Below are 131,458 nucleotides of genomic sequence, written 5' to 3'. Positions count from 1 at the left end.
AAAGGAGCGGTTGGGAGCTTCAGTCACCCGCCAGCCTGAAGACAGCCCTCAGCCCCTCACCCAGACTGGCCAGGCACCCCAGTGGGGACCCCCACCCTGAAGGGTGTGTGACCAGCTACAAACAGCCATCATCCCTTCATCCAGGCTGGCCAGGCACCCCAGTGGGGACCCCCACCCTGATCCAGGACACCCTTCAGGGCAAACCAGCCAGCCTCCACCCATGCACCAGGCCTCTATCCTATATAGTAAAAGGGTAATATGCCTCCCAGCACCGGAATCAGTGGAGCCGTGAGGCCTCCCAGCACTGGGATCAGCGTGACAGGGGGCAGCGCCCAAACCCCCTGATCGCACTGCAGCTCTGTGTGTGACAAGGGGCGGGGCCACAACCTCCCTATCCGCCCTGCTCTGTTTGTGACAGGGGAAGGCGCCCCAATCCCCTGATCAGCCCTGCTCTGTGCCTGATAGGGGGAAGCTCCCTAACCCCCTGATCACCCTACGGCTCTGTGTGTGACAGGGTGCGGTGCCCCAACCCCCTGATCAGCCCTGCTCTGTGGGTGATAGAAGGCAGCGCCCCAACCCCCTGATCCGCCCTGCTCTGTGTATGACAGGGGGCGGTGCCCCAACTCCCCTATCGGCCCTACTCTGTGAGTGACAGAGGGGAGCTCCTCAACCCCCTGATCGGCCCTGCTCTGTGCGTGACAGGGGGGAGCTCCCCAACCCCCTGATGGGCCCTGCTCTGTGCATGACAGGGGGGAGCTCCCCAACCCCCTGATTGACCCTGCTCTGTGCGTGACAGGGTACAGAGCCCCAACGCCCCTGATGGGCCCTGCTCTGTGCGTGACATGGGATGGCGCCGCAACCTCCCCATCGACCCTGCCTTGAGTATGACAGGGGGCAGTGCCCTAACCCCCCAATTGGCCCTACCCTGAGCGTGACTGAGGGTGGCATGGCAACCTCCAGATCCGCCCTGCTCTGTGCATGAAAGGGGGCGGTGCCCCACCTCCCCAATCGGCCCTGTTCTGAGCCCGACCAGGGGCAGCACCTAGGGATTGAGCCTGCCCTCTGCCACCTGGGAGCAGGCCCAAGCCAGCAGGTCATTATCTCCCGAGGGGTCCCAGACTGTGAGAGGGCACAGGCCGGGCTGAGGGACCGCCCCTCCCCCTGAGTGCACTAATTGTTGTGCACCAGGCCTCTAGTCATTTTATTAAAAAATGCCATATACTTACCAAATTACTTGAATGAATGTTTAAGGATCTACCAGAGTCATCAATTTGCATAAAGGGAGAAGAGATTATTCCAAGACTACTCTGAATTAAAAATAAAATAAAATAAAAATAGCAGTTTATATGGCTCCCAGAATCACATTCATTAATTTTAGTATATTACCTATTATCAAATAGTACAAAAAAATAGTACAAAAGATCTTTGGAGATTAACAACTAAAGTTTATCGGCAACAGTGCTTTTGTTGTTTCAACACGTTAAACATTTCATTGAACTCAATGAAGAAACTAATAAGATGTTAGAACTGGTAAAAGGGTGAATTTGAAGAACAGGCATAAAAGATGTTAGATATGCTTAAAAGAAGTTGCTAATAGATATAAGACTGGCTAACAACCTACAGGGCAATAAAATCTAAAGGAGTCATCTTTTCTACAGAGCAGAAATCAGTAGTAGTTCATAGTTCATTTGTATTATTCTCCATTTTCTACAATATAACTTCTAACTTTACAGAGTTGTAAAACAGCCTGCCAATAGAAAGACAGTCACAGGTACACACCTCTTCAGAAAATACCCAGAGGATCCATTAGACAATATCTAGCACTTCACTAAAAGGATATTCAGTAATTTCTTTTATCCATTTCCAAGTCTTTGACAATGTTTCTTAATAGTGTCTTCCTATGATTATAAACACTATGCCAAGATTACCCTTGATAACTAGAAGGCCGGCTTGGCCTGACTATTGACCTAGATACTGTAAGAGTGTAAATTAACCATGTAGGCCTTGTATTAACTTTGGAAATCCAGAGACAGGATTAACTTCTAAAAGTTGTCATTAAAAAAAACAATAAAAGTTTTAGTAAAGTACTCAAATTGGACTTTTAAAGCCTCCATAATTTGGTATCTAAAGGCTAGGAAACCAAGTCCAAGAAAACTTCCACCAGATTTCTCCAGTAGTAACTCAGAATTTGGGAGAATTTCTCTCCTCGGCTTCTCCAAAATTTACTAAGGTTCCTGGCTTGCCAAGAAGGACCCTCCCTGTAAAACTGGAACCCTGTAAGCCAGGTGCCATTTCTGTTTTACTGGGATAATTTGTAGGCATTGATTCTACATATAAAGTCAGCTTATTTATTAGTGGGCTAGTCATAGCTGATTAAATAAGCTTTATTTCCAAATACAGTAGGGCCTTGACTTACGAGTTTAATTCATTCCGTGATGGAGCTCATAACTCAAATTACTCATATGTCAAATCACTGTGACATTCGCTGCGCCAACTAGCGGTGGGGTATCTGAAGCTGGCTCATAACCCGAATTTTAGCTCACAACTCAACTCAAAGCAAAAAATTGGCCGAGAGACGGCTGGTATCTCGAAAAACTCGTTAGTCGGGACACTCGTAAGTAAAGGCCCCACTGTATGACATATTAGGTATGGCCTTGGTTACACAATCAATCTCTTCAATTATATCCTGGGAAACAGGAGTGCCAACTCCTTTTGAAAATTGCCATGAAATGTAAGGAGATCCAGTAGATGCTTCTGAATTCTGGAGATTCAGTGACAATCAGATACCATCTTAAAATTCCAGTTTACAGCCCTGACCAGTTTGGCTCAGTGGATAGAGCGTCAGCCTGTGGACTCAAGGGTCCCAGGTTCGATTCCGGTCAAGGGCATGTGCCTTGGTTGGGGGCACATCCCCAGTGGGGAGTGTGTAGGAGGCAGCTGATCAATGTTTCTAACTCTCTATCCCTCTCCCTTCCTCTCTGTAAAAAAAAAATCAATAAAATATATTTTAAAAAAATAAAAAAAAAATCCAGTTTACAAAAGCAGAGCCCATCAAATTGAAGTCTAGAGATAGGCTAAGAATTAAAAAAGGCTTCCTCACATATCCATAAAAATAGAACATTACAACTGCAGAACAATATTCCAAACAAGGAGCCATGATTAAATTTCACTCATTGGTTCATTCAGTTCTCTGTAATTGTTCTTGGGTCAGTGAACTGCTTTCAAGAAGCCATCCACTTTCAGACCAAAGAGTCCTAGAAACCCTGACTCAGTCACTGATATAGTGTGATATTTGTCTAAGCTATGTCGGCTTGGAAGTCTGTACCCAAGAAGTTTCCTTAAAGTTATCTATCAATAGTTCAAAATATCTGATCCTTTCCGTGTGTCTCTGAGACTGGTCCTGAATGCATCAACTTTGGGCTGTAGCTTACAGCATAGCCTTCTAGCCTTCTAGCTAGCATCAGCGTAAAGCAGAGACTATCTGTAGATGATTGCCCTAGTTCAGGCTGCTGTAACCATACCATAGACCAAGTGGCTCAAACAACAAACATTTATTTCTCACAGTTTTAGAGACTAGGAAGTGCAAGATCAAGGTGCCGGCCCTCTCCGGCGTTGCATACTGCTAACTTTTTGTATCCTCACATTGCAGAAATAAGGTGAGTGAGCTCACTGGGATCCCTGTTATAAGGTCACTACTCCCATTCATAAGGACTTCACCCTCATGTGTTAATTACATCTCAAAGGCCCCTCTTCCTAATATCACATTGCAGATTAGGATTTCAACATACAAATTTTGGGGGAACACAAATATTCAGTTCATTGCAATGATCAAGACTGAATGTTGTAGTTAATTACTATATCCAATAATGTCAGAATGGAAGTGAATTAAAGTATCTGTTGCAGCATAGTGTATAACTATCTCATAAGAATTTAAAGCATTATTTACCCTGAGGGAAATAGGACATTAACAAATTTCCAAGATGGGAAATATGTAGTTGTTTTTACTATCATTTTTAAAAATAAAGTGAAAGAATAGTTTTTGTGATTTTACAGGGGACCACAAAAGATTTCAAGGATACATTCAGGTGTAAAATATATCCTGAAATTTAATTTGTCTAAAATCAAAATTTGACCATAGGAAGGAAAAAATCAAAAGAGATGGCAAAGATGATCTGATATCTTGAGTAAGACAGGATTAAAGGTGCCTGAGAAAGAACACTTGGTTACCTATTTAATGAAATGGACAATAAATAAACACAGAAGAAGGTAATCCTATCTAATAAAAGAGAAACATGGTAATTGGCGATCGACTGCTACCCTTCCCATTGGCTAATCAGGGCAATATGCAAATTAACTGCCAGCCAAGATGGTGGCCGGCAACCAGCCAGCTTGAAACTAACATGAGGCTTGCTTGCTTCAGTGATGGAGGACTCCAATGTTCCCTCCCCTGACGCTGCAGGCCTGTAAGCTGCAACTCTAAGCAACTATGTAACAAATATAGAAGCTAAACAAAACCCCAGGAACCTGCTTTAGTCGGCCAGGCTTCAGCCAGCAGGATCACAACATTGTAAGCAAAGGCCAGAAACCTACTTTCAGCAGCGGAGGCCTAAGAGCTGGAGCCAAGCCTCAAAGCTAAAGCTGGCCCAGAATAAAAAATAAATAAATAAAAAAAGGGGCGGTTGGGAACTTCAGTCACCCCCAGCCTGAAAACAGCCCTCAGCCCCTCACCCAGACTGGCCAGGCACCCCAGTGGGGACCCCCACCCTGAAGGGGGTGTGACCAGCTGCAAACAGCCATCATCCTCTCACCCAGGCTGGCCAGGCACCCCAGTGGGGACCCCCACCCTGATCCAGGAAACCCTTCAGGGCAAACCAGCTGGCACCCACCCATGCACCAGGCCTCTACCCTATATAGTAAAAGGGTAATATGCCTCCCAGCACCGGGATCAGCGGAGCTGCGAGACCTCCCAGCACCGGGATCAGCGGAGCCGCGAGGCCTCCCGGCACCAGGATCAGCATGACAGGGGGCAGCGCCCAAACCCCCTGATCGCCTTGTGGCTCTGTGTGTGACAGGGGTCGGGGTCACAACCTCCCTATCCACCCTGATCTGTTCGTGACAGGGGAAGGCGCCCCAACACCCTGATCAGCCCTGCTCTGTGCCTGATAGGGGGGAGCTCCCCAACCCCCTGACCGGCCCTGCTCTGTGTGTGACAGGGTGCGGCGCCCCAACCCCCTCTCCCCCCCACGGGCCCTGCTCTGTGTGTGATGGGGTAGAGCCATAACCTCCCCATCAGCCCTGCCCTGAGTGTGAGAGTGACGGCGCCCCAACCCCCTGATCGGCCCTGCTCTGTGGGTGATAGAGGGCGGAGCCCCAACCCCCAGATGGGCCCTGCTCTGTGCATGACAGGGGGTGGCGCTGCAACCTCCCCATCCACCCTGCCTTGAGTGTGTCAGGGGACGGTGCCCCAACCCTCCAATCAGCCCTACCCTGATCGTGACTGAGGGTGGCATCGCAACCTCCTGATCCGCCCTGCTCTGTGCATGACGGGGGGGGAGGCGCCCCAACTCCCCAATCAGCCCTGCTCTGAGCCCGACCAGGGGCTGCAGCTAGGGATTGGGCCTGCCCTCTGCCACCCAGGAGCAGGCCTAAGCCAGCAGGTCGTTATCTCCCGAGGGGTCCCAGACTGGGAGAGGGCACAGGCCAGGCTGAGGGATCCCCCTCCCCCTCGAGTGCACAAATCTTTGTGCACCAGGCCTCTAGTATGATTATAAGGGACTTCAGATATTTAGCAAATGAGGAAACTTTGTTCCTTTTAAAAAAATAATTAAGGATATGAAAAAGTCAATGTTGAGAGCTCAGAAAAATTATTCTGGTAAGACAAAATCTCTGCTATCTAATCAAAGGTAAAAATTAACTTTTTACATTGTTGGTGAAGGGGTTAATCAGTAAACCAACAATTTTCAACTGGTGTGCCATAGTACAGTGGTGCACCTCAAGAATTTTTAAAAAGTGCAATACCTGACTATTTAGTCAGGGGCACTGAACTCTTTTCCTTAGTTTGTCAAATAATAAAATGACAACAGCCTACACAGCAACTGCTGTTCAGTGTGAATGAATCAAAATTATACCTAATTGTTTTTTCAAATCAGCCAGGGAGCAGACAGTCGACCGGTTGACCAGTCGCTATGATGTGCACTGACCACCAGGGGGCAGACACTTCGACAGGTAGGTTAGTTTGCTGTTGGGGTCCAGCCAATCAGGGCTGAGTGACACAGGTCAGACACACCCTGAAACCCTCCCTAGCTTGCCAACCTCCTGCATCCCTCCCCGACACCAGTCATGCACCGGTGGGGTCCATCAAACTGGCCTGCGCCCTCTCCCAATCCAGACCCCTCAGGGGATGTCGGAGAGCCAGTTTTGGCCTGAACTTGCTCAACGCAGGAGCTGCCCGCTGGTGGTCAGTACACTCCCACAGGAGGAGCACTGCTCAACCAGAAGCCGGGCTCATGGCTGGCAAGTGCAGGGGTGGTGGCGGGAGCCTCTCCTGCCTCTGCCGCAGAATGTATGACTGCACGCTCAGGCCCACTCCCTGTGTGGAGCGGGCCTAAGCCGTCAGTGGGACATCCCCTGAGGGCTCCAGACTGCAAGTGGGTGCAGGCCAGGCTGAGGGACTCTGCTCCCCCATGCTGCTGCAACTTGAGTACATGAATTTTGTGTACCAGGCTCTAGTAGCATATAAAAATAAGAAGCAATGTATATAAACTTAAATTTACTAATTTATACTGTTTAGAAATAGATATGTAACTATAGATGTGTAATTATAGACATACTAGAAGCCCATTGCATGAAGATTCGGCCTTCCTTCCCCTGGCTGCCGGCTCTGGTTTTCCTCTGGCATCCAGGATCCAGGCCTTTGGTCTGGCCACAGCGGAGAAGCCAAGCCTCTTCAGTCTTCAGTCTTCAGTCTTCAGTCTTCACTCCGTGCCTTTGTATGCAAATTAACTGCCATCTTTTTTGGGTTAATTTGCATAGTCGCTCTGATTGGCTGGTGGGCATAGCCGAGTAACACCAATTTGCATGTTTCTCCTTTATTAGTGTAGACTAGAGGCCTGGTGCACAAAAATTTGTGCACTGGTGGGGGGGGGGGTGTCCCTCAGCCACACTTGTGCCCTCTCACAGTTTGGGACCCCTTGGGAGATAACAACCTGTTGGCCTAGGCCCACTCCCGGGTGGCAGAGGGCAGGCCCAATCCCTAGGGGCCTGCCCTGCAGCTCCTGGTCGGGCTCAGAGCAGGGCCGATTGGGGAATTGGGTCACCGCCCCCTGTCATGCACAGAGCAGGGTGGATCGGGAGGTTGCGATGCCACTCTCAGTCACACTCAGGGTAGGGCCAATTGGAGGGTTGGGGTACTGCCCCCTGTCACACTCAAGGCAGGGTGGATGGGGAGGTTCCCGCGCCACCCCCTGTAACCCACAGAGCAGGGCGGATCAGGGGGTTGTGGTGCCACCCCTGTCACATACAGAGCCGGCCGATCAGGGGGTTGGGGAGCTCCCCCCTGTCATGCACAGAGCAGGGCCCATCAGGAGGTTGTGATGCCACCTTCAGTCAGGCTCAGGGTAGGGCCGATTGGGGGGGTTTGGGCGCCGCCCCCTCTCACACTCAAGGCAGGGTCGATGGGGAGGTTGGAGCACTGCCCCCTGTCACCCACAGAGCATGGCCGATCAGGGGATTGGGGCACTCCCCCCTGTCAAACTCAGGGCAGGGCCGATGGGGAGGTTGTGGCTCCACCCCATCACACACAGAGCAGGGCCGATCAGGGGGTTGGGGCGCCTTCCCCTGTCACGAAAAGAGCAGGGCGGATAGGGAGGTTGTGGCCCCACACCCTGTCACACACAGAGCCGCAGGGCGATCAGGGGGTTTGGGCGCTGCCCCCTGTCATGCTGCTACAGGGGCCAGGAGGCCTCGCAGCTCTGCTGATCCCGGTGCTGGGAGGCATATTACCCTTTTACTATATAGGATAGAGGCCTGGTGCATGGGTGGGGGCTGGCTGGTTTGCCCTGAAGGGTGTCCTGGATCAGGGTGGGTGGTCCCGCTTGGGTGCCTGGCCAGCCTGGGTGAGGGGATGATGGTCATTTGCAGCTGGTCACACCCCCTTCAGGGTGGGGGTTCCCACTTTGGTGCTTGGCCAGCCTGGGTGAGGGGATGATGGCTGTTTGCAGCTGGTCACACCCCCTTCAGGGTGGGGGTCCCCACTGGGGTGCCTGGCCAGTCTGGTTGAGGGGCTGACAGTCGTTTTCAGGCTGGCGGGTGACTGAAGCTCCCAACCTCTCCTTTTTTTCTTTTTTTTTTTTATTCTTGGATTTATTTACCTTCTATGGCTGTCACTGGAGCTGGAGCTGGCTTTAGCTGTGAGACCTTGGCTGCTGAAAGCAGGTTTCTGGCTTTGTTTACCTTCTGTATTTGAAACTTTGTTGCGACTCCAGGTCTGAGATCCTGTCTGACTGAAAGCAAGTATCTGGGGTTTTGTTTAGCTTCTATATTTGTAACAATGTTTCTTAGAGAGCAGCTCAGAGCCCAGCAGCGGCAGGCGGGGAACTTGGCTTCCTCCGTCACTGCAGCAAGCAAGCCTCCTGTTCGTGTCAGTTGCCTGGCTGCCAGCCCCATCTTGGTTGGCAGTTAATTTGCATATCGCCCTGATTAGCCAATGAGAAGGGTAGCGAAGTTACGGCTAATTACCATGTTTCTCTTTTATTAGATAGGATTAGTGTAGATTATAGCTATACAGACACATTGAGGACTTATCATTTCTACAACTTCATCCACTGGCCAAAAGTAAACTTATGGGTCCAGAACTCAAAGAACTGTTCTCCTAATCAGTGGGCATTAAATTCTTAACTGATTAGAACTCTTCACATACAGACATATTAAAAAAGTAAATAACAAAGGGTGAAGTTAATTTTAAGAATATATTTTATTTATCCTAACATATCCAAAATATCAATACTTTTAAATTGTTAATGAGATATTTTGTACTATTTTTACTACTAAGTCTTTGAAATAGGGGTGTGTATTTTATGCTTAAAACATATCTCAATTCAGATTGGCAACATTTCAAGAGCCCCATGTGGTTATATTGGTCAATGTAGGTCTTAAGGTGGAGATGAATTTGTTTTTAATCAATATTGTGTGTGTTTTTTGTAGTTACCTTTCTTTGGCAGGGGGTACATTTTTACTTTCATTTATTTTATTTTATTTATTTATTTTTTTTACCTTAGAGATTTCTTCAGCATCTACTTTATATAACAGAGGAAAGAACGGAAGCCAGAGAAATTATGACTTTGCAATGTTCACAAAGCAAGTTCATAGCTGTAACTATACTCAGGATGTGGGTTAATTTACATTGTAATTCGTGTAACAACAATGAAAAAATCCCCTGATTTATTAATGGCTCTAAAAAGACTGAGTTACCAATATGGATTCTCTAAAGTTATATGTAGAAAATACATATTACTTTTTGGGGTCCAACCCCAACAGGTCCAGGGGTTCCCATAGGTGGGGACGGTGTCGGCGAAGAGGGAATCACGCAGCAGCAGCGTTCAGGTGATTATCATAGCCAGGTTCCTCTTAGCCAGGTTCTATGGCCAGGTTCTCCAGCCAAGTTCTGTCCAGGTTCTCTTGCTATGTTCTCTCGCTAGGTTCTCCAGCCAGGTTCTGTGCCATTTTTACTTTTAGAATGGGCAAAAACATACCAAATTTCAAAAGTACCAGAATATTCAGTGAGAGGTCAGCCTTCCTTAAATCCTGTTCCCAGTCAGCCATTTCTCCTTCTGTAGGCAACTACTTTTAGTAATTCTGTGCATGTGCAAGTATATCCATATAAATTTCCCTTTGTTTCCCACACAAATAGTAGCAAACTATATGTAGTTTAGAACTTTCTGGTTTTGTTTTCAATTAATTTATTTTGGAGATCTTCCCAAAGCAATGTATGCAGAGCTTCCTCATTCTTTTTAATGGCTGCATAATGAATATACCATAGTTTATATAACCCTTGATGATTAATTAAAATATTTGTAATCTTTTGCTATTGCAAAAACTGCAGCTTAATATTCTTGCACATAAGTTACTTTGTTATCGTACAGCTCCCTTAGTTGGAGAGGGAGAGCTGTCCCCTCCTCAGTTCTTGTCAGTCTCCTAAGAAAGTTTTCAGACAAGTGACAGCAGTGTTGAAATAAAGCAAGAAAAGTTATTAAAAATAATAGAGGCCTGGGGCACGAAATTCACGTGGGGGGGGGGGGGTGGTGTCCCTCAGCCCAGCCTGCACCCTCTCCAATCTGGGACCCTTTGAGGGATATCCAACTGCCAGTTTAAGCCCAATCCCAGTGGGATCAGGCCTAAATGGGCAGTCGGACATCCCTCTCACAATCCAGGACTGCTGGCTCCCAACCACTCGCCTGCCTGCCTGTCTGATTGCCCCTAACCGCTTCTGCCTGCCAGCCTGACCACCCCTAACCATTCTCCTGCCAGCCTGATCAATGCCTAACTGCTCCCCTGCCAGCCCAATTGCCCCTAACTGCCATCCCCTGCTGGCTTGGTGACCCCTAATTGCCCTCCCCTGCCAGCCTGGTCGCCCTTAACTGTCCTCCCCTGCAGGCCTGGTAACCCCCAACTGCCCTCCTCTGCAAGCCTGGTCACCCCCAATTGTCCTACCCTCCCGGCCTGGTCACCCCCAAATGCCCTCCACTGTTGGCCTGGTCGCCCCCAACTGCCCTCCCCTGTTGGCCTGGTTGCCCCTAACTGTCCTCCCCTGCAGGCCTAGTCGCCCCCAACTGCCCTTCCCTGCTGGCCCGGTCACTCCTAATTTCCCTCCCTTGCCAGCCTAGTCGCCCCTAACTGCCCTCCCCTGCAGTCCTGGTCCCCCCCAACTGCCCTCCCCTGCAGGCCTGGTCCTTCCCAACTGCCCTCCCCTGCTGGCCATCTTGTGTCCACATGGGGGTGGCCATCTTATGTGTTGGGGTGATGGTCAATTTGCATATTACCTCTTTATTAGATAGGGTATTTAGCATATTGCAAAAGTGGACCACCCAGCTAATCTGAGCACATGCCCAGTGGGGGTTCAAGGGGTTTTATTCCCTTTCTCCCTATAGGTTTCAAGGGTCCTCTGCCAGATATCTTGGGTAGCAGATTAGGTTTCAAAGTCCTGGGCTACATTGTTGTGGCTTATTTTAGGATGCTTGTACAAACACCAGATGTCTTGTATGGCAAATCCTAAGGCAGCTGACTTCTCTGTTTAGTGTGTGAGATAAATTTCCTTTTTTTTCCTTCCCCCTTTTCTCCTCTTGCCTTAGCAGTTCCAGGGTGATTTAAGCTATGTATTTTTCAGTTAAGGAGGAGAGATATTAACCACTTCCTCTCAAGTGTTCTTGGTAGGAGAAGATAAGGTCTTTCAATTCACAAGTTGGCTGCAAGCTGCCAAAACTATTTGGCTATGTTTAATTTTCTTGTCTGTTTCTCTATCCCACTTGCCCAGGAATTTCCCTAGGTTCTTACTATTCTGCCAAAAGTTCATACCCAGGCGAGTATATTTGTAGGAGATATACTTATAATTGTTGAATTCATTACAAGAATTGCTAGAACAGATGCTCTCTATGTAATCACACACAGAAACCTTGTTTTCTTTAATCTGCCTACCCCCTTTTTTTCCTTTGACTTGAACTGGCCTCACCTAAAACCCTAACTCACCTCCCTCCCTTTCCCTTGCTTAATTATTAAGCCAAAGAGGTTCTGGTCAGCATCCAGTAGTTTTAGGAACAAAGCCTCAGGTTTGTTGACCACAGAGAAACTGGCCAAACTAGAGAAAACATCTAGGCCTCAGTTGAGTTTCAGCTCCAGAACAACCTCACTGACTGACCACATGCTTGTGAAACCAGACTCAGTAATGCCCTGGTTGGCATTAGGACCCGATGCAGTGATCAACTACCGCCCCCCCCACCCCACCCCCACCATCACCTTAGGGCTGACCAATCAGTAGAGGCCAGGACCCTGACCATGACCCTAACTCCCTTAGTCACCATGAGTAATGATTGTTCCCCTTTATAACCTATCCTCTAGAAGCCATCAGAAAGCCAGGTATTTGATTATGAGCTACCTGGGACTTAAGGTATGGCACCTGAATCAATCTTTACTTTCTTGGCTGCAAACTCTTCTACGTGTCTTATTGGGCTTTGAGGAGCACAGGCAAATGGCCCCCTTCAGTCTGCTACACCTAAAAATATTTCCATTTTGTTCACCGTTGTTTCCCAGAATCTAGATTAATATTTGGTTTCCAATACATATTTTTGAATAAATTTATAAAATAGGAATTGAGGCTTATTTTTCATTCCTTCAGCAATTATTGACTCAATCTTAATCTTACTCTTTGGATCTGATGCTTGTATTATTCTTATTTTAAACATTGCTTTACCAAGGAGATCTGAACACTGCCCCCTCTCCCTTGGTTACTCCTCCCACATCTGATTTAATGACAAAAGGCTGAAATCACCAGAAATAGAGAACTATAAACTTGCATGCATTTAATAATGGAACCTCAAACTATAAATGGAAATATCAACAAAATTAAAGGGAGGAACAATGAAAGCTATCATTGTTGATTCAACATTCTCAGCTATGGATGTCACTGTGCAGAACCCTTCTCCAAATCGCTACTGAATGTGCAAACTGACAACCAAGGGCTGCGGGCTGCCTGTCACTACTTGAGCCAACTAAGCAGAGACATGGTTGAATCATATATGAGCGTTTATTCCAATAATGCCAGCAGTATGGGAGAGCTGTAGGTCATCCACAAAAATATGCTCTGCATCCCACTATAAGCCAGCTGCTTATATTGAGTAGAAGGACAAAGATTATGTGGGAAAGTGGGAATTACAGGTATGGAAAAGTAGGCACAGGATGATCATTACAGGTTACAAGTCATGTGGACTGGGGTGGGGGGAGGTAGGTGATCATAGAAGGCAGGTACCTCTGGATGCCGTCGGACTAGATTACAGGTAATGGGGGCTGGGGTTTGCAAAGAACAGGTGCCTCCAGGACTAGATTGTTTCAGCCAGGAGGTTGTAAATCTTTCCATGACAGGCAGTTCTCAGGTCAAGAGGATGGACTGCATGCCAATGTTAGCTCCCATGTCCCAGGGCATACAACTCCCAGTCAGGTTGGAATGTGCTTTCTTTAATCAGAACAAAACCATCATGGTTAACAGAACATGATTAATAGTTCTTATTTTATTTCTTATAGCTAATAGCTAGTCCCCAATATTATATTTCTGGCCCTAACAAATGCAATGCATTTTCATGGGAGGATGTGCCAATATTTTTGAATGAGTGCTCAAAAATGCTTAAGTAGTAGACCTAAGAAAGCACAACAAATATGAATTCTGTGGAAAGTTCTTAAAAGGCGCAGGGATGTTTCCTTTTTCTAAAGTAATTTACAAATACTTCTGCTATTAGCACTTCCTGAAGAAGTGAGGGGCTGGACCCTGAATGGACAAGGCAAATTGGAGGGGGACAGGAACATTTTATTAATAGTCACTGCAAACAATGAACACTTACAGCATGCAAGAACTCTACTAAGCACTAGCCATTTCAGATCTTCAGAGTTCAAAGAGCCTTAGGAGCAAATGATTTCTCAAAGGGGGGGTTAGCGGGAGTGGGGGTGGGGGTTGGGGGGTGGGAGAGAGGTCAATTTTTTTAAAAAAGAGTTTTTTTAAAAAAGTAATTGAGCCCTAACCCGTTTGGTTCAGTGGATAGAGCGTCAGCCTGCGGGCTCTAAGGGTCCCAGGTTCGATTCCGGTCAAGGGCATGTACCTTGGTTGCAGGCACATCCCCAGTAGGGAGTGTGTGCAGGAGGCAGCTGATCAATGTTTCTAACTCTCTATATCCCTCTCCCTTTCTCTCTGTAAAAAAATCAATAAGATATATTTTTTTAAAAAAGTAATTGAGATAGTATTACTTAAAACTATTTCAGACCAAACGATAGGATTATGAGATTAGTAAAAGGTGGGGTGGGGGGAGGCAAAACCTTTGAGCACAGGCAGCAAAGACAGCTATAAGCAGTCGGTGGGGTCCTAGTGTAGCCAATGGGACAGGCGGGAGCTTAGTCAACTATGTCAGGCGGCGGAGGGGACCTGAGGGGTGCTTCTGCGCATGCGCGAGCCTGCTAACTACACCCTCCAACGAGCTCAGTTCTCTTTTCGCTCTCCGACATGGTGAGTGTGGCTGCCCTTTGCGCTGCAGTCCCGCTGGGTCGGGGAGGAGGCCGCACGGCGTAGTATTTAGCCGCTCAGTGATTGTAGTGTGGCTTAGCAGGTGTTGGAGAATGGTTAGGTTAAGCCACGGGCCTTGGGAGGTTTCTTGAGAGCTCAGAAAGGCTGAAATGTTACTCAGCGTTTCCTGCAGACCTCGCGGGCCGGTTGCCGCCTGTCATTTCCTGCAGGCTTCCTCCTGTCGGGCGGGCCTCGGGATTCAAAGGCCCGATTTTTTAATCCCACAAAATCAGACCATGTAGGCGTTGCTTTTTTCCTTCTCTCTATACATATGTATTTAGTGGCTCAATCTTTAGAACCGTGACTGGTAAGGTGGTAAATTTTAAGTGGAATTTGGAAGAAATTTAGTAACTTCTTTTTAGTAATCGTCATGACCTACTTAAAAATGAATACAATTCAGTGTCAGTCACGAAGTTCTAGATAATGGGGAGAATTAGACCAGCATTCTCATCGCCTGGGGGCTTGTTAGACATTCAGAAACTGACGAAAGCTGGAGAGTATGGGGCTAACGGGGGACTGTTTGCTTAAGCAATGGAATAACTTGGGTGCGTAGAAAGTGCTTTGAAACCGAGTTTCTAGATTAATAAAATTTCATTAAATAACTTAATTGCAAGTTATTGTCTAGTTAGGTATGTTTATGCATCCGCTTGCTTATTGCCACATGTAAACCATAACTTCTCCTGAATTTGTGAGCGTCGGTACTCCGTAGTTTTTATTTTACTCTTTAAGGGAAAGATAAGCAATCGATAAAGGTAATTTTTTGGGTCTATGATGAGCCGGCATGTATTCTGAATCTAAAGTTGATTACGACTACTTTAGCTCTAGAATTACTCTGAGACCTGAAAAATAACCTGAGTCATTGCAAGAGCTTCAAGTTCTGATGTGTATTGAATGTGTCCTGGGGTCAGACATTAAAAGGTAAATGTTTATGAAATCACTGCTTTTATTTTGAAAGGGTACACCACAGAAGGATGTTACCATCAAGCCAGATGCGCCTGACACCCTCTTACTGGAGAAGCATGCAGATTATATTGCATCCTATGGCTCAAAGAAAGATGATTATGTATGTATGGTTTTATGTTGAAAGTTTCAAAGAAGACTATTCTCCATAAGCAGTCAGTGGGTCAATATTTATGGCCCATTCTAAGAGGTTTGAAGTACAGAATAAATTTCTGCTTTTGTAGTTGAGGCAATACTTTCAAGGTCAATGATGTGTTGGCATGTATTATCTGAATTTACAGCTGATGTGTAATAACACTAGCTCTAGAATTACTCTGAGACCTTGAAAAACTTTTACCTTGAGTTTTAAACATTATAGAATAATTTTTCTCTGGGACGATCTTTAAATAAAGTAGTGAGCAGCTCACCTGGAAGTAAATATTTTTCCCTTTAGTGTCTCAACAGCTGGATTACCATGGAAAATACCTAGTATTGATAAATTCTTAAGTAATATGTTCCCATAACCATGTCATTATGGAGTCGTTAAATGCGATGTAGGTACTCTGAAAGATGTTCTCCCCAAACTTAAAAAAAAGTAGGTCTTCTCGTTTACTCTTCGGTTGGCTCCTGGAAGAGTTAAAGCCCTGTTTGGTCAGTCACAAGTGAATTTATCATACACTTCTCAGATAGTGGAACTTCTGTCCCCCAAATTTGAGAGCCACAAATTTAAACTTATCATTGATAGGATTAAATGTTTATATGTTTGGTTTCTGACCCAGCATGAATTCAAACTGACACATTAAAGTAATTGTGTATTTTAGGAGTACTGTATGTCTGAGTACTTGAGAATGAGTGGCGTCTATTGGGGTCTGACTGTAATGGATCTCATGGGACAACTAAATCGCATGAATAAAGAAGAAATTCTGGCATTTATTAAGTCATGTCAACACGAGTGTGGTGGAATAAGTGCTAGTATTGGACATGATCCTCATCTTTTGTACACTCTGAGTGCTGTCCAGGTAAATACTGATTAAAATTTGGCAATCTTGGTAGTGTATGCTCTTAACCTGAGGGGAAATTTGAAACCAGGAATGTAATAAAATGAGTATGTCAAAAAGTTACCCTAAGTTTTGCAAATGAAGTCTGTTTAACAAGGTCAATGATGTGATGGCATGTATTAGCTGAATTCAAAGTTGATGCAAATTCTAAAATTACACTGAGACCTTGGATGGTGAAAGGTTTAGTGTATGTAAATATTTGGAAATCACAAGGTGGCGTTACATGTTTTAATTTTGATATTGAAGATCCCACAAATGAGGGTTTAAAGTCTACATAAGTTAGACTATTTAAGAGTTAAAATTTTAAGTTACAATTTATATGTAGAAAAATGCTTTTAGAAGTTTGGATTTTAATACCTATAATTTTATTGCATAGAAGATACTTTGCATTTTTGAGGAAAGTTTATAATATTCCTAGACAAAAGGACGCCTGCTTGACTTAAAAGACAGTTGAAGAACATTAGAATCAATTAGGGTTGAAGATGTATTTATTTAACTTTTTTTGTTACAGATTCTTACTCTGTATGATAGTATTAATGTTATTGATGTAAATAAAGTTGTGGAATATGTTCAGAGTCTACAGAAAGAAGATGGTTCTTTTGCTGGAGATATTTGGGGTAATGTCATTTTAATTCATTCTACCAAATATACCAATCTTAAATGTTTTGGTGTTTCTTGTAATAAGCTCTGCTGCATATTTTTAAGTACAGTTAATTGGAGACTTTGCTAATTTATATAAGTTTTTTAAAAAGTTTTTCATCTTTTCAGGTCCCACTAAGCAGCTGGTCTAACTGGACTTAATAGTCTGCTGGAAGTTCCAGCATGCACTGAGCTAGTTATGTCAGCCTACAGGAGCGCTGGAACAGAGGGGGTCAGTCTAAAAGATAAGGTAGGTGAAATTTTTTCCCCCCAATATTTGGTGGGTTTGTAAAGTTCTTAAAAAACTGCTTACTGGCAAAGGAAAGATGATAAAAACTTTACAAACTTACTGAGTATTTGAGTGGAGGGAGGGAATAGTATTTTACTTGATAAATTAGATAATCTCTACTTCAGGGCTGAATACAGTGCAGGCCGGAGAGACCAGCTGCTTCATGGGATGTGAAAATCTACTTATATGTAATAGGGTAAGTTCATTATTATTAGAAACTGACTAGTCCTTTTGGCTCTGTAATTATTACCTTCCCTTTCTGGGCACTGTGTAAACTCCAGATAATTTGCTGTATTTTGTCAAAGCATTTTTCTAGATCTTAGTTTTCTTAGAAGTAAAATGATTTCACTTTAGATTTAGCTTTCCTTCTGGAGACCTACAAGTAAATTTTAAGTTTTAACCATAGTAATTGTACAGAATAACTTGTATATGTTATGATCAGAAGCGTTTAGTAACACTTAAGTTTTGGTTTGATTCCTTTTATTTTTAGGAGAAATTGATACAAGATTCTCTTTTTGTGCTGTGGCAACTTTGGCTCTATTGGTAAGTTATGACTATTGTATTGGAATTAATTAGTGTCCATGGTTACTCTGGAATTTATAGGCATTGTTTTTTGTTTGTTTATAGGGGAAGCTGGATGCTATTAATGTGGAAAAGGCAATTGAATTTGTTTTATCGTGCATGAACTTTGATGGTGGATTTGGTTGTAGGCCAGGTTCTGAGTCCCATGCTGGGCAGGTAATTCACTAATGCAGATTAAAATATGTTAATAGCAATTTTAGTGTTTGTTAAATATGAATGAAGTTAATTTGACCAAAGGTACTAGAATGAATGTGGGATGTTACATTATAGTTGATTAATTGCTGGTTAAGGAAGGCCTCTTTTTTTTTTTTTTTTTTACAATAGTTTGCTTTATATACATTCACCTGCTGGTGAAACACTCCGATCTAGTCAAACATAAGTAGGTTTGTAATCACCAAAAATACATTTTGATTTTCCATTATTGTTTATTTATATTTATATATATATAAAGAGGAAGAGGAAGGGAGAGAGAGAAACAAATTTGCATTCATTGATTGATTCTTGTATGTGCCCTGTCCAGGGATTGCACCCCAAACCTGGGTGTATCCAGATTACAGTGCTCTAACCAACTGAGCTACCTGGCGTGGGCTGTATTAGTTTTTAACTAAATAATTGAAAGCAGTTTGTTCCTATATTTGCTTATGCCAGAGAACATTGTATACATATAAATAGTTGTGAAATAAAATAGTATCTTAGTCATAGAGAACTTATGACAATAGTATTTCTTTGCAAAATTTGATCCTAGTAATAGTATGCTTAGGTGGTGTTGTTGGTTTTTTTCCCAAATAATTATGTGATATTTCCATGTTCAATTGTAAGGAAATTTTTAGACATAAAATGGAGTTTTAATTGAGTAGTTTTCATCACTTACTGCAGATTATTATACACCTGTACTTTATGTCTGTAATTTTAGATCTATTGTTGCACAGGATTCCTGGCTATTACTAATCAGTTGCACCAAGTAAACTCTGATTTACTTGGGTGGTGGCTTTGTGAACGACAGCTACCTTCAGGTGGACTGAATGGAAGGCCAGAGAAGGTATTGTTTCATAAGATACATTGTGTTCTAACAGCTTTATAACTTCAGTGAGTGCTGTTTTACTTTAACTTTTTCAATATTGCTCTTGTAAATTGATAGTTAGCTTTTTATCTTCCTTTCATTATAATTTTTCTATTGTACCATGAAAAAAAAGGCCCTGTACTTTGCCTATTCACCCCTCTGTCCTCCCCCAAATCCCTGGGAAACACTGATCTTTTTACTAACTTTAGTTTTGCTTTTTCCAGAATGCATATAGTTGGCATTATATAGATGTAGCGTTTTCAGAATTGCTTCTTTCACTTAGTAATATGCATAAGTTCCTCTGTATCTAAAATATACTTTTGAATAAAAGATGTGCGTGGCGCCTTCTGATGCTTGTTTTATAAGTTGATGTTTTTTGGTTTTCCCTATCCCGAAGTAAATTCTTGAATTATCTAAAGGAGCATACAAAAATGGCAAATATTCTTAGCTTTAAAATATGTTTATATTCACACATAATCTAAATTCTGAGTGGATCTTTTCTCTCTCATCCTTCTCAGGGCCTTGCATTTCTCAGGCATTGAAATGAAGCTAATTCTTCAAACCTTTTAATTTCTGGGTATATACCAGGGAATAATTCATGCATTAAATGGTGTATGTCTGGGAGCCAAACTACTGTTAAGTGAACACATTCATCTAGTATAGAAACTTCTACGTTGGTTTATGGGTGTGAAGGGACAATGGATCATTTTTAATTGCTAAAACTTTTTATTCAATATTTTTATTATCTCTCCCCCTCCCCCCAAAAAAGAAAAACCTTTAATTTTTGACACTTGGACTTGGAAGAAGGAAATTAATTTTTCTTAAGTTTAGTTTTGTTTAGGTCACACACATTAAGCTCTAAATTGGGTCTTTAAGGGTCAGGTAGTAAATATTTTCAGCTTTGTAGTTTATGGTCTTGTTGCTGCCCGAAGAGGAAATGCTTCCATAGACAGTAAGATTATGGACATGGCTCTGTTGCAATAAAATTATGGGTACATTTTGTGCTTCATATGATTTTTCTGTCAATTAAACATTTTTAAAACTACACATGTAAACTATTCTTTGTTGGTAGTCTAGATTTGACCTGAGCTATAGTTTGCTGGGTCCTAACCCTAAAAATATATTCTAGGTGCATAGTGCTTTTATCACTTTTGTTTGCTTGATATTTCTGATGAGTTGGGAATGAATGGAGTAGGAAAATAACCACAGGTGGTTTCTAGTTAAGGTCCTATGGAAAACCTGGGCAACTTTAAACAATTGGGAGTGGCAACTGACAGGAACCAGCATTTTAACAATGTAGGACAATGTTTTTCTTTATTGTTGGCTATTATAGGTCCCCCCATTTTCTTCTTCTTTTGCCTCCCTTCTCTGGCCATCTTGTGAATGATTTACCCAAGGATCTTACTGAAGATTGCATTCAGCCTCAAGTGGTGTCTTCTGCGCCTTTTTTTTTTTTAATATATATTTTTATTGATTTCAGAGAAGAAGGGAAATAGAGATAGAAACATCAATGATGAGAGAATCATTGATTGGCCGTATCCAGTCAGTGGGTACATGTTATCCTGCATGTGACCCATTGGGTATCGAGCCCGTAGCCCGGGCATGTGCCCTGACCTGGAATCAAACCATGACTCCTGGCATTGTCATAGGCTCAACCACTGAACCACACCAGCTGGGCTCTTGAATTTCTTAAATTGTATTTTGAGGGGCCAGGCTTCAGGTGATTTTGCAGATCTATAGCTACCTGGGAGTACTTGTTGAAAATGCTCTACTTGGGGATATGCAATATCCATCATCATAGATTTCATGAGCCTTACTACCAGCTATTTGAGTAAGGGACTGAGTTAGGCATTCATTGCAGAAGAATAAAAGTAGATGGGTTTTTGTTTTTTCCCCCACAAAATACTGAAACACATAGCAAACCTTTCTATGAATTAGAGTATTTGGTCTTTTCCGGTGATTATCTTTAATTCTAAGCAGTTATGTTTATGAATTTCAGCATTTCAAATACTGCATATCAGTATAGTGCTTGATTCCTCCCCCTCCCAACCCAAGTGGACTAGAGAATAAAAATTGTGGCAACTTTGTGGCTTTTTTTCTCTCCTAGTTACCAGATGTATGCTATTCATGGTGGGTGTTGGCTTCCCTAAAGATAATAGGAAGGCTTCATTGGATTGATCGAGAGAAACTGCGCAGTTTTATCTTAGCATGTCAAGATGAAGAAACTGGAGGATTTGCAGACAGGCCAGGAGATATGGCAAGTACATTTCTGACATATTCATGTAACAATTACATTTCAGTGTTTTCCATTTTATGGTTCTAAGCTATTCCAGACTTAGAAATAGATGGTATTTCCTAGTGTTGCTTTGAAAGCAGTATGCTTTTTTTTGTAATTTTTGAGACTGCAAAGAATAGTAAAACAAATTTGCAGAAATTTCTCATGACATTTCCAAAATAGTGTATGGTTAACAGCACAATTTGAAGCCATTTTTATTACGAGAACTTGAAGCATATATTCAAGTAGAGAAAATACAGTGGGTTCCAATATAACCATCGTTCAGAAGCAGGGTTTCCTAATCTGAATTCTCATTTTTTTATAGGTAGATCCTTTTCATACTTTATTTGGAATTGCCGGATTGTCACTTTTGGGAGAAGAACAAATTAAACCTGTTAATCCTGTTTTTTGCATGCCTGAAGAAGTACTTCGGAGAATGAATATTCAGCCAGAACTAGTGAGCTAGATTCATTGATGCAAAGTTGCTTAGTATAATTTTGTCATCCTAAAATTTCTGTTTTGAAGTGTTTGTCATACTTAAAAATGACTGTTAATATTTTGTATATGAGTTGTGATTGTGATAATTTTAATAAATTATATAAGTATACATATTGTAAAATAAAGGCCTATCTTCAGCTTTTGCTTTTCTTATAGAATGCTGTCATTCTGAATACAATATTTTGTTTACACTTCAATGTATTTAAATTTCCCTAAGAGTAAGAACTCTACTTAATGAAGTCTTGTATTTGACTTGATTTCCCCATCTGCTCCCTCCATGTTATGTAATGATAGATAGTTCATGTAAATTGGTCTATGTCAATGAAATTGTTAACTGATGATAAATATTGATATGCCCCACATGAATTAAAAGATGCACAAAGTGAAATAAACTTGAAATTTGGGAGTTATTTCATAGGAGCATGGTTATTCTGAGTTGGTCACAGAGTAATTTCGGTAAATGACAGTTCACCATCTTAGAATATGATTGATATCTGGGCTACACTTTATGCTAATTTTTTACATTTTATGTCAGAATGCCAGCCACTGACTACCAAAGGGTTGGCTCCCCCCCAATAAAGAAACAGGAGATAGTTACAATACTTTTGTATATGTGCTTTCAGATAGACTATAATTCCTGTCTTGCATTCTTGGTGAAAATAAGGTATTTCTATGAATATTATTTTTAAGAGCATTTGTAAGATCACAGAAGTAGAAGTAAGTTATGGAAGAAATGGACTGCGGAAACAAGTTGTAGATGCAAAGGAAGGGTCCCTGGAGCTTAGAAGTGAGGAAGGTCAAAGTGATGTGCCAGGGATGGGAGGTGAAAGGCAGGCCTGCTCCCAGGAGGGAGAGCATGCTATGAACATTTTTCTTGGAAGTTGAAACCTGTTTTAAACATGTTGGAATATCTTGTATACTAGTCATTTTAGGAGTAGTTTTCCACATGAGTAATTGTAGGGTGCAGCTATAGGGTTAAGCCACAAACAAGTCGCAGCTTAGAGGGCACAGCCCTCAGCATAATTGGGCTTGACCTTATGACGCTCCCTACGTCTTACTGGTAGCTAATGGGCTGGGAGAGGTGCAGCAAGTGCTGCCAAAACAAGTGAAACAAGAACATTGTAACTGGTGACCACTACCTTGTTTACCTCTGGCTATAAAATAAAGGCTCTGCTTGCCCCTGGATCTCTCTGTGGTCTCAGCCAGGCACAGGAAGATCCACCTAGACTCAGCTTACTCTCTTTGTCATTTCTTCATTCTTTACAGGCTTTTGAACCGTTGGCTGAGCTGCCTCTGCCCAAGTAATGATGGTTCACTTAACACATTGACCAGTGTCAATTTTATCTTGCATGTAGGTGCTTACATTAGATTCTTTTGAGTGTCCAATAGCATTTGATAATACACTAGTCTTTCTGAAAGCCTGGAGGTCATTGGATGGAACAGCTTATTTAAATGGTATTTTTGAAGAAGTTTCGATGTCTATGGGCACTGCATATGGGTGAACTATGCTGTGAATATCTTATAGTTAATTGCATGAAATCAATGTTTTAAAGGAATGTCTAATGGTATCCAGAGTATTTTACTCTTTTTTTTCAATCCTATAATTTCTATGAAACCATGGTACTATTTCCATATTTATGAAAACTGAACAGATACAGAACTTAATTTCCCAAAGGTTATTTGTTGAGAAGCTATAGTTTGAAATTTTGTAATTTGCTCCTAACTAAATTACCTGTGTGAAAGCACTGTAGTAGAAATTGAGATTGGGAGCCGTTTTTAAATCTCTCCCAAGACAGATCCATTGTTTGCCTGGTTCCTATTAATGGTTGAAGGGTAACAGTCTTGTGGGTGCTTATGCAGTATGGCAGTGGTTCTCTAACCTTCCTAATGCCGCGACCCTTCAATACAGTTCCTCATGTTGTGGTGACCCCCAGCCATAACATTATTTTCGTTGCTACTTCATAACCAATTTTGCTATTGTTATGAATCGTAATGTAAATATCTGATATGCAGGATGTATTTGCATTGTTACAAATCGAACATAATTAAAGCATAGTGACTAATCACAAAAACAATATGTAATTATATATGTGTTTTCGGATGGTCTTAGGTGACCCCTGTGAAAGGGTAGTTCAACCCCCAAAGGGGTCGCGACCCACAGGTTGAGAACCGCTGCAGTAAGATTAGTGGCTTTCCTGTATTTAGCCACAAGACCAATGTTAGATGTGTTGTACTATAAAACACGAGCATTAAAAGGAAGCTAGTGTGGCCCCGGCTGATGTGGCTCAGTTGGGCACTGACCCAGGCACCAACAGGTCACAGGTTTGATTCCTGGTCAGGACACATGCCTGGGTTTGGGGCTCCATGCCCAGTAGGGGGCGTGCGGGAGTCAGCCAATTGATTGATCTCTCATCCATGTTTCCCTTTTCCTTACCTTCCTCTCTAAAATAAAGTCATATTTCTAAGAAGCGAATGTGTTTGGGAGTATGTGGGAAATACTAAATTAGGCCTTGGGATGAGGGAAATGGGGTGGGAAGTGAAGAATGAGGCAAACTAATGGTCACTGGTGAGCCATAAATTCCGTTCAAGTGATAACCTGCAGGTTGAGGAGGGCTGTACTTCAGATTAAGCTCATAACCAAATCTTGTGGGAGGTGATGGGATTGGAAACCACTGGGAGTACTTTCTTAGGAGCGGATGGGGAAAGACCTGCGGGTGTGGAAAGCTGCAGTCCTGGGCGCCTGCGCCCTGCTTCTCCGCGCCTGCGCGCTGCTCTACGCCTGCACCCTGCGGCTCTGCGCCTGCGCGCTGCCCTCCCGCCTTTTCCTGCGTCGCTTCTGTCCCTGAGCCACGTTGTTCCGTCCGAGGGCGAAGGGCCTTTCCGGAATCTCCCGGTGCCTGCGGAGTGTGAGGATGCTGAGGCCGGAGATCTCATCCACCTCGCCTTCCGTCCCTGCGGCTTCCCAGTCATCCGCGGAGCCTTGGTCACAAGGGCCCCGCTACAATTTCGGACTCCAGGAGACCCCTCAGAGCCTCCCTTCAGCCAAGGCCTCTGCCTCCACCCCTTGGGGCACGTCCGGGGCCGCGGGCGACCGGAGCAGCAGCAGCAGCCTCCCGGGGCCTGTGCCCAGCGCCCTGCTGGCTCCCCACGCTCGAGGCAAGGAGAGGTGGGGGGAATTCCCGTGGGTGGCGGCCTGCGGCCCCCGGGGGCTCCGGGAGGTGGTTGGTGGTTAGCGGAGAAATCTCAGTAGTGGTTTGGTTGGAAGAGGAGAACCGGGTGCTCTGGAAATGTGATGGTCAGAGTGATTAGCAGGCTGACAGTGCAAACTGGTTTGATTACAAGGCTGTGATGGCGGATGGCTAAGTCCCGAGGAAGACTGAACTGTCTGGTATAATGACCCTCCTTCCCGCGACCCCCCCCCCCCCGCCCCCCCAAAGTCCAGTTGGCCATTGAAGGAACAGTGTAAGTGTGTGGGGTGTTAGGGCCACGACCCCACCCAATCGAAAATCCCTGTGTAACTTCTGACTCCCCCAAAACTTAACCTTCTGTTGACCGGAAAGCCTTACCACCAATAATACACACAATAAATTAATGTGTATTTTGTATGTTTATATGTATTAATACTGTATTCTTACAATAAAGTAAGCTAGAGAAAAAAAATGTTATTAAGAAAATCAGCCCTTGCCGAAACCGGTTTGGCTCAGTGGATAGAGCGTCGGCCTGCGGACTGAGAGGTCCTGGGTTCGATTCCAGTCAAGGGCATGTACCTGGGTTGCAGGCACACCGGTGGGGGATGTGCAGGAGGCAGCTGATCGATGTTTCTTTCTCATCGATGTTTCTAACTCTCTCTATCTCTCTCCCTTCCTCTCTGTGAAAAATCAATAAAATATATAAAAAAAAAAAAAAAAAAGAAAATCAGCCCTAGCCGGTTTGGCTCAGCGGATAGAGGGTCGGCCTGCGGACTGAGGGGTCCCAGGTTTGATTCCGACCAAGGGCATGTACCTTGGCTGCGGGCACATACACAGTAGGGAGTGTGCAGGAGGCAGCTGATCGATGTCTCATCGATGTTTCTAACTCTCTATCCCTCTCCCTTCCTCTCTGTAAAAAATCAATAAAATATATATATATTTTTTTTAAAAAGAAAGAAAATCAGCCCTAGCCTGTTTGGCTCAGTGGGTAGAGCATCGGCCTGTGGACTGAAGGGTCCTGGGTTCAATTCCTGTCAAGAACGTGCACCTCGGTTGCAGGCTCCTTCCCGCTGGGGCCCTGGTCCTAGGGAGCCTGCAGGAGGCAACCAATGGATGTGTTTCTCTCACATCGATATTTCTCTCTGCCTTTCCCTTTCTCTTCCACACCCAAAAAGTCAATGGAAAAATATCCTCAGGGAGGATTAAAAACAAACAGTCATAAGGAAGAGAAAACACATCGCTAGTATTTATTTAAAAACACCCAACACAAACCACATATAAGGAGGACCTGCATAGTTCAAACCCTTGTTCAGGGGTCAACTATGTATGACAAAAGGACGGAATTTGTGTAGTTTGGTGATAGGAATGGTGAGCATTTTGGCTCCTGAACTTAAGTCTCCAAGCCTTCTCCAGGATATGATGAAAATATATTAAACTTAACGTTTTATCTAATTCAGGCTAATGGTATTGTTTAATATTACAAAATGTATGTCCTTCAAGGTGAGTTCAGCTCATTTGTTTTATATTTGGTCACTCCATGGCAAAACCATCACTTTTTTTCACATGCTATTGCAACTTAATGGTAAGTTCACAAATGTCAAATCCAATGGTCACTTTTCAGTTTCATCTCCTGTGACCTTTCCACTGTATTTAATACTAGAGGCCCAGTTCCAGAAATTCATGCACAGGTTAGGGTCCCTAGCAGCTGCTGGCCACCAGCCGGGGCCTTCCTTTGTTCTACACCACCCCCTGGTGGTCAGTGCATGTCATAGCGAGCAATCAAACTCCAGGTAGGTGGAACTCCCGAGGGGACACAAGCATATTAGGCTTTTATATATTTAGATTTTCATGAGTCTTTTCATGAATTCTCTTTTTTTCTTCAGTCTTTAATTTCTTTATTGATTAAGGTATTACATATGTGTCCTCATCCCCCTATTAACCCCCAACCCTCCCCCCCCGCCCTCACTCATGCTTTCATCCCCCTGTTGTCTGTATCCATTGGTTGGGATTATATGCATGCATACAAGTTCTGTGGTTGGTCTCTCCCCCTTACCCCCACCGTCCCCTACTTTCCCTCTGAGGTTTGATAATCTGATCGCTGATTCTCTGTCTCTGGATCTGTTTTGTTCATCAGTTTATGTTGTTCATTATATTCCATAAATGAGTGAGATCATGTGATATTTATCTTTCTCTGACTGGCTTATTTCACTTAACATAATGCTCTCCAGTTCCATCCATGCTGTTGCAAATGGTAGGAGTTCCTTCTTTTTCACAGCAGCATAGTATTCCATTGTGTACATGTACCACAGTTTTTTAATCCACTCATCTACTGATGGGCACTTAGGCTGTTTCCAAATCTTAGCTATGGTGAATTGTGCTGCTATAAACATAGGGGTGCATGTATCCTTTCTGATTGGTGTTTCATGAATTCTCTTAATTTGACTTTCTTGGCTCTACTCCCAGTTTTCTCTTGTCTTCCAGAGAACTGTGCTCACCTTTGTGAGTTTTCTAATTGTTGGTTTGTCCTTAGTTCTTCCTAGACCACTTCAACTTGGATGTGATTACCACAACTCTGATTTCATCTATGTTCCAAATTCCTTTCAGACTGTCCTCTGGAGGAGTTTCTAGTGAGGGACCAGTGGACACCTCAGACTCACTATATGAATAAATGAATTCATCTCCTTATCTCAATCATTGGGTTGTTTAAATCTTTTAAACTTAGAAGACTTCAACAATTCAAGTATTCCCTCACAACATCCAAATATAGTCCTGTTTATCTTCCAAATAAATCTGTCCCTTTCTGTTTCTGTGTCATTACAGAACCTCATTATTTTACATCTGAATTATTGCATCAAACTCCTAAGCATTCCTTTTTCCAAGCTTAGTGTCACCAGAGTCAGGGGAAATGAAAATCTTATATCCCTTGCCACTTAAATTAGTGGTTCTGTATTTGCAGGTGTGAGATCAAACTCTAACAGGACAACCAAGGCCCTTTGGGTCTGTTTTCCAGTCTTTACAGCCTATCGCAGATCATTTCTTTATATTGATCCTATTTTCTAACCTAACTGGGCTATGTGGAGTTTGTCCAAAGCAGCATGCATGTTCACACTGTCAGTATAATTCCCCTCTTCCTGAATTGCTTTTCACACACTTATTTTCAACAGTAATAATAACAGTCACTAATTAATGAGCACCTATTGTGTTCTAGCTCCTTATTAGGCATGTGGTATTTTTGAACCTCACAAAGAGTTATGTAAGGATCTGAGCATAATAATATTCTGTGTCCCTAAGGAACTTATAGTTCAGTAGGGAAGACAGACTTGAATATCAATAAATAAATTTCTAAAATAACTAGCTATTCATGGATTTTTTTAGGTCTTTATAAGAAAGATAGGGAACAAAAAAATTTTATAGAGGATGTGCAACTTGAACTGGTATTGAGGCATTACTAGGACAAAGAATGTCAGCTAAAGAGAAGAGAAACTGAACAGTCTTAAGAGAAAACGTTGTGCAAAGGCACAGAAGTCTGATATAGGATATTATGCTTATAGAACCGCAACTAATTTTGACTAGAGCAGAAGGATGATCTGATATAAACCTGGAGTACTTATAGCAGTTTGGTCTGGGAGGGAAATAGGTTTTGTCTGCCATGCCAGCAACAGGCTTTGGTGACTGGATAAACAGTAGTATTGTTTCCTGAAAAAAAAAAGAAGAAAAAAAGAATTTAGTTGGAGAACCAACTTTTAGAGGGAAAATAATAATTCTGTATGGACATATTGAGTGTGAAGAATCTCTGGGATATATGTGTATATTCATATTAAGGCAATTGAATATATGGATCTGGGGCTAAGAAGAGAAATGGGAAAGATACAGATTTGTAAATTTCCACTGTATTTGAGGCCCGAGGGGAGAAGATAAGGTGCAGCAAAAGAGAGGTCAAGGAAATTGGAGGAATGAACTTAGGGTTTAAAAGTAACCTGAGAACAAGACATACTCCTCTCTGTCTCCAGATTCTGGTAACCTCTCCCTTCCTTAGCTCCTTTAAGCCTATAGGTGGTAATGGAGCAGACTTTGTTCTGGATCTACACACTTCTTTATGATGATATCCTTATACCCTCTCCATACCTTTGTAAATAATTCCCTTTATCAAATTCTCCTAAAATAATTGTAGTTTGAATATGTCATCCAATTCTTGCTGGGACCCATACAAAGGAATTATATTTTACTAGAGGCCTGTTGCACAAAAATGTGTGCACTTGGGGGGTGGGAGGTCTCTCAGCTCAGACTGTGCCCTCTTGCAGTCTAGAACCCCTCGGGGGATGTCCACCTGCTGGCTTAGGCCCGCTCCCTGGGGGATTGGGCCTAAGCTCCCAGTCAGACATCCCTCTGGCAGCCCGGAAGCCCTCGGGGGATGTCCACTTGTTAGCGGGGAGCAGGCCTAAGCTGCAGTTGGACATCCTTAGTGCTGCTGAGGAGGCGGGAGAGGCTCCCACCACCACCGCTGTACTGGCAGCCATCAGCCTGGTTTGTGGTTGAGCAAAGCTCCCCCTGTGGGAGCACACTGACCACCAGAGGGCAGCTCCTGCATTGAGCATCTGCCCCCTGGTGGTCAGTGTGTGTCATAGTGACCAGTCATTCCCAGTCTTTCTGATGTTAGGGTCAATTTGCATGTTACCCTTTTATTATATAGGACTAGAGGCCCAGTGCACAAAAATTTGTGCACTCGGGGGAAGGGGGGGTCCCTTAGACCGGCCTGTGCCCTCTCTCAGTCTGGGACCCCTTGGGAGATAACGACCTGCTGGCTTAGGCCTGCTCCCGGGTGGCAGAGGGCAGGCCCAATCCCTAGGTGCAGCCCCTGGTCGGGCTCAGAGCAGGGCCGATTGGGGAGTTGGGGCGCCTTCCCCTGTCATGCACAGAGCAGGGCAGATTGGGAGGTTGCGATGCTACCCTCAGTCACGCTCAGGGTAGGGCCAATTGGGGGGTTCGGGCACCACCCCCTGTCACACTCAAGGCAGGGTCGATGGGGAGATTGTGGCGCCACCCCTTGTCACACACAGAGCAGGGCCCATCCGGGGGGTTAGGGCTCCATACCCTGTCATGCACAGAGCAGGGTCAATCAGGGGGTTGGGGAGCTCCCCCCTGTCATGCACAGAGCAGGGCCCATCAGGGGGTTGAGGAGCTCCCCCCTGTCACTCACAGAGTAGGGCTGATAGGGGAGTTGGGGCACTGCCCCCTGTCACACTCAGGGCAGGGCGGATCAGGGGCTTGGGGCGCCGCCCTCTATCACCCACAGAGCAGGGCCGATCAGGGGGTTGGGTCGCCGCCACTGTCACACTCAGGGCAGGGCCAATGGGGAGGTTATGACTCTACCCCGTCACACACAGAGCAGGGCCCGTGGAGTGCGGGGGGGTTGGGGCCCCGCCCCCTGTCACACACAGAGCTGCAGGGCGATCAGGGGGTTTGGGCGCTACCCCCTGTCACGCTGATCCCGGTGCTGGGAGACCTCGCGGCTCTGCTGATCCCGGTGCTGGGAGGCATATTACCCTTTTACTGTATAGGGTAGAGGCCTGGTGCATGGGTGGGTGCCGGCTAGTTTGCCCTGAAGGGTGTCCTGGATCAGGGTGGGGGTCCCCACTGGGGTGCCTGGCCAGCCTGGATGAGGGGGTGATGGCTGTTTGCAGCTGGTCACACACCCTTCAGGGTGGGGGTTCCCACTGGGGTGCCTGGCCAGTCTGGCTGAGGGGCTGAGGGCCGTTTTCAGGCTGACAGGTGACTGAAGCTCTCAACTGTTCCTTTTTTTCTTTTTCTTTTTTTTTTATTCTCGGCCAGCTTTAGCTCTGAGGCCTCGGCTGCTAAAAACAGGTTTCTGGCCTTTGTTTACCGTCTGTATTTGATACAATGTTGCGGTCCGGCTGGCTGAAGCCCCGCTGAATAAAGCAGGTTTCTGGGTTTTTTCTAGCTTCTATATTCGCAACATAGTTACTTAGAGTTACAGCTGAGAGGCCGGCAAGTCAGGCGGGGAATGTTGGAGTCCTCCATCACTGAAGCAAGCAAGCCTCCCTGTTCGCATCAGCTGCCTGGCTGCCGGCCGCCATCTTGGCTGCCAGTTAATTTGCATATCTCAGCCCTACTCTGTGAGTGACAGGGGGATTAGCCAATGGGAAGGGTAGCGGTCGTACGCCAATTACCATGTTTCTCTTTTATTAGTGTAGATGTAGATCATTTGGTGAGTAATGGGAGACACTGAGGAATTGTAAGAAAGGGAGACATGGTGAAATTTTTTTTCCCAGAGATATGAAGACTATTAGAAAGGCATTATACCAGAGGCAGGGAGACAATTAGGAGACTTTTTTTTTTTTTAATTGCTAAAAACAAAGGGTATTACATATGTGTCCTTTTTTTTCCCCTCCCTTAACAATCCCCAGGCTGCCCCTACCCTCCAGCGTCTTATGTCCATTGGTTATGCTTATATGCATGCATACAAGTCCTTCGGTTGATCTCTTACCCCCATCCCTCCTGCCCCCCAACCCTCCCCAGCCTTCCCACTGCAGTTTGACAATCTGTTTGAGGCAGCTCTGCCTCTGTATCTATTGTTCAAAATTAGGAGACTTTAAAAAATCCTGAAGAAGATATGGGCTTAAAATGGGCCAGTAGGAGTTGAGGTAGAGAGAAATTTTAGTGACATTTAAAAGAAAAAATTACAAGGCTTGCTCATGGATTGGTTTTTAGGATTGATGAAAGAAGAATTAAGAATGACTTCTGTCCTAGCCAGTTTGGCTTAGTGGATGGAGCATCGGCCCACGGACTGGGGTCCAGGTTTGATTCCTATCAGGGGCACATACCTGGGTTATGGGCTCAATCCCAGGTCCTAGTCAGAGCACATGCGGGAGGCAACCAGTGGATCTCATCAATGTTTCTCTGTCTCTGTCTTTCCCAGCCTCTCTCTCTCTCTCTCTCTCTCTCTCTCTCTCTCTCTCTCTCTCAAAAAGAATGACTCCTAAGTTTATGATTTGGGTGACAGAGTACAAGGTGGTACAATTGACCACAACTGGTTATAAAGAATAAATTTTGAGGGAAAGATATTGAATTAACTTACGGACATTTAAAATTTTGAGGAAGATGTCTAAATACATCCAAGAGGTAGTTAGACAGAGGAACCTAGAGCCACACTAGCTGATAGAAATTTCTGTGATGATGGGACTATTCCATATCTGTACTAGTCAAATATGGCTTGAGATCATTTGAAATGTGGCTAAGAAATTGAATTTTTACTTTTATTTATTTCTGATTTAATTAAATAGCCACATGTGGTAAATGGCTACTATATTGAATAATGCAGCTATAGACCTAAGAATATTTTTTTTGCATTTTTAAAGGGCTGAAAAGGTAAAAATAATATTTTATGACATGTGAAAATTACATGAAATTCAGATTTCACTATTCACAAATAAAATTTTATTGAAATACAGCCTTGCTCATTCAATTCCATATTGTCAATGGCTACTCTCCTGCTATAATGTCAGAGTTGAGTAATTGTGACAGATCCTATGGCCCACAAAGCCTATATCATCTGATCCTTTATTAAAAAGTTTGACAACCTGTGGTTTACAGTGTAAGAGAGGAGTTAGGGCTGTATATGAAGACTTGAGACTTGTCAGGAAATAGATATTAATAGAAACTAAGAGAATAGGTGAGAGGCCCAGAGAAAATGTATAATGTTAATTGTGAGAAATGGTGAAAATGTATGGAATCCTTAGAAGCCAACAGTTAAGAAGCAGGCAGAAAAATAAGGATCTGTCAAAGGAAACTAAAAGCAAGTGGCTTGAGAATCAAGATAATTGTCATGGAAATCAACGGAAATATATATATATATATTCCTCACTCAAGAATATGCTCATTGATTTTGGAGAGAGGGGAAAGGAGGGAGAAAGAAAAAGATCCATGTGACAGAGAACATTAATTGGTTGCCTTCCTTGCATGATATAGCCACAATCTAGGTATGTGCCCTGACCTGGAATTGAACCCCATGCTCCAAACAACTTACAACACTGGCCAGAGCCAAGCCCCATTATTATTATTTTTTTTTTAAAAAAAAAAACAACACCATGCCAGGCTGTTTGTGTACATTCTTTTAAGTTTTATGACAGTCCTGCGAAATAGGTAATATACCAGGTTAAGTACCTAAACAAGGAACTGAATTTAAGTGAATCCAGAGCTTTCTTTATACATTTACATGGGAGGAGAGAATTTCAAGTCCACAGATGAAAAGTCGTCTCATAATTACAAAGTAAATATATCTGGTGTATTTGAAAATTAGGAGGTAACTTAAAATTTCAGCAAGAGTAATCTTAGTGAACTTGTAGAAGCAAAAGCCTTCTTAGTAAGCACTTTTCCTTATGTTTTAGTATAAGATTATTTATCAATAATGTCATTTGTCATAATTCATTATATTTTAAAAAATCATTAACATGAAATTTTATAGAAGGTAAACATGGTAAAATTGTAGGGATTGTAGGCATAATTGCATAATTCTGAATCTTTAAAAACTGATATTTAATTTTTTGGATTTAGGTTTATACTTTGAAAACAAAAGATCCTATGCAGAAAATACATTTGCATCAAATTTTAATTTTGGAACAAGCTCATCTTCTACACGAGACAATAATTATCCTCAAACTCTAAAGACTCCATTGTCTGCTGGAAATCCACAGAGATCAGGACATAAAAGTTGGACACCGCAAATGGGATATTCAGGTAAAATGAGTGAAATATTGAGCTAAATGACTTTTTGAAACTTTAAAGTTTTTTAAATTATAAATTAGGGTGGTTATGTTCATTTGAAGTGTTTTGTACCTGATATGACTGATTGAAAGATAAATGTACCAATTTATCCATATCCATAATTTGAGATGAGGTTAGTTTCTCATAGTTCATTAATTAATGCAGGTCTACTTATTTTAACCATTCTGGCCTCAAAGAAAAATTGTCTACTTTTGCGGGGCTTTCCTCTCTGGATTGTTATATTTTTTGTATCTAGACCCGAAAAGTCCTCAGTATCTTTATGCTTTTTAATACTTCTTTTTTTTTTAAAAGTAAATTCAAAGTATCAGTATGACCTCATGCGTATTTTTCAACAGCTTTAGTAAGATATAATTAGCATACAATAAACTACACATTTAAAGTATGTAATTCAATATGTCTTGACACACAAACACAGGTATTCCTGAAGCTCTTTTATTTTTAAGGTTTTTTTTGTATATTTGTATGTATTTTGGTTATGTTTGTGTTTTGTATGATTTTTGTATATATATTTGTATATTTATATTTTGTGTAGGACTTTGTTGCTTTCACCAAGACAATTGATTTAAAATAACTTTGCCTACCATTACCAGAAGCAGAAATCAGAATTCTTCATTTTAGTAGGGTCAAATTTATCAATATTTTCTTTTATGATTGCTGCATTGTGTATATTTGATTAGAAACTTTATCTCTGTCCCAGGTCAGAAAAATATTCTCTTATATTTTCTTGTAAGTGTTCTGAAGCTTTGCATTTTACATTTAAGTTTTTAATATACCTAGAATTGATTATTGTTTATAATATGAGGTAAGAAGTCAATTTAATTTTCCCACAGAGATAATTCCTACTTCTTGAATATCTTTCCTCCACTTTTGTCATATATCATAGACCCATATGGTTCTGTTTCTGCCTCTCTTAATTTCCAATCTCTGCCAATATCACACTGTCTTTAGTTTTATATTACATCTTGATATCTATAAGGGAAACCCTTCTACCCTTATCCTCCACTGACCATTTTGATCAGATGCATTACTGTGCTGAATGCCACAATGGTGGATAAATCATTCTGTGAATTCATAGATGGTGATGCTGGTGGAAGCACTGTGTGCAAAGAAGGCAAATCTGTATCTAGAATATGTGTGTGTTCCAGTGAAGACAGATATCTTCCCTCTCCATGATGTAATGAATCTCAGGCTGTCTCCTTGAGGAGTGGTGTTTTTTGGGACATTTAATGTTGATCTCTGCTTTTGGCAGGTTAGGCACTCAGCAGTGTGAGTAACCAGGTCAACTTTGATAAGAGGAAGTTCCTGTTATTGAGCCCATGCATAGGCACAATCCTGCCACCATGGCCACTTTGTTAATGGGTCTATTGAGGAAGTACTGGAGTGGCTGGGAAAGAGGCTACTTGACATCCACGGAGCTATCATTTTGTTCACCTGATTATTAAGAGTCTCCTCTAGAGTGAATGCCCTTTCATACTTCCTTTTTAAAAAAATATATTTTTAACCCTAACCTTTTGGCTCAGTGGATAGAGCATCGGCCTGCGGACTGAAGGGTCTCAGGTTCTATTCCTGTCAAGGGCATGTACCTTGGTTGCGGGCACATCCCCAGTAGGGGGTGTGCAGGAGGCAGCTGATCAATGTTTCTCTCTTATCGATGTTTCTAACTCTCTATCCCTCTCCCTTCCTCTCTGTAAAAAAAAATCAATAAAATATATTAAAAAATATGTTTTTATTGATTTCAGAGAGGAAAGGCGAAGGAGAGATAGAAACGTCAATGATGAGAGAGAATCATTGATTAACTCCCTCCTGCAGCCCCTACTGGGATTGAGCCCGTAACCTGGGCATGTGCCCTTGACCAGAATCAAACCCGGGACCCTCCAGTCTACAGGCTGACATTCTATCCATTGAGCCAAATCAGCTTATGTCCTTTCTAAGAGATCTATCCACATACATCTTTTCCAGCTTCCCTTGTCGCCATCTTCCAATCCTGTTCCTTCCAAGTCCCTGACCATCCAGCTAGACATTAAAAACTGCTTGTGAATGATTCTAAATCTGTACTTCCTGTCATCTCTTATTCCAAATGTGGACAAATTTACTGCTCAAAGTTCTGCCGAGATGAAAGATCAAAATGAATAAAACAAGTCAAAAAAGTTAGAGAAAATAGTAATGAATATCAAATATCTTAATGAAGGAGGAATTTCTTAGCAGAAAGCAATGGAAGAAATTATAAAGAAAAATAGTATCTGGCTGATGGCTTAGACCAGCCGTGGGCAAACTACGGCCCGTGGGCCAGATCCGGCCCATTTGAAATGAATAAAAGTAAAAAAAAAAAAGACCGTACCCTTTTATGTAATGATGTTTACTTTGAATTTATATTAGCTCACACAAACACTCCATCCATGCTTTTGTTCCGGCCCTCCGGTCCAATTTAAGAACCCGTTGTGGCCCTTGAGTCAAAAAGTTTGCCCACCCCTGGCTTAGACCCACTCCCTGAGGGCTCCCAGACTGTGAGAGGGCACACGCCAGGCTGAGTACCCTCACTGTCCCTCCAGTGCATGATTTTCATGTACTGGGCTTCTATTATAGGATAATATATATAATCCTATTTGATTGTTTCAGTCAGCTCAAGGTAGGGAGAGAGTTATTTCATTATATTTTGTGATTGATGATTATTTATTACTAGAGGCCCAATGCACAAAATTCGTGCAAGTGGCTTGGCCCTTGCTGCGGTGGTGGTTGCCTCTGCCTAGTCCCCTGCTGCTGCGGCTTTGTCTGGAAGGACATTTGGTCTAATTAGCATATTATGCTTTTATTATTATAGATAAAATAATTTGCTCACATTTATATAGATTTTAAATGACAGTGTAAAATAAAAAAAAATCTGGGTGTTTTTTTTTTTAGAAGCAATTTTTTTTATTACTCTTTTTAATTTAATTTATTTTTTTAAATTAAATCTTTACTGTTCAGATTATTGCAGTTGTTCCTCTTTTTTCCCCCCATAGCTCTCCTCCACCCAGTTCCCACACCACCCTCTGCCCTTACCCCTCCCACTGTCCTCATCCATAGGTGTACGATTTTTGTCCAGTCTCTTCCTGCACCCCCACACCCCTTTCCCCCCAAGAATTGTCAGTCCACTCCCTTTCTATGCCCCTGGTTCTATTATATTCACCAGTTTATTCTGTTCATCAGATTATTTATTAACTTGATTTTTAGATTCACTTATTGATAGATGTGTATTTGTTGTTCTTAATTTGTATCTTTACCTTTTTCTTCTTCTTCCTCTTCATAAAGAATACCTTTCAGCATTTCATATAATACTGGTTTGGTGGTGATGAACTCCTTTAGCTTTTTCTTATCTGTGAAGCGCTTTATCTGACCTTCAATTCTGAATGATAGCTTTGCTGGGTAAAGTAATCTTGGTTGTAGGTTCTTGCTATTCATCACTTTGAATATTTCTTGCCACTCCCTTCTGGCCTGCATAGTTTCTGTTGAGAAATCAGCTGAAAGTCATATGGGTACTCCCTTATAGGTAACTGACTGTTTTTCTCTTGCTGCTTTTAAGATTTTCTCTTTGTCTTTTGCTCTTGGCATTTTAATTATAGTGTGTCTTGGTGTGGTCCTCTTTGGATTCTTTTTGTTTGGGGTTCTCTTTGCATCCTGGACTTGTAAGTCTATTTCTTTGACCAGGTAGGGGAAGTTTTCTGTCATTATTTCTTCAAATAGGTTTTCAATATCTTGCTCTCTCTCTTCTTCTGGCACCCTATAATTCTGATGTTGGTGCGCTTGAAGTTGTCCCAGAGGCTCCTTACACTATCTTCATATTTTTGGATTCTTTTTTTCTTTTTGCTTTTCTGGTTGGGTATTTTTTGCTTCTTCATATTTCAAATCTTTGACTTGATTCTTAGGATCCTCTTGTCTGCTATTGGATCTCTGTATATTATTCTTTATTTCAGTCAGTGTATGCTTAATTTCTAGTTGGTCTTTTTTCATATCCTCCAGGGTCTCACTAAATTTATCGGCGGTTTCTAGAAAATTCTTGAAAAACCTTAAAAGTGTGGTTTTGAACTCTATATCCAGTTGTTTGCTTTCCTCCATTTCTGTCATTTGTGACCTGTTTCTTTGTCTCCGCATTTTGGCTGCTTCCCTGTGTTGGTAGAGTGGCTTTGTGTGCTAGGTGTCCTATAGGGCCCAGTGGCTCAGCCTCCCCAGTTACCTGAGGTGGACACTCTTGGTGCACCCCTTTGTGGGCTTTGTGCACAGTCCTGTTGTAGTAGGGCCTTGATTGTTGTAGGTATCACTGGGAGGAATTGACCTCCAGGCCAATTGCTGTGAGAATCAGCTGTGTCTATGGTGGGAGAACTTCTGTGCTGAAGACACCCTTCTGGGGCAAGACTTGCTTCAGTGGGGCTTTGGTGCTCACTGAGTCTGCCCTCTGAGTGTGTCCCTTATGGATCTGAGGTGTTGTAATTGGATGGTCCCACTCTGACCACAGGGTACCCTGGCTCTTGGATCTCTAAGGAGGTGCTAATTTAGCCTCTGCCTGAGGCTACCCGGCAGGAGCTACAAAGAGATCTGCAGATTCCCCTTTCTTGTTTGGGGTTTGGAGGTGCCCTGATGAGGCCCAGCTGTGAAACAATGGAAGCTGCTGTGGGGCCTTGTGCCTTCTCTTGGAAGTTCTGGGTCTGTCTGGCCCAGCTGCAGTTTGTTAGATAATTTTCAGATTGCAAAGGGCCGGGGCATTCATATGCAAAAGCCTCTGCTGCAGCTTGGGTGGGGTGGGGTCTCAGGGAATCAACAGGGCAGAGCAAGCAGCTATGGCTGATCCTCAGCCCTGCCCTAAGAGGCCCCGGGTCTCAGTGTCCCGGTAATCGCTGCAAGCACCTCTGAGAGAAAGCCGCCCTTGAGTTCCGAATTCTGTCTGCTGCCAGACAGTCCATTTTCTCCCCATATGAGTCTGGGTCCCCAGAGACTTCCCAAAGCTGGAGTTCAGAGCAGTTAGGGTCTTGTGACTCCCTCCCGATTCAAAAAGACAGCCGCGTCCTCAGTTGCCAGCCCTTGCTGCATGCGCCTCCGTGCCTCTGCACTTTACTTCTGCACCTCCTCTGAATCTCAGTGTGCTTTTCTCTCTCCTTATAGTTGTAGAATTTCCACTCAGCCAGCCTTCCTGTAGTTCTGGGTGATGTCCGTTTTGTCTTTTAGTTGTATTTTTGAAGTTGTTGTGGGAGGCAGCAATTTCAGGTGTTTACCTATGCCGCCATTTTGGTTTCTCCTAGTTGTTTGTTTTTTTTTAATCCCAAATTTAGTGTTTCTTTTGTGACTACATTTCAATGAAATGAAAACTAAGACTATATAAATTATTTCTAAATGTTAATGAAGTTAAGTTTTAGCAAAATACTTTGAGAATTATCATTTTTATTTGGTGTGAATATGAAAAGTTATTTTTTGATGGGTAAAAAAAGATTATTTCTTTGGATATTAATAGCTGTGTCCTAGATTTGATGTCTTGACATTGTATGAGAAAAAACTGGAAATGTTTTTTATTAATGTTTATACATTTAAAAAATTATTTTTAGCAGCTACATCTTCATCTGCAGTTTCTGTACACTCCCCATCAGTTATTGTAGCTGTTGTAGAAGGGAGAGGACTTGCCAGAGGAGAAATAGGAATGGCAAGTATTGATTTAAAAAGCCCACAAATTATATTATCTCAGTTTGCAGACAACACAACATATGCAAAGGTAAGTATTTATAATCCTAGAAAATGATTGATCTATTGGGCACTAGCCTGTTTTTCAAGTCATTACTTTCCTAATTAGTTTACTTTTTGGTAGCGTGCAGGTTTGGTAGTCTGAATTAAAATAAAATTGCTTTTCATCTCATATATTTTTAGTATATACTAGAGGCCTGGTGCATGAAATTTGTGCACTCGGTGGTGGGGTCCCTCAGCCTGGATTGCGAGAGGGGGCAGGCCAGGCCAATGGACCCCACTGGTGCACGATCTGGGCCACGGAGGGACGCGGGAGTTTGGCCAGCCGGAGAGGGACCACAGGAGGGCTCCAGGGCATGTCTGACCTGTCTCGCTCAGTCCCGATTGGCCGAAGCCCAGAAGCAAGCTAACCTACTGGTCGGAGCATCTGCCCCCTGGTGGTCAGTGCACGTCATAGCGACTGGTCGACTGGTCAGCTGTCTCTCCCCTGGTGGTCAGTGCATGTCATAGCATGTTATAGTGAGCAGTTAAGCGACCTTGGCATATCATTAGCATATTGTGCTTTGATTGGTTGCATGGATGACTGGACATATTAGGCTTTTATTATATAGTATAGTTCTAAAAAATAATGTTTTGCTATTACTTAAACATTTCAAATTATTAATACTAGTTTCTAAAATTATACCTTTAATAATTCCTGGATTTGTTCCAAAGGTAATATCTTTCTTTCTTTCTTTCTTTCTTTCTTTCTTTCTTTCTTTCTTTCTTTCTTTCTTTCATCGATCATCTATCTATCTATATCCTATATAATAAAAGGGTAATATGCAAATTGACCCTAACAGCAGAAAGACTGGGAATGACTGGTCACTATGACACACACTGACCACCAGAGGGCAGATGCTCAATGCAGGAGCTGCCTCCTGGTGGTCAGTGCACTCCCACAGCCAACCTCCTGCTGTTGGCCAACCTCCTGTGGACCCTACCCCCGGTTGGCCGGCCCTGATCAGCCCCGATCGGGACTGGGTGACATGGCCCTGATGGGCCCTGATCACTGGCCAGGCCAAGGGACCCCACCCATGCACAAATTTGTGCACCTGGCCTCTAGTCCTATATCATAAAAGGCTAATATGCAAATTGTCCTTTCTGGAATTCGACCAACCAGGAGTTTGGCGACTTGCTATGATGTGCATTGACCACCAGGGAGTAGCGTGGAACGAAGGAAGGCCCCGGCTGGCAGCTGGGGAAGGAAGGCCCCAGCCAGCAGCTGGAAGGCTATGATCGGCCCTGATCACCAGCCAGACCTAGGGACTCTACCCATGCACGAATTTCGTGCACTAGGCCTCTAGTCTATAATAATGCTATCTCCAAAGTGTTATTTCCACTGAACTGTATTTGAATTTTATTTTATTTTATTTATTTATTTTTTTAAATATATTTTATTGATTTTTTACAGAGAGGAAGGGAGAGAGATAGATAGTTAGAAACATCGATGAGAGAGAAACATCGATCAGCCGCCTCCTGCACATCTCCCACTGGGGATGTGCCCGCAACCAAGGTACATGCCCTTGCCCGGAATCAAACCCAGGACCTTTCAGTCCGCAGGCTGACGCTCTATCCACTGAGCCAAACCGGTTTTGGCTGAATTTTATTTTTGAGTGTTAAGGGAAATTGGTCTCTTTGATCAATCATAATTTAATATGTCTTCTTGCCTTTACTTCCTATTACTCATTAATTTGGGCCAGTGGCCTATTATGGGAATTTGTGTGACTTAACAGGTAGAGGCAGTCTATTCCTACTCTAAGTCCATAATGATGCCCCAGGATATAGGCTTTCTTTTCTTACCTAATAATAAATTTTTAAATATATCTAACAACTTAACTGATATTAGTACTGTCTACTACCTTCATCTCTGGGTATTTCACTTTTTTTTTTTAATCCTCACCCTAGGATATTTTTCCATTGATTTTTAGGGAGAGTGGGAGAGAGAGGCAGAGACAGAGAGAAATACTGATGTGTGAGAAATACATTGATTGGTTGCCTCCTGCAGTCGAGGTACATACCCTTGACTGGAATTGAACCTGGGACCCTTCAGTCCATAGGCTGATGCTCTATCACAGAGCCAAACTGGCTAGGGTGGTTTTTCACATTTTTATGCAATTTAAAAAGAATAGGAAATAAGTTTTTATAAAATAGGAATGTTAATCAAACTGACAAAAGACTTGGTATGTCTAAAGTATTTCTAAAAAATGCCCTTTACTAGTATATTGGGAAAAGCGTAAGTCATGAAGCAGATGTTGTCATCTTCGATTTTTTTACTTTTCAACTTCTAAGATGTACTGGTGAGGTCATATTGATTGTATCACCATAGTTACACTATTGAATGTTTTACATTGAGATGGATAAAATGCTGATTGGAAGAATTTATTTTAAAAAACCTTATTTTAAGAATATGTATTGGATAAATTCAAGTTAATTTTTGGGCTTTGAATTGTTACAAACTATTATGAATAAATACCCTATGTTTATGTAAATATTTTATATTTGTAATTATATAGGATATATGATTAATACATAATCATTAGAAATACATTTTAATTGAATATATAATTTGGAAAGTTGTAATTTTATATCTCTATGAAATGATTTTAAGTACTTCTCTCTAAAAACAATATGACAAATTTTTGTTTAAGAGAATTCTAAGCTTACATTTAAGAAACTGATTTTTCAAATGATTTTAGGTGATCACTAAGCTCAAAATTTTATCACCTTTGGAAATAATAATGTCAAATACTGCTTGTGTTGTGGGGAATTCAACTAAGTTGTTTACTCTGATCACAGAAAATTTCAAGGTATGTGATTTTATTCTCAATGGTAACATTGGAGATCTTACTTTATTTGAAATCCATTTTGTAGTATTATTCTAAAGAACAATACTTTATAGGCTAGACCAAAAGTAGGTTTAACAGAGTTTATTCTTGTATTATTGTATTATTTTCCATATCAACTATTGTAAACCAATTTTTGTCCCACCCTGTATTTAGTTCCCTGAAGAATGTACTAAATACAAGTTCTAATCTAATGAACTGTTAATACATATAATAAAAATGAGCCTTGATCTATTTTAAATAAAAGGGAAAATATTTTAGGTAATAAGGAGGTTTCTTCTGAGTATACAAGAGGCAAACCCATAGAGAAAGCATCGATTTCCTTAGGTCTAGCTTCCTGGAAACTAGTTATTATGCTTGCAGATTAGTTGAAATTGAAGTTCTTGTTCTTTAGGGAGTAGCAGCTATCAACAAGTACTTTCCTTTAGAGAATTTGATCTATATTACAGAATTGTTTCAGCTTGCTTTGGTAGTATGTATTGCCTTACAATTAGCCTTCTACTTTAACCTCCATCTGTGGGACTATGACAGGTAAGTGCTCTGGAATCTTATCCAACCAGTGCACTTCCCCTCAATAAGGCTCTTTCCACCATGTAATTTATCTTATCCCTCTGGAAAATCTTCCTTTTTTTGTGGAAGGGGGGCTGTTGCTCTGAACCAAGTAGGCAGCATTGCAGTCAGAATAATTACTGGTGAGTGCAAATTATTTTCACAATACTCTGTATTCTGTTATGTTTGTAGACTTATTTTTGACACTTTGGGAACCAAAGCTGAGATTTAGGGTCCAATGAGTTCTTTATTGTTCTTAATATACAGAATCTGTTTTCTTCTTCTTTTTTAAAAATTTTTTTTTTTTTACATTTCTTTATTGATTTTAGAGAGGAAGGGAGAAGGAGAGAGAGATAGAAACATTAATGATGAGAGAGAATCACCGATCAGCTGCCTCCTGCACATCCCCTCCTGGGGATTGAGCCCGCAACCCAGGCATGTGCCCTTGGCCAGAATTGAACCTGGGACCCTTCAGTCCACAGGCTGATGCTCCATCCACTGAGCCAAGCTGGCTAGGGCTGTATTCTTCTTAATATACAGAATCTGTAGTCATAAAAGATTTTTCTAGATCCTATGTAGCTCAGCTGTCTTTGATTCTCTGCCAGAAATGCTCCCTCTTGTAAATCTGTTGTCTCTATTAGACAAGTCTCTTCATCTGTTGCTTCTTTCATTCATTCACTACTTCTTTCCATCACTCTTATTAAAGTAAACCTCTCCAACTTCCGTTACTTTGTTTTGATTAAGCATTCTGTTTTTGGTTATAAATAGCAAATTCAACTTAAACTAGCTTGAGTGAAAAAGAAATTTATTGACTTATGTAAATGGGAAGCCGACTAGTTGGATAGATGCTATCTCACCACGCTTTTTTTTTTTTTTTTAAACTGCTGATAGGTAACCTCTATGAGGTTTAAGAGGAAGATTGCTGATGGCTAATTCATCTCAATTAACCCAACTCTGATTAAAAAAAAAAAAAAAAAAAAGAACTTCTTTCTTCTGGTGTCCATATAGGAATTCCAGGAAGGACCCTGACTGGTTCTGCTTTGTTTACATTCCCACACATTAGGCTAATCACTATTTCTGGTGATGGAGACACTATTAATTGATTAACTTCTGGTCATGTGCTTTATTTATGCTGTGGGGCACTGAATACTATAATTGCTGTGAGGCAGAGTACTGTAATTGACAGTCAGACCACAAAGGCAAAAACAACATATATTCACTACACTTGAGGTGTAAGGCAGTATAACATAGTGCTTAAGCATAGAGGAGTTGGACTGTTTTGGCTGTCGATGCTGATTTTAAGTGACTATGCAAGTTAACTTACTTAAACTCTTTGATTTTTTTAGTCAGTGAAATAGGGACAATAACAATTTCTATTTCCTTAGAGAACTGATTTTTATGTAGGGAAATCATAAATGACTTTATCAAGAGGGTTACATTTGGTCCTGAATGGAGTGAGGTAGCAAGCCATGGAAGTATTTGGGCTAAAAGTATTACAAGTAGAGGGAAAAATCAGTATTATCATTATTACCACACTTACTATAAATAGACCTTCATTAAATCAGGAGCAATATGAAGTGGAAGGAACATATACTTTGTAAGTTAAAGATTCTAAATTCAAGTTTTAGCTCTGACACATATCAACTGTATGATACGTGAAAAGTGACTTGACTTTTCAGAATTTTACTTACATGGAAATTGTAGTTAATAAGACTTATGTCATAGGGTTATTGTGCAGATTAAATGACAACTGTTAAAACATTCTTGGCACATAACAAATTATCTGTTTATGACTTTTTTCAATTTTACAGCTTTTAAACAATCCAGTGTTAAATTACCTTTCTTACCTATTTTTATTCAAAGTAGTATATACCTTTTGCTCCATAACTTCATGCTGTTTTTCTCTTTTTAAAAATTTCATTATTAACTTTTCTTTATTTTAAATTAATTAAATTCACCTCATAAGGATATCACTTCATAGATTTGGTAGATGCAATAGATGTTTTCATTTTTCTTCAACTAGCACATTATAAAGATCTTCTCTTAATTATGATGGAGTATGCCAGGCTGGTTGTAAGCCTGTGTGATGATGTTGCTGTAGAATAAAATTACTAGAAGGAGGATACTCTTATGTTTATTTTTTATTATGTTTCCTAACATATTCAGTTAAATTTCACTTGCGCATGCTCTAATAAGAACTACAGGCTATATTATAATTCACTTAAGACAAATAATCATTCTTTTTTTATAAATAAGAAAACTTTAATTCTAGAAAACATAAAAATAAACTTTATATAATATTTAAGCTATATACACACATGTGTTTAAGAAACCAGTTTTGGGTAAGTGCATGAAACTTAAACTTTATTTTGAAATTAAAATTTATTTTTAGAATGTAAATTTCACTACAGTCCAAAGGAAATACTTCAATGAAACAAAAGGATTAGAGTACATTGAACAGTTATGCATCGCAGAATTCAGCACTGTCCTGATGGAGGTTCAGTCCAAGTAAGTTATGACTTAAGGACAGTCATAAATGTTTAGTGTAAGTTCCACAAGGACAAGGTCTTTTGTCTGTTTTGTTTTCTGCTATATTCCTATTACTTGGAAAAGTGCCTGGCTTATTTTTAAAAATATTTTAAAAATTATTTATTGATTGATTGATTTTTAGAGAGAGAGGAAGGGAGAGGGGGAGAGAGAAAAACACATCAATATGGGAGTGCAACACCTATTGGTTGCCTCCTGCATGCCCCCTACCAGCGATTGAGCCTGTAACCTAGGCATGTGCCCTGACCAGGAATTAAACTGGCAACTTTTTGGTGCATGGGACAGTGCATGCACCAACTTAACCACACTGGCCAAGGCAAAAAGTGCCTGGCTTATAATACAATTGAGCAGTTATTAAAATAGTAAAATAGTTAACTAAAATTTATACACAGGCATATCTTGCTAACTTAATTTACATATAATTTCTCCAAATTAGTCATAATCTATTACCCTAATGGTTGCTGCTTACTTTATTTTGGAGTGAAAAGCTCAATAGCTATTTAGTAAACTAGAAATGTGATTAAAGCTGTGTTCCTGTTACTTCATAACTTTACTCCTAAAAGATTCAGCATGAGACAGGGAATGATATTTTTGGAAAGGATATTTCTTAGAGCATGCTAAATAGATACTCTGACCACTTGTTTACTCAGTTAATCATAATGACTACTCGCGCTGAGATCATAATGTACTTTCCTATATGTTGGGACCTCCTGACTTTACCTTCGAAGCTCAGACTCTTTCAATATTATTTGAATACTTATAATGGCACATAAAAATTGACACAAATTATCATTGAATGTTGACTTCTAATGTGATTTATTGGCATTTAATATCCCTTGAGTGTCAGACTTCAGAAAATTGTTCATTTTTATCATGGTTTATGATTTAGAGGTAATTTACATTGTTTAAAAAAAATCAAGAACACTTAGTGTACTTTTTTTTACTTTAAATTTGAGCAGTGCTATGCAAGTATTTATAATTTTTCTAGTATTAAGTTGCAATGCATGTTTCACTTAGAGCAATTTTTTTTTTAAATCCTAAAGCAGTGGTTCTCAACCTTCCTAATGCCGAGACCCTTTAATACAGTTCCTCATGTTGTGGTGACCCCCAACCATAAAATTATTTTCATTGCTACTTCATAACTGTAATTTTGCTACTGTTATGAATCATAATGTAAATATCTGATATGCAGGATGTATTTTCATTGTTACAAATTGAACATAATTAAAGCATAGTGATTAATCACAAAAACAATATGTAATTACATATGTGTTTTCCGATGGTCTTAGGCAACCCCTATGAAAGGGTCATTTGACCCCTAAAGGGGTTGCGACCCACAGGTTGAGAACTGCTGTTCTACAGATTTATAATGATGTATCATGGGTCACCTTACAGGTATTACTGCCTTGCAGCTGTGGCAGCTTTATTAAAATATGTTGAATTTATTCAAAATTCAGTTTATGCACCAAAATCGCTGAAGATTTGTTTCCAAGGTAGTGAACAGACAGCCATGATAGATTCATCATCAGCCCAAAATCTTGAATTACTAGTTAATATTCAAGACTCTAGGTAAGATCACCCATTTTTTTTATATAAAATGTATCAGCATATTTTACTATGTCATATTTTTTATGTATAGTTTATATTTAAAAAAATTGGTTAATGGAGAATAATTGCATTGTTGCTCAATTGTTCAGATGTTTCACCAAAATCAGATTTTTAAAAGATACTTGCAGAAATGGCATAAGCCACTGCCTGTGTGCTGCCCAGGGCTCCTGGGGCCATCTGACATAAGCTACAAAGTGATCTGCAGATGCCTGTTACTTGTGCTGGGCTTGGAGCTGCCCAGGAGAGGCCAAGCTACAAACCAAGGCTGGCTGGCTACTGCTAGTGCCAGGCCTGGGGCGACTTAACGAGAGGTATGGGGCACACTGAGGCCAAATGCTGCTATTTTAAGAGGTTTTAGGAAAGTCTGAAGCATGAGCCTAGACAAGTCATTCGTATGGAAAAGTCACTGGAAACAGCCTGGGTGGGCCCCCAAGTTGGGTGGGGCAAGATCGCAGGGAATCCCAGCGTAGGGAGAATAGTGCAAGCCAGGTTGATGGAAACTCAGATATGGTGCTTGCCTGCCGACTTTGTGGAGGGGACATTGTATCTCAGAAAAGGAACAGTGGTCTCTGCCAGAACGTCTCTGCCCTTTGAGCTCTTGCTCTGATGCCAGACAATTCCTTTTCTGTCCGCATGTCCCTGGTGCCTTTTCAGATGTTGTTCCGGCACTGGAGCCCAGAGGGAGCGAGTCTGAGTAAGTCCATGGATGGGCCATTTAGGAGGAACTGCCTCCTGGAACTCCAGCATCTTTTCATCTCACTCAGCTACAATCCCCTCTAGTTTTTGCTTTTTTTTTTTTTTTTAAATATATATATTTTTTAATTGATTTAGAGAGGAAGGAAAAGAGAGAGAGAGATAGAAACATCAATGGATGAGAGAGAATCATTGATTAGCTGCCTCCTGCATGTCCCACACTGTGGATCTCACCTCCTGTTTCATAGGATGATGCTCAGCCACTGAGCCACGCAGGTCCGGGCCCTGCTAGTTTTTACAGTAATGGAAACTTCTCTTCCTGGCACTGGAATCCTGGTCTCTGGGGCCTGGTGTGGGGCTGGGACCCCTCGCTCCTCAGAGGGGATCTCTGCAGCTGAGATCCCTTCCATTATTCACCAAACATGGGTTTGGGACTAGCCTGGTCTGCGTCTCCACCACTCTTACTAGTCTCAAGTGGCTTCTTCTTTATATCCTTAGTTGTAGGACTTCCATTCTGTTCGATTTCAGGATGTTCTGAATTATGGTTAGTTGTAATTTTGATGTGGTGGTGGGAGGATACAAATACCATATTTACCTACGCCTGCCATCTTGACCTGGAAGTCTGTGTTTTTTTGTTTGTTTGTTTTTAACAGTTTCTGTACCTGAATTTTTTTTCTCTCTTTCATTTGTATTTCTCTAACTTCTTAAGTTAGAATGAAGTGATTATATTAAATACTCATTTTATTAATGTAAAATATTTTCCCCACCTAAGGATGAATTAATATTATTTGTTTTTCATCACAGAAAAAAAAATATCCTTATTATATCAACTAGAGAAGCCTGGTGCATGGATTCACACGTGGGTGGGGTCCAGCCTGCCTGCCCCAATTGGGGCCGATCAAGCGGGGCCAGCCAGAGAGGAGGGGACGTGGGTGGTTGGTGGGCTGGCCCCACCCCCTGGTTGGACTCTGGGTGGAACTCCTGGTGGAGGAGACAATTTGCATATTAGCCTTTTATTATATAGGGTTATTATTGATATCTTGCTATTACTAATGGAATGTCATGGATTAGAACAGTGGTTCTCAACCTTCTGGCCCTTTAAATACAGTTCCTCATGTTGTGACCCAACCATAAAATTATTTTCGTTGGTACTTCATAACTGTACTATTGCTATTGTTATGAATACTAATGTAAATATCTGATATGCAGGATGGTCTTAGGCGACTCGCCAAAGGGGTTGCGACCCCCAGGTTGAGAACCGCCAGATTAGAACATTTTATTTTATTTTTTAACATATCTTTTTATTGATTTCAGAGAGGAAGGGAGAAGGTGAAAGAGATAGAAACATCAGTGATGAGAGAGAATCATTGATCAGCTGATTCCTGCACACCCCCTATTGTAGATTGAGCAACCCAGGCAACCTGGGCATGTGCCCTTGATTGGAATAGAACCTGGGACCCTTCAATCTGCAGGCTGATGCTCTATCCACTGAGCCAAACTGGCTAGGGCTGGATTAGAACATTTTATATTAGCCTGACTATGGTAAATGATCTATGAAAAAATTGTTAAATGTAAGAAGATACTGTAGATTCTTATTAATCAACATATGGTTCATTGACTGACAGCATACTTGGGAGCGTATTCAAAATGTAGATTCTTAGGTCTCATGCCTGTCCTGAATCAGAATACACATGTGATTTGTATGCATGTTAACATTTGAGATTCACCACTATAGATTATAGGATTATTTAGTTACAAATTAAAATTGCAATTTTCTTATATTTGTCTTTTGTATACTTAATGAAAATTTTCCAACTTGTGGTTTCAAAGGAATAATCACACTCTCTTTGGTGTTCTAAATTACACTAAGACTCCTGGAGGGAGTAGAAGACTTCGATCTAATATCTTAGAACCTCTAGTTGATATTCAAACCATTAACATGAGGTTAGATTGTGTTCAAGAACTACTTCAAGATGAGGAACTCTTCTTTGGACTTCAGTCAGGTAAATGAATATCCTCTAAGTTTATAAATAGAAATTATTAGAAAGATACATTGTCTTCTTATAAGGACACCAGTCAGTTTAAGACCCACACTAATGACTTTATCTTAACTTAATTACATCTGCAAAGATTTAATTTCCAAATAAGGTCACATTCACAGATATAGGGATTTAGGACTTTAATATATCTTATTGAAGGGACACAATCTAACCCATAACATGAGGTAAGAGAATTGCCCAGGGCACCTGGCTGTTTGTTCACCGGCATGGCAGTGCAATGTTCTTAAAAAATTGGTGGAAGGACATTCTGTATGCTTTGTTCCTAGTTCAGTTCCTGGTTTCTAGGAACTTGGTCTGTCTTTCATACCCCATTTTCCAACCACCCTCCTGGTGTACTGGTAGTGTAAACAATTGGCACATGAAAATCTGGAAGGCATTTACAGCCTGAACAATTTTTCCTCATTCCAATTCCAAATACATTTTAATTTTACAGTTCCTTAAAAATTCTGGCATTATATTGTCTGTGACTGTGCACTTCCAATGTTGTTGAATATATTCACTTTTTCTATATATTCCAGTGTATTTAGTAAAACTTTGGGAAAGGTACAAAGAAGCCGTTTTTAACTGATAACTCTTTTCTTGTTCACAGCAACATCTTGTTGGCCTATCTATACCTGGCATTCTGTGTAATACATAAGTGCCAGGAATATTCAAGTCATTTAATCATGTAATGTTAGTCAATCTCCAATAATTTCTATGTTTCCTGTATTGTCACAGTTTATAATTTATTGTAACATGTAAAAAGTAGGGGAATATGAACATAGAGCAGGGTGGGAGAGTAATTTTTATAGTTTATTAAAATATGAGAATCTGAAACTTACTTTAAAAGACCCAGTATTACTTTATTGTAGGTATTTTATAGGTATTAGGGATAAAAAGATAAGGAAGAGTAAGTTCTAAGTTTCTGTTCACAAGGATCTTAAATTCATGTTAGGGAAGCAGACCTCCAAATATGTGATGCAGTGTGGTAAATGCAACCATAATTGAGTATTTTATGGGAACACAGAGGAAGAAACTGGGATAATGACAGAATCCATATGGGATTCACAAAGACAATATTTCAGCTTGTCTTGAGGAAATGAGTAAGACTGACAACAGGAGAATCCTAGAAATGATATTCAAGACAAAGGGAGCATGCCTATGCAAGGTTTGTTAATGCACATGGGGTAACAGAAAATATGTTTAGATGTGGTAGCAGGGATAAAGATCTGGTATGCTTCCTATTGGCTGTGATCTTAAATACTCATTACTTTTTAAGGTACACTTGTTTTTTGGGGAAGTTGGGTAAGGTAGAGTTATAATTACATTGATATAAAAGAGCTTGCTCTATTTAAGATATGGCCAGTACTTATTTATGACTTGAAGCATTGGGGAATAGCAGGAAATGAGTGCTGGAGCTAGCTTATGAAGGACCTTTATATAATACTAAGACATTGGGATTTTATCATGCAGGACATAGGCAGCTGACAGTTCTAAACTGAGAGAGTAATACAAGCAAACCTTTATTTTAGAAACATTATTCTGGTTGTTGTGATAGATTTGGGGAAAGGAAGAAGGAAGAGACTGAAAAAGAGAAACGCCAATCTAAGGACTTTAAGAGTCTAGTGGAATCACATGTAAAATGTCATAATTGAACAGTATAAGAGTATTATAAGTAGTATACTGAGCCTATTTACTCTAATTTTTAAAAACAGTTCAAACATAATTAATTTACAGTAGAAGTGGTAAATTAGAAAAGGGCACAGTGCTAGAAATAGGCACACTGAAAATTATCAGAAGACTTAGTGATTTGAACAGGAAGCGAGTGACATAAAAAGGTGTTTTTTTTTTAGATATGTTTTTATTGATTTTTTTTTTTAGAGAAAGAGGAAGGGAGAGTGATAGAGAGATAGAAACAACAACCTGGGGATATTAAAAAGAGATAGATTATAATTACCCATACATTTATTTTTATAGACTACAGTGGGGCCTTGACTTACGAGTGTCCCGACTAACGAGTTTTTCGAGATACGAGCAGTCTCTTGGCCGATTTTTTGCTTTGAGTTGTGAGCTAAAATTCGGGTTATGCGCCAGCTTCAGATACCCCACCGCTAGTTGGCGCAGTGAATGTCACAGTGATTTGACATACGAGTAATTTGAGTTATGAGCTCCGTCACTGAACGAATTAAACTCGTAAGTCAAGGCCCCACTGTACTTTAAACTGGAAAATGAGTTGAGAAGAATAAAAACAGTTTTGAGCTGTGATATGTTCAGGATACTTTATACACATTATCTCACTTAATCCTCACAGCAACCCGAAGGAGGTAGATGTCATTATCCACATTTAAAAGATGGAAGTTAGGCCCTAACTGGTTTCGCCCAGTGGATAGAGTGTCAGCCTGCAGACTCAAGGGTCTCAAGTTCGATTCCAGTCAAGGGCATGTACCTTGGTTGCGGGCACATCCCCAGTAGGGGGTGTGCAGGAGGCAGCTGATGGATGTTTCTCTCTCATCGATGTTTCTAACTCTATCCCTCTCCCTTCCTCTCTGTAAAAAATCAGTAAAATATATTAAAAAAAAATAAAAGATGGAAGTTAGGTAACTTCTGGAAGATTACATGATTAGTGGTCTAACTATGCTTTTAAACTAATCTTTTTAAGTATCAGAAAGAAAAGTTAGAGATCAGAAAGGTGGGAAGAAAATTATGAGAAGCAACATCTAAAAGTTAGAGAAGTAGAGTTTCAAGAACAAGGGGTGATTAACAGTGTCAAATTTGGAAGACAGATTGTGAGTAATCAAAATTAAGAATTGACTATTATTTTTTTCCTGGCACATGTAAGATAGATAAAGACACCTAAAACAAGTAATATTTGTAGGTAGAATGGTTCTAGTTTATTATTTGAGGATACATAGTCTATATTTTAAAAAGTTCAAATGCTCATTATTTTTTTGTTTCTGTTTGTTTTAGTTATAGCAAGATTTCTTGATACAGAGCAGCTTCTTTCTGTTTTAGTCCAAATTCCAAAGCAAGACACGGTATGTTTATATATACATTATAGGTTATATTATTATTATACATTGTGATAAAACTTGTCTTAATGTAATGTAACAATTGGACATTATTAAAATATTTTGGAAAAGTGCTTCATTATTAATATCAAAGTTTTTTAAGGCCTTTAAAAGCAAAAACTTCTGACTAAACTAAATGTCCTCTGAAAATCTCCAGTGTGGAATTGCTTAAGATGAGTTATTGTATTTCCCCTTAAGGATATTGATTTTAGAAAATGCCGTTTTTTGATCATAAGTATTTAGTGAGAAGAATAATGCTTAAAATTTGTTATTTGAATTAATCCAAATGTTTTCTTTCTTCCTCCCTCCCTCCCTCCCTCCCTCCCTTCCTTCCTTTCTATATATTTTTATTGATTTCAGAGAGGAAGGAAGAGGGAGAGAGAAAAAGCATCAAAGATGAGAAAGAATCATTGATTGGCTGCCTCCTGCACGCCCCCCACTGGGATTGAGCCCACAACTCCCGCCATGTGCCCTTGACTGGAATAGAACCTGGGACCCTTCAGTCTGCAGGCTGACACTCTATCCCCTGAGCCAAACCGGCTAGGGCCCAAATGTCTTTTCTTCCTCTAAAATGTTTCTGACCATACTATTTTATTCTATTTATTTATTTTTTTCTTTTTAAAAAAATTTATTTTTATTGATTTCAGAGAAGAAGGAAGAGGGAGAGAGATAGCAACATCAATGATGAGAGAGAATCACTGATCGCCTGCCTCCTGGGGACCGAGCCCTCAACCCGGGCATGTGCCCTTGACCGGAATCGAACCTGGGACCCTTCAGTCCACAGGCCGACGCTCTATCCATTGAACCAAACCGTCCAGGGCCAGGATACCGTCATATTTCTTTATTGATTTCAGAGAGAAAGGGAGAAGGAGAGCGAGAAAGAAACATCAATGATGAGAGAGAATCATTGATCGGCTGCCTCCTGCACTCCCCCTACTGGGTTCGAGCCCACAACCCGGGCATGTGTCCTTGGCCAGAATCGAACCTGGGACCTTTTAGTCTGCCGGCTGACGCTCTATCCACTGAGCTAAACCAGTTAGGCCTGACCATACTATTTAATGTATTAGAAGGTTTTGTGTTTTTCATTACAAACATCTAAAATTCTTTAATATTTGAAAATGTCAATATTAAACCAAAAATTTCAAGTTTTATCTAAGTTTCTTTGCTTCATTTTGAATAACTTAATTTTCTCAATTGATTTCAGACTGCCATATATGAATATTTGTAGTGTATGGTTTTTTTTTACGTTAATTCAACAAGTGATTTTATTTTACCAAACATTGTGATAAGTGCTAGGGATACTATAAGAAGTAAGTTTCTACACCAAAGGAATTAATGATCCAGTGTGAGACTTAGGTTTAAAAAAAAAAAGGCAATTACAGCATAGTATATCAAGAACTATTAGACATCTGATATTTTACCATACTTGCAAACTAACAAGTTAGCCTAACACAATTTCATAGATGCTGACAGAAGATATGAGAGTCCTGGGTCAGGAAGAAAGGTTGCTTGAGTACTTACAACTATAGCAGTAGCCAGAGTATCAGCATTTTCTTGCACTGTACACAAAGAAAACTGCACAAAACAAAATTCAGTGCTTACTGATTTATCACAAAGTGAATATCCATGTAATGAATACTCAGGTAAAGAGATAGATACTGCCATTACTTCAAAAATGCCCCTTCTTGCTCCTTCCCATCTTATTTTCTACCTCTTTCAAAAATCCCCCAAATTTTCTTTATAATTTAATTTTGCCTATTTTAAAACTTTATATGCTAGTATAATAACCCAATTTTTATTTTTTTATCTGGATTCTTTTAGTCAATATTATGTTTGTGAGATTTAATCATGTTGCATGTAGATATAGCTCATTTATTTCTATTGTGAAATAATATTTCATTGTATGAATATGCCATTACTCCTTTCACTGTTGTTTGACTTGTTGACAGTTTTTGGCAATTAGAAATAATGCTGGTAAACAATATGTACCTGTTTCTTAATACAATTGTTTACACCCTTATTGGGTTCATAGTTAGGAGTGGAATTTTGGGGTTCTGGAGGATGTATATCTTCAACTTCAGGAAATAATGGCAAAATATCTGCCAAAATGTTTTTCACAATCATTGCACAATTTATATTCTCAGCAGTGTATGAGAATTCTCATTGTTCTTTATCAAAATGTGATATTGTCAGTTTAAAAATCTTAGGCATTGTGATTGGTAAATAATGATATTTTATTGTGGTTTTAATTTACATTTTCCTACTACTGAAGATGAATACCCTTTCATATATATACAGACAACTTGAATACTTACTTTTGTGAAAGTCTTGTTCAAGTCTCTTGCTCATTTTCCTCTTCTTCATTATCTTCTTTTGTGACTTGTAGAATTTCTTTTTATATTTTAGATATGAGCCCTTTATTGGTTCTTTGTTTCAGATATCTTTTCCCACTTTTTAGTTTGCTTTTCCCACTCAATATTGTGGTATAGATGCTGTTGGTGTACTACCCACATCCCCTTGGCATTCACTTTTGTACAAGGAAGGCTTCTTATGCAAGTAGCTGAAACTTACTGCCTGAGGACTTTCTCTGGCTGCAGGAGAGAATAGAGTTTGCTCTGGCAATAGGTCATAACCAATACTGAACAGGAGTAGATGAATAAATATTCCACTTTTCTTACCTGTGGAGATAGCTTCCAAAGCTTACCTTATACCATCTTTGACAGGTCTGAGCCATAGTACCATGCAGCAGTAACCGGATCGTCAAGGCATCCTCTTGTGCTGTCCTCCCCTTCCCTTCTTACTTCTGCTTACTGAAATTACTTTTCAAATACATTATTTGCCTCAAATTCTAGTTTCTCAAACTTGGCTTTTGGAGAACCGGTCCTGTGTCAGTAGTATCTTTTGATGAATAGAAGTTCTTAATTTAAATGTAGTCTAGTTTGTGTTTTTTTCCTTTGTAGTTAGTGTTTATTGTATCCTGCTTAAGAAATTTTTATCTAACCCAATGTTTTGATTGCACCCATTGGATTTTAATTTATGGAGGTGACTGAGTGATGATATGGTGAGGCTGTCATTAAAAGAAGATTTTTATTACTTGGTATTCCTGAGAAGAGGGAGCATACCACACAAGATCACATGGGAAAGTATTAGGGTTGGTCAGGAGTCAAAAGGAGTGAGGGGAAAACATTGCAAAAATCTTTATTATAATGGGAAGTTGTTAGGTGGAAACATCCCCTATTGGGTAGGATGCAAAACACAAATGTTGGAGTTTGTGGTTGGAGGGCTTATAATATGATTTTTGTGCATCCATAAGAGCCACAACCATAGGGGAGATGTGAACAACTTTGGCCATTGTTAGGCCTTGTGATGAATGGATGCCAAGTCATTAATTATGAAATTTGTAAAAACTGATTCGAACAAACAGGAAATGAAGATATTCTTCTTTGTTACATTCCTGATGTTTATTGCTTTTTTTTAATATTTAGATTTACAATCTGCCTGGAATTGATTTTTGCTCTTGGCATTTTAATTATGATGTGTCTTGGTGTGGTCCTCTTTAGATTCCTTTTGTTTGGGGTTCTCTGCATTTCCTGGAGTTGTAAGTCTATTTCTTTGACCAGGTAGGGGAAGTTTTCTGTCATCGTTTCTTCAAATAGGTTTTCAATATATTGCTCTCTCTCATCTTCTGGCACCCCTATAATTCTGATGTTGGTACGCTTGAAGCTGTCCCAGAGGCTCCTTACACTATCTTCGTATTTTCGGATTCTTTTTTCATTTTGCTTTTCCGGTTGGGTGTTTTTTGCTTCTTTGCATTTCAAATCTTTGACTTGATTCTTGCGCTCCTCTGGTCTGCTGTTGGGAGTCTGTATAATATTCTTTATTTCAGTCAGTGTGTGCTTAATTTCTAGTTGGTTCTTTATCACAACATCGAGGGTCTCATTAGATTTCTTGCAGATCTCATTAAGTTTATCGGCAGTTTCTAGAAGATTATTGAAAGACCTTAAAAGTGTGGTTCTGAATTCTATATCCTCCATCGACATTTGTGTCCTGTTTCTTTGTCTCCGCATTTTTTATGCTTTCTTGGTGCACCCCCTAGTGGTCTTTGTGCGCAGTTTTGTTGTAGTTAAGCCTTAATTGTTGTAGAAAATACTGGGGGTGATTTGACCTCCAGGCCAACTGGCTGTGAGAATCAGCTGTGTCTGCAGTGGGAGAACTTTTGTCCTCTAGGGAGGTGCTAATCTAGCCCTTGCCTGAGGCTATCCGGCAAATGGCTCTGTGCAGGGCTTGGGTAGGGTGGGTCCCAGGGGATCAACAGGGTGGGCCGAGCGAGCAGTTATGGCTGCTCTCAGTCCCATCCCCAGAGGCTCTGCCTCTCAGAGTCCCAGCAACCACTGCAAACCTCGGAGAGAAAGCTGCCCTCGAGTTCCAACCGATGCCAGACAGTCTCGCTTCTCCTGTTTGAGTCTGGGTCCCTAGAGACTCGCCCAGAACTGGAGCTCAGAGCCTGAGACTCCCTCCCGATTGAAACAGACAACCACACCCTCAGCCACCAGCCCGCTCAGCGCGCATCAACACACCTTTGTATTTTCCGCACTGCGCCTCCTCTGAGTCTTGGTATGCTGTTCTCTTTCCTTCTAGTAGAAGAATTTCCCCTCAGCCAGCCTTCCTGTGGTTCTGGGTGATGTCCGTTCCGTCTTTTAGTTGTATTTTTGAAGTGGTTGTGTGAGGCAGCAATCTCCGGTGTTTACCTATGCCGCCATCTTGGTTCCTCCCAATAAAAATATCTGGAATTGATTTTTGTATGTGGTATGAGGAAGGGACCACATTTTATTTTTCCTCCTATAGATTCATAATTATATTGACACCATTTATGGAAAAGACTGTCCTTTTTCCCACCTTTGTCATAAATCAAGTACTCAAAATTTATTGGGTCTATTTCTAGTCTCTATTTGTTTCATTGGTCTCTGTCTGTCCTTAGGCCAATACCACAGTTTCTTAGTTACTCTATTAGAAATTGATTTTTGTTAGATTTCTTTTTTTTTAATTAAATCTTTATTGTTCAGATTATTACATTTGTTCCTCTTCCCCCCCCCCCCATAACTCCCCTCCTCCCAGTTCCCGCCCCACCCTCCGCCCTCACTCCGCACCCACTGTCCTCATCCATAGGTGCACGATTTTTGTCCAGTCTCTTCCCACATCTCCCACACCCCTTTCCCCCCCAAGAATAGTCAGTCCATTCCCTTTCTATGTCCCTGATTCTATTATAATCACCAGTTCATTCTGTTCATCGGATTATTTATTCACTTGATTCTTAGATTCACTTGTTGATAGATGCATATTTGTTGTTCATAATTTGTATCTTTACCTTTTTCTTCCTCTTCCTCTTCTTAAAGGATACCTTTCAGCATTTCATATAATCCTGGTTTGGTGGTGATGAACTCCTTTAGCTTTTCCTTATCTGTGAAGCTCTTTATCTGACCTTCAATTCTGAATGATAGCTTTGCTGGATAAAGTAATCTTGGTTGTAGGTTCTTGGTATTCATCACTTTGAATATTTCTTGCCACTCCCTTCTGGCCTGCAAAGTTTCTGTTGAGAAATCAGCTGACAGTCGTATGGGTATTCCCTTGTAGGTAACTGAGTTTCTTTCTCTTGCTGTTTTTAAGATTCTCTCTTTATCTTTTGCTCTTGGCATTTTAATTATGATGTGTCTTGGTGTGGTCCTCTTTGGATTCCTTTTGTTTGGGGTTCTCTGCGCTTCCTGGACTTTAAGTCTATTTCTTTGACCAGGTAGGGGAAGTTTTCTGTCATTATTTCTTTAAATAGGTTTTCAATATCTTGCTCTCTCTCATCTTCTGGCACCCCTATAATTCTGATGTTGGTACGCTTGAAGCTGTCCCAGAGGCTCCTTACACTATCTTCGCATTTTCGGATTCTTTTTTCATTTTGCTTTTCCGGTTGGGTGTTTTTTGCTTCCTCGCATTTCAAATCATTGACTTGATTCTTGCGCTCCTCTGGTCTGCTGTCGGGAATCTGTATATTATCCTTTATTTCAGTCAGTGTTTGCTTAATTTCTAGTTGGTTCCCCAATATAAGATCGAGGGTCTCATTAGTTTTCTTGTAGATCTCATTAAGTTTATCGGCGGCTTCTAAACAGTTCTTGAGAGACCTTAAAAGTGTGGTTCTGAACTCTATATCTTCCATTGACAATTTTGTCCTGTTTCTTTGTCTCCGCATTTTGTTATGCTTCCTTGGTGCACCCCCTAGTGGTCTTTGTGCGCAAGTCTTATAGTTAAATCTTGATTGTTGTAGCTAATTCCAGGGAGGGTTTGACCTCCAGGCCAAGTGGCTATGAGAATCAGCTGTGTCAGCAGTGAGAGAACTTCTGTCCTCTAGGGAGGTGCTAATCTAGCCTTTGTCTGAGGCTATCCGGCAAATGCCTCTGTGCAGGGCTTGGGCGGGGCGGGTCACACAGGATCAACAGGGTGGGCCGGGGAGTGCAGTTATGGCGGCTCTCAGTCCTGTCCACAGGGGCTCTGCCTCTCTGAGTCCCAGCAATGGCTGCAAACCTCGGAGAGAAAGCTGCACTCGCTCTGACCGAAGCCAGACAGTCCCGCTTCTCCCGTTTGAGTCTGGGTCCCTAAAGACTCGCTCGTATCTGGAGCTCAGAGTCTGCGACTCCCTCTCGATTGAAAACGCCAACCGCGCCCTCCGCTGCCAGCCCGCTCCGCGCACTCCGCACCTCAGAATTTGACTTCAGCACTGCGCCTCCTCTGAGTGTCCGTATGCGTTTCTCTTTCCTCCTAGTTGTAGGACTTCCACTCAGCCAGCGTTCCTGTGGTTCTGGGTGATGTCCCTTCCGTCTTTTAGTTTCACTTTTGAAGTAGTTGTTCAAAGCAGCAAACTCTGGCGTTAACCTATGCCGCCATCTTGGTTCTCTCCTGTTAGATTTCTTTTACCTTGTTCTTATACAAGGGTGTTTTGGCTATTTTTGGAAGATGTTTTCCTTTGGTAATAGTAATAATAGTTATCTTCTGTTTGATGAATTTTATTTTTAATCTTCCAGTTAGTTTCAGAGATCCATTATAAGAGAGCATGAGATAACTTGTTTTAGGGTTACAAGCCTACATTTTGGTATTTCTTTTAAATTGACCCATCTGATGACAGAACAGTTCAGGTACATTGCGTGTACAATGGGGATAAAAGTCAGAAGGTTTCAAAAAGAAACAGTGCCATATTAATTACTACTATATCTCAATAGTAATATCCCTAAAGTTCTTGTCAGATTGGTAAAGTAGTCCATCCTTGAGAACTTCTTTATTTCCCCAGGTATAGTACCACTTTAGAGATTGTACTATTATTTAATTTATAAAATGTTTATTTATAAAATTTAGGATGCTGGTGTTGCTTTATTTTGAAAAACTGTAAGTCCTTTGGGCCACTGGAATTATGAAAATTATTTTATTTGAACAAACAGGAACCAATAAGGGAAATTTGTGTTGTTTTGTAATTATCTGGGTTGTTTGGATTTAGTTTTTCAAATATCTTCTATCCAGAAATAATCTTTTTGCCTTTTTCAATTAATCCTTTTGCTCAGAATTGAACTGTTCTTTCCTGTCACTACTATGAGTTAAGGTAGATCAAGGAGCTTTAATAGAAATGAAAATTGGGTACAATGATGTGAACTCTTTTTCATTTTCAGACTTTCAGGAGACTAGTGTGCTAGTCTTACTATAATGGATCAGTAATTTCCTAACAGTATTTAGGCTGGCAGGTACCTTGGCTTGATTGACATATAAAAAGTATATGAAATAAGATAAGCATAGAATGTTTAGAGGAAAACACATTTTTTTTGAAAAGCACATTTTGTATTAAATGTTTATGGTATCCACATTTGGATTTTTATTTTAATAGGTTAATGCAGCTGAATCAAAGATAACAAATTTAATATACCTAAAACATACCTTGGAACTTGTGGATCCTTTAAAGGTAATTTATATGTGTGTGTATTGTACAAAACATGTCTAGTAATCCATATTTTTAAATTTTTTGTTTTGCAGAAATTTCAAACTCAGAGAAAATCACAAAATAGTATAACTAATTCTCATATTCTCTATCTTTACATGCACAATACATACGCATATTATTACTATTATTATTTTTTTAAATTTCAGATGTTTCTTTTGTCTCTTTTTTATGTTTTAATTTTAATTTTTTTATTTTTATTGATTTCAGAGAGGAAGGGAGAGGGAGAGGGAGATAGAAACAACGATGAGAGAGAATCATTGATCGGCTGCTTCTTGCATGCCTCCTACTTGGGATGGAGCCTTTAACCCGGGCATGTGCCCTTGATTGGAACTGAACCTGGGACCCTTCAGTCCGCAGGCTGACACTCTCCACTGAGCCAAAACAGCTAGGGCAGCGGTTCTCAACCTGTGGGTCGTGACCCCTTTGGGGGTTGAACGACCCTTTCACAGGGGTCACCTAAGACCATCAAAAAACACATATAATTACATATTGTTTTTGTGATTAATCACTATGCTTTAATTATGTTCAATTTGTAACAATGAAATTGGGGGTCACCACAACATGAGGAACTGTATTAAAGGTCGCGGCATTAGGAAGGTTGAGAACCACTGGGCTAAGGCCTTACTATTATTATTTTTACTGAACTATTTGAGAATAAGTTATAGTACCTAAATACTAAAGTGTATATCTCCTAAGAGCAAATATGTTCCTTTATCCAAACACATATGATTATAAAATTCAGGATATGTAGCATTAATAGACTACTGTTATATAATCTATAGCCCATATTCAAAATTTTCCAGTTGTCCTAATAATGTTCTTTATGGATTCCATCCTCCACTCTCCCCCCCAGTTACATGGTCTAGTTCAGGACCGTGCATTATATTTAATGTCAGGATTTTATATACTCCTTTGAATTGAAAAGTTTCTCAGCATTTCTTTGTTATGATATTGACATTTTGAAGCGTAAAGGTCAGTTGTTTTATAGGATATTCTTCAATTTGTCTGATTATTTATTCATGGTTAAATTCAGCTTATGCATATTTGGCAGTAATATTCTGTAAAAATATATATTTCTCATGTTGATGCTATTTCCCTATTTTTCTTTTTAAAGTTATAAGTAATGTATGAAGAAATACTTTGAGACTGTGTAAATATCCTTTTTCTCATCAGACTTTCACTCATTGATTTTGCTATTTATTGCAACACTTTTTTTTTTTTTTAATCCTCACCTGAGGTAATTTTTCTGTTGATTTTTAGAAAGAGTGGAAGGAAGGGAGAGAGACAGAGAGAGAAACATCAATGTGAGAGAGATACATCAATTGGTTGCCTCCTGCATGCACCTCACCCAGGGATCCAGCCTGCAAAGGAGGTACATGCCCTTGACTGGAATCAAACTGGGGACCCTTTAGTCTGCAGGCCGGTGCTCTATCCACTGAGCCAAACTCTTAGCTGAAGTGATTGCTACTCTGTTGGTCACAAAATGGTGATTTTCTTATCAATTTTTAAATACTATCTTGTGCAAAATATTTTAAAAATGAAAGTGGCAGAAAGAACTTTTTTAAAAGAAAAAATAATGAACAATTTTTATAGAGTTTATTCTGGTAAATATGTAATAAAAGCAATTTGGCAAAAGATTTCAAAATCATTGTCATCTTTCTTAGGATGAAAGTGGTATAGTAATAAATCTTCTCCCCAAATTGATAGATTTGATTCAACAAATTTCAAATTTTGATATTTCAAAGGCAAAGTAAAAGCCAAAGAACCTCAGGAAAAATTTATAGCAAAGGAAAGACAAAATACTAATTTCTGTCATCATAAAAGTTATGTAATTTTTATTTATTTATTTTATTTATTTATTTTTTTAAATATATTTTATTGATTTTTTTACAGAGAGGAAAGGAGAGAGACAGAGAGTTAGAAACATCGATGAGAGAGAAACATCGATCAGCTGCCTCCTGCACATCTCCCACTGGGGATATGCCCGCAACCCAGGTACATGCCCTTGACCGGAATCGAACCTGGGACCTTTCAGTCCGCAGGCCGACGCTCTATCCACTGAGCCAAACCGGTTTCGGCAAGTTATGTAATTTTTAAAGAAAATAGTGGAATGACAGTGGAAATAAGGAAAATGACTCCAAAATGGAAATCAAAGTGCAACTTACTGCTACTGAGAGAACAGTGAGACGGGAAACTCCATAGCTGGCAGGAATAAAAATTGAACATATTTTACAGGAAATTTTTGAAACATATGTTTTTTGATCCTGTAATACCACATCTAGAAATTTGTCTGAAATAACTTAAAAAATGTTGACCAAGATTTATGCCTAGTGATGGTAATTGCAGCATTATTTATATTAGAAATTATAAGTAGCCTAGAACTCCAATAATTAGGGGAAGAGACAACTTGCTTCCTTCAGGGTGGAATACATATTAGGAATTATTTAAAATTGTTGCTATAAAAGTTTTTTAATGCTTATGCTATAGTATTAAGTGGAGGAGAAAAGGAACATGCAATGAATTTTTTTTAAAGAAGTGACAGGAAATGTACCATAATATTTAGATTATTTATCTTTGGAAGGGTGGTAGAATTAAGAGTGATTTAAATGTTTTTCTTTATGTTTTTCTGAGTTTTTTAGTTTTTATTAGTGTATAAGTATTACATTTTATTCATAAACAAAAAATATTGCCATTGCCTCATAGCACTTAAACTATTTTGTTTATTCAAGTAATGAAACTTATAGTAACCATTGAGCAAAATAAAATCCATACTTTTACCATATAAGAATGGAGAAATTGCTCTATTTTTTAATATACAGAGCACTTTTTTAGTTTAATGTAAATATAATGCAAATTTTGGAATTTTATGTAGAGTACTCCAAATGTATAATGATAGCTGCTTAAGTACTTATCTCTGATAAGTAGTGGGTATTAACAGTTAGTTGGGAGACAAGAAAAATAAGTCATAATAATGAAGCAATGGAGGCCACTTATTGGCCCTGTGCTCTTAATATGGAAAATGAGAAAGATACCATTTGTCCTCACCTACATATCTAAAATATGTTTTATGAGTATGTAAGTGAGAAGATGAAGCAAGAAAGCACTTGGTAAGCTGTAAAGTATTGAACAAATGTAAAATGCTATGTGTGAATAGTGTCATACTTCATTATCCTTAACTATCTTTATTTTATTCTCTAATAGATTGCTCTGAAGAACTGTAATACACCTTTATTAAGAGCTTACTATGGTTCCTTGGAAGATAAGAGGTCTTTGTCACTCAACTGTTAATCAAATATCAGATTATCCCTTTCTTCCTGATCGTCACTGATTTTTAAGAACTCTAATTATATTTTGTAGAATAATTACTTGAGCTTTAGTTAATAGACCCTTTAAACTATTCTTCAAAATTGTAACTATACATTTTATCTTGTAAATACCAATAAGTAGGGCAACATCATATTGAGTATTTGTGTTAATGGACAATTAGAATAGCATTAAAAAATCATACACAATTTTAATATATCTTTTTAGCCATTCTCTTATGGAAAGTCTTACAAATATAAGCATGTATTTTCTCTTTTGTTAAATCGTGAAGGGCCTAATATAACCAAAAATAATAGACATGAATACTGAATAAGATCTAAATACAATTTAATTTTAATATTGTTTATAGCAGTAGCACCTTGGCTCTTGACCAAAATGACTTGATACTTAAAAACTGTTATTTCATTGATTTAAGATTCAGATCTTATGTAAGCCTACAAATTGGGGTTCATAATAAAACTGAATTACCATAGAATATACAACAGAATAAACAAAACGTTAGACTTCTGGTTTGCATAATCACTGTATTTAATCACTTGTATACTGTCTCACAATATATGTTCAGTCTCCCTTTCCCCCATTAAGTGTGAGGACCATACGTTAATCCTTCTTTGAATCTCTGCATCTAACAGAGTGCTTAATACATGGTATAAGTAAATGTTTATTGAATCAGTGAACATGAAACCAGAAATTTTTTAACAGTTGTTCCAGGGTACATTTTATATTCATGGGCACAGTCAGTATGTATAATTTGGGAGATCTGTTTACTAGCAGTTGTAGAATCGCTCTTGGTGACCTCATATTATTTTCAGAATCTAGTCCAACAAAGTAGTTTAAAATTGACATAGTCGAAGTTCTAACTTATGTAAATTTAAATATATATTGCTTAATCGTTATTTTAAACAGTGATTTAAGATAATATGATATTTGTTATTAACTATGACTCAAATTATGAATTATAATTGTTTTACTTATTGCCTGTAATATTCTTTTTTTAGGTTTGGAATCATACTTGAAAAGATTAAAACAGTAATTAATGATGATGCAAGGTACATGAAAGGATGCCTGAACATGAGGACTCAAAAGTGCTATGCAGTGAGGTCTAATATAAATGAATTTCTGGACATAGCTAGAAGAACATATACAGAGATTGTAGATGACATAGCAGGTAATTTAATTGAGCATATTTTTTTGTTTTTTAGAAAGAAAACAAACTTTTAGACATGCTGTGCTTTTTTGTTGGTGATAACCTGCTCTGAATACTTTTTATTTTTTTGTTATCAAACAGGTAATATTAACACATATTACCACTTAAGGAATATTTAAAAAAATAAAGATTACAAAGTGTTATAATATGTCTGTTTTTTTCCTCCAAAGTTAAATATAGAAGTACCTTTATAGAACATGAAACTGCATAAAAAATGCAGGCTATCAGTATTAAAGGGTTTCAGTGGAGGAAGAGATATAATTTTTATCTAGAAGAGGATGCATTTGAGCCAGTATAGTAATTTAACAAATATAGGGGTGAGCAAAAGTTGATTTACAGTTGTGAATACATAAAACAGAAACATTCTTGTACAGAAACATGTGCATGAGAGGGGCACATCAATTGTCTAACACTGGCCAGGGCTGGAATATTTTGTTTTGTAAAATATGTTTTATAGAGTGTATTTCTTATTGTGAAGTAATTATTGCAATAATTTATGTGTTCTCTCTTTTTTTTTTTTAAATAGAATGAATCAAAAACTAATATTCCTAAAGGACTTGTATGCATGCATATAAGCATAATCAATGGACACAGACGCCAAGGGTGTGAGGGCATGAACGGGAGTGGGGTGGGGGGACAATGGGGGAATAAGAACATATATAATAGCTTAATCAATAAAAAAGAGCTTGGAAGGTGGCTGCTGACGGGAAGACAGGCTGCAAGATAGTGTGTGAGTGAAAGAACGGAAGGAGAGAGTGTGGACGTGTGGGGAGTGTCTATTAGGGACAGCTATATTCCAAGGGACTGTTGGGGACTGCCTGAGCAACCAGGCTCCCTTGACCAGGCAGCCCCTACTGCTGCTGAAATCTCTCCCGGAGCAGCCGCCTCTGCCGCAGAGACTGCGCCATCTTGAAGGCGAGAGTGGCTGTGATCAGATGCCTAGCCTTATCTTCAACCGGGAAGAACTCGGATACCTCCCAGGACCCTACAACCACGTTACCCAGGGACCAGCTATGAACCCAGGAACACCAGGTCTCAAGCAGCGTGAATATGCGGATGCGGACGAGCCCTGCACCTTCTCATGGAAAGGTCAAATATCACCTAGAGAAAGGTGAGGTCAGCGATCCAGGCTGGAGGGAGAAACGCGAGCAGCGGTATCCAGGGTTCAAAGGAAGTCTGCGCCTCACAAAATCAGTGGCAGTTGGGGTCAGCATAGCCCACGAATGTGGAAGAGGGTCCACAGGACTCCTGGCAGAAGGGAACTCTAGAAATCAACCCATAGCTGGTCTGGGCACAGAAAGACAGCCTGAAGTTCTACCAGTATACTGGCTGTGCAGTGCCAAGGAAAAAGGATGTGGTCAGAGACACGCGCAATGCTGGGGGAAAACGTCACGAGTCCACTGTCTCTGGCTTTTTTTTCTCTTTAAATCCTTGCTTTTGATTCCTAAGCCCAGTGCATAGGATCTCCCAATTAAAAACACTCTCAGACTGCAGGGAAAAGTTGTTTTTGTGGAACCTGGGGATCAGAGCGGGAAGAAATGATCAGAAAACCAGTCTGGGGCAGTCCATTCCCCCAACCCAGTATTAAGTGCAGCAGGGAAACAAAAACTAAATACTGGATAGAGAGGACTTCTGGCCCTGGATGTCAATACAGAAGCACTGCCACCCAGGGGTTGAATCACAAATTGACTCTTGTGTAAATACAACTAAAGGCAGGCTGAGAAACAAAGAAATACCGCCTGCTTTAAAACAGGATTGTGGCTTACGACACAGAGGAGCTCAATAATGGGAACTCAATAATGTCCTGACTACCTTACAGGAAACAGGCATGCCAAACAGAACAGTAGAGGAAGTGAATGACCTTCACATTTTTATTTTTTATCTGTTACTTAAGAAAGTAAATTTTTCTTTTTTTCTCACTTGATTTTACCTTTTTAATGATTATATTTTTATTTTTAAATAGTATTATTACTACTATTATCCTACCTTTTATTAAGTTTCATTTTATTTTTTCTTTATTTTATTTACTGTATTTTGGGATTAGTGTCCTACATTCTATTTTCATTTTTCCTTTAGCATCATTTTACTCTATCTCAACTTTACCTTTATGCCAACACTCTTACTCACTTTTCCCCTTTTGTTGTCCTGTTTCTCTTACCTTATTCCTGCTTTAGATTTTCCCTATTCTTTCTTTTACCCCCTGTCAAAAATTCATCCTAATTATATATCTAATTTCCACTCCCCTGCTCCAAGTACCTATACACTTCTCTCTTCTCTTTCTTCACTATCCAATTCTTTTTCTCTCTTCCCTTATTTTTTCTTTTCTGTTTTTGTTTTTGTTTTATTTTGCTGTATTTTGCTCTTCTTTCTCTCTGTCCTATTGTTGTTTGTTTTCATAGTTGATTAGTTTACTTTTTTTGTTTGTGTGATTGTTTCTTTTTTTAATTTTGCTTCTGTTTTTTCTCTTCTCGCTTGTTATTAGTTACTAGAGGCCCGGTGCACAAAAATTTGTGCACTCGGGGGGGAGGGCGGGTCCCTCAGCCCTGCCTGTGCCCTCTAGCAATCTGGGACCCCTCGGGAGATAACGACCTGCTGGCTTAGGCCTGCTCCTGGGTGGCAGAGGGCAGGCCCAATCCCTAGGTGCAGCCCCTGGTCGGGCTCAGAGCACGGCCGATTGGGGAATTGGGGCGCCGCCCCCTGTCATGCACAGAGCAGGGCGGATCGGGAGGTTGCGATGCCACCCTCAGTCATGCTCAGGGTAGGGCCGATTGGGGGGTTGGGGCACCACCCCCTGTCACACTCAAGGCAGGGTCGATGGGGAGGTTGCGGCGCCACCCCCTGTCATGCACAGAGCAGGGCCAATCGGGGTTGGGGCACTGCCCCCTGTCACGCACACAGCAGGGCCCATCAGGGGGGTTGGGGCTCCGTACCCTGTCACGCACAGAGCAGGGCCCATCAGGGGGTTGAGGAGCTCCTCCCTGTCACTCACAGAGTAGGGCTGATAGGGGAGTTGGGGCACCGTCCCCTGTCACACACAGAGCAGGACCGATCAGGGGTTTGGGGCGCCATCCTCTATCACCCACAGAGCAGGGCCAATCAGGGGGTTGGGTCGCCGCCACTGTCACACTCAGGGCAGAGCTGATGGGGAGGTTATGGCTCTACCCCGTCACACACAGAGCAGGGCTCGGTGGGGGGGGGGGGTGGAGTGGGGTTGGGGTGCCGCACCCTGTCACACACAGAGCCGCAGGGCGATCAGGGGGTTTGGGCGCTGCCCCTGTCAGCTGATCCTAGTCCTGGGAGGCCTCACGGCCCCGCTGATCCCGGTGCTGGGAGGCATATTACCCTTTTACTATATAGGATAGAGTCCTGGTGCATGGGTGGGGGCCGGCTGGTTTGCCCTGAAGGGTGTCCTGGATCAGGGTGGGGGTCCCCACTGGGGTGCCTGGCCAGCCTGGGTGAGGGGATGATGGCTGTTTGCAGCTGGTCACACCCCCTTCAGGGTGGGGGTCCCCACTGGGGTGCCTGGCCATTCTGGGTGAGGGGCTGAGGGCTGTTTTCAGGCTGGGGGTGACTGAAGCTCCCAACCGCTCCTTTTTTCCTTTTTTTTTTTTTTTTTTTTATTCTGGGCCAGCTTTAGCTTGAGGCTTGGCTCCAGCTCTTAGGCCTCCGCGCTGAAAGTAGGTTTCTGGCCTTTGCATACAATGTTGCGATTCTGCTGGCTGAAGTCTGGTGGTATTTGTTACAATGTTTCTTAAACTGCCAGCTCAGAGGCCTGCAGCCGCAGGCGGGAAACGCTGGAATCCTCCGTCACTGAGGCAAGCAAGCCTCATGTTAGTTTCAAGCTGCCTGGCTGCCGGCCACCATCTTGGTTGACAGTTAATTTGCATATCGCCCTGATTAGCCAATGAAAAGGGTAGCAGTCGTACGCCAATTACCATGTTTCTCTTTTATTAGTGTAGATTGTTTGTAGTTTGCATTCATCTCTGGGTGTTTGTTGTTCGCATTTTTTTTTAATTAGTTGTTTTATTGGAGTTTTCTCCCCACATAGTATTTTCCCCCTTCTTTTTTTATTCTCTTTCTTTTCTCTCTTGCTTTTTTCCATTTCTCAATATCATTTTTACACTCTTTTTTTTTATCCCCTAATTCTCTTTTCTCTGGTGGTCACCTTTATTTGGGGTTATTAGTATCATGAATACATTTGTGTTCAGTGCCTTATGTGTTGTGCCTGGTTGTGTTGTATTTTGTGCCTTTAAGTCAACACAGAAGAGAGAGCGCTACATAACCAGACACCCAGAGAGGAGAGATCATGGGGAGACAAAAACCAGCCCACATAAGAAAGAAAAGGTGGCATCACCAGAAAAGGAAGTAAGTGAAATGGAGGCAAGCAATATGTCAGAGAAAGAATTCAGAGAAATGGTCAAAAGGTCACTGAAAAGGATGGAAGACAAATTCAACAATATATGTAAGAACCAAGAGGAAATGAAGAAGAACCTAGAAGAAATGAAAAATGACATTACTGCAATAAAGAACTCAATAGAAAGCATCAACAGTAGACTAGAAGAAGCAGAGGACCGCATCAGTGAGCTAGAAGGCAAGGTAGGAAAAAATACCCAAGTAGAGCAGCATCTAGAAAAAAACTTAAAAAACAGGAGGAGAGCCTAAGGCAACCGTGGGCAAACTACGGCCCGTGGGCTGGATCCAGCCCGTTCGGCTGTTCTATCTGGCCTGCGGAGCCGAAAGAGCGGAGGGTTCTTTTGCTCTCCCCTCCGGTCCTTCACCAATGCATGAATGCAAACACGTTGCAGTGTTCACATGGCAACGTCGGGAAACATGGCCGCAGCTCCTTCTTCTGAGTCCAGTTTAAGAACCCATTGTGGCCCTCAAGTCAAAAAGTTTGCCCACCCCTGGCCTAAGGGAACTTTGGAACAACATGAAATGAAACAACGTTTGCATAATAGGGATGCCAGAAGGAGAGGAAACTGAGCAAGGTATAGAAAACCTGTTTGAAGAAATAATGACAGAAAACTTCCCTGATATCGTGAAGAAAAAACTGACACCAGTCCAAGAAGCTCACAGAGTCCCAAACAAAATGAACCCCAAAAGACCAATGCCAAGGTACATTATAATTAAATTGGCAAACACCAACGACAAAGTAAGAATCTAAAAAGTGGCCAGAGAGAGACAGAAAGTTACCTACAAAGGATCCCCCATCAGACTAGTGATTGATTTCTCAACAGAAACACATCAAGCCAGAAGGCAATGGAGTGAAATATACAAAATCATGCAAAGGAATTGTCTGAATCCAAGAATACTGTACCCAGCAAGGCTATCAATCAAAATTGAGGGTGAAATTCGGAGCTTCACAGACTAAAAAGGATTAAGGGAGTTTATTACCACCAAACCAGCAATGCAAGAAATGCTAAAGGGTCTGCTGTAAAAAGAACAAATAGGAAGGGGAGAAAGGACACAGGCATAAAGAATAAAAATGGCAACAAACAAGTACCTATCAATAATAACTTTAAATGTAAATGGAATAAATGCCCCAATAAAAAGACATAGAGTAGCTGAGTGGATAAGAAACCATGATCCATATATCTGCTGTCTACTGGAAACCCACCTCAGAACAAAGGACTCACACAGACTGATAGTGAAGGGATGGAAAAGGTTTTTCAGGTGAATGGAAATGAAAAAATAGCTGGGATAGTATTTCTTATATCCGACAAATTAGACCTCAAAGTGAAGGCCATAACAAGAGATAGGGAAGACCACTTCATAATACTAAAGGGAGCAATTCAACAAGAAGACATAACTCTGGGAAACATATGCACCCCATACAGGAGCACCCAAATACATAAAAAAACTTCTGAAGGATATCAATGGATAGATTGACAGCAATGCAGTCATAGTAGGGGACGTTAATACCCCACTAACACCATTGGACAAATCCTCTAAACAAGAAATCAGCAGAGAAATATCAATTCTAAATGACTCACTAGATCAGATGGAATTAATTGACATCTTCAGAGCATTTCACCCCAAAGCCACAGAATATGCATTCTTCTCTAGTGCACATGGGTCATTTTCAAAGATAGGCCATATATTGGGACACAGGCAAATTCAAGAAGATAGAAATCATACCAAGCATCTTCTCAGATCACAATGGCATAAAACTAGAAATCAACTATAATAATAATAATAATAATAATAATAATAATAATAATAATAATAAAAATCAAACACCTGGAGGCTGAATAGCATGCTATTAAACAATGATTAGTTTACCAAAGAAATCAAAGAAGAAATAAAAAGCATCATAGTAACAAATGACAATGAAAATGCAACAATTCAAAATCTGTTGTTCACAGTGAAAGCAGTCTTGAGAGGGAAGTTCATAGCTGTACAGGCCTACCTCAAAAAATAAGAAACAATGGCAATACATTATCTAACCCTACAACTCAAAGAGTTAGAAAGAGAGCAAAAAGAAAAGCCCAGCGTAAGCAGAAAGAAGGGAATAATAAAGATCAAATGACATGGAGACCAAAAAAATAATACAACAGATCAACAAAGTCAAGAGCTGCTTCTTTGAAAGGATAAACAAGATTGATGAACCTCTAACCAGGCTCACCAAGAAGCAAAGAGAGAGGACCCAAATAAACAAAATCAGAAATGAAAGAGGTGAAGTAACAACTGATCCCATAGAAATACAAACGATTATGAAAAAATACTATGAACAACTCTATTCCAACAAAATGGACAACCTAGATGAAATGGACATATTATTAGAAAAATACAAGCTCCCAAATCTCAACCAAGAAGAATAAAAAAACCTGAATAGGCTGATAACTACCAAAAAAATTGAAACAGCGATCAAAAATCTTCCAGCAAACAAAAGCCCTGGTCTGGACGGCTTTATAGAGGAGTTCTACCAAGCATTCAAAGAAGAATATAAACTTGTCCTCATACTATTCCAAAAAATTCAAGAGGAAGGCAGACTTCTAATCTTTTTCTATGAAGCCAGCATTACCCTAATCCCAAAACCAGATAAAAGCACCACAAAAAAAGAGAACTACAGGCCAATATCCTTGATGAATATGGAATGGATGCTAAAATCCTCAACAAAATTCTAGGAAATCAGATTCAGCAATACATTAGAAAGATCATACACTATGACCAACTGGGATTTATTCCAGGGATGCAAGGATGGTACAATATCCACAAATCAATAAATGGGATATATCACATAAACTGAGAGACAAAAATCACATAATCATATCAATGGATGCAGAGAAAACATTTGACAAAATCCAACACCCTTTCTTGATTAAAAACTCTCAGCAAAATGGGAATAGAGGGATCATACCTCAACATAATAAAAGCCTTATATGACAAGTATACAGTCAACATCATACTCAATGGGCAAAAACTAGAACCATTTCCCCTAAGAACAGGAACAAGACAGGGATGACTACTCTCACCTTTCCTGTTTGATATAGTTCTGGAAATGCTAGCCATAGCGATCAGACAAGAATAAGAACTAAAAGGCATCCAAATTGGAAAAGAAGTAAAACTGTTCTTATTCACAGGTGACATGATACTATACATAGAAAACCCCAAAGACTCCATGGAAAAACTACTGGACCTAATAAATGAATTTGGCAATGTAGCAGGACATAAAATTAACACCCAGAAATCTATGGCCTTTTTATATGCCAATAATGAACTCACAGAAAGAGAAATGAAAAAAATAATCCCATTTACCATTCCACCAAAAATATTAAGATACCTAGGAATAAATTTAACTAAGGATGTAAAAGACCTGTACTTGGAAAACTATAGGACATTGAAAAAAAAGATAGAGGAAAACATAAACAAATGGAAGAACATACCATGTTCATGGATTGTTAGAATCAACATCATTAAAATGTCCATACTACGTAAAGCAATCTATAGATTCAATGAAATACCTATTAAAAAGCAATGGCATATTTCAAAGGTCTAGAACAAACTCTCCCAAAAGTCGTCTGGAATAAAAAAAGACCCTCAATAGCCACAGCCATTCTGAGAAAGAAGAACAAAGTTGGAGGGATCGTAATACCACAAATCAAGCTATATTACCAAGCCATGATTCTCAAAAATGCCTGATACTGGCACAAGAACAGACATATAGACCAATGGAACAGAGTAGAGAACCCAGAAATTGACCCAAGCCATTATACTCAATTAATATTTGACAAAGGAGGCAAGAGCATACAATGGAGTCAAAACAGCCTTTTTAATAAATGGAGCTGGGAAATTTTGGTAGATACATGCAAAAAAATGAAACTAGATCACCAACTTACACCATATATAAAAAACAAACTCAAAATGGCTAAAGGACTTGAATGTAAGATGGGAAACCATAAAAATCCTACAAGACTCCATAGGCAGCAAAATTGCAGACATATGTCGTAGCAATATCTGTATAGACACAGATCCTAGGGCAAGAGAGACTAAGAAGAAAATAAACAAATGGGACCGCATCAAAATAAAAAGCTTCTGCACAGCAAAAGACACTATCACCAAAACAACAAGAAAGCCCACTGCATGGGAGAACATATTTGTCAATGTTATCTCCGATAAGGGTTTATTCTCCAACATTTACAGAGAACTCATATAGCTGAACAAAGAGAAGATAAACAATAAAATCAAAAAATGGGCAAAGAACCTAAAGAGACACTGTTCAAAAGAGGACATTCAGAAAGCCAAGAGACATATGAAACAATGCTCAAAGTCACTAATAATCCGAGAGATGCAAATCAAAACAGTGAGGTACCACCTCACACCTGTTAGAATGGCTATCATCAACAAATCAACAAATGACAACTGCTGGAGAGGATGTGGAGAAAAAGGAATGCTTCTTCACTGCTGGTAGGAATGCAAACTGGTGCAGCCATTGTGGAAAAACAGTTTGGTGGTTCCTCAAAAATTTAAAAATAGAACTGCCATTTGACCCAATAATACCACTTCTAGGAATATGTCCCAAGAAAACAGAAACACCAGTCAGAAAGGATATATGCACCCCTATGTTCATAGCAGCACAATTTACAATAGCTAAGATTTAGAAACAGCCTAAATGCCCATCAGCAGATGAGTGGATTAGAAAACTGTGGTACATCTACACAATGGTTTACTACACTGCTATGAAAAAGAAGGAATTCTTACCATTTGCAACAGCATGGATGGAACTGGAGAGCATTATGCTAAGTAAAATAATCCAGTTAGTGGAAGCAAATTATCACATGATCTCACTCATTTATAGATAATAAAGAACATTATAACCTGATGAACAAAAATATAGTTACAAAGGCAGAGAAGCATCGAACAGACTGTCAAATTACAGTGGGAAGGCCGGGAGGATTTGGGGGGAGGTAAGAGATCAACTGAAGGACTTGCATGCATGCATATAAGCACAACCAATGGACGCAAGACACTGGTACGGTGGGGTGAGGGCAAGTGCTGGCGGGTAGGGGAGGTTGGGAAAAGGTCAATGGGGAAAAAAGGGAGACATATGTACTACTATTTGTAATACTTTAAACAATAATATAAATAAACTCCTAATATTCCTAATACAGAGAACATAAAATAGTCTTAATTTAATTTAATTTTTACAATTTTTTACTTTCAAAATACCAATCAAATGACTAGCTTTGCTCTACAATTTTAAAAAAAGAATACTTAACCAGATATTTTAGACATTAAAAGTCTTTAGAGTTTAAAAGTATAACAAGACCTTCCTATTTATATGTAAAATAAAAAGTGGATGTGGTATTTTTAAACAGAAAAAATAATTTCTCATTAAAATTTATTTTGTTTTTATTTTTTTCTGGTCACTAGGAATGATATCGCAGCTTGCAGAAAAATATAGTCTTCCTTTAAGGACAAGTTTTAGCTCTGCTAGAGGATTTTTCATTCAGATGACTATAGATTGTGCAGCCCTACCCAATGATCAACTTCCTTCAGAGTTTATTAAGGTACGCTCTAGAGCTTGGTTAGGAGATTATTGTTTCTGACTTTTCAGGTTTTAGTTTACATATTTTCAGGCACTTCTTGAGTTTTACATGCCAAATTTACTAATGTTCTGTATATTGCCTCTCCTATTCCTACCTACCCATCTAATAGCTATAGTAATTTAAGAGTGATTTATGAGCATTTTTTTAAAAAGAGAAATACCAAGCAGTGCTTCCTACAGTTCTGGGAGCTTGGTAAAAAAGGAAAATGAAGAAAGATAGTCCAAAAGATATTTTTGATCAAAGAAATTTAGAAAATACTGTACCGTCTCATTTTAGGTAGTTCTGTAGTGCACATTTGCCTATTAAAGTTTTAAAAGGACTGAAGTAGAGAAATATACTTAATTTGTTTTAATCTAATATTGCCAAACTTTTGGACCAGGGAAATATTTTTTCCTATATACGTATTAACTCCTCCATAATATACCACTTTGGGAACATCTAACCTACTCTAGTCTTCGCTTTTCTGCTCCAAGGGAGTCCCTTTTGACAAAAACAAACCATTTAAATTTCAGGGCTTTAAAATATATACTGTATTACCAAGTAATGTGGATGGATGAAGTAAAGAATGGATTGAGACTTGGTAATGGGATTAGAGATTGAGTGACGTTCAGTTATGGGGCAAGGCCTAAAATAGGCATCAGAATCGGAGTGAGGACTACTAATATGTGTCCTGCATATTACTTGATAATAAGACTTTAAAATAAGCATTTCTATACAGTTGTTTTAAGACTTATTAAAAAAAAGTCATGTCAATGGACTAAGTTAAAAAATTCTGTTTCAACTTTAGATGTGATCTTTTCTCATTCACAAACATTATTTGGTACTTTCTCTGAGAAACTAACTGAAAAATTAAAATGACTAACCTAAATATCTGTATTTTTATTGTTTAAGATTTGTATGCTTTATTTCATAGGAGTGTACATCTATATTGACTTTTGTTCTTTAATTTCCTGACAGATCTCTAAAGTGAAAAATTCTTATAGCTTTACATCAGCAGATTTAATTAAAATGAATGAAAGATGCCAAGAGTCTTTGAGAGAAATCTATCATATGACTTATATGTAAGAGCATTTGAAATTTTTGAGTATTGAATTGAATTGCTTTCATTTGAGTCACTATAGTAAATTTCATTAATTTACTTTTTATCTGATTGCAAAATAAATGGTAAAGAAAGAACATTTTCTGGACAAACAAATTTTGTTACTGTGATCAGGATTAGTGAGTCTCACAGAAGCCTTAGGGCAAATCTGATTGCCAAATAACCTTATTACTACTGATACTCCACCATTATATAGAATTTGGCACATCCTGGCCTTATTTGGGGTTTTATTCAGTTTACTCTTTTCCTATGTTATATAACTTCCACTTTGCATGCTTTACTACTTATACAGCAACATCACAGAAGTGTCAGTCTCTTGCTTTTCATGAAACAATAGCAGTTTAGCTAGAAATAAGAAATAGGATGTTTAGAATTGGTGAGCTGAGATGATAAAGAGAATATTGGGCTTTCCAAACAATTTCAGGGCAGAGACCACAGAGGTTACATGATGCAGTATATTCTGGGAATATATTTTTCCTTGTAAGGAAAAAACTTTTATATTATGTCATAATTATGTTAACTCTACCACATAAAAGCTTAAATAATTATGCTGTTAAGGTGTATGTGTGTGTGTGAGAGAGAATATATGGGTGAGAGAAAATACATGACAGGTTTTGCGGAGAATTTAACATATACAAAAATCAAAATTATTAGCAGATAGGATATGTTGAAATATAGTGAACACTTAACCTATATAAAATATTTTTATTAATAAAAGTTTATTTCATTAAGATTTAATAAAAAGCAGTCATTTCAAAAACATGGTGCTCACACACAAGAAGATGGTTTCTTTGCTACTAAGTAGCTATGACCTTGAGCATGAGCTTCAATTTCCTCATGTCTATAATGAGAAAGACTTATCTTTAGTGTATAACTCAAATGTGAATGTTATTTTACCTGAGGCAATGAATTTAATATTGTTTTACAATTTCATAGTATGCCCCTCTTTAAAAAGAATGACTTATCTTACCAAATGTGTACTTTCAGGATAGTGTGCAAACTGCTTAGTGAAATTTATGAACATATTCATTGTTTATATAAATTGTCTGACACTGTGTCAATGCTGGATATGCTACTGTCATTTGCTCATGCCTGCACTCTTTCTGACTATGGTAAGTTATTTTCTTTGGAATAAGTATGTTGCATACTGAAATTTCTGTTCCATTCAAGCAATTTTATATAACAACTAGAGGCCCAATGCGCGAAATTTGTGCAAGAGTAGGCCTTCCTTCCCCCGGCTGCCACCACCAGCTTCTCTCTGGCATCTGGGACCCAGGTTTCCCTCACATCCCTGGCTTTGTCCAGAAGGTCGTAGGTCTAATTAGCATATTATGCTTTTATTATAGATTATGAACATTTTGCATTTTTACCTGAAATATAGTCTCTTGCTGATGGTCCTAGACTCGCTCAAAACAGAGCAAACGAAATTGCCCTTAAAATTTCTTTTAAATATAAGAAATTATTTACTGAGAAATTGACAAATCAGAAAGAAAAAAGTGCAAGAAATTTTAAAGGTTCCCTAAATAAGAAAGATTTCAGAGCTGTTTCCTTGGTGAAAATGATAATGACCCAAATTTATAAAGTTCCAGTTTGAAGACTCATTAAAAGCAGAGTGACTAATACTAATAGACATGAGAGAAATGACTCTCCAAAGTGAGCATTTTCTAAACTAGCTCCTTAGATGTGAGCTTCCCAGGATCAGGAATTATATCATTTATTTTTGTATAGGCCTTGAATATAAATGTTAAGTAATTTTCTAATGTTAAATGAATACTTGAAATTTCTTATTTAATTCACCAGCAATAACCATACTCCCATATACAAGTTTTCAGAACTAGTATGTGATAATTAAGGTTGAATAATTATGAACTTAACAACATTAATAACAAATTTTTTTCCTATAATTAGCAGTAACATTCCCAAAATGTTATGCTTATTTATTTCTATGATGAGAAATAAATATCTTATAAATATTTTTTCATATTTCCGTACTTTTATGGAAATATTAACTTTTCTAATAGTTATTTTATAGGCCCACATTTTTTAATCTTTTTATTTCCTTTTGGGTCAAGATTAGCTGTATTTCCTTAGGGATCAGCTAATCTTTATAGTAGTTTTCTTAACTATTAAGATACTTGATGCTGCTTCATTTTAATTTGAGAGGGACCATCTTGAATAATGAATTTTTGGTGTAAAAAAATATTTTGAAATAATTAAAAATATTTTTTCGAACCAACTTCACTGAATACTTTCAAGTTTATCCCTGTGGTTCATCTAGAGCAGCGGTTCTCAACCTGTGGGTCGCGACCCCTTTGGGGGTTGAACGACCCTTTCACAGGGGTCGCCTGAGACCATCGGAAAACATATAATTACATATTGTTTTTGTAATTAATCACTATGCTTTAATTATGTTCAATTTGTAACAATGAAAATATATCCTGCATATCAGATATTTACATTACGATTCATAACAGTAGCAAAATTATAGTTATGAAGTAGCAACGAAAATAATTTTATGGTTGGGGGTCACCACAACATGAGGAACTGTATTAAAGGGTCGCGGCATTAGGAAGGTTGAGAACCACTGATCTAGAGGAATGTAACATTTTATATCTCTCTGACCTTCTTCCTTCTCCCTTTACCACAAAAAGTTTCTATAAATTAACATATTTTGTGTATGTTTTCTTTAGCCTTTGAGATTTCATTTTAGATACATATTTTATAAGGGTTTAGACATAAAATTATTTTTATATTTGGTTTTACTCTATATTTATACCTCATTTGAAAAACTAAGTATGCCAGATTTGAAATAATGCTTAAGGTGGGGATTTAGTAATGTACAATTTTGTAGTACCAGTAATTGATTGTTATTTTAAAACTACTATCTGACTAGTTGATTCTTCTTAATATATACAAATCTGAATATGTCATGAACTCTTTTGGAGCCCAGGATGATAGGAAACTAAATCCTAGAGCTCCCTGGAAGTGAGTAAAAGTGATGGTATTTAGAGTGTGTCAGTTATAATTCAGATGGATATATATATTTGGAATAAAATAATACCTTACTGTTCAGAATTGACCCTAGTAAAATCTGTAAGGTGTCATAGTATATGCTTATCACATAATTTTAAAATATAAATATAGACTATTCTTTCAAAAACTATTCTATTTTTTTTTCTTTAGTTCGGCCAGAGTTTACTGATACTTTAGCAATCAAACAAGGATGGCATCCCATTCTTGAAAGAATATCTGTGGAAAAACCTGTTGCCAACAATACCTATATTACAGAAGGGAGTAATTTTTTGATAATTACTGGACCAAATATGAGTGGGAAATCCACATATTTAAAACAGATTGCACTTTGTCAGATCATGGCCCAGATTGGTAAGTTATGTCTTACTTTATAATTACCATTTCTTCTTCCCATTTTCAATATTTTGTGCCTGATATTTTAGATCCAGGTGCCTAATTAACCCAAGAACAGTTTGGAGTAGACTTTCTTACCTAAAAGATTATGTAGTAGTGTCCATTATGTAGACCATAACTTTTAGGATTTGGTATTTATTAAAGTTCATCCAGTTTTGGATTGGATTATACTAAAAATTTTGTGGAATATAACAGAAGTAAAGACTTCCTTATTATAACTATTCATGTTGAATCAATTATTAATAAAATGAATAATCTAATTATTAAAAACAAACTTTGTTGTGAGAAAATGTAAAATAAGTAGGATAAGCTACTGCCTTTAATAACCCATATAAGATTTTTCCAAAGTTTTAACAGTGGTCAGATAAGCATTTCCCTTATTTAATTTAAGGGGTACCAATTGCTTGTCCACAACAATTAATACATTACACGTGTACACACATGCATATAAATGGCTGTCACTGGCCCAACATTGTCACATATTTCTTGGTATAGAGACACAGCTTTTCTTTAGTCTCTGAAAACTGGGTTTCCTTGGGATTATATGAATCAGAGATAGATGATTGGTTCTCAACCAGGGGTGATTTGGTTTCCCTTCCTCCTGTTATTTGGCAATATCTGGAGACATTTTTGGTTTCACAACTGAGGGGACTGTAGAGTCCAGGGATGCTGCTAAACATCCTACAATGTACAGGACATCTTCCCTCCCCACATCCCCTCCCCAAACACAAGAAAGATTTATCCAGCCCAAGATGTTAGTAGGTGCTGTGGTTGAGAAAACCTGGTCTAAAGTAATAATTATAAGGGCAATACAGCAATAATAATATTGATGATGCAGTGCAAATTTACCCTTACTGAGAAAGAAAATTGGAGATGAATGAATGAGGTAATGGTAAATATTTTATTGAGTTTATGATTTTAGTGGAATTAAAAGAACATCTTAACCAACTTCCCTTTCCTTATAAGAATACAGATTCATATGTAACATCACCCTACTTGAGCTTGAATAGTTATGAGAAGCTCCGTCCTTTAAAAAACAGACTATTCAATTGGACAACATTAATTGTTAGAGCATTAATTATATTGAATTAAAATTTGACTTACTATAGCTTCTAATCATTGGTCCTAATTCTTATCTTCTATGCATCACAGAATAGTCTTTCCTAATAATAACTAATCAAATATTTGAAGAAAATTATTGTACTTCTCTTATCACTGTCTATCTTAAACCTCTGAAATACCTAAAATGTATGTATGTGAGTGTATGTATACACACACACACACACACACACACACACACACACATACACTAGAGGCCCGGTGCACAAAAATTTGTGCACTCGGAGTTCCCTCAGCCCGGCCTTTGCCCTCTTGCAGTCTGGGACCCCTTGGAGGATGTCCACCTGCTGGCTTAGGCCCGCTCCCTGTGGATTGGGCCCAAGCCGACAGTCAGACATCCCTCTGGCAGCCTGGCAGCCCTCAGGGGATGTCCACTTACCAGCGGGGAGCAGACCTAAGCTGCAGTCAGACATCCTTAGCGCTGTTGAGGAGGCGGGAGAGACTCCCGCCAACACCGCTGTGCTGGCAGCCATCAGCCTGGCTTGTGGCTGAGCAGAGCTCCCCGTGTGGGAGTGCACTGACCACTAGGGAACAGCTCTTGCATTGAGCATCTGCCCTCTGGTGGTCATAGTGACCAGTCATTCCCAGTCGTTCTGCTGTTAGGGTCAACTTGCATATTACCTTTTATTATATAGGATAGAGGCCTGGTGCACGGATGGGGGCCGGCTGGTTTGCCCTGAAGGGTGTCCCGGATCAGGGTGGGGGTCCCGCTGGGGTGCCTGGCCAGCCTGGTTGAGGGGCTGATGGCTGTTTGCAGGCTGGCCAAGCCCCCCGGCAGCGGAAGCTCCCAGCCTCTTCTTTCTTTCTTTCTTTCTTTCTTTCTTTCTTTCTTTCTTTCTTTCTTTCTTTCTTTCTTTCCTTCTTTCTTTCTTTCTTTCTTTCTTTTTTTATTCTGGGATTTATTTACCTTCTATAATTGAAACTTTGTAGCCTTGAGTGGAGCTCAGAGCTGGCTAGGGCAGGCGGGAAGCTTGGCTTCCTCCATCGCCAAGGGCAACCCAAGCCTCCTGCTTGCTCCAGCTCCATGGCCACAGCTGGCTGAAAGCAGGTATCTGGGGTTTATTTATCTTCTATAATTGAAACTTTGTTGCCTTGAGTGGAGCTCAGAGCCGGCCGTGGCAGGCGGGAAGCTTGGCTTCCTGCTCGCTCCAGCTTCATGGTTGGGTTAATTTGCATGTAGTTGCTCTCATTGGCTGGTGGGCGTGGCTTAAGGCATAGTGAAGGTATGGTCAATTTGCATGGTTGTCTCTTATTAGTGTGTGTGTGTATATATGTATAAAATCTCATATGATCCAATAATAAAGAAACAGTAGGACTTGGAATGCATGGAAGTGAAGAGCATAGGCTTTGGAACTATACTTAGCTTATCAAGTTACTTAGTTATGTGATCTTAGACAAATTACTTAACCTCCTTAGTTTTCCTGTCTGTAAATGAAAATTATAATAATACTTCTGAGAATAGTTGTAAAGATTGATAATGGGTATACAGTGATATGGATTCAAGGAAGGAGAGAGAAGGAGACTTTTCAGGCAGAGGTAAAGAACATGTTATTAAGCATAGAAGCAAAAAATAAAAATAAAAATTAGCATGGTATTTCCAGGGAACTGTAAGGAGTCCAAAGCCTTTGTAGTTCCTTTGCTTTGTAGCAGGGAATAAAACTGGAAAGATATACAGGAAGGAGTCAGATCATGAGGGCCTTAGGAACTTAACTGAGGAGATTGAACTTTATCCAGAAATCTGTAGGGAGCTGTTGAAATTTAAGCAAGAGAATGGCATGATTGGATTTAACTTTTAGATGGATGACTCTGGTTGATGTATGATTAGATGAAAGCCAGACCAGAAGCAAAATATCAGCCAGGAGGTTTCTGTAATAATTTAGATTAAAAATATTGGGAGCCTTTTTGGTGGTGATAAGAGAGAGGAGAAAATATAAACATACATCATATATGCTGTATTCTGTATTTGGCACTTTCACATTTATTTTCCCATTTAATCCTTTTGATAATCCTATGAATTATGTTTAAGAAATCTGCTCTCTGAGGTACAATCATTGTAATTACTATTGTTATTATTAACTAAAGGCCCTGTGCATGAAATTCATGCATGGGGGGGGGGGTGTCTCTCAGCCGGACCTGCACTCTCTTCAATCTGGGAACCCTCGGACCTGCACTCTCACAATTGGGGACCTCTGGCTCCTAACTGCTCACCTGCCTGCCTGCCTGCCCTAACCACTCTGCCTGCCTGCCTGATTCCCCTAACTGCCCTCCCCTGCCGGCCTGATCACCCCTATTAACTCTTTTTTTTTAATCTTATCCCCTTCACACACAATTGTTTTTGACTTCCTTATTGGCTTCTCCCTCTCACACAATTTTTCTCTCTCCTTTGTGTAACACTTTTTCCTACTGACTCATCATTTATAAACTTTTCTTTCTTCCTTATTTCCTACTTCTGTTCCATCATCCTTCTTCCCATTTTTCTTTTACCCTCCCTTCCTCCCCACATTCCTTATTTCCTTTATCTTTACCCCCCCTACCACTCCCTTTCCTTCCTTCCCACCTTAATGTTTTTCTTCACTTCCTCCCTCAGACCTGCTTTGCTCCGTCTCCCATTTCTTCCTTCTTCCCATTCTCCTTTTAAGCTCTACTGACTCCCCTTTAAAACTTTTCTTCCCTGCCTCTTTCTCTCTCATCCTACTTTTCCCATATGTTCTTCTCTACTTACTTCCACTGTTTTAATATTTATCTATCTATCTATCTACCTACCTACCTACCTATCTATCTATTTACCTACCTACCTAATTATTCACTATCATTTATCTTTTTTCTTCTCTGACTCCTACTTTTAAAATCTGTCCCTAGTACACAACTATACTTGATTTTCATTATACCTCCTACAGTTCACTCATACATCCTCTTTCCTTCTTTAACTCTGCTCTCTCCTGACTCCTTTATAAAGTTCTTCCCTCCCTCCTTCCTTTCTTAAAGTTTCCGTTCGGCTGGGGGGAGGGGGGGTTGGGGGGGTGTGTTAGCCCCCAGCCCAGGGCTCAGCCCCAGCCAGGTGTTTGCTGCTCCCTCTTCCCGGCCTCCCCACTGCCATCTTGCTCCCATTCCCTGACTGGGATGCCTGGCCCAATGAGGGTGGCCAAGGCCCTCATGGCCCGGGCGCTGCTGCTGCCAGGAAGCAGGGGCGCCTCTGCCCAGAAGGCCTCAGACCATACACCACTCCATCCTGGACCTGTGGGTGCCTCTGCACTGGGGGCCACAGCCTGCCCCCTCCCCCACCCCCTCCCCCACCCAAGGTCACCACCTCCTCCTGCGTGCAGCCCCACATTTCCTTTCCTTTTCCATTCCTGCATCTTTTTTTTGTTCCCTTTCTGTATTTCTGTTTCTCCTCTTGCCTGTCTGCATGCAGACCTGCCTTCCTCTCCCTCTCCTTTCTTATCCCCTCCTGTCTATCCTAGCCTACCCCGGGCCTTGCAGCTGCCTGAGCAGAGGGCGGGGACGCAGCCCGCAGATCCAATCATGATGTGAAGCTGTAATGGATAATTTGCATATTTCTCTATTATTAGTATAGTAATAGTAGAAGTAGTATCCTGACTTTTGCCTTCTTTTCCTACTACTTTTTATTTCTCGGAGGTGGATCCTATTCTCCATCCTTACCTTTGTTTTAAATCCTTAACTAATACTAGTATAGCTGTGTTTTTATTTACTCCCATTATTTCACCATCTTGTCTATGTAGAATTCTGTATACTTGATACTTTTCCCATTCAACTCTTTGTATGTTTTTATCTTCTTATGATTTCAGAATGCCTTTTATATGCCATTTCATAGTGAAGTAGTTGTATTAATCAGAATTGTTTTCAAAAGATGAACATTTTAGATTAGTTACCCTGATCACTTCTCAGGCAGAAATCATCTCGTAAATGAATATTCAACTTTTAAAAGAGGTATTTTGCTTTCATTCTGATTATGTGTATTTCTGTACACTTTTATTAACAGATATTTAAAAATATATTTTTCTATAATGATTTTATTAACTTTAGCTTTATAAGCATTTTCCTCAAATTTTCATACTTTGAATGTTCTTTATCATCTATTATTTAAAAATTTTATCACTTTTATAACAAACCTTTCTAATGTACTTGAGTATACACTATTTTATTTAAACTTCCAAATAACTTTGGACAATAGGTAGGGCAAATATTCTATTTTATATATGAAAAAGACTGGGAGAATTTAAGTGCTATCCAAGGTTATACAATAAATAACATAGCTGGGGCCATGTTTTCTAACTCCATATCCAGGGGTTTTTTCACCACATAATTCTTAGGTAGGCTAGTAAATAACCTGAGGTGATGGAAAGTACAAAATATTAGTACTTATATTTTACAAAAGTATTTCCGTTTATTTTTATCTTATATTTTACAGGATCATATGTTCCAGCAGAATATTCTTCCTTTAGAATTGCTGAACAGATTTTTACAAGAATCAGTACTGATGATGATATAGAAACAAATTCATCAACTTTTATGAAGGAAATGAAAGAGGTACCCAAACTAAACTTTTCTTATGTTAAAAAAATTGAATTCTGCTGCTAATAGTCAATGATCATGTAAGAAAGTATTCTTAAACTAAAACATGCAGATGTGCTTATACTACCCTGCAAGAGCCAGAGGGCAGTCAAAGACAACTTCCTAATTTCTCTCTTATGTGGAAATGGAAATTAATGTTTAATGATAAAATACAGTTTTAAAGAAAAAGCTAGTGTTATTGAATGATAAAAACGTGCATTCATGTTTTGCTATGGGAGATATGAATTACTTGTTCAGGAACAATTTGCTTAGTATCTATTCCTCTTAGGTTTAGTTTTAAAATAAAAGATCACTGTGTTTAAAAATAACCTATATTCTGTGCTCTTATAGAATTTTCACTTCCTGTAAAAAAGTATATATCATCACCTATTTCTTTTTTTAAAAATTATTTTAGCCAACTTTTATTTATATCAAAGTGCTATTGTTGAATAGCATAAATCATCAAATATTGCTAAAAGTAATTTTTACAAAACAGCAGCCCCTTCTGTTCACCTTCCTACCCCCATTATCCACCAAGCAACCAACTTTAATTTTATTAGCTATTTTCTCAGATTTTACTTTAAGTTAAATTAAATCTTTATTTTTCAGATTATTACAGTTGTTCCTCTGTTCCCCCTCTATAGCTCCCCTCCACCTGGTTCCCCTCCCACCCTCCGCCCTCCCCCCATCCCCCACTGTCCTACTTCATAGGTGCATGATTTTTGTCCAGTCTCTTCCCGCATCCCCCTCACCCCTTTCCCTCCCAAGAATAGTCAGTCAGTCCATTCCCTTTCAATGCCCCTGATTCTATTATAATCACCAGTTTATTCTGTTCATCAGATTATTTATTCACTTGATTTTCAGATTCGTTTGTTGATAGATGTGTATTTGTTGTTCATAATTTGTATCTTTACCTTTTTCTTCTTCTTCCTCTTCTTAAAGGATACCTTTCAGCATTTCATATAATACTGGTCTAGTGGTGATGAACCCCTGTAGCTTTTCCTTATCTGTGAAGCTCTTTATCTGACCTTCAGTTCTGAATGATAGCTTTGCTGGATAAAGTAATCTTGGTTGTAGGTTCTTGGTATTCATCACTTTGAATATTTCTTGCCATTCCCTTCTGGCCTGCAAGGTTTCTGTTGAGAAATCAGCTGACAGTCGTATGGGTACTCCCTTGTAGGTAATTGACTGTGTTTCTCTTGCTGCTTTTAAGATTCTTTCTTTGTCTTTTGCTCTTGGCATTTTAATTATGATGTGTCTTGGTGTGGTCCTCTTTGGATTCCTCTTGTTTGGGGTTCTCTGCGCTTCCTGGACTTGGAAGTCTATTTCTTTGACCAGGTAGGGGAAGTTTTCTGTCATTATTTCTTCAAATAGGTTTTCAATATCTTGCTCTCTCTCTTCTTCTGGCACCCGTATAATTTTGATGTTGGTACGCTTGAAGCTGTCCCAGAGGCTCCTTACACTGTCTTCGTATCTTTGGATTCTTTTTTCATTTTGCTTTTCCGGTTGGGTATTTTTTGCTTCTTCGTATTTCAAATCTTTGACTTGATTCTTGTGATCCTCTGGTCTGCTGTTGGGAGTCTGTATAATATTCTTTATTTCAGTCAGTGTATGCTTAATTTCTAGTTGGTCCTTTATCACAACATCGAGGGTCTCACTAGATTTCTTGAGGGTCTCATTAAGTTTATTGGCGGTTTCTAGAAAATTCTTGAAAAACCTTAAAAGTGTGTTTTTGAACTCTATATCCAGTAGTTTGCTTTCCTCCATTTCTGTCATTTGTGTCCTGTTTCTTTGTCTCGGCATTTTTTATGCTTCGCTGTGTCGATAGAGTGGCTTTCTGTGCTAAGTGTCCTATAGGGCCCAGTGGCTCAGCCTCCCCAATTACCTGAGGTAGACACTCTTGGTGCACCCCCTTGTGGGCTTTGTGCACAGTCTTGTTGTAGTTAAGCCTTGATTGTTGTAGGTAACACTGGGAGGGATTGACCTCCAGGCCAATTGGCTATGAGAATCAGCTGTTTCTGCAGTTGGAGAACTGGCTCCTGGATCTCTAAGGAGGTGCTAATCTAGCCTCTGCCTGAGGCTACTCAGCAGAAGCCAGCTGTGAAACAATGCAAGTTGCCCTGGGGCCTTGGGCCAGCTGAAGTTTGTTTAGTAATTTTCAGATTACAAAGGGCCGGGCCTTTCATATGCAAAAGCCTCAGTGCATGGCCTGGGCGGGGCGGGGTCCCAGGGGATCAACAGGGTGGAGCGAGCAGTTATGGCTGTTCTCAGTCCTGCCCTCAGAGGCCCCGGCAATCGCTGTGAGCACCTCTGAGAGAAAGCTGCCCTTGAGTTCCGATCGATGCCAGTCAGTTTCTCCTGGATGAATCTGGGTCCCCAGAGACTTGCCCGGAACTGGAGCTCAGAGCTTGAGACTCCGTCCCAATTGAAAAAGACAACCGGGTCCTCAGCCGCCAGCCCTCTCCTCATGCACCTCCACACCTTTGTATTTTATTTCCCCACTGCACCTCCTCTGAGTCTTGGTATGCTTTTCTCTTTCCTTCTAGTATTAGAATTTCCACTCAGCCAGCCTTCCTGTGGTTCTGGATGATGTCTGTTCCGTCTTTTAGTTGTATTTTTGAATTTGTTGTGGGAGGTAGCAACTTCCGGTGTTTACCTATGCTGCCATCTTGGTTTCTCTCACCTATTTCTTATCTGAGAAAATCTCAAGTAGGCTTGAAGGGCTAAAGCAGTGGTTGTCAACCTTGGCTGCACATTAGAATCACCTGGAAATCTTTCTAAAATCCTGATTTCTGGGCCTCATCCTCCGGAAATTCTGTTTCTTTGTTACTAATGTTGTGGCCCCACCCCATAACAAAGAAACAGAATTTCCGGAAGATGAGGCCCAGAAATCAGGATTGTAAAAAGATTCCCAGGTGATTCTAATATGCAGCCAAGGTTGACAACCACTGGGCTAAAGGAATGCAGTATAGCTCTTGGCCTACTTTTAATAGTTAGGAATTATTTAATCACTATACAGTTGGCTAAATTTCTGTAGACAGATATAATTATTGAATATCTATGGGGTAATACAGCAATGTATTAGGTGCTCCAAGTTACATTTTTATTATTTATTTTTTAATGGAATACATCACTTCTTATTTATTTTTAAATATATTCTTATTGATTTCAGAGAGGAAGAGAGAGATAGAAACATCAATGATGAGAGTGAATCATTGATCGGCTGCTTCCTGCACACCCCACACTGGGAGTGGAGCCCACATCCTGGGCATGTGCCCTGACCAGGATTCAAACTGTGACCTCCTGATTCATAGGTCAATGCTCAACTACTGAGCCTCACCAGCTGGGCTCAAGTTATATTTTTAAATAGGTCTAGCTCTCAAGAAGCTTAGTACTATAGCAAGGTAAAATGGCCATGAAGGTTACTATTGTGCTATTACATAACAAAGGTGGTATTCTGTTTTTTGAGAAGGAAGTTAATAATCTTCAGTGGAGAAGGAGCATATTTGTTAATTAAAGTCTTGATCTTTGTTGGGCATGAATTTAAATTTATTTGTTTAACCAGGAATCAATTGACTTGGATTGGATGCTTTTCCCAAAAATTTTCTTTCTATCTTTACAAGCTATAAAGAAGGTATAATTAGTTTGAGATATAGTTTTGAGTATTTTATGACAATTGATTAATCATTTGTGGAGAAGGAAATGACCATCTTTATGCTTTATTTAAACATTTAATTCATTGCTTTGCTTGTTCCATTGTATCTAAAACGTCAAATTTTTTAGATGCTGGTTATTTATTCTTTTGTCTATTTATTCTTTTTGACATATATGCTTATGTTTGTGTACACATAAGCTATGCTATTGGAGTTATTGGTTATGAGAGTTTTAGAACACAATATGTTAGTTTCTGCTCAGTTGAATTTCTCTATAAAAATATATTTCAGATGAACAAATAGACTGATTTTTTTCTATGATAGTTATAACTGGTTATAATGAATAATATTAAAATTATATTTTTCAGATAGCATATATTCTCCATAATGTTAATGACAAATCACTAATATTAATTGATGAACTTGGCAGAGGTACTAATACAGAAGAAGGTATTGGCATTTGTTATGCTGTTTGTGAATATCTGCTGAGCTTAAAGGTATTCTTCTCTATTTTAAGTATATTAGTTTTGAGCCCTTTTTTGATGTGTCCTTTACTTATCACGATTGGATTTTACAGGCACCTATAAATAGCTATTTAAACAATTTTAGATAATGAAAAGTACTATAGCATTTATAATTTTGTTTTTTTACTTCTGATGGAAGTAGGAATGGTTGGTACAATCAATAGTCATGATGTAGACAAGGAAAGGAGCAAATAAAAACCCACAAATAATGTTAAAACGAGTCACTTGCTAAACATGAATGCATTTCAGTAATTGTCTTCATGTGTAATAGCATTGACTGTGATGTCACAGCATGAAATAGAACCAGGCATTAGAGGTCACTTTATGGAAAATCTATTTACCTGACAGTCCATTCCTTTAAAGAAAATGTTTTTTTTTCCAAAAATCAAGTATATAAAACAAGCTATGACTTTTGCTCTATTATTAAGTTAACTCGGGGCCCGGTGCACGAAATTCGTGCACTGGGTGTGTGGGTGGGGGGAGTGTCCCTCAGCCCAGCCTGCCCCCTCTCACATACTGGGAGCCCTCAGGTGTTGACCTCCATCACCCTCCAATCGCAGGATTGGCCCCTTGCCCAGGCCTGACGCCTCTGCCAGAGGCGTCAGGCCTGGGCAGGGACCCTCATTTCCCCCATCACTGGTTCTGCCCCCAGCCCAGGCCTGATGCCTCTGGCCCAGGCGTCAGGCCTGGGCAAGGGACCCCCAGACCCCTCCGATTGCTGGCTCTGCCCCTTGCCCAGGCCTGATGCCTCGGCCAGAGGCGTAGACCCCCATCACCCTCCAATCGCCTGATCGGCCCCTTGCCCAGGCCTGACGCCTCCACCAGAGGTGTCAGGCTTGGACAGGGGACCCCCATCTCCCCCCAATCACTGGCTTTGACCCCCGCCCAGGCCTGAGGCCTCTGGCCCAGGAATCATGCCTGGGCAGGGGACCCCCATCTCCCTCTGATCGCTTGCTCCACCCCCCGCCCAAGCCTGACACCTCTGACCCAGGCTTCAGGCCTGGGCAAGGGGACCATCATATCCCCCCAATCCCTGGCTTCGCCCCCCACCCAGGCCTGATGCCTCGGCCAGAGGAGCTGACCCTCATCACCCTCCGATCACCAATCACCGGATCGGCCCCTTGACCAGGCCTGAGGCCTCCGGCAGAGGTGTCAGGCCTGGGCAGGGGACCCCCAGCTCCCCGCGGTTGCAGGCTCCGCCCCTGCCCAGGCCTAACGCCTCTGGCCTAGGCGTCTGGCCCAGGCAGCGGGGACCTGCAGTGGCAGCGGGGGGCGCCGCGATCGTGGGCTTCGCTTTAGGCCCAGGCAAGGGACCCCTAGCTCCTGGGACTGCCAGCTTCGACCGTGCCCAGCTCCCATCGCTGGCTCCACCCCTACTTCCTGCTATCACTGGCCAGGGCGGCAAAGGCGCCTGATTCTCCGATCATGGCTGGGGGGCAGGGCAAAGGCGGCCCTAGGGCCGCCTTTGCCCTGCCCCCCAGCTCTTAGCTCCCCCCTGGGTTTCCGATCACTGTCAGTGGTCGGAAACCCTGCTTTCCCTTCCTGCTTTCCCTTTCGCCTCCCTGCATTGTGCCTACATATGCAAATTAGCCGCCATCTTGTTGGCAGTTAACTGCCAATCTTAGTTGGCAGTTAACTGCCAATCTTAGTTGGCAGTTAATTTGCATATAGCCCTGATTAGCCAATGAAAATGGTATCGCCGTACGCCAATTACCATTTTTCTCTTTTATTAGTGTAGATTTGTGAAGTACCTTTTAGATCATCATTCAAATTATATCCAGATATGAAAAAACTTGAATAAAAATATTTTTCCATTTCTAAACTACCTCAAAAAAAATCCCAAAGATGGGAGTCCATAATGATTTATTATACCTTAATATACCTTAAATGAGATTTCATAATGATTTATTATATAGAATGAGAAAAATATTCTTTTATACTTAAAGTTATGTGATGAGTCAAAAGTAACATTGGATAACATATTGGTTCTAGGGTTTCTGGAATGGACTCTGTAATATGATTAATTAAGATACTCATGACTCTATTTCCAGGAGTAAATAAAGCACTGTTAATCCTGGCAATAGAAATATGCAAAATATCACCATTGGATACTCTTAATCACTTATGAGAAGCAAGGAACTGGGTGACTGTATATATGATACCTACTAATATTTTTTGCAAACTAAGGAGTCTAATGAGATTGGCTGGTTGCTCCTAATGTTTTTGGACAAAATGGGGAAAGAAAAGGAGGCAATCAGGAATTGAAATGCCTGCATAAATCTCTATATACATGACCTGAAAGCTTCTATTTGTGTCCTTAAGGGGCATGTGCCTCTTACCTCCTGTCTTACACCTCAGGACTGAGATTCTGAAAATACAACCGAGATCTCATCCCATAACTGGCTGAATTACAATGCAAGTTGAACTCTTAGCCATATGGTAGCAATTCTATTATTAAAGTGAGAACATTGGTTAGGAAGAAATGGGATCCTGAAAGTTGGAAGGGGGACATGTGGGAAGACTTTTTTTATTTTTTTTTTTTATTGCTTAAAGTATTACAAAGGGTATTACATATGTGACCATTTTATCCCCCCGCCCTAGACAGTCCCCCAGCCTCCCCTATCCCCCAGTGTCTTATGTCCATTGGTTATACTTATATGCATGCATACAAGTCCTTTAGTTGATCTCTTACCCCCCTACCTCCTGCCCCCCAACCCTCCCCGGCCTTCCCGCTGCAGTTTGACAGTCTGTTTGAGGCAGCTCTGCCTCTGTATCTATTATTGTTCAAAAGTTTATAATGTTCTCTATTATCCATGAATGAGTGAGATCATGTGGTATGTTTCCTTCATTGACTGGCTTATTTCACTTAGCATAATGCTCTCCAGTTCCATCCATGACGTTGCAAATGGTAAGAGTTCTTTCCTTTTTAGAGCAGCATAGTATTCCATCGTGTAGATGTACCACAGTTTTCTAATCCATTCATCTACTGATGGGCACTTAGGCTGTTTCCAGATCTTAGCTATGGTGAATTGTGCTGCTATGAACATAGGGGTGCATATATCTTTTCTGATTGGTGTTTCTGGTTTCTTGGGATATATTCCTAGAAGTGGGATCACAGGGTCAAATGGGAGTTCCATTTTCAGTTTTTTAAGGAAACTCCATACTGTCTTCCATAGTGGCTGCACCAGTCTGCATTCCCACCAGCAGTGCACAAGTGTTCCTTTTTCTCCACATCCTCTCCAGCACTTGTCGTTTGTTGATTTGTTGATGATAGCCATTCTGACAGGTGTGAGATGGTACCTCATTGTTGTTTTGATTTGCATCTCTCAGATGATTAGTGACTTTGAGCATGTTTTCATATGTCTCTTGGCTTTCTGAATATCCTCTTTTGAAAGGTGTCTATTTAGGTCCTTTGCCCATTTTTTGATTGGATTGTGTATCTTCCTTTTGTTAAGTTGTATGAGTTCCCTATAGATTTTGGAGATCAGGCCCTTATCTGATATGACATTGGCAAATATGTTTTCCCACACAGTGGGCTTTCTTGTTGTTTTGTTGATGGTTTCTTTTGCTGTGCAGAAGCTTTTTATTTTGATGTAGTCCCATTTGTTCATTTTCTCTTTAGTTTCAAGTGCCCTAGGAGCTGTATCAGTGAAGAAATTGCTTCGGCATATGTCTGAGATTTTGTTGCCTTTGGATTCTTCTAGAATTTTTATGGTTTCCCGTCGTACATTTAAGTCCTTTATCCATTTTGAGTTTATTTTTGTGTATGGTGTAAGTTGGTGGTCTAGTTTCATTTTCTTGCATATATCTGTCCAATTTTCCCAACACCATTTATTGAAGAGACTATCTTGGCTCCATTGTATGTTCTTGCCTCCTTTGTCAAATATTAATTGAGCATATTGGTTCGGGCCGATTTCTGGGCTCTCTATTCTATTCCATTGATCTATATGCCTATTCTTGTGCCAGTACCAGGCAGTTTTGAGAACAGTGGCTTTGTAATACAACTTGATATCTGGTATTGAGATCCCACCTACTTTGTTCTTTTTCAGGATTGCTGCAGCTATTCGGGGTCTTTTTTTATTCCAGATGAATTTTTGGAGAGTTCGTTCTAGATCTCTGAAGTATGCCGTTGGTATTTTAATGGGAAGTGCGTTGAATTTATAGATTGCTTTGGGTAGTATGGACATTTTAATGATGTTGATTCTACCAATCCATGAACACGGTATGTTCTTCCATGTGTTTATGTCTTCCTCTATATCTTTTTTCAACGTCCTGTAGTTTTCTGAGTAGAGGTCTTTTACCTCTTTAGTTAAGATTATTCCTAGGTAGCTTAATTTTTTTGGTGCGATGGTAAACGGGATTGTTTTTATAATCTCTCTTTCTGAAAGTTCACTATTGGTGTATAGAAATGCCTCAGATTTCTTGGGGTTAATTTTGTATCCTGCTACATTGCCAAATTCATGTATTAAGTCTAGTAGCTTTTTGATGGAGTCTCTAGGGTTTTGTATGTATAATATCATGTCGTCTGCAAATAAGGACAGTTTTACTTCCTCTTTTCCAATTTGGATGCCTTTTATTTCTTCTTCTTGCCGAATTGCAATGGCTAACACTTCCAGTACTATGTTGAACAGGAGTGGTGAGAGGGGGCATCCCTGTCTTGTTCCTGTTCTTAGGGGAAATGGTGTAAGTTTTTGTCCATTGAGTATGATGTTGGCTGTGGGCCTGTCATATATGGCTTTTATTATGTTGAGGTATGATCCTTCTACTCCCACCTTGCTGAGAGTTTTTATCAAAAATGGGTGTTGAATTTTGTCAAATGCTTTTTCTGCATCAATTGATATGACCATGTGGTTTTTTTCTTTCAATTTGTTTATGTGATGTATCACGTTTATTGATTTGTGGATATTGTACCATCCTTGCATCCCTGGGATAAATCCTACTTGGTCATGGTGTATGATCTTTCTGATGTACTGCTGGATCCGATTTGCTAAGATTTTGTTGAGGATTTTGGCATCTATGTTCATGAGGGATATTGGCCTGTAATTCTCTTTCATTGTGTTGTCTTTACCTGGTTTTGGTATTAGGGTGATGCTGGCTTCATAGAATGAGCTTGGAAGTGTTCCTTCCTCTTGAATTTTTTGTAGTAGTCTGAGGAGGATAGGTTTTAGTTCTTCCTTGAATGTTTGGTAAAACTCCCCTGTGAAGCCATCTGGTCCTGGGCTTTTGTTTGCTGGAAGCTTTTTGATGACTGCTTCAATTTCTTCCATAGTTATTGGCCTGTTGAGATTTTTAGATTCTTCCTGATTGAGTTTTGGAATGTTGTATTTTTCTAGGAATTTGTCCATTTCCTCCAGGTTGTCTAGTTTGCTGGAGTAGAGCTGTCCATAGTATTTTTTAACAATCATTTGTATTTCTGTGGGGTCTGTTGTTATTTCGCCTCTATCATTTCTGATTTTGTTTATTTGGGTCCTCTCTCTTTGCTTCTTGGTGAGTCTGGCTAGAGGTTTGTCAATCTTGTTTATCCTTTCGAAGAACCAGCTCTTGGTTTCATTGATTTTCTGTATTATTTTTTTGGTCTCTATGTTATTTATTTCTGCTCTAATCTTTATTATCTCCTTCCTTCTGCTCACTCTGGGGTTTTCTTGTTGCTCTCTTTCTAATTCTTTGAGTTGTAGGGTTAGCTGATTTACTACCATTTTTTCTTGTTTTTTGAGATAGGCCTGTAGAGCTATAAACTTCCCTCTCAGGACTGCTTTCATTGTGTCCCATAGGTTTTTGATTGTTGTGTTTTCATTGTCATTCGTTTCCAGGATGTTTTGAATTTCTTCTTTGATTTCATTGGTAACCCAATCAATATTTAATAGCATGCTATTCAGCTTCCAGGTGTTTGAGTATTTTGGGTTGTTTTTATTGCAGTTTATTTCTAATATTATGCCATCGTGGTCTGCGAAGACGCTTTTTATGATTTCAATCTTCTTGAATTTGGGGATACTTTGCTTGTGACCCAATATATGGTCTATTTTTGAATATGTGTCATGAGCACTTGAGTAGAATGTATATTCCGTGGCACTGGGGTGAAGTGTTCTGAAGATGTCTATTAAGTCCATCTGATCTAGTGAGTCATTTAGTATTGCTGTATCTTTGCTGATTGTTTGTCTAGAGGACTTATCCAGTGATGACAGTGGTGTATTAAAGTCCCCTACTATGATTGTATTGTTGTCGATCTCTCCTTTGATATCTTCCAGAAGATTTTTTATGTATTTGGGTGCTCCTGCATTGGGTGCATATATGTTTATCAGGGTTATATCTTCTTGTTGTATTGATCCTTTTAGTATTATGAAGTGGCCTTCCGTATCTCTTGTTATGGCCTTCACTTTGAGGTCTATTTTGTCCGATATAAGTATTGCTACCCCAGCTTTCTTTTCTTTTCCATTAGCCTGAAAGATATTTTTCCATCCCTTCACTTTCAGTCTGTGTGAGTCCTTTCTAATGAGGTGGGTCTCTTGTAGACAGCAAATGTATGGGTCATGATTTTTTATCCATTCAGCCACTCGATATCTTTTGGTTGGAGCATTTAGCCCGTTTACATTTAAAGTTATTATTGAAAGGTACTTGTTTGTAGCCATTTCTTTTTTTGTGTGTGTGGCTGTTTTCTTTCTGGGATTTTTATTTCTTCTTTTTACACCAGTCCCTTTAGCATTTCTTGCATTGCTGGCTTGGTGGTGATAAACTCCCTTTGCCTTTTTTTGTCTGTGAAGCTTCTTATTTCCCCTTCAATTTTGAATGATAGCCTTGCTGGATAGAGTATTCTTGGATTCAGTCCTTTGCTTTGCATCACTTTGTAAATTTCCGTCCATTCTCTTCTGGCCTGATGTGTTTCTGTTGAGAAATCATTTGATAATCTAATGGGAGATCCCTTGTATGTAACTTTCTGTCTCTCTCTTGCAGCCTGTAAGATTCTCTCTTTGTCCTGAATATTTGCCATGGTAATTATGATATGTCTTGGTGTGGGTCTTTTCGGGTTCACCTTGCTTGGGACTCTCTGGGCTTGTGTGACTTTTTTCTTCCCCACCTCAGGGAAGTTTTCTGATATTATTTCTTCCAATAGGTTTTCTAATCCTTGTTCCTCTTTCTGTTGTTCTGGCACCCCTATTATTCGTATGTTGTTTCGTTTCATGTTGTCCCAAAGCTCCCTTAGGCTCTCCTCCTGTCTTTTAATTTTTTTCTCCAACTGAAGTACAGTTTGGGTGTGTTTTGCTTCCCTGTCTTCTAATTCACTAATTCGGTCTTCCGCTTCTCCTAGTCTACTGTTGATACTTTCAATGGTGTTCTTTATTGCAGCTATATCGCACTTCATTTCTTCTTGGGTCTTACTTAAGTTGTTGATTTTTTCATCTGTTTCTTCTTGCTTCTTGGATAAGTTGTCGATTTTTTCCTCCATCCGGTGTATGCACTCTAGGACCCTTATTCTGAATTCTTTTTCTGTCATGTTGTATGCCTCTGTATCACTTAGCTGCTTTTCTGGTGAGTCCTCCTTTTCTTTCCTTTGGGGATTTCTTTGTCTACCCATGTTTGATCTCACTGACGTATATAGATATTGAGTCGTTCAGTGGCTGCTCCCTAGGTGGCAGTGGCTCCTCGGGCTGTGGTTGCTCCTTGGGCAGTTGTGGTAGCAGCTGCTCCTCTGTTGTTAGCGGGTCTTCTGATGGGTGCTGTTCACAGCTGTTGTGGCTCTTCTGGCTGGTGGAGGGAGGCTTCACCCACAGCAGCTGTTCCTCAGACAGAGCGCGTGGAGATCAGGAGGCCCCTGTTGCTTGGATCTGCTTTCTGTGGGGAGAAGCAGAGTTCCTCTGAGTTCACGTAGTCGCGCTGCTTGAGAGCCGTTGTTGCCGGGTTAGTAGCTGGTCTCTGGATGCCGGTGACAGTCACCCAAGATGGCACGGTCTCCGCGGCTGTGCCGGCGCACCTGGAGAGGTTTCAGCCTCAGCCTCTAACCGTTCCCTTTATCTAGGATTTCTCTGTCTTTCCTGGCTGCAGACTGTCTCAGCTGAATCTCCTCTGCTTATTCGGGCTGTATGCTACCCGTTTCCAGCTTCCCGTCCTTATCTGCTCCGGGACAAGGCACCGACACGTCTGTCTAAACCTCCGCCATTTTCTTCCTCCCATGTGGGAAGACTTTAATGAAGTTGGGAGCATTGAGCCTCTAAATTCTTTTTTAAAATATATTTTTATTGATTTCAGAAAGAGGAAGAGAGAGAGAGAGAGAAGAAACATCAATGATGAGAGAGAATCACAGATTGGCTGTCTCCTGCACGCCCCTACTGGGGATTGAATCCCAGCATGTGCCTGACTGGGAATTCATGGGTCGATGCTCAACCACTGACCACCACCAGCTGGACTGAACCTCTAGATTCTGATGAGTCTTTTTTGCCTGTGGAAGATGCCTCTCTACCATAAGTGGGAGTAGCTTTGCCACCCCATCTGTGCAGATTTGCTCTGCTTTGCCTGGAGAAACCGTAATGGCCTCCCCTGATGCAGTTGTTGTATAAGACAATGCTGATTTTCCTTAGGATCCATTTGTAGCAACCTTCATAATAGGATACAGGTCCTAGCAGGTCCCTAAGGGAAAAGTACAACTTATGGCTGATGAGGAGGGACACTATATTTCCAAAGAACTACTTGAGTTTTCTAATTTATACAGATAGAAATCTGGAAAACATGTCTGGAACTGGATATTAAGGATATGGTATAATGATAGAAAGAATATAAAGTTGGATCAGACTGAATTTATTAATAGGGACTTGCTAGGCAGAGTCCCTATTAATAAATGTTGCAACTTGGGATGTTTGGTTGGTTGATTGAAACATGAACCAAAATGTCGCCCATGGTGAGTTGGAAGTGTTGGATCTGCCTTGTTTTAATGTAGAGCTCTTGATATAAGAAATGTCTAAACCTGTAGAGAATTTTTATAAGGGTTTATTTTAGCCAAACTGACATGTGCTAGGGAGAAAGATCTCAAATGCTCTGGGTAATAGCAGTTTTAAAGATTCCTTTTTGCATTTTAAGAGGGAACATAAAGAAGATTACATGAAGGTGGGGAAAAAAGCAAGGTGAGGTTGGATTACAGAATAGTTAAAATTATATGATTTCTTGAGGGTTAATACTCTGATATTTCAGGGGTATTACTTGTTATATTTCAAAGGTGTGTTAACCTAGATGCACAGGAACAATTGACTGCTGGCTTAAAACCTTTTTACTAAAGGCAGTATAGGCCAGAGGTCTGACTACCCATCAGGACCTGCCCATTTAAGAATTTATGATCAGATGCCCTGTGTGGTTACTTTCCATCCATAGAATAAGTGTTTCAAAGGCTTAGGGAGATAAGAATGTTTTTGTAGATTTATTATTTAAGGCCCACTCACCCACCCTAGACAGGGCCAAAAGACATATCTTTCACCATGACTGGGAGAAATAAATTTGTGAGGAGAGCCCCGACATCCTTGAAGAGCTCTGATAGCTTTTCTCTATAGGCCAGTCCTTGCAGTGGAAAGTGTAGTTATTGAATTGGGAATCCTAAATACAAGGAAGTAATTGGATCTCAGGGTTGCAAGAGCCAATTGGTAGCATTCAACCACCAAAGGTAAGGTTGGTGTGGCTACCAAAACAGACAGTAGAGTCAAAGCAGCAATCAGAGTAAGTCTTGACTTGGGAAGATCTGTGACATTGGCTGGTTGATCATGGTGTCTCTAGAGGTGAAAGAGATAGGAAATTTATTAAATTGTTACTTAATCTGTATAAGCATAAAAGTTTTAGGTCACGTGAACAAAGGTCTATCGAATTATAAAAACAGAGTCAGGTGATCAATGGAGTTTTAGCTCTGGTCTATCTCATACTGGGCCCAGTGGGTTCCCAGCCCATCCTGTGGTTAGAGGAGGTGCAGAGGTGAAAGATGCAAAGGTGGTGATTTCCACCACATCTCCATTACACTCACATATTTGGTCTGAGCAGAAGACAGATGGATCTTGGAGAATGATAGTGAATTATCATAACCTTAACCATGTGGTGACTGTAATTGCAGCTGCTGTATCAGATGAGGTCTCACTGCTTGAGTAAATTAACGTATCCCCTGGTACCTGGGATGCAGCTAATTGGTCTAGCCCAGTGGTTGGCAAACTGCGGCTCGCGAGCCACATGTGGTTCTTTGGCCCCTTGAGTGTGGCTTTTCCACAAAATACTGACTTCTGCGCATGTGCCACGAAGTTTCAATCGCACTGTACGTGCGCGCCCACACGTGGTATTTTGTGGAAGAGCCACACTCAAGGAGCCAAAGAGCCGCATGTGGCTCGCGAGCCGCAGTTTGCCGACCGCGGGTCTAGCCAATGTTTTTTCCTCTATATCTGTCAATCAAGACCACCAGAAACAGATTGCTTTCAGCTGGCAATGTCAACAATATACCTCCAACTTGAGGGGTATATCAGCTCTCTAACTCTATGTCATAATTTAGTTTGCAAGGACTTTGATCACTTTAACCTGCCACAAGATATTACACTGGTCCATTACATTGATTACATTATGATAATTGGATCTAGTAAGCAAGAAGTAGCAACTACTCTAGATTTATTGTTAAGACATCTGTGTGTCAAATGTGGGAAATAAATCTGACAAAAGTACAGGGGCCTTCTATCTCAGTGAAATTTCTGATCACTGATTCTAGGGATCCAGTGTGTAGGGCATATGTTATGATATTCCCATGTTGAGGTGAAGTATAAGTTGTTACATCTGGCCCCTCCAACTCTTGTTATATCTGGCCCCACCACCTTCCATAGTTGATATCCATTTGCCAGTCAAATATTTTATCTTAATGTCTTAATATTGTAATTTTCCACTAATAACCTATTTAGTTGCTCACTGGTAATGTCTTAAACTTAATCAACTATTCAAATTTCTATCTGCTTTAGTAACTCTGGGTAAGAAACCATGTGCTGGTCATAAGTCACTTGAATTACCTCCATCAAAATCAACTTAGAGGAAAAAAAAGTTTCCTGGGGCCCCACATTACAGCTCCTGATTGAGAATTTCAGGGGGATAAGCACCAAGAATGTGCATCTTTAACAAGCTCCCCAGATGATTACTAAAGTTTGAGAATCATTGTCCTAAACAATTTTCTCAAAAACTTAAAAGCTTTGCCTAGCCAATGTAGCTCAGTTGTTGAGTATCGATCTATGAACCAGGAGGTCACAGTTGGATTCCTGATCAGGGCATATGCCTGGGTTGCATATGCCCGGGTTCAATTTCCAACGTGTGTGTGTGTGGGGGGGGGGGCAGGGGGGGGCGGGGGGGCGGGCATGAAGGACGCAGCCAATCAATGATTCTCTCTCATCATTGATGTTTCTATCTCTCCCTCTCCCTTCCTCTCTGAAATCAATAAAAATATATTTTTTAAAAAACCACTTAAGCCCTAACCCATTTGGCTCAGTGGATAGAGCATCAGCCTGCGGACTGAAGGGTCCCAGGTTCGATTCCGGTCAGGGGCATGTACCTTAGTTGCAGGCACATCCCCAGTAGGAGGTGTGCAGGAGGCAGCTTATCGATGTTTCTCTCTCGTCGATGTGTCTAATTCTCTATCCCTCTCTCTTCCTCTCTGTAAAAAAATCAATAAAAAATATTTTTTTAAAAAAACAAAACAAAAAACACTTAAAAGCTTTGCAATTTCAAATACCTAAGACTATCCATTGATTTCATTGTTCACAAACTATTTATATGGAGGGAAGATACTTTTAAAGTAGTTTTTTTTTTTTTTAAAGTTGAGGGAAATACTGATTTTGTTTATGGATTACTTCTCTAATAAATGATTACCAAAGTTAATAGCTTTATTTCTGATAAACTTTACCTTTTCAATATCTTTAGACTCTTCTTTTAGGATTTCATTTTTGGATTTGTTTTCTTTCCCATAATGTAACATAATTGTGTATGTATAAACATAATAAACATGTTCTTCCTTGAATATAAATTTTTGAAACATTTAAAAATGAATTGACCGTGTTAGACTTAAAGTTATTAGTTTCATTCTTACTTTTCTGCTAAGCTACTTGAAAAACAGAGCTAAATTTTATGTTAAAGTTGTTAAAATAGAATTTTCTTATTCATTAAAAGTATTAAAAATTCATTATATTCTAGGCATTCACACTGTTTGCCACACATTTCTTGGAATTATGCCATATAGATGCCATGTATCCTAATGTAGAAAACATGCATTTTGAAGTTCAACATGTAAAGAATACCTCAAGAAATAAAGAAGCAATTTTGTATACGTACAAACTCTCTAAGGGATTCACAGAAGAAAAAAATTATGGTAATACATAAAGAAAGTTTATCTATATACTGAAACTCTATATGTTCTTCTTCTCCCCTTTACTTGGCTGTCAATCTAAGTAACTTTCCCTCTCAATCTTTTGAGTGCTTATATGCTCTAAAACTGGTTTATATGTCAAACTTCTATTTTATATGTTCATTTTAAAACTTATATTAACCAGTAACTGTAGAATTATAACACATGAAGGCCCCACAAGTATTAGTGTCTATCCTTAGGAAAATGTACTTTAGTTTATATTTGCAAGTTATATAATGAATTGAAAATTATGTGTTTCTTACACTCTTTCAGTAACAGGGTTCTTTTTCTGTGTTCTTCAGAGTCTGAACTCTGAACTTGATAATTAAATCTAAAGTCTTAAAATGGTGTATATTACCAAAGCATATGATATTCATAAACTTGATTACATATTTTCCCTCTACATTATTTTTGACATGTGTGAAATCTCATGGATTCAGAGAATTTTCAATTGACCTATACATAAAACATTCCAAAAATTATTTTAGCTGTAAATGTGACCCTTGTAAGAGGGGAAAAAAGCATTTTTTTATTTATTTTTTTTTACCATTTGAAATAGGAAATCAAATGGATAGCTTAATTTGTATCATATGTTTAATCTTTATAAGCCTCAACTTTATTAAATGGGATAATTTTCCACCTATGTGGGCTTGTGAAGATTAAATGAATTATCAAATATGAACTAGTATAGTGCCTAGCAATTATTAACTTCTAAGTAAATATTATATGCTTCTATTGCCTCTAAAAAATAAATACAATAAATTTTTAGCATACAGTAGAAAGCATATATTGCATCCTATATAATAAAGAGCTAATTAGACTGGGCAGCAGAACAACTTTCTGGGATGACCTTTGACCAGTGGGGGGGCGGGGGGAGCGGGGCCATGAGGCAGCTGGACCGATGTGGTAGCCAGGGCTGCTGTGAGGGCCAAGGTGGCAGCCGGGGCTGCGAGGGCTGAGACCCTTGCATGAATTTCTGTGCGTCAGGCCTCTAGTTTATACAGTTAAATTAAGGTCTGAGAGCATGAGACTACTAGTTGGTACTTTGAATTTGCATGAAGAGTAATCACCTACCATTCTATATTCTGAGAAATTCCTCTCTCATTGATCTGCTAGCTAGAGGAACATTCAGCTGTATGGTGATCTCTGTGACTAAACATTCTCTTCCCTTGTAAAACTTATATATACTTGGACCTTCCGTTACCAACTACATTTGTAGCTGGTCAATGTTATTACTATTTTTCAATTTTCTAATTGCCTCTTTTCCTTTGCTAACATGTTTTCCTATATCACAGAAATATCTTCAGAGATTTTATCTAATATGTCTTGCATATGTATTTAAATATAATAATATGGAAAGTTGAACTTTGGAAAACTTAATTTTGAGAATTGTCTAGTAGTTCAGAAATGTATATGAATGGAATTTTAAATATCTGAGAAAGATTAATACTGGTTAAAAGAAACCTAATGACACTAGCAAGAATAATATTGAAGCCCCATTGCTTATAATTTTAGGATTAAAAGCTGCAGAGGTGTCATCACTCCCACCATCAATTGTCTTGGATGCCAAAGAAATCACAACTCAAATTACCAGACAAATTTTGGTAAGAAACTTTTTAGCAATAAGAATTGTTTTTCAAATTTAAGGATACTTCTAGTGTATATGTTTATAATGGCCTTGGATTTAAGTATATAATAATTAAAATATTTAAAAGAATCCTCTTTACTTCTCAAAACATTTTGGGTTTTGTTCATTATAGCCTTTTCCTTTATTTTATTTTTTAAATTAAATCTTTATTGTTCAGATTAGTACAGTTGTTCCTCTTTTTCCCCCCCATAGCTCCCCTCCACCCGGTTCCCACCCCACCGTCTGCCCTTACCCCCCTCCCCCACTGTCCTCATCCATAGGTGCACGATTTTTGTCCAGTCTCTTCCCGCACTCCCCACACCCCTTTCCCCCCCGAGAATAGTCAGTCCACTCCCTTTCAATGCCCCTGATTCTATTATATTCACCAGTTTATTCTGTCCATCAGATTATTTATTCACTTGATTGTTAGATTCACTTGTTGATAGATGTGTATTTGTTGTTCATAATTTGTATCTTTACCTTTTTCTTCTTCCTCCTCTTCTTAAAGGATACCTTTCAACATTTCATATAATATTGGTTTGGTGGTGATGAACTCCTTTAGCTTTTTCTTATCTGTGAAGCTCTTTCTCTGACCTTCAATTCTGAATTATAGCTTTGCTGGATAAAGTAATCTTGGTTGTAGGTTCTTGCTATTCATCACTTTGAATATTTCTTGCCACTCCCTTCTGGCCTGTAAGGTTTCTGTTGAGAAATCAGCTGACAGTCGTATGGGTACTCCCTTGTAGGTAATTGACTGTTTTTCTCTTGCTGCTTTTAAGATTTTCTCTTTGTCTTTTGCTCTTGGCATTTTAATTATGATGTGTCTTGGTGTGGTCCTCTTTGGATTCCTTTTGTTTGGGGTTCTCTGCGCTTCCTGGACTTTAAGTCTATTTCTTTGACCAGGTAGGGGAAGTTTTCTGTCATCGTTTCTTCAAATAGGTTTTCAATATCTTGCTCTCTCTCTTCTTCTGGTACCCCCATAATTCAGATGTTGGTACGCTTGAAGTTGTCCCAGAGGCTCCTTACACTATCCAGGCTAGAGGGAGAAACGCGCGCAGTAGGAACTAGAGCCTCAGAGAAAGACTGCCCCCCAAAATCCGTGGCTGTTGGGATCAGTGTAGCCCTTGAATGTGGAAGGGGGTCCACAGGGCTGCTGGCAGAAGGGGATTCTAGATATTAACCCACAGCTGGATTGGACCCAGAAAGGCAGCCTGAAGTACTGTGCCAGCTGTGCAGGGTGGCGCACAGAGTCATGCACAGAGCCAGAGTAGAGAGGCCTTTTATCCCAGGATATTAAGACAGAAACATTGCCACCCAGGGGCTGTAGCAGAAATTGTAAACACAACTAAAAAAAGACTGAGAACCAAAGAGAGCAGAGAGATCCGCCTGCTTGAAAATATGGTGTGGCTTACGACACCAGGGAACTTCAATACTGTGCTGAATACCTGCAAGGAAAAAGATGTGCCAAGCAGAACAGTGGAGGAAGTGAACCAACCACCTTCACTACCTCACATTTTTATTTTTTATCTTTTACTTAAGAAACACATTTTTTTCTCTCACTCGATTTTACCTTATTTTTATTATATTTTTATTTTTAACTATTAGTATTAATACTATTATTTTACCCTTTTTAAAAAGTTTTATTTCATGTTATTTTTTATTTTATTTTATTTTGTTTTAGGATTAGTGTTATGCATTGTATTTTGATTTTCCATTTAGCATTATTTTACTCTATCTCAATTTTTCCTTTATGCCAACACTCTCTTTATCACTTTTCCCCTTTTTTTGTCCTGTTTCTCTTACCCTGTTCCTGCTTTAGTTTTTCTCTATCCTTTCTTTTTACTCCCTGTTAAAAATTGATCTTACTCACTAATTTCCTCTCCCCTGCTCCAAACCCATACACACTTCTCTCTTCACTTTCTTCACTATCTAAATTCTTTTTCTTTTTTTTCCTTTTTCTTTCTTTCTGTCTTGTTGTTGTTTGTTTGATTATTGGTTAGTTTTTTTTGTGTGTTTTTTGGCTTCTGGTTTTCCTCTCCTCACTTGTTCTCTTCTTCTACTAATAGCTTAACTATTTCCAATCACCAACTCAGGCCTATCTACTCTCTATCCTCCTTTTCCAATAGTAAGCAAATACATAGATAGATAGATTAAAGAAGGAGGAAAATTTTATATATATAAAATATATATATATAAATTTTCTTTTATATATATATTTCAACATATATATGTTTTTTCTTTTCTTGTATTTAGTTTTTAACTTTTCTTCTTATACAGCCATTCTCTTTCTAACTCCTCTATACTGAATTGTGAGTATTTCCCCATTTAATCAATTTTTTGACCTTACCTCCTGGAAATAAGCTCTTCCTCCTCAGATTCATCTGGGTGTTGGTTGTTTGCATTTTTTGGATTAGTTGTTTTATTGGCATTTTCCCTCATATACATATTTTTTTCGTTTCTTTTTTTTTTCTCTTTTCTCTTACATTTTTTCTTTTTCTCAATATCATTTTTGCACTCATCTCTATTCCCTAATTCTCTTTTCTCTGGTGGTCACCTTTATTTAGGGGTATTAGTATTGTGAAAACATTTGTTTGGTGCCCTGGGCGTTGTGTCTCGTTGTGTTGTATTTTGTGCCTTTAAGTCAATGCAGGAGAGAGAGAGCTACATAACCAGAAACCCTGAGAGGAGCGATCATAGGGGGACAAAAAAACAGCCCACATAAGAAAGAAAAGGAGGCATCACCAGAAAAGGAAGTAAGTGAAATAGAGGCAAGCAATATGTCAGAGAAAGAATTCAGAGAAATGGTCAAAAGGTCACTGAAAAGGATGGAAGACAAATTAAACAATATATGTAAAAACCAAGAGGAAATGAAGAAGAACCAAGAAGAAATGAAGAATGACATTACTGCAATAAAGAACTCAATAGAAAGCATCAACAGTAGACTAGAAGAAGCAGAGGACTGCATCAGTGAGCTAGAAGGCAAGGTAGGAAAAAATACCCAAGCAGAGCAGCATCTAGAAAAAAAACTTAAAAAACAGGAGGAGAGCCTAAGGGAACTTTGAGCCAACATGCACCAAAACAACATTTGCATAATAGGGGTGCCAGAAGGAGAGGAAATTGAGCAAGGTATAGAAAACCTGTTTGAAAAAGTAATGACAGAAAACTTCCCTGATATCTGGAAACAAAAACTCACACAAGTCCAAGAAGCTCACAGAGTCCCAAACAAGATGAACCCCAAAAGATCAACTTCAAGAAACATTATAATTAAATTGGCAAACACCAACAACAAAGTAAGAATCTTAAAGGCTGCCAGAGAGAGACAGAAAGTTACCTACAAAGGATCTCCTATCAGTCTATTGACTGACTTCTCAACACAAACACATCAGGCCGGAGGGAATGGAATGAAATATACGAAGTCATGCAAAGGAATGATCTGAATCCAAGAATGCTGTACCAAGCAAGGCTATCAATCAAAATTGAGGGTGAAATCAGGAGCTTCATAGACTAAAAAGGACTAAGGGAGTTTATTACCACCAAACTATCAATGCAAGAAATGCTAAAGGGCCCTAACTGGTTTGGCTCAGTGGATAGAGTGTCAGCCTGCAGACTCAAGGGTCCCAGGTTCGATTCTGGTCAAGGGCATGTACCTTGGTTGTGGGCACATCCCCAGTGGGGAGTGTGCAGGAGGCAGCTGAATCGATGTTTCTCTCTCATCAATGTTTCTAACTCTTTATCCCTCTCCCTTTGTCTCTGTAAAAAAATCAATAAAATATATTTTTAAAAAAAAGAAATGCTAAAGGGTCAGCTGTAAAAAGAACAAATAGGAAGGGGAGAAGGAACACAGGCATAAAGAATAAAAATGGCGACAAACAAGTACCTATGACTAATAACTTTAAATGTAAATGGATTAAATGCCCCAATAAAAAGACATAGGGTAGCTGAGTGGATAAGAAACCATGATCCATATATCTGCTGTCTACAGGAAACCCACCTCAGAACAAAGGACTCACACAGACTGATAGTGAAGGGATGGAAAAAGGTTTTTCAAGTGAATGGAAATGGAAAAAAGCTGGGGTAGTATTTCTTATATCCGACAAATTAGACCTCAAAGTGAAGGCCATAACAAGAGATAAGGAAGGCCACTTCATAATACGAAAGGGAGTAATTCAACAAGAAGATACAACTCTGATAAACATATATGCACCCCATACAGGAGCACCCAAATACATAAAAAAACTTCAGGACGATATCAAGGGAGAGATTGACAGTCATAGTAAGGGACTTTAATACCTCACTAACACCACTGGAAAAATCATCTAAACAAAAACTTAGCAGAGAAACATCAATCCTAAATGACTCACTAGATCAGATGGAATTAATTGACATCTTCAGAACATTCCACCCCAAAGCCACGGAATATGCATTCTTCTCAAGTGCACATGGGTCATTTTCAAAGATAGACCACATATTGGGGAACAGGCAAAGTCTCTTCAAATTCAAGAAGATAGAAATCATATCAAGCATCTTCTCAGATCACAATGGCATAAAACTAAATATCAACTGTAATAAAAACAATAAAAAAATCAAACACCTGGAGGCTGAATAGCATGCTTTAAAACAATGATTGGGTTACCAAAGAGATCAAAGAAGAAATAAAAAGCATCATGGCAACAAATGACAATGAAAGCGCAACAATCCAAAATCTATGGTTCACAGTGAAAGCAGTCTTCAGAGAGAAGTTCATAGCTGTACAGGCCTACCTCAAAAAACAAGAAACAATGGCAATAAATTATCTAACCCTACAACTCAAAGAGTTAGAAAAAGAGCAACAAGAAAAGCCCAGCGTAAGCAGAAGGAAGGAAATAATAAAGATCAGTGCTTACTACCCCAGCCTTACACAATATTACTTAACTATATAACCTACATTTCTGCCATATTTAATTGTCATTTTGTTGTTCTGACCTGATTGTATAACTAACTTCCTTCCTTCCCTTCTTCCTTCCTGCCTTTCTCTCTCCTCTCTCTCTCTCTCTCTCTCTCTCTCTCTCTCTCTCTCTCTCTCATTTATAAATATTTTAAAGTTAAATTTATTGATTTATTGGGTTGACATTGGGTAATAAGATTATATAACTGTACCATGCTTTTAATGTGTCTTCTCTAGGTGTTTCCTTTGTCCAGAATATCCTTCCTTCTAAGCTTTTCTTGTCTATCAAGATTGATTCCAAATACCCTATCATATTCACACTTTTCTTTATCTGAGCTCTTCTTCGTTTGAGCATTTTGTATTCTCTAATGGGACTCATCATAATTACATCATTAGTTGCTTATAAATATGTCTTTTACATTATAAGACTGATCTTGAGTTCATTATCATATCAGGTAGACATTTTTGTATCTCCTATAGGTATACTAGTAAATACAAGGTATGGGGCTCAGAATATAGATAACAATGGATATTCAATAACTTTTTGTTATTTAAGTAATAAACTGATAGTTGATCAATGTATTAAATAGGTACATGGGTAAATATATGATAATCTTATTCTACTCACAAAATCATTTTTATTTTTCCTATAGTGAAAGTAGAATAATATCTGGAATTGCTTGCTATTAGGAAAGAGTTGAGGGATTTTATTTCCCTTAGTAAAAAGAAACTCACTAAGACTTTGCATACACAGTTAACATTGAAAATGCTGGTTCCCCTATCTAGGTCAGGCAAGAAGTGAATGAAGAATTTTCTAGCTGTACCTCCAACCCTGAAGTATTATTCAAGGACTGAATATATAAAGATCTTACAAAGAATTTGAAAATTGCCATTATAAACATTATTTCTTGGGTATCCTTAAGTAGTTTGTTGAAAATCAAGGCATAATTTTAAGTAGCTAATTATGTTGCTTATTTTTAAATTGTAATTTGCCTTTCAGGCAGTATTTTCTCTTAGGCTCTAGCAGTTTCTATGTATGAACTCTCTTGAGGGACAAGCAGTTTATTGATGACCCATTCTTTCCACCAGCTTATCTGTTGGGGGATTAATATAGGAGATAGCAGAGTGGTACTCTTGGGTGACAATTGAAATTATGAATACTGAATAGCAATGAGCAGTGCTCTTTTTCCATACCTTTTTAATGAGAAAGTGTTTGTAGAACATAACTCTGGTGGATTTTCTATTGTTTTCTGGTATTGTGTTGAGATAGTTGACCTACTTAGCAGATTTTTCTTTTAATTGAAAAGTGATTTTCAAGGTTATAAGAATCTGTAATAAAGTTGTAAATACTCTTGAGAACTTTTATTCTCCAAAAGAATATATCTTTATTTCTTCTCATATATTCTTGCTAGTTGGATGGAATTGATTTAGCTGAAGGGATTTGCTAACCCATGAATTCTATATTTCTATTAAAAGATATAGAAAATTACTAAAATTTTAATATTAGAATCATGGTAGTCATATTTTAAATTATATATATATGTATTTTTTCAATGATAGCAATATCAAAGAAGTACTCCTGAGATGGAGAGACAGAGAGCGGTGTACCATCTAGCTACTAGGCTAGTTCAAACTGCTCGAAACTCTCGGTTGGATCCAGACAGTTTACGAACATATTTAAGTAATCTCAAAAAGAAGTACGAAGCAGAGTTTCCCAAGGCTGAGCAAGTTTCAGGAAGGACTGAAGAAGAATAACAATTCACATCTTACAGAATTCATTTTTCCCAAGAGCAAAAGAAGATATTTTTATAATTTTATATTTTAGTTGACAATTACTTTATATTAACCTTAGAATTATCATTCTCTATGTATTCTGTTTAAGAAAATATTTGTTATTTTTACCTAACAATGCGAACAGTTTAAAGGATTGATTTTAGGGGGCAAAAGTATGAGATGATACTTTTTTTTTCATTTATGAAAACTTACATTATTATTTTAAGTTTATTGGTAAAGTTATGGTTTAAGATGTTATTATAAATATCTTAGTTTAAAAAAACAAGTTTCTTTTTATGTCTGGAAACTTATGTGAGTTTTTTACACTCTACTCTAAAATAATAATACCTTATGTCTCAATAAATTTTTACTTAGTATCCAAAATTCTAACACTAGATGCTTCTGAAATTAGTTAGAATGATATTGGGAATTTTAAAGTATTCTTTTTGATATTCAGTATAGTTTATATTTGTGAAAATAAACACATAGGTCTGTGTAATGCAGGGAGTGTTTCCCAATAGCCAGGTGTGCCATTTTGTACTCACCAACCTCTCTTCTTTTTTATATTTTCATTTTTGGCCATTTTAGGTGAGTTAACCAAGGCTGCAGAAAAGTAATATCAATTTCTTTTTTAAAAAAAATATTTTATTGATTTTTTACAGAGAGGAAGGGAGAGGGATCAAGTGTTAGAAACATCGATGAGAGCGAAACATTGATCAGCTGCCTCCTGCACACCTCCTACTAGGGATGTGCCCGCAACCTAGGTACACACCTTTGACTGGAATCGAACCTAGGACCTTTCAGTCCACAGGCCAACGCTCTATCCACTGAGCCAAACCGGTTAGGACATAATATAAATTACTTTACCTCATTTCTTGCTTCACAGAGAACATTTTATAGAACTATTTTTCCATAGGTGTGTGACTTACACCACCATTTTAGAATTTACCCACAGATCATTGTTGTTTCATAAATGGACAAAATAAAATGGAAGACTGTCAGTTGTTCAGTAACTGTAAAGAGCTGCTGTCTTCTCAAACACCTTATTTTTACAGTTCCATCACAGTAAATTACTTATTTATATAATCTCAGCCCATAATCTCAGCCCAGAGGCCTAAGATAGAGAAGTTATTTTTTTCCTGGACAATTAAGTTTCTGGAACTCAGGGTATACATTCAGCAGTCTTCAGAATTAGTAGTAATTTGGCCAAAAAAATTATTCAGACTGGTTAGGGCCCTATTTTTGTTGGCCTACACATATTTTGCCTTATAAAGTTATTATTAATATGTTTGACTTTATTAAACTTTTTCAGCATTCTAAGTACATATTAGTAACAAGCTATATTGAAGAAGTTATAATTCAAATTATACACATACTGTTGGAAGAGTAAATGTTAAGTTAGTGTTAGTATTTACATTTGATATCATATATAATAAAAGCTTAATATGCAAATTGACTGAATGGTGGAATGACCAGTGGAACGACTGGTGACTATGATGCTCACTGACCACCAGGGGCCATTCGCTCAATGCAGAAGCTGCCCCCAGACCACAGGCCCTGGACAGCCAAGGCAGGTGCCAGCAGGGACCCCCTGATCGCCCCCCTGGTCGCCCCACAGATCGGCCTTGATTGCTGGCCTGGCCTAGGGACCCTACCTGTGCAGGAATTTCGTGCACCAGGCCTCTAGTTTAATATTCCTGCACTTGGGGGGTGGGGGTCTTTCAGCCCAGCCTGCGCCCTCTCGTAGTCCAGGAACTCTCTGGAGATGTTCGACTGACAGCTTAGGCCTGCTCCCTGGCTCAGGGCTTCTGGCTGAAAAGCGCTTCCCCTATGGGAGTGCACTGACCACCAGGGGGCAACTCCTGCATTGAGCGCCTGCCCCCTGGTGGTCAGTGCACGTCATAATGACCAGTTATTCCACTGTTCAGTCAATTTGCGTATTAGCCTTTAAAAAATATATATATTTTATTGATTTTTTACAGAGAAGAAGGGAGAGGGACAGAGAGTTAGAAACATTGATGAGAGAGAAACATCCATCAGCTGCCTCCTGCACACCCCGCACTGGGGATGTGCCCGCAACCAAGGCACATGGCCCTGACAGGAATCAAAGTCGGTACCCTTGAGTCCGCAGGCCGACGCTCTATCCACTGAGCCAAAACGGTCAGGGCTCAGCCTTCTATTATATAGGATATTCTCTTATACTACTTATATTCCCCATTGTCCTGTTTTAGAAAGAGAGTACCACAGTATTTGAATTTGACTACTAGCTATATTTTAATTCATGGCCTTTGAAATGAAAAATATTTTATGCAATAATTCCTAAAACCAGTTAGATAATTTAAGCTTGTGGCAAATTTCTAGGAGGCACTGAGGAGGAAGAGGGCATGCATATTGTTTGGGAGGATAGGGAAGAAAAGGGAGGAAGCAATAAAAGGCAGAGGGGAGCAGGCATGGAAGAGAAACAGGCATGTAGAGACAGGTGCAAAGTATTAAATATACTGAATATCATTTCCTTAATTGTATTAGTTTTCCTTTAGATTTAATCCTAATATTAGATTCAACCAGACTTTTAAGAAATTTTTCATCATTTAGAGCTTTTGATGTGCAGCTGATTAATTTCTTTCATTTTAGATTTGGAATTCTGAAAAAATTTGTATCTTCTTAAAATTAAATTACTTTTTAAATCTTTTTGTGTGTACAGAAACATAAAATAAGCAAAGTACACGAAGATATCATTATTATGTCATGGTACTATAGAAAGAGGTGAATACTAGGAAGACAAGCCATTAAAAAAAAAATTTAAGGTCTATTTGCTCTCCTCTTTAGGCCTCTTCACCTTTGCCTTTCTCTAAAATTATAAATCATTATCTCATAATCCAGCTTTTTAAGATAAATGTCCATAATGTTGTAGCAAATTCCTTTTATTTCCATCTCAAAGGCATTCTTTTAGTATGTTCCACTTCTCTCCTCACATGAAGTCATCTTTTTTAAGGCTAGGGGTAAGATATGTGGGAGGGGAGGGAAAGGGCAGCTTATGCTTATGCTTAGGAAGCAATGCATTTGTTTATTTTAAAATTTATATACTGTAAAAGTAATTTATGATATACAGTTTTGGTTAAATGGTACACATTTATGGATTCTTGGAACCACTACCACAACCAGGACAAAGAACAGTTCCATCACCCCCAAATGACTCCCTTAGTATTATCCCTTCATAGTCAATTCCTTCCCTGACCCCTATTACAGGGAATGATTAAGTAATCCTTCCCTATATGTTTTTTCCCGGAATGTCCAACAAATGGAATCATATAGCATGTAACCTTTGAGACTGGCTTATTTTACTCAGCATAATGTGTTTTAGAATGTATCCTTGTTGTGCCTTTTTATTGCTGATTAGTATTTCATTGTTTGTATCACCACAGTTTATCAACTCACTCTTTGAAGGACATTTGGGGTTTCTAGTTTTTTGTAATTATGAATAAAACTGTTATAGACATGCATGTACAGATGTTTGTGTGAGTGTTGTTTTAATTTATCTCAGTTAAATAGGAGTAAAATAGGTCCAGCATGTCATAAGTATATATTTAACTTCATAAAAAGCAGCTAAATTATTTTCCAGAGTGGCTTTACTATTTTGTATTATGATCAGCCATGTAGAGAGAGTTCCAGTTATCCCACATGTTCTCTAGTACTAGGTATAGTCAGTTTTTTAAAGATTTAATTTAGTATGGAACAGATGACATACTAGGTGCTAGGAGTACAAAAGATGTCTGACCTTGAAGTGGATATTTCAGGAGTAGTAAAGAGCAAATATATATATATATTTGAGTTGAAACACCATGTAATAAGTACAATTATAGAGGAACATATTAAAAAGGGTAGTGGCACAAAAAAGTATACAGTTCTTTGTGGATCAAGGGAGTTTAAAAGATAGTAAAGTATACCAGATATTTAGGAAGAGAAAAGCATTTTAGAAGGATCAGCATATGTAAAAGCAAAGAAATATGAAACAGAAAGCAGCTTGGTTTAGCTGGGGTTAGAATGTGTATGAGAGAGCAGCAAAATAGAGCAGCAAAAAGATGAATCTAGGTGCTTATAATAAATTTCTCCTATACACCCCTGAAGAGTTTTAAGGAGTGTTTGTTCTCACAGGGTGGGAGAGGGCGATGGTGGTGGTAGTGGAGGGATAGCATGATTAGATTTCCATTTTAGAAAGATCATCTGAGTGATAGCATGAATGATTTGGGGAAGGGTGATTGAAACCATAGTAAAGGAGACCAGATTGTTTAAGAGACTATTTTGGTAATCCAGTAGAGAGTTGACCTTTAAAGGTAGAAGCAGTGAGAGTAGAACAGAATTGTGGGGATGAGGGGAGGAGAAGAGAAAAATGGAGAGAGTAGAGTGACTCCTGGAAGAGAGAAGATACTGATTTGCAAGCTACTAAGGAGATTTAGTGACAGATTAACAAGATTAGTGACTCATCACTTTTTTACTCAAAGGAGGTATTATGGGTTGAATTGCCGCTTCCCCCCTCCCCACACACACACCCCAAAAAAGATACCTGAAGTCCTAACCCTCTGTACCTCAGAATGTGACCTTATTTGGAAATAGGATAATTTTAAATGTAATTAGTTAAGATAAGGTTATACTAGTAGGGTGGGCCCCTAATTGAATATGACTAGTGTCCTTATAAGGAGATTGCCATGTGATTACAGAAGATTGGCGTGACACTACAGTTCTTAGAAAACTACTAGAAGCTAGAAAGAGGCAAGGAAGGATTCCCCTACAGGTTTCATAGGGAGCATTGCTCTGCTGGAAACTTGATTCTAGTTTCCAAAACTCTGAGACAATTCATTTCTCTTATTTTAAGCCATCCTGTTTGTGTTACTTTGTTATGGCAGCCCTGCCAAACTAAGGGACGGGTTAAATGTGATTATGGGTGTTGAGCCATCAACCATGCTGAGAAATAGGGAAGTAATAAGAATTCCAATGAGAATCTCTAGAAATTTAGGTGTTGCTTATTGCCCATCCTCTAACATAGATATGAGACATGTTCAGTAAAGGTGATGACTAGACCAAATTCATGAAGTTCCCTTTACTGTTGAAGATGTAAGGAAAGGAGGAATGGAAAAAAACAAATGGAAATCAGAGAATAAATGTAAAATGATTTGCTGAAATATTTTCCCAAACAAATGACTTTACCTGAATCAGCACTCTAGTGTTTCTTTATAAGCTAGACTAAGTGTATTTTTAATACTTCTTTCATATTAACAGATTTTTAACTAGCTGAATTAGATTAAAAAGTTCTTGAGTTAGTACTGTGCTTAGAGGTGTGTATCATGACTGTTGGGCTAAACATATAATAAAATGTCAGAGGGCCAGGTTTAGTACATTTCTCAGTTGCATAATTCCTTGCTATACCATATCACCATGATGTTTGGTAAATCTATAATAATTAAAGCATAATACGCTAATTAGACCAGACAGCTGAACGACCTTCCAGACATCATTCTGGACGAAGCTGCTGTGGCAGGGGCCGAGGCAGAGGTTAGGGTGACCAGGCAGGCAGGCGAGCAGTTAGGGTCGATCAGGCAGGCAGGCGAGTGGTTAGGGGTGATCAGGCAGGCAAGCAGAGTGGTTAGGGGTGATCAGGCAGGCAGGTGAGTGGTTAGGGGCAATCAGGCAGGCAGACAGAGGGGTTGGGCCGATCAGGCAGGGAAGCGTTTAGGAGCCAGTGGTCCTGGATTGTGAGAGGGATGTCTGACATCCCCTGAGGGGTCGCGGATTGTGAGAGGGTGCAGACCAGGCTGAGGGACACCCCCTCATGCATGAATTTCATACACTGGGCCTCTAGTTATATATAATTATGTTTATGCTACTATTAAAAATATTCAAATGTTGCCCTAGCTGGTTTGGCTCAGTGGATAGAGCGTCGGCCTAGAGACTGAAGGGTCCCAGGTTCGATTCCAGTCAAGGGCATGTACCTTGGTTGCGGGCACATCTCCAGTGGGGGTGTGTGCGGGAGGCAGTTGATCGATGCTTCTCTCTCGTCGATGTTTCTAACTCTCTATCCCTCTCCCTTCCTCTCTGTAAAAAAGCAATAAAATATATATTTAAATAAAAATTCAAATGTTAATATACGGTGTGTACTTTGAACTTCTATATACTTATTTATGAGCTTAAAATATGCAACATTATAATTAAGTATAGTTTAAGTATATAAATTCAATCCAATAATGCATTTGTAGCTCACAGGAATGAAAATGGAAAGAAAGGAAAAGCAAGTAACCTAGTTATTTTGCCACTTTGCTGTTTCCATGCTGTTCTTTAGAAACTTAAATCATACAGTTTTGTTTTTTGTAATCCTCACCCGAGTATGTGTTTTTTATTGATTTTTAGATAGGGAGGAAGGGAGAGGGAAAGCGAGAGAATCATTGATGTGAGAGAGAAACATTGATCAGTTGCCTCCCATACACTCCCTGACTAGGTATCGAACCCGCACCCTGGGTATGTGTCCTGACTGGGAATTGAACCCAAGACCCTTTAGTGCACAGAATGATGCTCCAACTGAGCCATACTGGCCAGGGCTAAATCATATAGTTGTTTTTTTTTAGTCTTCCTATAAAATCAAAATAAATTCTCTTTACCTATGAATTGTCAAAGTTTTTGATAGTTCTCAGATTGAAGTAAACAGTAAGAATGGATACTATCTGATATAATCTATCAAAATGTATCCTCAAATACATAGTGATGAGGTGGGGAACAGAATCTCATTGTCAAGAACTGTGATAGGCCCGGCTCGTGTGCTCAGTGGTTGAGCATTGACCCATGAACCAGGAGGTCATGGTTTGATTCCCGGTAGGTGTGTGCAGGAGGCAGCCAATCAATGACTCTCTTTCATCATTGATGTTTCCATCTTTCTCTTCCTCTCCCTTCCTCTTTGAAATAAATAAAAATGTATTTTTTTAAAAAAAGAGGTGGGGGGAAAGAACCATGACTGCATTGCTATGTATGGTGACAGATGTTAACTAGACTTATTGTAATCATCATTTTGCAATATATACATATATTGAATCATGTTGTTTTATATATAAAATGAATATATAGTAGCCTCCTCTTACCTGTAGGATATGTGTTCCAAGGTCCCTAGTAGATGTATGAAACTGTGGATAGTCCTAAACCCTATGTATACTATGCTTTTTCCTATACATACCTTTTTCCTTGAAGGAGGCACTTGACAGCTTCTCTTTGGCATATGTGAATTGCCAGCATCACTATTCTTGCACTTTGGGGCCATTATTAAGTAAAATAAGGGTTTTGAACATAGACACTGGGATACCACAGTTGGTTATTAGATCAGACAGTGACCATGTGAGTAACAGGCAGGAAGCTCCTATAGTCTGGATATGCTGGACAAAGGGATGATTCACATCCCAGGCAAGATGGAGCAGGATAGCACAAGCTTTCTCATGCTACTCAGAATGGCATGCAGTTTTTAAGCTTACAAATTATTTATTTCTGCAATTTTCCATTTAATATTTCAGTCTGCAGTTGACTGTGGGTAACTGAAACCATGGAAAGTGAAACTGTAGATGAGGGGGGACTACTGTAATATCATATGTCATTATATCTCAATGTAAAAGAAAAGAACTATAAAGGGTCCAAGGTTTTTCCCTTACTTGCAGACTAGCAGTTTAGCTGACCATAGTTTGATGTTTGCTGTCAGAAGACAAAAAAGTCCCGGGTCAAAAACAAAAGACTTGATTGATTACTGGTGGCTGAGCATGCAGCTGGGTGGCATGTTTGTGTTGGTTCCATGCATCCCCATCCTCTGAAACATGGAGTGGTCCATGTAGATGTGCTCACAATGGATGTGTGTTACAGCTAAGGAACCCCAAGCTTGGGAAACTCCAGTCTTTTATAATGAGCTTTAAGCAAACATTCTCGACCTTTTCCCCCTGGGAAGACATTACCTTCTTCTTAGGGAGACACTGAGCAACCTACCCTCTGCTCATAGGGAGACACTGTCTCTACCTTTCAATGCTGCTCACTATACAAACATCCTTAAAAAGGTAGTCAGTGAGCACTCGCAGCCGCAGGTACAGCATCAAGCGGCTACTGGAGGCGAGTGGTGCAGAGGAGCCCCCTGAGGCTGTGCCCGGCAAGGGATCCCGCAGCCGCACACACGCCACATGCACACGGTGGAGAACCAGTACTCCTACTAGCCCAGCGCCAAGGCCCTGATGCCACCAGACCCGCCTTGCAACCGCCATCGTGTCCATCGTCCAGTGGACCCTCCTTCCCTGCAGGTGCCGGCCCTAGTCCCGTGCTGGGTGGGAAAAGCGAAGCTCTTTAATGAAGACATAAATGTTATTAAAGAGCCTGTTTTAAGGACTGGGAAAAAAAAAAAAAAAGGAATGAGGTGGCCAGTGTCTTTGCTCATAGGACAGGCAGAAAAATGAGAGAAACATGGAGAATTCTCTTCCAATTCTCGTATTTGTGTTGTCATGGTTTGACCTTAGAGTTTAATAGAGAAAAGTCTAGTATTCTAAATATTAGAAAGGGGCTAAAAAGTTGTAGTTGAATAAATTCTAGTTTTTTAAAAGATAGGATTCTTTGTAAGCAAAGAACATATATATTTAACTGATAATGTTTTCATTTTAATGTAATGTTGGATCAAAATTATCTTTTTGCATCAAAATGTATATAATTTAGGGGTGGGTGAAATGTGTGAAAGTGGTCAAAAGGCACAAACTTCCACTTATAAAATAAAGAAGTTAATAATACTCTATTGTATACTTGAAAGTTGCTAAGAGAATAGATCTTTTATTTTACTATTACTAGTGGCTTGGTGCACGAAGTTTGTGCAAAGGGGTGGGGTTGTCCCTCAGCCTGACCTGCACTCTCTCCAATCTGGGACCCCTCGGGGGATGGTCGACTGCCGGTTTAGGCCTGATTCCTGTGGGTTTGGGCCTAAACCAGAAGTTGGACATCCCTCTCGCAATCCAGGACCGCTGGCTCCTAACTGCTCACCTGCCTCCCTGCCTGATTGCCCCTAACCACTCTGCCTGCCAGCCTGCTTGCCCCCAACTGCCCCCCTCCCTTGCCAGCCTTTTTGCCCCCACCTGCCCCCCCCCCTTGCTGGCCTGCTCACCTCTAACTGGACCCCCTGCCCACCTGCTCACCCCCAAATGCCCCCCCCCGCCAGCCTGCTCACCCCTAACTGGCCACCCCTGTCAGCCTACTCACCCCCAACTCCCCCCCCCCCCTCCTGCTGGCCTGATCACCCCCAACTGCCCTCCTCTCCTGGACTGATCATCCCTAACTGCCTCTGCCTCGGCCCCACCACCATGGCTTTGTCCAGAAGGATGTCCAGAAGGTCTCCTGGTCTAATTTGTAAATTACTCTTTTATTAGTATAGATATTTTTAATCCTCACCTGAGGATTTGTTTATTGATTTTAGAGAAGGAAGGGGTGGGGAGAGACATTGACTGGTTTCCTCCCATACACACCCTGGTCAGGGATCAAATATGCATGTGCCCTGAATTGAACCCGCAACCTTTTGGTGTATGGGATGATGCTCCAAGCAACTGAGCTACCTGGCCAGAGCAAGAGAATAGATCTTAAATGTTATCATCACATGAAAAATATTGTAACTATGTGTGGTGATCATTTTGGAATATATGCATATATTGAATCATTATGTACACTGGAAACTTATGATATTTGACAATTATATCTCAACTAGAAGCCTGGTGCACAAAATTCATGCACGGGGGTATGGGGGTCCCTCAGCCTGGCCTACACCCTCTCCAATCCGGGATCACGAACCACTGGCTCCTAACTGCTCACCTGCCTGCCTGCCTGATCCCCCTAACTGCCTATCTGCGCTCCCCTCCTGGCCTGATTCCCCTAACTCCCTATCTGCTCTCCCTCCTGGCCTCATCCCCCTAAGTGCCTATCTTCTCTCCCTTCCTCTCTGTGCCCTTTGAGTCCCGGAGAGCTCTCTGCCATGGCCCTGTCCCCATCCTGGTTGGTCATTAAATGATGGTGTCCTGGCCAATTTGCATATTCCTCTATTATTAGTATAGATTAAAAATACTGCCCTGAGTGAGTTTCAGAGCATCAGCCTACGAACTGAAGGGTCTCGGGTTCGATTCTAATCAAGAATACATGCCCAGGTTGCAGGCTCAATCCCCAGTAAGGGGTGTGCAGGAGTCAGCCAATCTCATCAATGATGTTTCTATCTCTTTCTCCTTCTCCCTTTCTCTCTGAAATCAATAAATATATATTAAAAAAATACTACTGAGCTAGTATTTAGATATATTATATACCAAACCACCAAAGCCCCATATTGTAATTTAAGGCAAGTTATTTTAAAATGTAATCCATTTCTGTCATTCTACTTCCAACTCCTACCCTTTAGTTGACTAATTCTTTATATTTGCAACTATGGCTGCCACAGAATTAGAATTTCTTCTCAAGGAAGGCATTACATCTTAATTTCCTTGATTATTCCCTACTGCCAACTATAATATTTTAGTTGCAAAATAACTTAGTAAATAAATATGCGTTAATATGATTGCATAATATAAAAGTACTATTTATCTTGCTTACTACATGCTAATAAGAAGAGCTTGAGAATTCAGAACATTAACATGACCAAAATTTCCACAAGTAGCAAGAATGCTCTAAGGTAAGACAACCGTTAAGAGTAGACTAAAAGGGTAAATATAAAATATGTAAGTAAGATGCCTATATTTCTTCCACAGTATAGAAAGGTAATGGGAAGAGCTATATGTTGGTTTAAAATTGTCTCATTTAGGGTGTTGTGTGAATATTTAATACAATCAAAATTTGCATGAAGTTAATAGTTTATTAACTTCTAAGCCATACAATGGTGAGTATCCTTGAAGAACTCAGAAAAAACACGTGTTAACTTTCTAAATTCAGGTAATTCTGTAGACGAACAGGAATTGGAAGTGAGAATATCCCATTTGGGAGCATGTTGTTGGTCAGTAGTTGAGACCTGATGGTTATTCTGCAAAGATGTAATAGTTCACATGGATCCCTGTATCTTGTTGAAGGTATGTAGTCGAACCAATCTGAAATAATTGGACGTCTTCCTAGACTTAGCTGCGTCTGACGAAAAGGGAAACATTTTAATTTTGTAATGTTAATCATTGGATGAGTTCAAGTAGCATTTTTATTTAAATTAATAAACTATATCTTAAATGTATATGACCCTTATATTTTTTCCAAAGCATTTTCATCTGAGGAAAATATTTTTGTTCCCATTTCATTATTACAACTATATATACACTTTAATATACGTAGGACATACATTATTTCTTACAACAGTGAATCTGTATATGTTTTTAATTTTAGACAGATCATACATTTGTTTTTTTAACTTTATTTTCATTGTTGACACTATTACAGATGTCCCCATTTTTTCCCCCTATGCCCACCTCCACCCAGCCTCTGCCCCCCTTCTCTCTGACCATCACCACACTGTTGTCTGTCTATAGGTTATGTAGGTTATGCATATATTTCTTTGGCTAATCTCTTCACCTTCTTTCACCTAGTCACCCTTTTCCTCCTCCCCTCTGAGAACTGATAGTGTGTTCCATGTATTCATGCCTCTTTTACTATTTTGTTCACTAGATTCCACATGTGAGTTCATATGGTATTTGTCTTTCTTTAACTGGTGAAGTACATATGTGTTATTAGAGTAGTGTTGTCAACTTGGTTGTACACTAGAATTATCTAGGAAACTTTAAGATATACCAGTGCTAAGGTTCTACTTCAGAAAGTCTGATTTGATCTGGGTTTGGGCACAGACAACATAAATCCTAAAAGTTTCCTCAAATGGTTCTAATCATTATAGAGTACAACTTCATATTGCTAAGCCACGAGAAGACCTAACAGGAGGCCCATCCAGATGAAAAGACTAAGTTTTAAAGTTTCAGTTAAGGTGCCCTTTTAGAGATTTAATTCTAGAAGCCAAACAACAGTAGGTTGACTTAGAATTAAAAGTATTACTGTGTTGCAGAGATTTCTCCAGTAGAACCTATACTCTACAGACTACATGACACTCTCACTTAAATGATAGATAATTTTTCTTTTTTTTTTGTTCTTTTTTTATTATTTATTTTTATTTTTTATTGCTTAAAGTATTACAAAGGGTATTACATATGTGTCCTTTTTTCCCCCCCGCCCTTGACAATCCCCTGGCCTCCCCTACCCCCCAGTGTCTTATGTCCATTGGTTATGCTTATATGCATGCATACAAGTCCTTTGGTTGATCTCTTCCCCACCTACCTCCTGCCCCTCAACCCTCCCCGGCCTTCCCGCTGCAGTTTGACAATCTGTTTGAGGCAGCTCTGCCTCTGTATCTATTATTGTTCAAAAGTTTATAATGGTCTTTATTATCCATGAATGAGTGAGGTCATGTGGTATTTTTCCTTCATTGATTGGCTTATTTCACTTAGCATAATGTTCTCCAGTTCCATCCATGCTGTTGCAAATGGTAAGAGTTCCTTCTTTTTTACAGCAGCATAGTATTCCATCGTGTAGATGTACCACAGTTTTCTAATCCATTCATCTACTGATGGGCACTTAGGCTGTTTCCAGATCTTAGCTATGGTGAATTGTGCTACTATGAACATAGGGGTGCATATATCCTTTCTGATTGGTGTTTCTGGTTTCTTGGGATATATTCCTAGAAGTGGGATCACAGGATCAAATGGGAGTTCATTTTTAGTTTTTTGAGGAAACTCCATTCTGTCTTCCATAGTGGCTGCACCAGTCTGCATTCCCACCAGCAGTGCACGAGTGTTCCTTTTTCTCCACATCCTCTCCAGCACTTGTCGTTTGTTGATTTGTTGATGATAGCCAGTCTGACAGGTGTGAGATGGTACCTCATTGTTGTTTTGATTTGCATCTTTCAGATGATTAGTGACTTTGAGCATGTTTTCATATGTCTCTTGGCTTTCTGAATGTCCTCTTTTGAAAGGTGTCTATTTAAATCCTTTGCCCATTTTTTGATTGGATTTTTTATCTTCCTTTTGTTAAGTTGTATGAGTTCCCTATAAATTTTGGAGATTAGGCCCTTATCAGATATGACATTGGCAAATATGTCTTCCCACGCAGTGGGTTTTCTTGTTGTTTTGTTGATGGTTTCTTTTGCTATGCAGAAGCTTTTTATTTTGATGTAATCCCATTTGTTCATTTTCTCTTTAGTTTCAAGTGCCCTAGGAGCTGTATCAGTGAAGAAATTGCTTCGGCATATGTCTGAGATTTTGTTGCCTTTGGATTCTTCTAGAATTTTTATGGTTTCCTGTCGTACATTTAAGTCCTTTATCCATTTTGAGTTTATTTTTGTGTATGGTGTAAGTTGGTGGTCTAGTTTCATTTTCTTGCATATATCTGTCCAATTTTCCCAACACCATTTATTGAAGAGAGTATCTTGACTCCATTGCATGTTTTTGCCTGCTTTGTCAAATATTAATTGAGCATATTGGTTCGGGCTGTAGATAATTTTTCATTATTTATTCAATACTTTGTTATTAAAAAAGTAGTATATGCTACAACTGAGCTCGGTGCTTTGGTACACAAAATAGACATAGTCTGTGATGATAGGACTGTGGTCCAGTGGTAAAACCATTTAAATATATGTTTACCATAAAATATATAGGCCTCGATAGGGGAACTGCAGTACTAGGAAGCATGGAAATGCAAAGTAGGGGCATTTAAAGTGTTCTTTAAGTCAGTGTTTATGCTCTTTCACCATCTTGCTCGGTGCTACTTTAGCTTATTAAAATGTAATTGATTATAACTCAACTATAATCTTTTTGCCCCTCAGGCAAATGATTTTGATCAACTCACTCTATTCTAGTACTTTTCTAGTTTGATTGTTCCTAAGAAATTGCATTCAAGGAATTTGTTGAGAATTCCTTTTTCTATAATAATTGTGCAGGATTAACACTGAATGAGGACAAGCAAGTTACTGAAGATGCAGAAATGTTTAATTGCTTTTGTTTTAAAAATTGGTTGCCAAAATAATTTGACCAATTTGCTTTCTTTATTGTGGTCTAATGCATGGTTGATTGATATGCACTGTTAAGACTTAAGAAAAAACAAAATACCAACAGAGTTATATTTGTAAGGAATTTGTTTCTGAAGGCACACATTTAAAGATAAGGGGAACTGCTAAAGTCCTTGGTAATTTTATTGGTTTAAATTTATAGGAGTAGCTTTCTTGTCCTTAAGCAGACTTATTTCTTGCTATGCTAGTAGACATGATACAATGATGCGAAAATTTGCAGTTCATTTTGTTAGGGTAAACATGACCTCCGTATGGTTGATTTTCCCCCTCTAAATTTGGTTTATCTCAAAAAATCTTATCAAGGAGAAGAATCCCTCCACATTTCTGAGGGATAGGTATTTTCTACTGAGCACATATTTAAGCATATATATACTAGAGGCCCGGTGCACGACATTCATGCACTGGGGGGCCCTCAGCCCGGCCTGCGCCCTCTCCCATTCTGGGACCCCTCAGGGATGTCCGACTACTGACTTAGACCCCTCCAGGATGTCTGACTGCTGGCTTAGGCCCACTCCCTTAGTGCTGCCTCGGAGGTGGGAGAGGCTCCCGCCACCACTGCTACGCTCGCCAGCAAAGAGCCCGGCTTCTAGCACACTGACCATCAGGGGGCAGCTCCTGCATTGAGTGTCTGCCTCTGGTGGTCAGTGTGAGTCATAGCAACTGGTCATTCCATTGTTTGGTTGATTTGCATAGTAGTGTTTTATTACATAGGATGTATATACATACTAGAGGCCCGGTGCATGAAATTTGTGCATGTGGCGGGGGGGGAGGGTCCCTCAGCCTGGCCAGCACCCTCTCCAATCCAGGACCCCTTGGGGGATGTCTGACTGTTGGTTTAGGCCCAATCCCGCAGTAAACCGGCAGTCAGACATCCCTCTCGCAATCCAGGACCACTGGCTCCTAACCACTTATCTGCCTGCCTGCCTAATGCCTCTAACTGCTCCCCTGCCTGCCTGATTGCCCCTAAGTGCCTCTGCCTGCCTGCCTGGTTGCCCCTAACGGCCTTCCCCTGCTGGCCTGGCCGTCCCCAATGTGCACACGGCTGAGGTCCCTCAGCCCAGCCTGTGCCCTCTTGCAGTCTGGGAGCCCTCAGGGGATGTCCTCGGGGGAGTGGGCCTAAGCCAGCAGTCAGATATCCTTAGCTCTGCTATGGAGGCGGTAGAGGCGCTCACCACCGCTACTGCACTTGCTAGCAGTGAGCCCAGCTCAGGGCTTCTGGCTGAGTGGTACAACCCCTGTGGGAGTGCACTGACCACCAGGGGGCAGCTCCTGCATTGAGTGTCTGCCCCCTGGTGATTAGTGTGTGTCATAGTGACTGGTTGTTCTACCATTTGGTTGATTTGCATATTAGCCTTTTATTATATAGAATATATATATGTATATATATGTATATATATGTATATATACATACACACACACATATATGTATACACATACTGTATATACATATACATATAATATATATACTTTAATTCTTTATTGTTGAAAGTATTACATATGTCTCCTTTTCCACCTATTGACCTCTCTCAGCCTGCTCCCACACCTCAGCACAGGCCCTCATCCCCCTACTGTTTGTGTTCATTGGTTATTATGTGCATGCATATAAGGTCTTTGGTTGATCTCTTAACCCCACCCCCTACCCCTGCCCACCCTCCCTGCCATCCGTCTGAGATCTGACGATTTATTCAATGCTTCTATGTCTCTGGATCTATTTTTGTTCAACTTTATGTTGTTCATTATATTCCACAAATGAGTGAGACCATGTGATATTTATCTTTCTCCAACTGGCTTATTTCACTTAGCATATGCTCTCCAGGTCCATCCATGCTGTTGCAAATGGTAAGAGTTCTTTCTTTTTTAAAGCAGTATAGTATTCCATTGTGTAGATATACCATTTTTTAATCCACTCATCTGATGGGCACTTAGGCTGTTTCCAAATCTTAGCTATTGTAAATTGTGCTGCTATAAACATAGGGGTGCATATATTATTTTTGATTGGTTTTTCTAGTTTCTTGGGATATATTCCTAGAAGTGGGATCACTGGATCAAATGGGAGTTCCATTTTGAGTTTTTGAGGAAACTCCATCCTGTCTTTCACAGTGGCTGCACCAGTCTGCATTCTCACCAGAAATGCATGAGGGTTCCTTTTTCTCTGCATCCACGCCAGTACTTGTCACTTGTTGATTTGTTGATGATAGCCATTCTGACAGGTGTGAGATGGTACCTCATTATCGTTTTGACTTGCATCTCTCAGATGATTAATGACTTTGAGCATTTTTTATATGCCCTTTTGCCTTCTGTATGTCCACTTTTGAAAAGTGTCTATTTAAAGCCCGTTGGAGAAAGATAAATATCACATGATCTCACTCATTTGTGGAATATAATGAACAACATAAACTGATAGACAAAAATAGATCCAGAGACACAGAAGCATTGGACAGACTGCTCAGAGGGAAGGCAAGGGAGAGTGGGGGGGGGGGGGTAGAAATTAACCAAAGAACTTGTATGCATGCATAACCAATGGACACGGACACCAGAGGGGTGAGGGCATGTGCTGGGGGTGGGAGTGGCTGGGGAGAGGTCAATGAGGGAAAAAAGAGACATATGTAATACTTTCAACAATAAAGAATTTAAATAAAAAAAAATAAAGTGCCTATATAGGTCTTTTGTCCATTTTTTGATTGGATTGTTTATCTTCCTGTTGTTAAGTTGTATGTGTTCCCTATAAATTTTGGAGATTAAGAACTTACTGGATATAACATTGGCAAATATATTCTCCTATGCAATGAGTTCCCTTTTCATTTTGTTGATAGTTTCTTTTGCTGAGCAGAAGCTTCTTATTTTTATGTAGTCCCATTTGTTTATTTTCTCCTTAGTTTCCTTTGCATTGGGAGATCTATCAACTAAATATAATGCTACAAGATATGTTTGATATTTTGCTGCCTATGGATTCTTTTAAGATTTTAATCATTTCCCATCTTACATTTAATTCTTTTATCCATTTTGAGTTTATTTTTGTGTATGGTGTAAGTTGGTGGTCTAGTTTCGTTTTTTTGCATGCATCAGTCCAATTTTCCTAACACCATTTCTTGAAGAGACTGTCTTGACTCCTTTGTATGCTCTTGCCTCCTTTGTCAAATATTAGTTGAGCATAATGGCTTGGTCAATTTCTGGGTTCTCTGTTCAGTTCCATTGGTCTATATGTCTGTTCTTGTTCCAGTTCCAGGCAGTTTTGAGAATAGTGGCTTTGTAATATAGCTTGATATCTGGTATTGTGATCCTTCCAACTTTGTTCTTCTCAGGATTGCTGTGGCTATTCAGGGTCTGTCTTTATTCCAAATGAATTTTTGGAGAGTTTGTTCTAGGTCTATGAAATACGCCATTGGTATTTTAATTGGGATTGCGTTGAATCTATAAATTGCTTTGGGTAGTATGGGCATTTTAATCATGTTGATTCTACCATTCCATGAACATGGTATATTCTTCCACTTGTTTATATCTTCCTCTATCTCCTTTTCAATGTCCTATAGTTTTCAGAGTACAGGTCTTTGACCTCCTTAGTTAAGTTTATTCATAGGTATCTTAATTTTTTTGTTGTTGTAAAGGTAAATGGGATTTTGTTTTTAGTTTCTCTTTCTGTGAGTTCATTATTGGTGTATAAAAATTCCATAGATTTCTGGGTGTTAATTTTGTATCCTGCTATGATGCCGAATTCATTTACTAAATCTAGTAGTTTTTTGATGGATTCCTTAGGGTTTTCTATGTACAATATCATGTCATCTGCAAATAATGCCAGTTTTACTTCTTCTTTTCCAATTTGGATACCTTTTATTTCTTCTTCTTGTCTGATTGCTATGACTAGCACTTCCAAAACTATGTTGGACAGGAGTGGTGAAAGTGGGCATCCCTATCTTGTTCCTATTCTTAGGGGAAATGGTTTTAGTATTTGCCCATTAAATATGATGTTGGCTATAGGTTTGTTATATAAGGCTTTTATTATGTTGAGGTATAATCCCTCTATTCCCACTTTGCTGATAGTTTTTATTAAAAAAAAAAGGTGTTGGATTTTGTCAAATGCTTTTTCTCCATCAATTGATATGATCTAAACCTTTATATTTTATGCTCAAATTATTTTGAGATTTTGAAAAGAAAAATTTGTATCCTTATTGTAAAAAAATCTGATTGTAGTTTGAGAGAAATGTAAATATTATTGAAAATATGCCCTAACCGGTTTGGCTCAGTGGATAGAGCGTCGGCCTGAGGACTGAAGGGTCCCAGGTTCGATTCCAGTCAAGGGCATGTACCTTGGTTGCGGGCATATCCCCAGTAGGAGGTGTACAGGAGGCAGCTGATTGATGTTTCTCTTTCATTGATGTTTCTAACTCTCTATCCCTCTCCCTTCCTCTCTGTAAAAATATCAATAAAATATATTAAAAAAAGAGGAATTATTCTATTGGCAGAAAAAGTTTGTTAAAATTTTAATTTATTGTGTTTTTAAGTAACATAGCAATCCTAATAAAATAGGTTTTTTATGTAATTAGAATGTAATATTAACATACATTTACTTAGAAACTAAGATGGCGGCATAGGTAAACACTGGGAAATTGCTGCCTCCCACAACAACTTCAAAAATAAAACGAAAAGACAAAACGGACATCATCCAGAACTACAGGAAGGCTGGCTGAGTGGAAATTCAACAACTAGAAGAAAAGAGAAAAGCACACTGAGACCCAGAGGAGCTGCGGAAGTAAAGTGCAAAGGTATGGAGGCTCGCTCACGTGCGTGCGAAATGGGGCTGGTACCTGAGGACGTGGATGTCTTTTTGAATCAGGAGGGAGTCACAAGCTCCAGACTGCTCTGAACTCTGGTTCCGGGAAGTCTCTGGGGACCCAGGACTCATACAGGGAGAAACTGGACTGTCTGGCAGCAGGCGGAACTCTGAACTTGAGGGCGGCTTTCCCTCAGAGGTGCTTGCAGCAATTATCAGGACACTGAGATGCGCGGCCCCTTAGGGCAGGGCTGAGGACCAGCCATAGCTGCTTGCTCCGCCCTTTGATTCCCTGACACCCCGCCCCACCCAGGCTGCAGCAGAGGCTTTTGCATATGAATGCCCTGGCCTTTTGCAACCTGAAAATTACCTAACAAACTGCAGCTGGGCCAGACAGACCCAGAACTTCCAAGAGAAGGCCCAAGGCCCCATAGCAGCTTGCATTGCTTCACAGCTGGGCCTCATCAGGGCACCTCCAAACTCCAAAAAAGGAAGGGGAATCTGCAGTTCTCTTCGTAGATCCTGCTGGGTAACCTCAGGCAGAGGCTAAATTAGCACCTCCTTAGATCCAAGAGCCAGTGTACCCAGTGGTCAGAGGGGGACCATCCAGATTACAACTCCTCAGATCCATAAGGGACACACTCAGGGCGCAGACTGAGTGAGCACCAAAGCCCCACTGAAGCCAGTCTTGCCCCAGAAGGGTGTCTTCAGCACAGAAGTTCTCCCACTGCAGACACAGCTGATTCTCACTGCCAATAGGCCTGGAGGTCAATTCCTCCCAGTGACCCTACAACAATCAAGGCATAACTACAACAAGACTTTGCACAAAGCCCACAAGGGGGTGCACCAAGAGTGTCCACCTCAGGTAACTGGGGAGGCTGAGCCACTGGGCCCTACAGGACACCTAGCACACAAAACCACTCTACCAACACGGAAACATAAAAAATGCGGAGACAAACAAACAGGTCACAAATGACAGAAATGGAGGAAAGCAAACAACTGGATATAGAGTTCAAAACCACGTTTATAAAGTTGTTCAAGAATTTTATGGAAACCGCCGATAAATTTAGTGAGACCCTGGAGGATATGAAAAAAGACCAACTAGAAATTAAGCATACACTGACTGAAATAAAGAATATTATACAGACTCCCAACAGCAGACCAGAGGATCACAAGAATCAAGTCAAAGATTTGAAATACGAAGAAGCAAAAAATACCCAACCGGAAAAGCAAAATGAAAAAAGAATCCAAAGATACGAAGACAGTGTAAGGAGCCTCTGGGACAGCTTCAAGCGTACCAACATCAAAATTATACGGGTGCCAGAAGAAGAGAGAGAGCAAGATATTGAAAACCTATTTGAAGAAATAATGACAGAAAACTTCCCCTACCTGGTCAAAGAAATAGACTTCCAAGTCCAGGAAGCGCAGAGAACCCCAAACAAAAGGAACCCAAAAAGGACCACACCAAGACACATCATAATTAAAATGCCAAGAGCAAAAGACAAAGAGAGAATCTTAAAAGCAGCAAGAGAAAGACAGTCAGTTACCTACAAGGGAGTACCCATACGACTGTCAGCTGATTTCTCAACAGAAACCATGTAGGCCAGAAGAGAGTGGCAAGAAATATTCAAAGTGATGAATAGCAAGAACCTACAACCAAGATGACTTTATCCAGCAAAGCTATCATTCAGAATAGAAGGTCAGAGAAAGAGCTTCACAGATAAGAAAAAGCTAAAGGAGTTCATCACCACCAAACCAGCATTATATGAAATGCTGAAAGGTAGTCTTTAAGAAGAGGAAGAAGAAAAAGGAACTCTTACCATTTGCCACAGCATGGATGGAACTAGAGAGCGCATAAATACCACATGATCTCACTCATTTGTGGAATATAATGAACAACATAAACTGATGAACAAGGACTGATCCAGAGACGGAGAGGCATTGATTGGACTGTCGGGCCTTGGAGGGAAGGTAGGGGAGGGTGTGGGTAAGGGGTAAAGATCAACCAAAGGACTTATATGCAAGCATATAGGCCTAACCAATGAACACGGATAGCGGGGGCTGGAGTGGGGGGTGTAGGGGATAACGTGGGGATAAGGACACATATGTAATATCTTAATCAATAAAAAATAT

General features: G+C 39.8%; 3 protein-coding genes across 3 annotated transcripts in view; 2 read left to right on the top strand and 1 right to left on the bottom strand.

The window, feature by feature from the left end:
• Positions 1-14,195: 14,195 nt before the first annotated feature.
• Positions 14,196-25,528, top strand: RABGGTB (Rab geranylgeranyltransferase subunit beta). Its single transcript, XM_081087265.1, has 9 exons — positions 14,196-14,257; positions 15,270-15,377; positions 16,075-16,272; positions 16,823-16,928; positions 17,730-17,782; positions 17,867-17,977; positions 18,735-18,860; positions 20,989-21,138; positions 21,482-25,528. Exons 1-9 carry the CDS (start codon positions 14,255-14,257, stop codon positions 21,620-21,622), a joined length of 996 nt encoding a protein of 331 aa, XP_080943391.1. The 5' UTR covers positions 14,196-14,254; the 3' UTR covers positions 21,623-25,528.
• On the top strand, positions 24,567-110,429 carry MSH4 (mutS homolog 4; the record flags this gene model as incomplete). Its single annotated transcript, XM_081086058.1, has 20 exons — positions 24,567-24,810; positions 33,414-33,596; positions 39,218-39,378; positions 42,086-42,196; positions 45,174-45,289; positions 46,724-46,897; positions 49,460-49,632; positions 52,636-52,703; positions 60,649-60,723; positions 63,964-64,028; positions 65,085-65,254; positions 75,167-75,303; positions 76,300-76,403; positions 77,429-77,553; positions 79,625-79,825; positions 85,416-85,534; positions 89,580-89,708; positions 101,913-102,087; positions 103,639-103,727; positions 110,235-110,429. The coding sequence occupies 20 exons, from the start codon at positions 24,567-24,569 to the stop codon at positions 110,427-110,429; spliced, it is 2,814 nt and encodes a 937-aa protein (XP_080942184.1).
• A 10,953-nt stretch (positions 110,430-121,382) lies between these two features.
• The window catches only part of ASB17 (ankyrin repeat and SOCS box containing 17), a gene marked incomplete at both ends in the record, with an annotated part of 16,448 nt that continues 6,372 nt past the window's right edge, over positions 121,383-131,458 (bottom strand). Inside the window, one exon of the mRNA XM_081088573.1 lies at positions 121,383-121,589. Within this exon, the coding sequence (XP_080944699.1) occupies positions 121,383-121,589 (207 nt within the window). The remainder of the gene's footprint in view (positions 121,590-131,458) is intronic.

Source organism: Myotis nattereri (assembly GCF_964212035.1).
Source record: "Myotis nattereri genome assembly, chromosome: 3".
NCBI lineage: Eukaryota > Metazoa > Chordata > Mammalia > Chiroptera > Vespertilionidae > Myotis > Myotis nattereri.
Note: the sequence above shows the minus strand (reverse complement) of the source record. Positions and strands in the feature narration are given on the sequence as shown.

What these genes read in the sequence shown, in the direction of transcription:
- RABGGTB (XM_081087265.1), top strand. An exon ending in ACACTCTGAGTGCTGTCCAG is followed by an intron (nt 16,273 to 16,822) that starts GTAAATACTGAT and finishes TTTTTGTTACAG; the next exon opens with ATTCTTACTCTGTATGATAG. An exon ending in TGAATGGAAGGCCAGAGAAG is followed by an intron (nt 18,861 to 20,988) that starts GTATTGTTTCAT and finishes TTTCTCTCCTAG; the next exon opens with TTACCAGATGTATGCTATTC.